We start from the raw sequence: 121692 nt of genomic DNA, 5'->3' as shown, positions 1-121692 counted from the left end.
ATTGGACTAAATGACATCTAAGGTCCCCTCTAGGTCATACAATGTTCCCTTCCTGCTCTTCTTGTGCATATACCACATAACAATCCCCCCAAAACTATCATCCTTGTACCTGCCTTCCTCTCACAAGGTGGGGTCCAGTCCCATCTTTGTACCCATCACAAATCAATTGTCCATCCACATGTTCCCCAAAGGGGATCTACCAGAAAGCCTGGGGTCCTTCCCCTCATTCTTTTGACCATGAACAACAATAGGATATCAATGTATCGATTGCCAAAGCTAATACCATGAGAATGTTGGCTTCTCCATTCAATTGTGAGCTCCTTGAGGGGAGCCACCTGTTTTGGCCTTTCTCTTAGTCCCCAGAGCTTAGCACAGTGCCCAATACATAGTAGGTGTTTCATCAATACTTATTGTTCAGTTGTGTCCAACTCTCCATGACCCCATTTGGGGTTTTCTTGGCAGAGATACTGGAGTGGTTTGCCATTTCCTTCTCTAGCTCATTTTACAGATGAGGAAACTAAGGCAAACAGGGTAAAGTGACTTGTCCAGGGTCACACAGCTAATAAGTGTCTGAGGTCGGACTTCCACTCAGTCTTCCTGATTCCAGGTCCAGTGCTCTATCCACTGAACCACCTAGCTGCCTCCAGAATCCTTGTTGATCAACTGACTAATAACCATTTCTCAGTCCTTGTGGTTCTTTCTTTCTCTGCACGGAGTCAACGTTGTTGGTAAGCTTTTCTTCCCAAGGACTTGCTCCTCTCTGGGTTTTGTGACATGGCTCCCTTTTGGTTCTTCTACCTGCCCAATCGTTCCTTTTCAGTCTCCTTTGCTGGCCTTTCATCCACAAACCATCAGAATCTCCCAAGGCTCCATCGTGGGCCCCCTTCTCTCTTTGCTCTATATGATCTCACTTGGTGGTTTCATCATCTCCCTCAGGTTCAATTATCATCTCCATGGAGAGGATTCCCAGGTCTATATATTCAGCCCTAGAGTCTTTCCTAACCTCTATGTCTCAAGTCACCAACTGCCTATTGAACATTTTCAACTGGCTGCTTTATAGGCATTTCAAATTCAACCTTTCCAAAGGAGGTCATCTTCCCCACAAACAGAGCCCTCTTCTGATCTTCCCTACCACGGCTGAAGGCACCACTATCCTCCTAGTCAACCAGGCTGGCAAGATCGACATCATCCTTGGATGCTCACTTGCCCTGTTTATCCATTAGTCATTCATAGCCTGTCTCCAGTTTACTTCCCATGCCTCACTGGGCATTACCCTCCCACACACCATCCAGCCAAACCGGCCTTTTCTCTGTTCCTAACACCTTCTTATCCCCAGGCCTATGCCCTGGCTGTCCCACGTGCCTGAGAACTCTATCATCATCTCCACTTCATGAATTGGGAAAGGAAGGGAATAAACATTTATATAGCACCTACTGCATGCCAAGCACTTTACAATTATTATCTCATGGATTCTCACAACAGCCATGTGAGGTTGGTGGTGTTGTGGTCCTCATTTTATAATTGAGGAAACTGAGACAGACAGAGGTGATGTGCCTTGCCCCAGGTCACCCAACTAAGAAGTATCTCAGGCTGGATTTGAACTTAAGTCTTGCTGATGACAGGCCCAATGCTCTGTGCACGTTGGCACCACTAGTGGCCTAAAGTACTTTCTCTGTAGCATTCTCTCCACCAAGTTCACTTCCATATGTGGAAGAGCCAAGGGGGAAATCTCTGTAGCTCCTACTTCACAGCATTCAGCCCAGCTTAGGACTTTCTGGCTTTTGGTAAGTCTGGATAGTGGCTCTGGGACTCCTGGTGGCTTGCTGTCCTGAACTTTCAAAGCTCGGAAGGTTGTGAGCTTCTTGGGTAGTCCTCCACCTAGAAGCAGGAGAACATCTACAGAGCAGAGACAGAGACCAGAGCAGGGTCATACACTCTCAGGCTACACGGTGGAGGCCCAAGGCAGAAGATCTCCCTCTGCACTGGGATCCGAGATGTGAAAGATAAAAGGAAAGATTCTATTTGGCCTCCTTGGTGCCTCTTGAATGTCCCCTAGGTCTGGCTCAGCAGCCAGATGGTGTCAGAACCCATTCTAGCATGTCTGGAGCAGGAGCTTTTCTGGAAGCATCCATGTGGGCCAGCAGCAGGAAGAGCCATTGCGTACACATGGGGAAACTGAGTCAGGCAGAGATTCAGGGACTTGCCCAAAGTCATACAAGCACTAGCTAGGACCCCAACCCAAGCCTCCTGACTCCAGAGGCAGCCTTACATTGTCTTTCCCAGGAGGGACATCTGTCAGTAGAGATAACGGGAGGGGAGGAGGGAGGGGGAGGCGTAACCAAAACACTAGAGGTCAACACAGGTCAAAAAGCAACAGGACCATCCATCACAGAGGAAGAAACTGAGGCCACCAAAGGGTTAGTGACATACTTAAGGTCACATAGATAGCAAAAGTTGGAGGTGAGCCTGAATCTTTCAACTCCATAGTCAGCGCCCTTTTCATTATACCGCACTGCCTACTCTCTCCTCTCAAATAACAGGATATTTCACAATAATAACTTTTCACAGTCCTTCACATCTCCTCCAACCCACATTGCCGCCCTACCAGGTGTCATGATTTCCATTTCATATATGAGTAAACTGAGGCTCAGAAAGGATTTGCTAAGGGTAACACAGCTTTTGAGTGTCAGAAGCAGAATACTGACCCTGAGGGCATCAGGGGTGGTGGACCAGGAGCCATATCAGTAGAAGATAAATTTCCTGAGGGCAGGGATTCTGTCCCTCCGGTCTTTAGACTTGGACTGACACAGGGTAGATACTTAATAAGGATTTGCTGATTTGAATTTTAAATCCATGGTTGAGTGAATGGGTGAATGACAATGAATGAAAGAATGTAGTTCATTCTTTCGAAGGGGACCAATGACATTGTGAGAAAATAATTAATAATGGATTTCTTGGGGGACACAGGGATCAGTTTCTCAGAGCTTTCTCTCTTTCCCCCACTTCCTCCCCCCCCCCCCAACTCCAGAAAGTCCAGTTCTTGAGAAACTTAAGCAAATCTTATTTGGGACAATCACAAGGGAACAAAAGAAATGGAGATAGATTCTTTTGTCCAGCTCAGTGGAGGATTGACCGGGATCAAACCACACCTAGATAATGGACTTCCCCTTGAGCAACTTCAGTGAAGGTCTTTTGGTTCTTTTCCCAGTAGTCATCTGTAGAGTTCATTTTCATTTAGACCAACCTCAAGTCACATCTACTAATGGAATTGAATGAGATGCTAACTCTGATGCCCTCAGAGTCAGCTTTGATCAATGTATGGAAAGAGAATAAAAACTTTTGGTAGACACCACCAACTCACTGTGGGCATGCTCTTGGAGGTCTCACTCTCGGAGGTCTCTCTCACTCTCTTCTAGGTCTTTTGAGTTTTTGAGTGCTTTTCTCCTGCTTGCACTAACTACCATGATGAAACTCTCTCCCTCTTTCTCCATCACATAGCCTGAGACCATGAAAAGTTAGGGAGACTTGTGGTCTCTCCTTTACTGGCATATATATATATATTTTTGGTGAGGCAATTGAGGTTAAGTGACTTGCCCAGGGTCACACAGCTAGTAATTGTTAAGTGTCTGAGGCCAAATTTGAACTCAGGTCCTCCTGAATCCAGGGCCGGTGCTCTATCCACTATGCCACCTAGCTGCCCCACTGGCATACAATATTAATAAATTAAAATATGCTTAGCCAAAATTGATTATTTATAGCAATAGTAATTATTTTTTTAAAAAACACGACATCATGGGGTGATGTCTTGATACCCATGTGAAATGGATTTAAGTGAGAAAGAGTTGTACTGCTAGAGCAGCTAGGTGGCAAAGAAGATAGAGTGCTGGGCCTGGAGTCAGGAAGACCTGAGTTCAAATCCAGTCTCAGATACTTACTAGCTGTGTGACCTTGGGCAAGTCACTTAACCTCATTTGCCTCAAGTTTCCTCATATGTAAAATGAGCTGGAGAAGGAAGTGGCAAACTGCTCCAGCATCTTGACCAAGAAAATCCCAAATGGAGTCATGGAGAGTCAGACAGGACTGAAACAAAATTGTTGCTCGAAGTCGTCAGCCCCACTCTCTCTTCCTGAGTCCCTGAAGTCCAGTGGCAGGACAAAAGGCCCGGGTGACAGCCTTTTGCAGTGGCTGACGGTGGTTATCTTTGATGTCCAACCAAGCTCCAAGCACCTGCTTCAGCTGCCTTGGTGGCCATTGGAACTATTGCCACCAGGCAAAGGCTTCATATTCTTTCGGTAGAAACCCCCTCACCGACAGGTGGAAGCCCACTGGTTACCTCGAGCTGGTTTGGCCCATCTGCCCAGACAGTTTTACCAGGGAGCAGCCGATGTCCTTGCTACGCCTTCTTGGAGCCACAGGTGAATGGGTGGCCACCAAAGATGGACGAGCAGCCCTCACACCAGAGCTGCTGAACGTTCTGAATACCCATACACTCCCAGAGCTTGCTGCATTGGCCAGGAAGGAGTGAGTGGGTGGATGGATGGATGGATGGATGGATGAACGAATAAACGAATGAACAAATGAATGAATGAGCTAGCCCTGGCGGGGTACGGTCTGCGAGTCCGGTTTGCAATCGACCTAATAAAACACAGGAATATTCTAAGGCTTAAGAGGGTTCTCAAGGTCAGTTCCTCCTTTAGACTTCTTCCAGCGCTAGGGCACCAGTACAGAGCGCGGCCCGCCCACTCCCACCTCACTCCCGCCTCTTCCTCTCCTCGCTTCTCCCCCTCTTCCCCCCTCCCTCCCCCGGAGGCCCGCAGGGCCAATGGACCTGCGCGATCCAATGCTCTTACGTCACCACACTCGGAGAGCTGGGATTGGCTGAGGAGACGACGAGGCCGGCCGATGGAGAGGGAAGGAGGAGCCAGCGGCGAGATGAGGGGAGGGAAGGAAAGGCGAAGGGAAAACCTTGGGCTCCGGCTTCCCTCCTCCGGGGGTGGGGCTTCCGGCGGCGGTGGGTCCGAGGGGCGGGGCCTGCGGACGATGCCGGGCCTGGGCGCCGGGACCTAGGGAGTCTGCGCATAGTCGCCGCCAGGCCCTGAGGAGCGGACGCTATGGCCGGTCCCGCATGGATTTCGAAGGTGAGCGCGGAGGGGCCCAGCCTCGGGGGCCGCGGGAGGGGGCCGTGGGTGCGCGTGAGGCCCCGGCAGCTGGCCCCGGCCCCGGGCGGCCGCGGCAGGGGCGCGGGGCTCCGGGAGGCCGGTCCTGGTCCCGGCCCCGACCCCGACCTCGGCTCCGGCTCCACCCAACGCCGGTCTTCCCGCGGCGCTGCTAGGACTGGGCCGGGCCCCTCCGCGAGCCTCCCCGGCCCAGCTTCGGGCCGCCGCCCTCCCCGCGGTGCGGGCCCCGCCGGGCCCAGCCCGGCCCTGGGGCGGCGTCAAGGTCACGGGCGCGCCCGGAATCCGAGGGGAGGCGGGGCGGCCCGAGGCGACCGCGTGGGCCCCGCGGGAGGGCCGCATCCCTCGGGAGGGGGGCTAGGCCGGGTCGGGCGGGACTTCAGGGGGCCCTGGGAAGGCTGTCACGGGGGCAGCGGGAGCGCGCGGAAAGGGGGAGTTGGGGGGCGCCGACCGTGGGCCGCATCGAGACCCACGGGGCCCCGTGCAGGTCGGGCAGAGGGAGCTCCAGGCTCCGGGCAGCCCGGGTGCCGCCCCAGAAGAGCAGGGAGGGACAGTCGGGCTCCATCTGGGAGAATCCTCCCAGACCCGGGGGCCAGGAGGCCCCCCACCCCTCCGGGATGACCAGAGTGCTCCTAGGAACCTGCAGGGCCAGCCGGGTCGAGCATCGTCGGCCTTGGCAGGGGAGCAGAAAGCCGAGGCCCAGAGAGGGGAGCCACTAGCCCAAGGTCACCCAGGGAGTGAAGCCGGGGGACAGGTGCAAACCCAGGTCCGCAGGGTCCCAAGCCATCGCCTTCCCCCGGGGCCCCTGTCATGTCAGCCTGGGGCCCAGGAGCTTACCCCAAGGTCACCCAGGTACCAGGGAGCCCAGCCCGCATTTGAACCCAGGTCCTCACTTCAGGAGTCAGCCCTCTGCCCACAGATGACAGAGAGGCCCGAGGAGCTTAGGTGACTGGCCAGAGGTCACACAGGCTGGTCCTCAGATTCTTCTGTGCCTGAGGCCGAGCCCTGTTGAAGGATCTGGAACTGTTTAACCTGCATAAGAGGAGCCTTAGAAAGAACCTGAAGTAGCTGACCTCCAAGGACCCTGTCAGCCAGAAAGCTCCTTGCTCTTCTCTGGCCTCAGGCAGTTGAGGGGCTGTCATAGGGAAGAGGAAATAAGCCCAGAAGTAGGAACAGGGGAGGACAGAGGCAGAGAAGCAGCATCCTGACAGGTGGATGGAGCCCAAACCCCCCAGGGCTGAGCTTACAGTAAGGTAAGTAGGGGATCCGAGACTAGAGCTGAAGGGCTCACTGCCCTTTTACTGATTTAGAACAGAAGGCTCCGTTGTGGGGACCACCTAAGACGGACAGCTGGGATGGTGAAGTGCCTGGAGACCAGGACATTAAGAACTGGAGAAAAGACCCAGGGGGGGTCACATGAAACCTGTCTACAAGCATTAGAAAGACAGACAGGGTATCCTCATGGTACCAGAGGAGCAGTGAGATACAAGAAACAGGCAGATAGAGATTTGGTGGAAGGATTAGCTTCCTAATGATGAGTGCTGATCCAGAGTTGAATGGGCTGCATTAGGAGGTTGTGCTGCTTCATCCCTGGAGCTCTTCAAGAAAAGGGTGAGTGGCCACTTGTTGGGGACACTGTAGAGGGATTTCCACTCAATAAAGAGGTGAGAACTAGGTCGTCCTGGAGAACTATGGAATCCTTTGCCTTCTCTTCCTGTCCCCTGCATCAGGAGTAGACCAACTCAACGTTTTTCTGAAAGAAATGTCACTGGAGTGGTGATATCACTTGTCAGATATTGTGGGGCAGGCATATTGGGAAGCCTTGATTGAATGGCTGGTACCATTCAGTAGCTTTTCTTTTTTTTCTTTTATTTTTTTTTAGTGAGGCAATTGGGGTTAAGTGACTTACTTGCCCAGGGTCACACAGCTAGTAAGTGTTAAGTGTCTGAGGCCGGATTTGAACTCAGGTACTCCTTACTCCAGGGCCGGTGCTCTATCCACTGTGCCACCTAGCTGCCCCTCAGTAGCTTTTCAAAGAGTCTTTACTGCCCCTTGATTTTAGAGCAAACTGATACCCAACCAAGGAGTGAGACCTTAGAGTTTCTCAGGCTGAGAGCTCTGCCCTCCCTGCTTGTCCTGTACCTAAAGTGACCAGATAGTACTATGCACCCTCTTATTTGTTTTCTCAGCTTTGTGTAGTGACATTTTAATTTTCCTGTCAGGGCTTAACAATAGTCCAGAATGAAGTATTGGCTCCATTCATATCCTTCCTGGGGCTCCCTGGCCTCCTGGATTTGTCTCTGTGTCAGTGTCCAGGTGGAGCCTGTAAACAATTCTGACCTTAAGAGTGGGAGGTCTTTGGGGCGGCTAGGTGGCGCAGTGGGTAAAGCACTGGCCCTGGATTCAGGAGTTCCTGAGTTCAAATCTGGCCTCAGACACTTGACACTTACTAGCTGTGTGTGACCCTGGGCAAGTCACTTAACCCCATTGACCCGTGGAAAAAAAAAGAGTGGGAGGTCTTTGCAGATCATGGTTTCCTGGGGCACTTTTGCTGCCAGATTTGCTTTCTCTTAAGGTCTTCCCTTGCCCATTGCATGACCTCTGCCAGCATCTTTTTTTTTTCTTACCTGAGGACAGCAAAGTACTTTAATAAAAGTTTTTTTTTTTTTACTCCTGACTCCACCCTTGAAGAGATAAGAAAATAGTGAAATGCTGGTCGAATGGGGCCTAGATACATTGTGTTTTGACCAAGGTCACAGCAAATCATTGGTGCAAGAGAAAATAGACCTCACAGCTCCTGACTGTGCCCCTAGCCTTTTCCACTACCTTGAGTACTTATCCCTAAATCACCTAATGCTGGACTTAGAGAGAACCTTAGAGTTCATCTAGTTCAACCCCCTTATTTTTCCAATCGAGAAAATGGAAGCGAGCCCAGAGAAATGAAGTGATCGGTCTAAGGTCACTCAGATAGTGAGTGGCAGGGTCCAGGACTTGCACTTGGGTGTGCTGGCCCCAAGTCCAGAGCTAGGGCATTCATTGTGTGATACTGCTGCTTGTCCTGAAACATTTGGTGCCACACAGACCTTTTCTCTTGGATTAGTCACATTTTCTGTGATGTCACTTGTGATAGACAAAAAGAGGCTCACAATTAATCATATTCCTTCCTAAAAGGAGTCAAATTAATTGGCCCCTGGTCATACATTTAGGGCAACTTTACTGTCACCCTGAAAGACCTCTCTGCTTGTTGTGGGGATTATTTTAATTGTTATTGTATTATTATGGTGATGCTAGCTGCAAAGGACAGCAATTTGTGGCATAATCAAATCAAAGTCAATCCATTAATTAGGAAACTTACCACCTACGAATGAGAAAGTAATAAGGCATTTACTGTTCTGGCATCAGGGAGAATGGAATTCCAGGCCTGTCTGTCACTAACTCCATTTCCTCCTGTGCTGTTGAAGAAGATGAGGTAATGTCGAGGCCAGCGCCCAAATCCTTTTAATTAATTATTTATACCTTTTTCTTGTCAGAATCTCTGATTTAATAGGTAAAGGGAACTCCCTGTAGCAAGGAAGACTCAGCTGGGTGGCCATTTATACTCCTGGAGAGCTGCCTGCAGCATGGAGAGGTTGAGTGCCTTGTGGGGGGAAGGTCACCTGGCCAGTAGCCCAGGGTTGCTGACACCAAGGCCAGCCCTTACCTACTCACCTCCAGAGCCCATCTCAGGCCTGGACTGTAAACCCTCAGGGATTTGTTCAGTCCGCAAGCATTCGCCCAGTGCTTGCTGGGAGCCTAGCATTATTCCAAGTGTGTTCAGATGGCAGGAGCTTAACTTGACCAAAAAGAGGGAGGAGATATGGTCCCTGCCTTCAGGGAGCTTCCCTCAGAGTCTTGTTGACTCAGCATCCTGGGCTGTTGGGTTTGGAAGGGACCTTAGAGATCAGAGCCAGCCCCTGCATTTTATGGCATAGACAGGGAGCCACCTGCCAAAGGTCACAGGCACCTAGTCCGTGATGGAAGTGTGGGGCTTTGGATTTTAGTCGTCTGCTCTTTGCTCTTGCTGCCCTCTCAAAGCAGTCTCAATATCCTGACAGATTACAGATCATGCTCTGCATTTGGGAAGGGAATCTTTTCTAAGTAGCGTTGTGCGTTCACTTAGCAGAGTGGACTTTGCTCACTCCACAGTAGCCAGGTGGCTGCCTCCAAGAACAGAGCCACTGTTCCTTTAGAGAGGAGAGGAGGGATGTTGCTTAAATTGTAAACATCTGAGGGCAGTTATTGCTCTTGTCACAAAGTATTGTATCCATGGGCAGCCTTTAAGATGTTAATTATATGGTCCGTGTACCGGGAAAGCACAGGATGATGATTAGGGACTGCTTCTCCACAGTGCTCTTTAAAAGCATAATGTTGAAAGAGAAATCCAGTCTATAGCCTGTGTCCTGGCTCCATGCGGTCCCAGGAGCATCACTTAGCCAGCCCTGGAAAGTTAGTATTGTAGCAGAAGAGGGCCCTTCTCTAGTGAATCAGAGAGTCTGAGGGTCAGAAGGAACACCTTCGAGTCTCTCCAGACCCATGCCTAGTGGAGCACAGTCTGCCCCTGCTTGAAGACTTCAGTGATGGGCAGTTCAGCACCTTGGAAGACAGACCACTAGACTTTAGGACCCTTCTAAGCCTGATGGAGTTTTCCCAAATGTCAGGCTGAAAGCTGCCTCTCTCGCTCTCCTCCCTCACCCCAGCCCCTTACTATCGCTAGTTTCTGGCCTCAGGTCCAACAGAACAATTCTTGTTTGGTGCTTCTAAGAAATGATATGTTAATGCTGTAGCAAATAAAGGTAGAGGAAGGAGAGTTTTCCTGGACAGGATGAAAAGCAACCCCCAAATCTATGTCAGATACTTTAAAACAATTCTTGGGAACTATAGGATTTAGAGCTGCAAAAGTGACCTTAGAGATCACCTAGTTCAACTCCCTCCTTTTACAGATGAGAATACTGAGGTGCAACAAGCTAAGGGGATTTATTTGCCCAGAGACCCACAGGTAAATGAGATTCCAAATTCAAACTCAGATCCTTTGCCTCTGAGTCCAGAGCTTCTTGCCCCAAGTTGGCTGTTTTTTCCATTGTTAAACGCCACACTTTGGCTCTTTTTTCTAATTATTCTTTGTAACGCATCCACCTTATCTCTAATCCAGTGTGGGTTTGGACCAACTGAAACGATTTAATAATGATGGCCTTTTTAAAGGTCATTTTCATGCCTTTCTCTAGATAAATGCAGAAAAATCAAATGACATTTAATAAAGTTTCTTAATTCCTGTTGCTATGACCTATTATTTCTAAATCCCTGTAAGAAGGTTTAATACTTGCTTTTATTAGCATTTGTGTATTATCCCCATCATTTCCCAGGGTCCAAAAGTAGACTGGTTGTCCTGTGGGTTCCCTTCCAGCTCCCTATGTATGGGTTTTCATGAAGATGATATGAGAGAAATTAGTGGTTTGACATCACTTGTAACTTCCTAGTAATCTTTTGATATGGTAACAAGTTGGCCTAATAAAATTTATTTAAAGTGTAATCAGATTTTGGAGGTGGGGGATGAAATTATAACCTATTAGTAAAATATTCACCAAAGTTCATAAGGTCATAGATTTGAAGACAAAGGGACCTCAGGCTATGTAGTCTAGGCCTCTCATTTTACAGGTGAGGGAGTAGAGGCCCAGAGCAATCGAGTGAGCTGGCCGAGGTAACACAAGTAATCAACCACAGGAGAGGTGGACCTTGAACCTGGTTCACCCCGGACTGAATCTACTCTGCTCTTACATGTGCAAAATCTCCGAGTTATAACGAACTGCCCTCCATTCCTTATCTTTGACTTTCTGTGTGTTAACTAGTGCTCCCGGTAACTTCTCTTCTTTTTGGGTGTTGATAATAGGTATCTCGGCTGCTGGGGGCCTTCCGCAACCCAAAACAGGTGACCCGAGGTTTTGCTGGTGGTGTGAGTACCTCTCATATTTTTCTGTTTTAGAAGTTTCTCAAGAAAGGTGCTTAGCACATTTATTATACAAAACTTGCATTTCTATTTATGAAAGCCTATAGACAAGCCCACAATTGAGTGGCAAGTGAAATTTGTTTGCTAACTTATACATGAAGCCATCAGGTCAGTTGCACATTTAAAAGAATTCTACTCCAGCTGGCTGGGGGGCCTGTCACACTAAAATCTCATACCAGCCCTGTTTAAAAATAGATGGAAATTCCCCTGGAGCCCAGTAACAGTTCACGATTTCATCTCATCTCTGAAAAGCAGTTTCTATGAAACTACTGCAAAGAGAACAAAAGTTGTTGAGAACCTTCAAATCTGGCTTCACTTTTTTTTGAGCTTTCCTAAAAACAGTAGATTGACTTCCCTTTTAGAAAAATTCTCTGGCTTTTATAGACCCTGTAGGCTTCTACTTATTCAGTCTTTATTGAATATCTTCTTAATGTTTCATTACTTAATTTTAATCTGCTGTTTTTAGACTTCCCAGCTTTAGAGAAACCTGTGCATTTTAAAAACTGATTCCACATTTTTAGTCTATCTAAGGTTGTGGGTCAGTGATTCCCTATTTTTTTTTAACTCCCTCCTTAAATGCTTTCATTTGGGTTTCTTAATTCCAGCACTCCCAAATAACATCTCATGGTATAAAATTTGCCTAAAACCCAGGTATATTCATCCAACTCATGTTTTCAGCTGTGGAAGGACTCTGACCTTTTCTGTAATCCAGTGACCACCCAATGGAATTTACAGTCAATCAAATGTTATTGGGAGAACAGGAAGGAAGAACCTAAAGGATTCTTAGCTTCCCGCTAGTGCAAAGGTTAAGGCTGAGTGTTGCCGCCAGACTTGCAAGTACAGCTAAGTTGGCATTTCAAACAGAAACCCTGGAAGATGACATTTTTGGGCTTAGCATCTTGAATCACCCAGTCTTCTGTCATTATTGAATGTTTGTGCCAGTGTTTTCAGAATATTTGGTCATTTCCTTATTGTGTATCTTGAGTATATATGTCTGAAATAAGAAGAGATAGGAATTTACACAGGCCTCTGCTGTGGCATAGAGCGGGATAGTGGGAGGGCAGGTATAAGCTGAGAAGCATCAGGAAGGGTCTGATTGGATTAGACTCTGCTGGGGCAGCTTGTGGAGCACAAGTGAGGGGCTGGGGGCAGCTAGGTGGGCACAGTGGATAAAGCACTGGCCCTGGATTCAGGAGTACCTGAGTTCAAATCCAGCCTCAGACACTTGACACTTACTAGCTGTGTGACCCTGGGCAAGTCACTTAACCCCCATTGCCCCGCCGCCCCCCCCCAAGTGACATTTAACTATTGTAGCACAATGCTGACTCAATAATTGGGAATCTACAGAAAATGTACAAAAGGCACTTTACAAGTGAGGGGCTGATGCCCACCTGAGAGTAGATCATTTATGCCCTAAATCATTGCACACCTATAAAGATGAAGAGCTGTTGGATTTCAGCAAAGTTCGTTTTGTGACCTGGACCCATTGTTTTCATTAGTTAAAAGCTGGCTTCTTGAGCAGAGCCATTGGCATTATTGGCACTGCTTTGTGACTCCACTTGCTGTCTCTCATTCTAGTGTAGTTAGTCTTTATGTAGAAAATGTCACAGGTGCCAGTCTTGGCAATGAAAAATAAAAAAGCCTTTTAGCTCTTATCATTCTATTCAAAGCAGAATTTGTCAGATGCTTCTTAGCTAAAAGTAGTCATTTTAAAAGTAACACCAAGAAATTCCCACATCCCCTTTTGATCCCCCTTCCCCCCCCCCCCCAATGATTGAGCCTCTTGTTCTCCCTTCACAGTGTTGTAAACAACACAGTTTATCAAGAAATGTGTCAGGGTGTCTTTAATTTAGTAAAAGAGCTAGGGTGGGGGCAGAGTTGATGTCAGATTCCTAAAATCAACACCAGTTTAATTTTTTTGAGTACTTGAAATTTGTTTTCAAAGGTCAGAGAGGTCACTTTTGAAACCCTTCAATGTCTCATCAGTTTTATTATATGGACTAGAGATGACTGATATATTTGCCACTTCATGCTTCCTTAAAGAGAAAGTGTGGCATTGGGAAGGCTTTTTTGGTAACTTAATTATTACTTTGCCATTAATGAGCATCAGGAGAACCCTTGTTTTAAAAAAAGTCCTAAGCTTAGGAGCAGAGTTGACTTTAGAGTCTTCTAAAGTCTAGTAGTCCTTGCTGTTTTAATGAACCATTGGCAGTTTAATGCAATGCTGTCTTTTCATTTTAGATCATTTGGGCTTTTTTAGAGAGCTAGTAGACTGGCTTCCCATGGTTCTGATTCTTTTATGCATTCTTCAGTCTTCACTTTATGTTGCACTTTCTTGCAGCATCTCTTTTGCATTTTCTGATGGGTTTTTACATTTAGGTACAGACAGTGACCTTAATCCCCGGAGATGGTATTGGACCAGAGATCTCAGCTTCTGTTATGAAGATTTTTGATGCTGCCAAAGTATGTGAGCATTTATAATAATTTAATCACAGTCCATATAAAAACCTTTCCAGCTAATGGATTGTCATATATTTCTAGAATTGAATATAGGTATTTTAAATCTCTTAACATGGGCAGTAAGTGCAAAGTTTACTTTAAAACCTCCTGCACTTGCATCATTTTTTAATGTGTAATACATCCATCAATAAGTACTTCTTAACCTCTTAAATTATATGCCACGTACTGTGCTGTGCAAACGTGTCGCACAGCCCCTGCCCTCTGGTGGCTTTCTTCTAGTGAGGTAGTGTGGGTTTAAAGATAACATAACATTTGTCGCCTGGCTGGCTGGTGACTCTTCTACCCCTCTCTAAGCATCCTGGGCATCAGTATAGCTGCTGGACCTATGAGCAGGGGATGTGGTTTTTTGGTAAGTTTAAGGGGAATTATGTGCTGGCATTTAAAAGGGTCTTGTTCTTTCTACCACCTGGTGGGATATTTTCTTGGTGGGGGCTAGTGCCGAGTCAAGATAACATCCCTCATCCATACTTTGCACAAACCCAGCTCCCAGTACAGGAATTGAGACTTACTATTTATTTGAGAATTTGTAAGGGCTTATATTCTACTTGTTTTGTGGATTAGTAATTGCTGATTATAAGTCACAGCTAAGTAAAGTGAGATGTAAATCCCAGTAAAGAGAGGCTGTGGTGTCTATGGCTACCCTTCCTCGGGGTTCTCCTCTGATGTCTCACCATGGTATGCACTTCTTGGGAGCACAAATTCCAGCAGGTTCTTCGAAGCTGCCAAGGCTCCAAGTAGGGCCCAGGGCCCGTCTGGCCCTGTCACCTGAGGACCAGCGGGACTGTAGAGAGAGACTATAGCTCATCCTTAAAGAAGCCCTTGTGCCCCAGGCCACCAGTATTGTTGGCAACAGTGCTCAGGAAGAGAAAGTTTGGATTTGGGAAATCTCTGCCCATTGAAGAAGTGGCAACAGCTAATGGCCGATGAACCCAATTTATTGAAACTGTTCGCATGCAATTATATTTGTGCTTTTAGCATTAAAACCCCCCATAAAGAGATCAAAACCACTGCCTTAGGATCAGGGATTCTGTTCTCTGGGGTAAAAAAGAAAATAGAGACTCCTGATTTTCCCCCTGTATTGCTTAGATTATAAGATGAGAGAGTTAGATCTGAAAAGGATGTCAGAGGTTATCAGATACAATACCACCACCACTACCACCCATTTTACAGATGAGGAAACTGAGTCAAAGAGAGTAGTAATTGACAGCTAGAATTCTCCACATCTCACAGAACTCGGTTCTGTATTTCCCCAAGCTTCTTGTCATAAACCAAATAGAGGAATCTCCTTAGATTTTTGTGCAGGGTGGGGAAGAGAAGAGTGGGTGTATGGCAGCTGTTAGCCGTGACCTAATACCCCAAATGACTGTGGGTAACAGGACAGTGTGATCCCCAGGGCCAAGAGCCCAGTTGTTACATGTTAGGAACTGGCTGTGGTGACCTTTTAAATATGTGACTCCGCACGACCTCCAGGAAGATAAAAGCTAACTCATCTAAGATGCCAAAGGAGGAAGACGTTGTCACAGCATGTCAGTCTCGGTCCAAAGTGTTCCTGCTCCACAATGACAGCTTCTGTGTTGTTTAGGCACCCATTCAGTGGGAGGAGAGGGTTGTCACTGCCATTAAGGGACCTGGTGGAAAGTGGATGATTCCTCCCGAAGCCAAAGAATCCATGGACAAAAACAAGATGGGACTGAAAGGTGAGGCTGTGATTGATAGGAGTCAGTCAGTCTCTCTCCACTGGCTCCTTCTGGTCTTCCTACAAACATACTCTGATCTCCTCTTCCTTAAACAAAACAAAACTTGGGCCCCACTCCCCCTTGAGTTACAGCCCCAGAGTGAGCTTCACTTCCTGCTTGTTTCTTCATCAGAGCAGAGAGGAAGCCTGAGGTGATGGAGCCAGAATAACTTTGGGCCGCAGTGCTGCCTCTGGTAAACCTGCTTCCTTAACCATCACCTGTGCCATCAGATAGAGTCCCCCTCCCCACTGTCCTCCTCCCTTTGCCTGGCAGCAGAACAGCTGTCTCACTCGTCAGCTAGGCCTGCTTTAGTGTCACTGGTGTTTCTGCAAACACTTGGGATGGGAGGCCCCGACTTAGCTTGAACTCTGCCACGGAACTTTCCAAATCCAGACCAGTCCCGTTATCTCATCTCTCCCCCCCCCCCAATGCTCCGTTCCCCCACTGCCGCCACCCCAGCACTGACTGGAGAGTCAGTGGGTCCAAAGTCAAACTCCGTTGGTGTTGCTTACTGCCAAATGGCTTTGGCCAAATCATTTTATTCTTTCCTAAAGCATTGTAACCAATGTTATTATAAGAGTTTTGTTTTCCCTATTTGTGCAGTTCTTTACTCATTAAAAATATTAAATTATAGGGTCAACTAGGTGGCGCAGTAGCTAGAGCACTGGCCCTGGAGTCAGGAGGACCTGAGTTCAAATCTGGCCTCAGACACTTAACACTTACTAGCTGTGTGACCCTGGGCAAGTCACTTAACCCCAATTGCCTCACTTAAAAAAAATAATTAAAATACATATATATATATATATATATATATATATATATATATAAATACAATATATATATAAATATATATATTTATATAAATTTATAACAAACTAACTTCAAATTCCAATATGCCTTTTGGTCAATTTAAAATTGACTGTATGCATTTATTTTTGTTATCTATCCAGTGTTTCTCATATGGCTTTTAAGATTCACATCGCTTTCCTCAAGGCTGCCTTATGGAGCAGGGTTCATGTTGGGAGCATTAACTCCATTTTCCAGCTTAAGAAATTTATTCAGGAAAGCTAGGTTCCTTGCCTGGGGGCCAGTAGATTTTTAGCATCACAAGGCAAAATACCGAACTATCACCAGGAAGATAGATACCTGTTTCAAATTAAGTGTAAATACATCATGCTTTCTAGAAGTCAGTGGAAGAGTATGGGTGAGCTCTCTGCTCACAGGCGGCTCTGAATGGGTGCCAGAACACAAGCAGGAGGGAGGACACAGGGGTCTCAGGCATTACTGGAGATGGGGGCAGGACCATCCCCCTTGGTTTGGTTTGGGCCTTAGCTAGTTTGTCATTTAAGAATTCTCCGTTTATTCCAGGCCCCTTAAAGACACCAATAGCGGCTGGACATCCTTCCATGAATCTGCTGCTTCGTAAAACTTTTGACCTTTATGCAAATGTGCGTCCGTGTGTCTCCATTGAAGGTTACAAAACCCCTTACACGGATGTCAATATTGTCACGATTCGAGAGAATACTGAAGGTGAATACAGCGGCATTGAGCATGTGGTACGTGTCCTTCTGATGTTCTCTCAGGAGATAGGCTCACCAGTCAGCATAGATTTTTTTTTTTCATGACCTTACATCATTTGTATGGGCTAGACATTAATATTAGTGAACAAGGATTGTAGGATCAGTCAATTTTGGCTTTTATGAAATGTGGCCAGGTTGTTTAGTGATTGGATAGAAGGTAAGCCTTGGGGCTCAGAGGTCCTGGGTTCCAGTCTTTTCTCTCAGCCTCCTGCTAGGTTATTAGTGACACAACAGAGAAGGTGCCAGTCCACCTCAGTGGAGGGAGGTTCTTCATCAGACAGTCCCTGTACTTTTGAGAACTCAGGGCCAGTCCCTGTGAATTCATCTCCCAGTGATGTTGATGGTCAGGTCTCTATGTTAGCACATGCCTCCCTGTAGTGGCTGGTGCTCAGAATTCTACAGCCCCAGCCTATCTTCTGGGTGAGAAAATGCAATTGTTAGAAGCACTTTGCCGCCGCCTTAGTGCTGAGTCCATGTGTCCCTTCAGATCGTCGATGGTGTCGTACAGAGTATCAAACTCATCACAGAAGAAGCGAGCAAGCGCATCGCCGAATTTGCCTTTGAGTATGCCAGAAACAATCACCGGAGCAACGTGACGGCTGTGCACAAAGCAAACATCATGTACGTGGTCTGGGTGTTTGGGGGGGGACCACGTTTTGACGGGGGTTTGAGGAAGCACTTTGGTTTGCTAAAAGCTCCAAAAAGTGGTGTTTGGGCATGTTCTTAAGGAAGTCAATTCTGAATAAGAATTTCTTCTGCTGGATGGAGTCTCAATATAGTTTCTGAAATAATACTGGTTTATGGCAGAATGGTGATAGTAATTCCGTCACCTTACTTTTGTGTAATGCTTGCCTGTTTGCTCTCACATACCTAGCTCATTCGAACCTCTCAATAGTCCTTTGAAGGAGGTCAGTAGAACAAGTCTTATTCACCCCATTTACAGGTGAGGAAGGTATTGTAGTGAAGGGGGAATTAAAGTACTGTGGCTAATGATGGCTGGAGAGTATGAGGCTACAGAAATAAGTCAGGGCAGAGGAGGAGGATCATGGGCTCTTGGACTTGCTTATTACCTCTGATCACGGAGTCCAGCCTCCTCATTTACAGGTAAGGAAAGGAATTGCCCAGGGCCTTTCAGGTCATCTTGAATCCCACTGGATTTGCTGCTGCCATTATTTGCAGTAACCCTTGGAGAATTGAAGAGCTAAAGGTTTCTTGAAGGTCACACAGCAACTCATCCAAAGGCACAAGTGTAATTTCTATTTTAGAAAATGGACTGAGCAGTGAGATCTCTACTATGCCGTCACCTAGTTGAGGACCCCCAGAGAACCAAGGGAGATGCCACCTTACTTATTCTGGCTTTTCCTACTAGCTGCTTTCTAGCCATATTAACTGAAGTATAAATCAACGCCAGTCTTCTATCCCCCTAAAAAGTGTCTTCCAGGTGTATAAATGATTTCTTTTCCTAACCAAGAAAAGTTCCAAGTATGTAAAATCTAAAACTTTATAATCAGTGACTTTTTTTATGGAATGTTCTAACATTTGATGCCTCTTAGACTTTGGGGGGTTAAGAGTGGCATAAATCATTCTCATCTGCATTTTAATACTTCTGAGCTCCCTGGGCATTTGCCTTCTCCTCTGGCTTGTCTCCCCTCCCCTTCTCCAGTGTCTGTGAGCCATGGGATATTTGGCTCAGCCTACATTTTGTCAAATACCTAAAACAGATTTAAATTCTAACTGAAACCAGCGAAGTCAGCTCTCAACATTTATGCCTTGATATGCTTGGCTTTTATACTTTAATCATTTACATTCTCTAAGGCTTTGCTTTCAACAATTTTTATTTGATTAACTACAGGCGAATGTCAGATGGGCTTTTTCTTCAAAAGTGCAGGGAAGTTGCAGAAAACTGTAAAGATATTAAATTTAATGAGATGTACCTTGATACAGTATGTTTGAATGTAAGTATATACTAAGAATTATGCTTGGGGGTTTTGTGGCAGAGAGTGCTGGCTTGCTACAATCCACAAATATGTTCTTCCTTCTAGATGGTTCAAGATCCATCCCAGTTTGATGTTCTTGTGATGCCAAACTTGTATGGGGACATCCTTAGGTATGTCTGACTATCCTAGCTCCACTGATAAAGAAATACTGTCAGAGTAATCCCTCCTGCTGTAACCTACCAGCTTCCACAGGCTGTGTGCAGAGTTAACACGTTAACGTTAAGAAAGCACAATTCAGATTCTGAAGAAGCTCATGGAAGAGTCCATCACTAAGTATTAAAGGAAGATTTGGGGGCTGGGCTCTCCCCACCCATTCGGTAGCTTAATTGGCTTTAGGCCTGAGGCACCCCTTTGAGTGTATCCTGTTTGGGAAGTTCACGTGAGAATTCTTTCTTTCAGTGATTTATGTGCTGGCCTGATAGGGGGTCTTGGTGTCACACCGAGTGGAAACATTGGCGCTAATGGGATTGCAATCTTTGAATCGGTAAGGATCTCTGAACCCTCATTGTGATTTCTAGGCTGATTGCCCAGTGACTCCTGGGATGTTCAAAATATCCTTTTTATTACTAGGAGGAGCACTGAGTCCGTTTGCTAAAAAGAACCCCACTTAGGAAAATTACATGTTTGGCTTTTGCATTTGATCTTGGCTTGATTAGCTATGTTATGGATGACCTTCTTGTGTTGTTTTACCAAAAGTTATTTGGGGAAAAATTCTTGATTGATACTCATCTTTAGAAAAGGTTTCTTAATTATTTGACTTTGGATAGGCCTTTTTCTCCCTGGCACAAGGACTCAATTGCACAAGGCCTTAATCTCAAGAATATAGTGTCAGATCATCTGATATTCATGTAGCACTTCGGGGTTAACCAAGCGCCTGAACTACCAATATCAGATTTAATCTTCATGGTGGCCCTGTAAGGTAGGTGCAGGGTTTTTTTTTCTTTTAAATGTTTTCTTTTTGGTTTTTTGAGGGGCAATGAGTGTTAAGTGACTTGCCCAGGGTCACACAGCTAGTAAGTGTCAAGTGTCTGGGCCGGTGCTTTACCCACTGCACCACTTAGCTGCCCCTTTTAAATGTGTTTTTTTGTTTTGTTTTGTTTTTTTAAGTGAGGCAGTTGGGGTTAAGTGACTTGCCCAGGGTCACACAGCTAGTAAGTGTTAAGTGTCTGAGGCCGGATTTAAACTCAGGTACTCCTGACTCCAGGACCGGTGCTCTATCCACTGTGCCACCTAGCTGCCCCTCTTTTAAATGTTTTAATTGTTATTTTTTGTTCTTTATGTCACCAGAATTTCTCCCAGTATTCTCCCTCCCAGAGAAGTAACCCATGTAACATTTTTTAAAGAAAAAAGGGGGGGGTGGTCTGCAAAACTTATCAGTAATTCAAAAAAGCCTGTAAGTAAATGCAAACTACCAAACCAGTGGAACACCCCCCCTACCCCTGCCAATCTGCAAAGAAGTGAGGTGGGGGTGTCCTTATTGCTCTTCTTTGGGGCTATAATTTTACAGCATCAGTTTTTGAGAGAGATGCTTTCCATTACATTGTTGATTGTGTCTGTTGTTTGCTTGGGACTGCTGATGTCAGTCGGCATCAGTTCACATAGCTCTTCTAATGATTCTTTGTGTTCTTCTCATTTCATCCAGCACAGTTATATTCCATGACATTCATGTGCCACACCTTATTTAGCCATTGCCCAGTGGGTGGGCATCACTTATTTCCGTTTCTTGGCCACCACAAAAAGTGCTGTTGCAAACATTTTGATGTATATGGCAACTCTGGTCTTGTTCAGTGACCTTCCTGAGGTATAAGTGTGGTACAACACTGGGCCAAAAGGTACCAACACTTTACTGGCATAATTCCAAACTTTTTTTTACCAAATGATTGTACTGATTCACAGCTTCACTAGCCCCACACCAGGGTGCTTGTCTTGGCACAGCCTGAGGTAGACATTATTCTTCTCATTTTATAGTTGAGGCATTGAAGGCTAAGAGTAAGAGGTTAAGTGATTCATCTGTGGTCATTTACCTATCAGGTGAATGAGTGTCAGAGTAGGATTTGAACTCAGAACTAGATTCCAAATCTGGTACTTTCCCCACTAAAACATGAGCACAGAATGTTGTCGAGTGTAGGTTTGAAAGGCACCTTAGAGTCCATTTGATCTAATTTGCTCATTTTACATGCTTGTCAAGACGACTATCACACACATCACCCCACCCCTCTCCCTGAGTTTCTGACTCCAGGCCCCATCCTCTCTTTCCAATGCCATGCTGATTCTTCCCAAAAGAAGAGGGATTGTTTGCCTCTAATATCCCTCCCTAGGGCAGCTAGGTGGTACAGTGGATAAAGCACCAGCCCTGGATTCAGGACGACCTGAGTTCAAATCTGTCCTGACACTTACTAGCTGTGTGACCCTGGGCAAGTCACTTAACCCTCATTGTTCTCTTCCCCCCCAAAAAACCAACAAAACCAAAAATATCCTTCCCTGTGTCTTACAGCTTCTGTGGATACTGGGTTGTTCACGATTTTCCAAGGATCAATAGTTTCCTTTGTTGGCAGGTTCACGGAACAGCCCCAGACATTGCTGGGAAGGACATGGCCAATCCCACTGCCCTGCTTCTGAGTGCCGTGATGATGCTCCGGCACATGGGGATGCATGACCACGCGGCCAAGATTGAGACCGCCTGCTTTGCAACAATTAAAGATGGAAAGGTACATTCCTGATCCGGCAGCATCCAACTCACTGCCTCTTGCCCTGGGCCCCTGCCAGAGGAAAACTGTGTCTGAGCAGTTAGTGTGTAATACGGGGATAGTGTGTAATCCAAGGATGCAGGGGTCTGGGGATAGATTTCAAGGACTCTTAGATTTGGGTGAGGAAAAGTGGGTGTGTTTCTTTTCATTGACCTCTATCCGAAATTCCTTCAGTTATTTAAAAATAGAATTCTGAAAAGGGGTCTCTAGGTTTCAGCAGATTTTTCCATGGGTGGAGGACACAGTGAAGTTTAGGAGTCCCTGATTTAATATAGTGTGTGTCCCGAATTCCAGAGGCTGTGGGCCTTCCCTTGGTCCTTTCTGCCTCCTCTTAGGGATAAATATTTCTTAAGTTGTCCTTGGGAAGCTGCTGCCTGGATTCCCGAGCAGAAACAACTCAGAAAAAGTGGTGTAATGGGTGGAGGTGGATAGGTGGGGGGTGTCTTGTGTCCGTCCCTTCCTCATTGTCACCTGTGATGGACTATGAGATGCCTCCTTGAGAGCTGCATTGTGGGTGACCGAGGACAAAGGATGGACAGGGAGCTGCAGCCTCTCTCTGGGTGTGAGCGACCTCACTCTTTGGCTTCCCACTCTTGGTGTACATTTCAGCAGCAGGTCATTCCAAATGTCTCCAACCCAAGTGTTAACACTCAGACTTTGTGAATACCTTGTGTTAAGTAGCAAAAGTATGTACAGAGCCAAACATCGTTCAGTGGAAGATGGAAACCGTGGCACTTACGTGCTTACATTTTGTTCAGTCTGAAGAGTTTTCTTGTCTATAGTCCCAGGATCATCGATCTAGAGCTAGAATAGACTGGAAAGGTCTAGCGGTTCAGCCATCTCACTTTGAGAAGCACTCCGACGTATGGAGAGTGCAGGAAGCTGGGAGGCTTCAGAGACTTCCCTGCACTGCTCTGGGCCGGCCACTTACCCAGAGGCTTTGTTACCTCCTCGATGGCCTCTGGGCTTTTGTCGGGCTCAGCCCCATCAGTGCTCTATGACTGTTTGGCTGTGGTGGTGAATGCTGCGTGCAGATTGTGTTGCTTACCTCTGCTTTCTTTGAGGGTGCTGGAGAGGGAAGGTGCGTCTCAGTGTGTACCTTTCTTCCCAGGTCTTTTTCGCCCCCTGGTCCTCCTTCACATCCACGGAGGGGCTGTCGTTCCTTTCCTTCCCTTTTCAGTTCAGTTTTAAGCATTTACTAAACCTCTTCTCTATGCCGGGCACTTTGCTTAAACACCATCCCCAAAAACAATGACCTGCCCACTGTCTTGCGAGTGTCCTTTGCATCATCTGTAGTTTGGGTTCTGTCGAGATCATGCCCTTGTTGGCTTTATCGTAAACTACCTGAAGGACTCGTGATGTGCCTGTGGAGCCCAGGCCTCTCCAGCATGTGGCCTGTGGGCCGAAATGCAGCCTGCTGGACCCAGGGCACAGCTTGCTGGAGATTTTTCATGAAAAACATTTCCTACTAATTAGTGAATATACCAGTGGGGCCAATGGCCTGCCTACGCTAATATCAGCATTGTCTTCCTTAGCCTCTAGGCATCAGTTTTGAATTTGTGATTGAAGCTAAATCTAATAGTATGATTAAATTCACACGGCCCACTATTGAAAAACAACTTACCTAGAGCCCCTGGCTGACGTTCTGAGTAAAGTTTTAAGAAACCCTCACACTGATACTTGACAATTCTATGCTTTCAAAAAACTGTGCATCCATTAGTTTTTGTTTTTGTTTTTTGTTTTTGTGGGGCAATTGGGGTTAAGTGACTTGCCCAGGGTCACACAGCTAGTAAGTGTCAAGTGCCTGAGGCCAGATTTGAACTCAGCTCCTCCTGAATCCAGGGCTGGTGCTTTATCCACTGCGCCACCTAGCTGCCCCCCATCCATTAGTTCTTACTTGGTCCTCACAAACCCCCTGTGAGGTTAGTGGGGTCCCCTCTCACAAGGGAAAGAGAGAGAGATGAGGTGGTGCCTTATCCAAACAGAATCCTTTTTGTTCTGATCAAGAGTTTTACTGGAATCACCTAATATTCGTTTTTCCTTCCTCTCAGAGCTTGACAAAAGATTTGGGAGGAAATGCCAAGTGCTCAGACTTCACGGATGAGATCTGCCGCCGAGTAAAAGACCTAGATTAAAAGAAGGCTTCTCCCATAGGCACTTTGCAGCAGTCGCTCCTAATGGACACAGTAGAAAAACCTATTGTAGACTATCTACCGTCCATATATGTTGGGGTTGCATATTTCTGGACAGAGCAAACATTTTAAATTGAGCCTTTTCTTAATACATTCTGTGCCCAGGGACGCAAGTGACCCTCTGGTGCCTGCTTCCAGTGGACGTTTTTCGAATGCATTGTTTTATTTATTAAATGTCTCTCTCTGGTGAAAATGTTTTATATATTGTAAGGATGGATTCCTGTCCTGTCATTTTCCATTGTTAACCATTTTACACTTCAGTTAGAACAGTTTTTTTCTTCAGCCGAAAGACTTGCTGTAAATATGGAGATATTGAATTAACAGGAGAAACAGCTAACTTTTTAAAGAAAACCCCTATTTTCCTTGGAGTATGTAAAGTATAATGGAACTAAAACAGGATATTAACATAGCACAAGATGACATTCTTATAAAAATAAACGGGTATAAGAGAAAATTCCTGGGAGAGTCACATCAAAGAGGGTACAGTTGATACATTTTAAAGTTGGATAGTGGGCTAAGAAATAGAGATTTGCTCTCCAAAAGATTTATTGTATGCATGAATAAAGATTACAAACCCGAGATAGATTTAATCAGAGATGTATTTTTTTGTCTATAAAAATTAGATAATCAATTGAGGAGGGATCGCATTCTAATCCCAACACGTTATGTGTGGAGTTATTTTTGTTAAGACAGTTGAATATTTCTTTGCTTATGGGAGTGCTTTCAGTGACAAAAAGGGATGACAATTGCCTGAATCAAGTGTTTCTTGTACATTTTGAGTGAGTAAAGCTTTCTGCAAAGTCATACCAAATGCCCTGAACTTTTGCTGTATTGAACGTGTTGTGTGTTCCGTGTCTGTGACTGTCCCAGCTGGAGGAGCTCATGCCCTGGTGTCACCCAAGAGGCAATGGTCAGCTTTCAGGCTGCATGTAGAAGCCCAAGATGAAGAAGCCTCACTCCTCTGCATATTTGAGCGCCTGCTCATCCTTCTACAGGGAACACCAGGTCGTTTCAGTCTCTGAACACATAACACAAAGAACCTTGCTGCCCTGGAGTGGCCACAGGCAGGGTTGTCACACACTGGCAAAGCCTTCCCTCCTGTCCCTGATACTATTAAAGGTGGTCATTGAGCTTCCCAAGGTCTGAGGGCTTAGATTGATTGGGGGGGGTGGGGAGAGTGATTTTCAATCGTCCGACCTTAAGTCCCCTTGTTAGATGAATCCTCCTTGCTTCATTTTGCTCTGGTCTTGTGGGTTAGTGTAGATTGGAGCCTGTAGTTGGCCGGTTTCTCTCACAGCTCCGTGACCTGTGGGAGTAAGATGGCCGCTATTTCCTATCATGCCCCCAGTCAAAGGAATTGTGTCAAAGTCTCTCCTCAGCCCCACTGTGAAGGGAAGGGGCTCCCTTAGACTTACGACCAGGGCTTCCACTTGCTCAAGATGTACTTCCTTTTATTTATCCTGCTGCTTCTGCGTTTTTGTTGGATTGTGCTAGCTATGACAGTACCCATTGGGTTCAAACAGTGAAGTAATAAAGTTTTTTAAACTTATTAAAGGGATGTATAATTTGTCTATACACGTTCCCTGCAAAAATGAATTGTTTTTCCAGAAGTTGGATCCTTTGAGCCCAGCTTGTTCCTAACATCCACATAAGTAATGTCTGAGAGCCAACATTTGGAATGCAACTCAACCAGGTAACTGAACCACACTTTTTATGTATTCTCTTTATTTATATGTTCTACACTGGTTACCTGTATTGCTTAAAGAGTGGGCAGCGAAGGCCATTACTGTTTTTCTCCATGTGCTTTGAAAGTTATGTACTTTTCCCAAGGTTTTTCACATATCCAAGCAAAATGCAATTTCAGTAGTTCTTGTGAAGGGCTTTTTTTGTTTTGTTTTGTTGTTTTTTTGGTAGGGCAATGGGGGTTAAGTGACTTGCCAAGTGTCACACTGCTAGTAAGTGTTAAGTGTCTGAGGTTGGATTTGAACTCGGGTCCTCCTCAATCCAGGGCCAGTGCTTTATCCACTGCACCATCTAGCTGCCCCCTAATTTCAGTAGTTCTGAAAATGAATAATGTTCTGTCTGGCTGATAATTGGTTTAGAAAAACAGTTGCCGAATGAAGGATGGGAAAGCTAGATTAGCTGTTATCCTCCAACTGTGAACTCACTCAATTAGTCCCCTTGAAAGCTTTGTTTAGTATTCAAATGATATGTTTATTTAATTATGACCATTAAGAAGGAGATGTCAGCGGCTTCATTAAAGTGCTAGGTCATAGGCAAGCACCATAACCATGGTGACACCAGTCCTTGGTGACTGGAACTTTCAGATCAAGTGCAAACGGAAAGCCGTTCTACTTGGCAGTTAAGCAAGTCTCCTCTCCCTGCCTTTCCATATGTTAGTCATAAGTCACTTCCACAAGACAACCTGCCTTCCCTCTATCTGCTATGTTGATTTGCAACTCATCAAATGTAACAGAGATTAGAGCCAAGAAGCCTGAAGATTGTCAGGAAGGTGGAGGGGTTATGGGGGTGTATTTGTTATGCGTAGCATATAATCATACAGAATTCAAACTAAGTATCTACAAGTGAAAGCTTGCCCCTTTGTGGTATTCAGCTGCAGAGGTACGTACAGTCTGACAGCTGTGGCTACCTTGGGACCCCACATCATTCCTGGAGTTCTAACAGATTTGTGGGGAATTCTTTTTGTGCCCCTGTTTTAAGAAAATCTGATTCTCAGAGGAGAACTCAAAGGATCTGTTCAGTAGAGACTCTAGAAAAAGAGCCCCTGATTAATTGTTTGGTTCTTGGTAAAATGATGCGATTTCTTCTTTGTACTTTTCAAGAACTGCTAAGCGCTTCAGTTTCATTGTAGGACCTGAAAGACAGAACGATCACTTGAGTCCTGAACCCAAATAACAGGTGACAAACCACAGCAGCACAGTGACCTGGTAGGCAGTAACCAGGGGACCCTGATCTCTGACAAGGACGGGATAGGATAGAGGTGTGTAAAGGAAGTTAGTGGCAGAGCAAGGGTGCTTCTCTAACAAACCAAACTGTTTTTAGAAGTTGAACATATTAATTAATCTACATGATGGAGAGAGGGAGAAAAACCCACTCTGCATCTGGCGTTGTGGTGTCATTTGGTGCATGTAGCTTCCTGTGGTTATGGTGGGAAGCCCTGGAATAGAGTGGAGCCACCTAGGTGTTCTGGGCCTCACGATTCATCTCCTCATCTATAACATCCTCAGATTTGGGGGGGGCTAGGAGGGGGCGAGGGGGTGGGCTAGAGGATAATCAGTCCCCAGGGTTTGGGAGAAATCTAATGAGTCAATACACGTAAAGCATTTTGCAGACCTTAAAATGCTTTGTATAAATGGGAACCATTATTATTTCTATAGAGCAGAGAAGGAAACAAATGGGTCCAGGAAGAATGTAACTTGTCCCTGGTCTCAAAGTAGCAGAGCTACATGTCACATTCAGGATGGCCTCTGACTCTCCCGAATGCTGTCAACTATGTGAAAACTGGGCTTGGAGGCAACCACCTAATCAAGAACTCAGTGTCTCATCAAGGCCCTTTCTCGTTCATTTCACTTCATTTCTCTCTGACTTTCAAGGCAGCTTAAAAGCATGTAATGTATTGGACTGAGCTGGCTTAGAGCCAGAAGGATCTAGATTTGAATCCTGCATCTGACACTTAACTGTGTGACATTGAGCAAGTCACTTCTACCTGAGCCTCAGTTTCCTCATCTGTGAAAAGGGAATAATAAGCACTGTACTGCCTGCCTACCAGGGTAGTTGTGAGGAAAACATTTCATAACCCTTAAAATGCCATGGAAATATGAGCTACAGTTATTTAAGGGAATCCGCAGGAGCTCAAATTTAATTCAGTCTGGTCAAAAACAGAAACAGTTCAGGTTAAATAGTAGAGAATTGCCTAGAACACTGTCTCCTTGTGCTTTTGTTGATCTTATAGGTGCCTTTGGGGGGGGGGGTTATATCAGAGAGTGCAGGAGTACAGACGAGTCTCCATCTTCAGTCTTTCAGTGAATGGGAAAGCTGTCTTTTAATCTTTTAAAAATATTATTATTATTATTATTATATTGCAGGGCAGTGAGGGTTAAGTGACTTGCCCAGGGTCACACAGCTAGTAAGTGTCACATGTCTGAGGCTGGGTTTGAACTCAGGTCCTCCTGAATCCAGGGCTGGTGCTTTAACCACTGCACCATCTAGCTGCCCGGAAAGCTGTCAGCAAGAGTATCTGCACACAAGGATGAACTAGATTTGTGCCATCAGAATCCTTGACCTCATCCTGAGGTTAATAAGATGAAATTATATAGGGATAAATGCAAAATCATATCCTTGGAGTAAAAAAATCAACTTCGTGGGTTGGGTCCAAGATGGAGGAAGATGGAAGGAAGCAATTTAGGAAAAGATCTTGAGGTGTTAGTGGTGGGCTGGCAAGCCCAACAGAAGTCACCACTGTGACAGAGCAGGCAGTTTAGGAAGGAGGGGGCAAGCGTGCCATTCTTCAAACTCACTCTTGCTTATGCCAGTCAACCTTGGCCTTCCCAAGAGCCCCACTTCCTGGCCTTCCCCAGCCCTAATGGCCACAGCAGAGCACAGGAAGAGGGAACCTACCAAACTCTCCCCCAGAAATGGAAAAATCCCTTTCCAGGAGGGCCCACTTCTGAATGCGGTAAGGCTGGGCAGCAGCTTTCTCGTTGACTCTCTGGATGCCTTCTTCAATGGCCTGGTAAATGGCCTCATCTTTTCTGCCCACTATCTCAGACACTTTGGTGGCTTTGCTGCCCACCTTCTGGCAGAACTCCAGGGCTTGTTCGGTGAGACAGTCCGTTGGGTCTGAGGTTTCTGGATCTAGAGTGCACTGAAATGCCAATGATTGGAAGGTGAGCAAGCACCAAAGAACGGATGCATGGAATCTCCCAGGCCCACAAATCTCAACAAATACCCTGTTACTCTGAATAATAATGAGGGAAGAGGGGACTCTGGGACATTGGCCAAAATCCCTCCCAATTTCTAGGTTAGTATGGATCAATTTAAAACAGGTGTCTTAGAATTACTATAAACAGAGAGGGGAAAGAGTAAAGGGCTTGGAGCCAGGAGGCCCAGCTCTTAACCCTGCCTCTACTCTTATGTGGAGACTACACTAACTCTTATTTGACTCTGCCCAAGTCTCAGCCTCAGTTTCTTCTTTTTTTTTTGGTGAGGCAAGTGGGGTTAAGTGACTTGCCCAGGGTCACACAGCTAGTTAAGTATCTGAGACCGGATTTGAACTCAGGTCCTCCTGAATCCAGGTCCAGTGCTCTATCTACTGTGCCACCTAGCTGCCCCCTCAGTTTCTTCTAAGACCCATTACCTCTCTGTGGCTCAGTTTCCTAACTGAAAATAGGAATAGTGATGTACTATTACTATTTTGCCAACCTGTTGGAAAATAACAATGTAAAGGTTCTTTGTAAGCTATAAAATGCTTTAGTAACAATCGGCATTTCTATTGCGCTGAGGTTGCTAGGTGCCTTGCAACTATTAGCCCACCGCATGGTTCCAACAACCCTATGATGTAGACATCATTCCCATTGTATAGAATGCTTTTAAGATTGTTTCAGAGGGGGTGCTGACCTGCATTAGCAGAGGGAATTTCCTCATCTGGAATTTCTCTCTGACCAAGAAATCTCAGGTCCAATCCCTCTCCCTATCCTATATATAAATAATGCAGAAGTGCCCTCTCTAGTACAGGTATCATATATAAATATGTAAACACCTCTGATGTGGCCCATCACTACAATGCTTGCAGACAGTGGGGACGGAAAAGGCTTGGAGTTAATGTGTCTGCCCAAAGTCCTTAATACTATTTCTTACTGAGTCGGCTAGTCAGCTAACTAGCATTTATTAAGCACCGATTATGTGCCAGGCACTGTGTTGAGTGGTAAAGATACAAAGAGAGGTAAAAGCCAGCTCTAGACAGGCTCATTTGGAGATGATGTCAGGAGGAAGGCACAAAGACGAAGGAGGACTCAGGCTTGGCAACGCTTGGACCGAGCCTTAAAGGAAGCCAGGAGACAAATCAGGAATCACAGAATCTGTCCCTAATTGACCCATCTAAGAAACAGTTTTTATTTGAGTGACTCATCTCATCCTGGAGCCCATGTTCTCTGAAGCTGCACAGCCGAGGCAGGGAGAGCTGACACTCATACTTGACATGTCACCTTGGCTAAGACACTTCATCTCTTGGAGGCTCCATTTCCTCCTCTGTAAAATTGGGATAATAATACCTGCAACTCTGCTTTTGGGAGGAAAGTTCTCGGCAAACGTTAAACTTCTGTTAATATCTGTTATTATTTTATGTGGTGCTACTGCTAGGTGGTGCAGTGGATGGAGTGCTACGCCTCTCATCTTAATGACTCATCTTCCTGAGTCCAAATCTGGCCTCAGACTGTGTGGCCCTAGACAACTCACTGAACCCTCTTTGCCTCAGTTTCCTCATCTGTAAAATGGGCTGGAGAAGGAAATGGCAAATCACTCCAATATCTTTGCTAAGAAGGCCCCAAATGGGGTCACAAAGACTTGGACATGACTGAAGACAATTGACAACTACAAAGCTTATTTCAATACTATCCTGGGGGCATAAAGGACAAAGACTAGTCTAACTACCTGAAACAAAGCTGTCCCATCACCTAACAATTGTTTTCACAATCTCCTACTATCTCCTTTTGCAGTTCTCGATTTCAAGGAGAGACTGCCTGTACTCAATCATGGGAGTGATCACTGGGGAGTGAGGGATGGCTGGCTAGGTGGGTGGGTGGGTGGATGGAGGGAGGGATGGATGGATGGACGGATGGATGGGTGGATGGATGGATGGATGGATGGGTGGGTGGACGGATGGATGGGTGGGTAGATGGATGGATGGATGGATGGATGGGTAGATTGGTGGATGGATGGATGGGTGGATGGATGGATGGATGGGTGGATGGATGTTTGGATGGATGGATGGACAGATGGATGGATGGGTAGATTGGTGGATGGATGGATGGGTAGATTGGTGGATGGATGGATGGGTGGATGGATGGGTGGATGGATGGATGGATGGATGGATGGGTGGATGGATGGGTGGATGGATGGGTGGATGGGTGGATGGATGGGTGGGTGGATGGATGGATGGATGGATGGGTGGATGGATGGGTGGATGGGTGGATGGATGGATGATGGATGGACAGGTGGATGGATGGACGGACGGACGGATGGATGGACAGATGGATGGATGGGTGGATTGGTGGATGGATGGATGGGTGGGTGGATGGATGGGTGGATGGATGGATGGATGGATGGATGGATGGATGGATGGATGGATGGATGGATGGATGGATGGATGGGTGGATGGATGAATTTACCATTTGGTTGGCCCTCAGACATAAAGGAAGCAGTGTGGGATGAAGGGAAGACTAGACTTGGGTTAGCTGGATTCACTTCCTGCCTTTGATGCTTAGGACCTGGGTGACCTAGGAGAAGTTCCTTATTTTTTACTTGAGCCTCAGTTTCCTCAAGGAAATGGGAAAGTAGGCTAAGGGGTCCTGAGGTGCCTGCCAGTTCTAGATCTATGGCCATATGGTAAATGCATTTGGCCAGGCCTTAATTAACTACATGCTATCCAATTTTAAAACCACTTATAAGCACCAATTATGTGTAAAGCATGCAAATATTATCTACTTTTGTTGATGATTTTAAGCAAATTGGGGGGGGGTGAGGCAATTGGGGTTAAGTGACTTGCCCAGGGTCACACAGCTAGTAAGTGTCAAGTATCTGAGGCTGGATTTGAACTCAGGTCCTCCTGACTCCAGGGCTGGTGCTGTATACACTGTGCCACCTAGCTGCCCGATTTTAAGCAAATTTGAATATCAGACCTTTCTGTCATCTGTGTCTGGCGTTCAAAGCCTTTCATAACTCTCAGTTACCCCCCTCCCCTTTCCAACTTTAATGTCATACCCCATTGTTCTCTCTACAATCCAGTGACAACGGTGTCCTGGCTCTTCCTCAAATAAGACTCCATCTCCCAACTCTGAGCACAAAGTGAGACTCTGGGCAAAGCCCTAACTTCTTTGGGCTTTATTTTCCTTCTCTAACCCCTTCATTTTGGGGGGCAGGGGACAACAGGATGTAGTGATTAATGCACTGGCCTTGGAGTCATGAAAACCTGTTTGTTCAATCCTGCCTTAGGCACTTGCTAGATGTGGCAAGTGGGGCTGGGAGAGCTGACTCTGAAATTGTTAGTTTGCAGTTTGAGTGCCTATACCTTGGAAACTGGCAAATGCTATAAATAAGGGCTTTGCTTATTACTTTGTCAATTATTTAGACAAGAAAATGTTAATGCAAATTAAACTTAAAAGTGTCATGTGTTTTGTTTTTTGTTTTGTTTTTTTTAGTGAGGCAATTGGGGTTAAGTGACTTGCCCAGGGTCACACAGCTAGTAAGTGTTAAGTGTCTGAGGCCGGATTTGAACTCAGGTACTCCTGACTCCAGGACCAGTGCTCTATCCACTGCGCCATCTAGCTACCCCGTGTCATGTGTTTTCAAAAAGCTGGTTGTTAAACACTAGGACACCCTACTGTGTGACCTCTGGTAAGTCATTTAACTTCCTTTTGCCTCCATTTTTTCATCCATAAAATGGGAATAATAATAGCACCTACTACCGCCCCCCCCCAAGAATTATTGTGAGGATCAAATAAAATGATATTTGTAATCACTCTACAACCCTTAAAACACTATATAAATATTAGCTGTTATTATTATTACATAATACCTTCAGGGTCAGCAACATGGACAAAAACTTCCTCTGGTCCCCAATCAGCATGGCGTTGCTAATGATGGGGAGCTCCATCTTCACGGCCTCCTCAATAGGGAGGGGGGGCACATTCTCCCCTCCGGCTGTTATGATTAACTCTGAAGACCAACAATAAGAGATTCCCCCCCACATCTTTACTGGATGGGAGTTCTCAGCTGGGCTAGGAACCCCAACCTGTGGCATGTCAGACGTTCCATCCCTAATCCTCTTTCTCTAATTCATCTTCTATCGCTTCCTCTTCCTTGGCTTCTTCTCAGGTATCCACAGATATGCTCGGATCTCTCCTAAAGCTTCCCCTCCATTTTATCTTGTCACCTTCCGATCTCCTTTCTCCCTTTCACCACAAACCTTTTGGGAAATGCTTTCGTGCCCAATGCCTCAACATATTGTAGAAATGTCTGCTGTTATTCCCGTCACTTCATCTATCGGCTTCACAAGCGCTGACAAATTCATATCACTTCCCAGTCCCCAGGGCCATTTCTCTAGGTCACTCTTTTCCTGTCCCTCATTCCCACTGCTGATGGTCAGGTGGTACTGAGTCAAGACCTGCCCCTTTCTTTCCCCTACCCCAGTCTATTCTATCCTCAGGCCCAGCCCACGTCCGACTAGGCTTGCATCCCAAAGCCTCATTTAGCCCCTCCAGCCCCCCCCCCCCAATCTCATGCGTTCTTCTTCCACCCACCTTCTTGTGTTGATGCTCACTGAGCACTGGATAAAGGAGGTCTTACCTTTGAGCCTCCCAGTGATGTAGAGAAAGCCTTCGTTGTCCAGTTTTCCCATGTCTCCTGTGTGTAGCCAGCCGTCCTCATCTATGGCCTCTCTTGTCTTCTCCTCCATGTTGAGGTAGCCCATGAAGACGGTCCGGCCCCACAGGCAGACCTCCCCATTGCCTTCAGCATCTACGTTCACCAGCTTTGCCTTGCAGCCTGGCAATACCTTCCCAGAGCTGTGAATGATCAGGATGGCAGAGGACCACCCTCTTACCCATGTGGCGATTCCCTTCCTGCCTGCCCTCCCTCAAGTCATGATGATGGGATTTTATCTGCCACCCTCTCCTCTCCATCCCTGAGGCCTTCCCTGCTCGGCTCCTCTGTCCGTTCTGCCTTCCCTTTCCCTCCCTTTCCTTGGTCGTGGATGGCCACCCACAAATCCTATATGAAATGTTAATAGCTAATAATAGCTTATGGGACTCCTAGCCATGAGAGCTTTCATTTTCACAGGTATCTTATGAATCTCCAGAAATGAAGGCCCAAAGAAATGAAACCCCGGTGATGAAATGTGAGGAGGAGATAACCGTGGGTCAGTCTATGGAGGGGTCCACAGCTCCAGCTATTGGTAACTACAATCAAGGAGGCAGGACAGTTGAACTGTGGGGCAGGAAGGCAGCAGCTAAGATATAACACTGGCCAAGAGTGATGGATTGACACTCAGATGACCCGGGTTCAAGTCTGAGCTCTGCCGCTTATTCCCGCTATGACCTGGGGCCAATTGCCTAGACTTCGGTGTCCTTGCCTGCATAATGGAGAAGAGTGGACTTTGCTGGCCTTTAAAGTCCCTTCAGATCTAGGTCTTCGCTCCTGTGAGTCCTACCTTAGCCTCCTAACTGGCCACACGGCCCTGAGCAAGTTCCTGAAGCTCCGAGGGCCTTGGTTTTCTCATCTGTGAAGTGGGGGTGGCTGTGAGGGCTCCAGACACGAGGGTGACTCCCAAGGGCCTCACCTGTAGAGTCTATAGTTGTAGGCGTTGGACATGAAGTGCGGCCCTGAGGATTCACTCAGCCCATAGCCCGCATAGAGGCGAATGTTGAGGCCCAGGAAGAAGTGCAGGGTCTCCGTGGTCATCGGAGCCGCGCCATAGAAATTCTTCTGGCAGTTGGCAAACCCCAGGGCCTTGCGGATCTTGGTCAGGACCAAGTAATCTGCCAGTCTCATGGTGAAGGGTTTCAGGTCACTGGTGCCCGGGAAAAAACACACATGGACGTATCAGCTGGAGCATGTTTGCATGACAACATACCTGGCAAACGTTCACACACATGCAGGTGTATCACATAGGTCTACGGTCACAGGACCACAACAAGAATGCAAGTATCCGCAGAGACATGTTCTGGGAGACCTTGGGCAAGTCACTTTTCTTGAGTCTGTTTCCTAATCTAGGAAATGGGTATAATAATGCCTGTAGCACCTTCCTACTTCACAGGACCGTTATGAGGAGAGCATGCCACAGACATGGAGATCATTATGCTAGACACATTAGGTACGCACGTCCAAAATTGTCTCCCTGCCACCGTCCTGCTCCCCTTCTGATTCATGCTTCACAGTGATGCCCAAATAGCTTTCCTAAATCGTTGCTGTGCTCCATCAGGCCTCTACAGAAAACCCCAGTGACTCCCCATTGCTTGGCAACTGGGGTATAAACCCATAATCCTGGCATTCGAAGCCCTTCATGACAATAACCACTAATGTGTACATAACACCCAAAGGCTAGCCAAGCACTCAAAATAGATTTTCATCTGGATCTAACTCTACCTTCTGGATTTATCTCATCCTCCTGGGCTGCACTACCCTCCTCCCCTTGACCTCTGAGAATTCCTAGAGCCCTTCAAGGCTCACCTCAAATGCTACCTCCTACAGGAAGCCTATCCTGATTTCCCCCAGTGGTCAGGGCTCTCCTTCCCCTCTCTCACTATGTTGTTTATATTTACTTCTCTGTGTACATCACCTCCCCTATCCCCACAATAGAATGGAAGCTTTTTGAAGGCAAGGGATGATTTTGCTCCTGCCTTCACACCCCTATCACCAAATATAGGGTTTAGTATGTGGTTGGAACCTAATAAATGCTTATTGAATTAAAATTTTTTTTTGTGGGGCAATGAGAGTTAAGTGACTTGCCCAGGGTCACACAGCTAGTAAGTGTCAAGTGTCTGAGGCCAGATTTGAACTCAAGTTCTCCTGAATCCAGGGCCAGTGCTTTCTCCACTGTGCTACCTAGTTGCCCCTATTGAATTAAACCGAATTCATGTTACTGATCTCTGAGCCAAACTGGACTGCTCTCCATCTCTTTCTTCTTCATCAGGTCCATCCCTTGCTTACAACATTCTCCACACCTGGGATGGACTTCCCCAGTGCCATCCCCTCCTTCAAGGCCCAACTTATGATCTTCACCTCTCCCCAACTCCAGGTAGAATCGCCTTCTCCTTCCTCAGATCTCTTAGGGTCTTTTGCCTGAACCTCTCCTTGCTAGTTCTCTTTTCCCTCTACATCGTTATTGGTGTACACATCTCCCCACCTCATTAGATTGTGAGCTCCTTGAGACCAGGGCCACTGTCCTATCAAACTCTGCCAGGCTTTTTGAAACCTCCAAATTCCCCAAATAGCCAAGCAAAGTAACTTAGGCTTAGTCAGGAAGACCTCAGATGGGAGAATAAAGAAAGAAAGCTCTTTGTTGGGGACACTTAGCTTCCCCTAATCAAGAGAGGCTTTCAGGCCCAGAGAGGGGAAGGGCTCTGCCTGAGACCTCCCACTCCAGCCTCCACCCCCAGCTCCTGTGAGGACAGGGGGTGGGAACCCTCACTGTACCTGCTTGGGCAGCTGAGGTTTCGTTCCATGGTCACAGCCATTGCCCACAGGAACATCTTCCGCTTGAAGAATCCAGCCTGAGCCGATGCTCCCTTGATCCCTTCCATTATCTTCTCCCACACCCTGGGCACGCCCATGTGGGCAGTGGGTTCCACCTCCCTCAGTGTAGTCACTAAGCTCGTCTGTCAATGGGAAAACAAGGACAGGGAAAGGACAGTCTGGGTGATGGAACTGGACAAGGCCACCCCAACGAGGACCTTGCCTGAGGTTGTCCCCTCAGCTCATTCCATGTGCAATATTCTCGGCTGATCCCGGCTCCCTCCCCCCCACACACTCAGATGGTGCCAGTCCTTGCCAACCTCACAAGTGCCTATAGTGATAAGGCAGCTACGTCTAGGGGCTGCACCAACCCCCACCCCAAGTCCCAGCAATTCATAGGGACAGAAACGGGAAATCTCCCGCGTCAAAGACACAGACAGCCAGAGAGATCTGGGGCAGTGGCAGGGAGGGCAAGGAAAACACAGGGAGGTTTGGGGGCTGAGAGACAGTGGAGATGAAGGGAGAGAGGGGGGAGGGAGGAAGAGGGAGAGGGAGAGCGAGAGAGAGTGAGAGAGCGAGAGAGAGAAGAGGAGGAGGGAGGGAGGGAGGGAGAGGGAGAGGAAAAAACATACCATAGGGACAGAAATTTTGAACCAGAAGGCACCTTAGAAGTCATCTGTCCAAGTCCTTCATTCTTACAAAAGAGGAAATTGAGGACCAGATTTGTCTGAGGTCATGTGGGTCAAAAGTGGCAAAGTTCGAATTTAAATACATGTCTTTCTGACTCCAAGTCAGAGATCTTTCCAGGGACACATTTTTCCCACCCTCAACCCCATCAGTGACACCCAAAATGAGAAGAAGACAAATAGGAAGAGAGATGGGGGGATAGAGGGAACCATAGGATCACGGACAAAGCCAGAAGGTACCTTAGTCCAACACCATCACTTTACAAATGGGGACACTGAGGCCCAGAGAGATGAAGACCTACAGGTAGTAAGTGGTCGATCTAAGATTAGAATTCATGTCCCCTGACTCCAAATTCTTTGCTCTTTCCATTGTAGGTGAGATGAAAGTTGGAGAAAGGTCACATAAAAGAGGAAGTCACATAAGAAGTGACAAAGATTGAATCTGAACCTCTATCATCTGACACCAGACCTAACAATACTTTCTAGTATATCCCAAACCACCCCCTCCCCCCAATGAAATGGGAGGTGGAGATGAGAGGTAGAGAGAGAACAGGAAAGAGATGAATGAGAGAAATGGGATGAGAAAGACAGGTAGGGATATAGTGGGAAAGATTTGGGGAACATAAGGGGAAGTGAAAGAGAGAGACAGAGACAGAGACAGAGACACAGAAAGAGAGAGAAGCAGAGAGACAGAGACACAGAGAGAAAAGGGGTCCGAAGAATTTAGAGACTCCACTACCGTAGATCTTCTAACCTTGAGAATCGGCACAGCCATGAGAGAGATTAACAGACCGAGGAGAAGACAGGGGCAGACTGACCTTTAGGGCGTCAGGCTCAGCAAAGCAGATGTTGGCCCCCCACTGGATCCCTGTCCAAAGGTCATACATCTGAGCAGCAATGTGGCTGAGGGGCAGGTAGCTCACCACGACCTCCTGCTGAATCTCAGCCGGCTGGATGTCCCCAGCTCGGCTGCCGAACTTGGCTGTCCAAGTGATCTGGGGGAGGGAGGAGAGAGAAGCGCACAGAAGATGCAGGGTGCTTCTGTATCAGAGCCTCAGTTTCTTCCTCTGCAAAATGGGAGTAATTATCCCTGACTCTTCTGCCTCACTGAATTTCTGGGTCTTTAAGGTGGTGGTCTGATTATAATCATCATCCATATGCTCCAGTATTCCTGGGTAGGGGGAGTTCAACATTAGAGGGATTCCCTCCCCTTGGGCAAATAGGATCCTCTTAACACCTGAGTCAATGGCTTTGGAAGGATTCATCAGCTGGTGGCCAACCCTCTGATGGACAGCACCCAGTTACCGCCCCAGGGCCAGCTCCCACTTGGCCGACAGACAATTGTGTCTTCCCCAAAGACCATATCTGTTTGATCCAGAAAGGCATAACTTTGATGTTTGATCTGTCAATATTTTTATTTATAGACACCACCACCTCCCAGCAGGCCTCACCTAACACTCAGTTTGTGCCCCTTTTGTGTGTTAATCATGTGTTTTTCAAAAATATTATTTGGGATCTTTGTGTATATTACTAGATAGCAAACTCCCCGAGAGCAGGGATTGTGTCTTAGCTAAACTTTGTATGTTGCCTAGAATACAGGTTAGTGCTATGTACACAGCAGGTGCTAAATAAATGTTTTGTTGACAGATTACAATAATGAATGATGATATTATTTAAGTGGCAAGGTACATGTCTTCCTCAAAGAGCAGGAGCACCCCCAAAGTAGAACTCCATCTCTTTTCTGCCTCCTAACTTCCCCAGCTTCCTTCTGCAAGAAACCATTCCCAATCCCCCTTAATTCTAGTTCCTTCCCTCTGAGATCATTTCCAATTTACCCTGCATACAGCTTGTTTGCACATAGATGTTTGCACGATGTCTCCCCCATTAGAGTGGGAGATCCTTGAGGGCAGGGAGTGCCCTGGCACTTGGTAGAAACTGAAAAATGCTTCTTGCCTTGCCTCTCTCTGTCTCCCTGTGGTAGAGGGATCCAGGAGCTACAAGACAGCTTGGCCACAGGCCTAAGAGAGTCTTCCCTTTGGGTCAGGAGGTCCAGAGACCCTCAGAGGAAGCCAAAGAAACGCCCCACTTCCAACCTATCTCTACTCAACAACCAAATCTCCAGCTGAATCCATCTCTCCTAGCTTCCCTCGCTCAGGGAGAAGGTCCCAGTGTCCTCTCTTATCCCTCTCTCATAACCCCTCTCTCCTGACTTCTGCCAACATCCAGTCCCCAGGACCCTACATTGTCCTGACTCAGCATCACGCCCTTGGGATTGCCTGTGGTGCCAGATGTGTAGACGAGCACACAGCACTGGTTGGGTTTTTGGGAGCTGAGAATGTCATCCAGGGTGGCGTCGGGAACCTCATTCCCGATCTCTAGGAACTCTTCCATCTATAGATAAGAAAAGAGAAGTGGGAGTCAGGAGTTAGCAACTGAAGAAAAGGTCCAGTGTGAGTGAGATGCTGACTTGGTTCCTTTTCAGTCCCCACAAGGAGCCAGAAATTGCTGCCTTAGGGCAGAGGCGCATGGGAGCTATGCATTCTTGCCCACAGTTTTCTGAGAGCAGGTTCTGAGCTTTGGCCCTTCAGCCTAAGAGATAGAGGCAAGAGCAAACCGTCTATTTTGTATTTATTTACTTCTGCAGGTGGTGTTTCCCTCAGTGAAAAGTAAGCTCCTCGAGGTCAGGAACTCCATTCATTTTTATCTTTGTATGCCCACCACCTAGTATAGTGCCTGGTACACAGTAGGTGTTTAATAAATGCTAATTATATTGTACTGATTTTTTTGTATTGAATAGAATTTTATTTTCCAAAATATATGTAAAAACAAATTTTAACATCAATTTTTTAAAACTTTGTGTTCCAACTTCTCTTCCGCCTCCATTCCCACCCCCCAAAAGGTAGGCATTGCCCCCAGCTGCCCAGAGCCAGCCCCAGAATCCCCCTTCCTTAGTCTCATACCGTATATACATTTGGAATTCTCTCCACTGGGGTCTCTCTATACATCACCACAGCCTTCAAGGATGGTAGGTTCTTCCAGATCTGCGTCATTTAAGGAGAAGTTATTATTAGGCAAGGAAAAAAGTCATTTTTATTTAACTGCTTGGAAAGAACCAAGGTCCTCATTTCTTAGTTTGTCATTTCAAATATCCCTGATGTCGGTGATAGCTCTGTTGTACCTTTAGTCAACAGCTCCCCGAGCTGCTTGGCCAAAATCTCCATCACCCAAATTCATCATCCTGAGGCGATGAGAGGAAGTGTGGCAAAGAGGATGGAGTACTGAATGTGAACTTAAGAAGATCCAGGTTCGAATCCTGACTCTGATATTCACCGGCTACGTGACCCTAGGCAACTATCAAGAAGGTTATAAACTCTCAGCCTCAGTTTCCTCATTTGCAAAATGGGTGTAATCCTGCCACTTAACTTCAGAGGGGTTGTTGTGAGAAGCCAATATACAAAGTATGTTACAAACTTTAAAGCAGTATAGATCGTGTCCATTATTTCTCTTCTCTAAGCACACAGCCCATCACCAGTGGGTATTCAGTGTTCCAGGTTAGGACCTGCTACACAGCCTTCAAGAACCCAAAGTCACCTCTATGTCTCAAGGAGACATCAGAGTAGATGTCAGCGAAGACTTTGGTAAATTAACTCTCTTAAAGAGCCACTTGTTCATTCACCTTCAGCAAGTTTGGGTTTCAATGGGGAAATGGTAAAGGGCATTGGGTTGGCGACTTCATTTCTTCCGACAATTCAGTGTTAGGAAAAGAGGACTTAGAAACACAGACCCAAGTTGGAATCCCAAGCAGCAGAGAAGAGAGTAGTTGGGTCCAGATGTCTCTGCTGGTGCCTGAGGTTGGCTCATTATCAGATCATTTTAGATATGTTGGCTGTCAAAGGAGGCCGAGAGAAAATTCAACCCCAGGTTCTGTTAGGTGGCTTTCTCTTGTGTTGTGTACATTTCCAGGAAGTCTTAGGTTCCAGGCAATGCTATGAGTGACCGGAGGTAGATCACAAACCAACCAGGTGATAACGACCGTGCCCTAGGGCTAGGAACACCTGCATCTTTAACAACACTTTCTGAGACCTTCCCCACTTTCTCAAAAGTTCCTGGGTCAAGGGTCATAGCACCCTGATCACTGAGCTTGTAGTATTTAGGATTATAGAATTTGTCATTAAAAGGGGTTATCAAATATCCCCAACACATGCCCCAAATTTAAAAAATCACTTAGGAAATAAATTGAGTGAACAAAGCCAAGTTACTTTAAATATTCATGTATTTAACCTCACTTGTTATGTGAGGTTTGGTTTCAACCTTGTTGAAACTTGTTAGGTAAAGTTTGCATTTACTGGGTATGATTGACAACATATGATTCCATATGAAAAGTCAGCCCTACCTGACTTTTTCAACAGCTACTTTATTCCCCAAGTGAAACTTAAGTACATCAAAGGCAATAATTATCTCATTTAATGAGGATTTTGAATCCTCATTGCTTAATAAATACTTGTTGATTGATTAACTGATATCGAGAAGAGTGAAAACAAACCTGAACAGTTTTATTGGATAAGAGCCTACAGTGAGCAATGGCCACTGCCTCTCTCTGCACCTCAGTTTCCCTTTTGGTCAAAAGGGTTTTGGATCAGATAACCCCCAAGGTCCCTTTCAGCACTAACATTCCAGGGTCTGTGTTTTCACATTCCATATCCTATAAATGCTTCCAGCTGTAACATTGCAATTGTCATGTCCCAACTTTGAACAAAGTGCTTTGCAACCCTAAAAATGAAGTAGAAGTGGTACGTCCCTATAGAAATGTGAGTTGCTACATTTCTGTTCTATGGTCCCTTCTACCTCTAACAAGTGATGACTTCATGGCTGAAAAAATCTACTGAGGGTTTCCTGAGGAGGCTGAGAGTCTGGATAAATCATGTTTGGTCTCATTCGGGACCCACGGGATAAGTCAGCTGGTGGTTGTCAGTGAAGAGTGAAAATTTGCTGTCTCACCACAAGATGGCAAGATTTCTCTGTCTATCCTTTCCCTTCCTGGTTCTTCCCAACACAAGAAGGCCTGCCCAGTTAAAGCTAGCCAAGTGCAGGCCAAACACTGGATTCCCCCCCCCTCCCCCCCACACACCTAGTGTCCCAAGATCACATTTAAGTATCCAAGAATCACAGGGACATAAGACCAACGTGCATCCCCTCCTGGAGTCCAGCACTTGATTGGCTAGGCTGGGCTATCTCCTTTTTAGGGGAAGGTGGTGGCAGCCTTCATCAATGTCACCCTCAAAAAATTAGAGACACACCTCTAACCTATTTACTCGTGGAGCTTGGTTTCCTCCTCTTTAAAATGAGAGGGTTGGACTGAATGGCCTTAAAATTCCCTTTCAGGGCTAGAATTGTATTCAGATCACTTCCCAGATTTCCTAAAGTTAGAGGGACCTGACCCCACCCCTTCCCAGGATCCCTAGAGTTCTTCTGTCACTGGGGCTCACAGAGATTAAAGGAAAACTGGGTGGGGGGCAGCTAGGTGGCACAGTGGATAAAGCACCGGCCCTGGATTCAGGAGGACCTGAGTTCAAAAATCTGGCCTCAGACACTTGACACTTACTAGCTGTGTGACCCTGGGCAAGTCACTTAACTCTCATTGCTGCCCCCCCCAAAAAAAAAAAAGATTGCGGCAGCTAGGTGGCACAGTGGATAGAGCACTAGCCCTGGAGTCAGGAGGACCTGAGTTCAAATCCGGCCTCAGACACTTAACATTTACTAGCTGTGCGACCCTAGGCAAGTCACTTAACCCCAATTGCCTCGCCAAAAAAAAGGGGGAGTACTAGGTAAAGGGTTGGAAAGTACCTTGGAGGCCAAGGTCCAACACCACTCCCTCTCCATTTTTTAGATAAGAAAAGTGAGGATTAGGTAGGGTTTAGTAGGATTACACAACTCCTAAACTTCAAGATTGGAACCTAGGTCTTCCAGACTCTGGGTTCGTGGCCAGAGCTACTTGTCAATGCATCTCTCGCTCAGATTCCCCAGGTGACAAGACCTAAATTTCAATGCCCCTTCTAAATCCCCACAGACAGTTTTCAAACCCAGAATCGCCTGTGCTAGAAGGAAGAATAGATAAGTAGATAGGTCCATGATAGGTCGAGAGATAGAGATAGATAAGATGAGAGGTAGACACAAACATACATAAATGTTCTTCCCTAATCCCTCTCCCACTCCCACCCCCACCTCAGTTAGTCTGGCTGTCTACCAGATGTCCTTTCTGCTACAAATGGTGTGCTCCCGGTGCAGGTCTACCTGGCTATCAGATAAGAGTAGGCAGCTATGGGCTGGAAAGACTCACACAAAGTCAGGAGATCTGAATGCACGGCCCTTCACCCCTCTAGTCTCTTGCTTTCCCACTGGTAAAATGGGGGTATTGTGGGGGTAAATAAATGGAAGGAGTTCTGGCTTTAGAGTACCCCGGCTCCATCACTTACTGCCTGTGTGGCTTTGGCTGAGTCTCTTCACCTCTGTGGCCTCAGTTTCCTCATCTGTAAAATGAGGAGGTTGACCTAGCTGTCCTCTTGGGTCAGTGTTATTGGTATCCCCTAGGACTTAACTCAGTGCCAGGTACACAGTAAGCACTTCATAAATGTTCTTTCATGGATTCATTTGTGACTCATTTACTTTGTAAACAGCACACTACGGAAAGGTCAAATTTTATGAAGACAGTGGTGATGACCATTCTCTTGGGACAGGAGTGCACATAGCCTTCTTACCTTCAGTATCTTCTCCAGTTGCTTCTGGGTATCCACCAGGATGACATTGGCCTTACAGTCATGGGCAATGTATTGGCAAGCCTCGGGGGAGCTGGTTGTGTAGATTCCTGTGAGGATGCCCCTGCAAGGTGACATAGAGAGGACATTTGCCAATGATGCATGTCAGCCCAGGACCCCCACACTTTCCGATGTCTTATGCACAAATCCCAAAGGATGTTAACTGAAGGGAACAGTTGAGGGCAGGGTCTGGGAGCCTCCCCTCTTCAGAGCTAGCCAAGCCTATGCCCAGGAGCCGGCAGACCGCTGGGCAATGAGAAAGGAAAAATGTGTGTGAGGGAAGTAGGGGACAGAATTCAGAAAATGGGGAAAATATGGCAGAAGAAGAAAAGAGGGTTAAGAGAAAAGCAGTGGGGAAGTCAAGGGAATCAAGAAGGGGTAGATAAGCAGAAGGAGAAGAGGAAGAGAAGGAGAAGGGGGAAAGATTGTGGTAGATGAGCAGGAGAAGGGAAACAATAAGACCAAGTAGATGTATGGGACAGGCGTAGAGTTGTGAGGTTGGAAGGAGAAGATGGTGGAGGGACTGTTTCACCTTTGTCTTTGTGGCCCTAGCATTGAGCACCGGTGCCTGGTACACCATGGTGCTTAATGAATGCTTACTGGATAGGTGGTAGGCAGAAGTCAAAGGGAGGTGGGGGAGGGATCTCAGTGTTCCTTTATGTGATGCCTTCTCCCATTAGAACGTAAGCTCTAATGTTGGCAGGGACCATATTGCTTGCTTATACTCATGTTCCTAGCACTTAACATGGTCTCTGATATGTAGTAAGTACTTAATAAATAATAATAATAATAATGTTATTCGTCTATATAAATATAATAAATCGTTTATCTACCTATCTATCTCCCCATCTCCCCATCCATCTATCCATTTATCCATCTCTTTGTTTCCACCTCTATACCTATCATGTTTCTGTCTGTCTGTCTATCTAGCTATCATTCCATCTATCTATCTGTCTGTCTATCTATCTATCTATCTATCTATCTCCAGGGAAAAGATAGATAAGCAGAATTAAAGATTCTCAAAAGATACCATAGTCACACCACTCTACCCTTACCCTGTGGCATGCTCATCCCCACACCTGGGCACCCAAACTTGGGCAAGACCCTGACCAGCACCCACTCACCCAGCAAAGACAGTGCCCACAGCAGAGATGAACCACTCTGGGGAGTTGAATCCAAGGATCGCCACACTATGGACACGCTCCAGGCCAAGCTGGACAAAACAGAAACCAAAATGTGAAGGTCAGATGTTCTGTACAGAGAGCACCAGGTCCCAGGTCCACAGCTCTAACTGTACCCCTTCCCCACACACACAGATACCCTGGTGGCAAAAGGAGCACTGGTGATCAGAGAGTGGAGGGGGAGCACCTGGTGGTACAATATTATATTTATGACACCTCAGATCACCAGGTAGATGCCCGTTCCAGAACACCATCTGCAGCAGACAGGACGCCTGGTAGACAGCCAGGCATTCAGACTAACTAGAGTGGGGTGAGGGAGAGATGAGGGAAGGACATTTAGAGGCTGCCTCTTCCCTACTGAATAAAGTCCCACCACAATCTACTTTATCTCATTCTTCTCACCTACACTGATAGAGTGCACCTGGTCACCATTTCTCCACAGTTTCCAGACATTTCTAGCCAAGCCATGTATATTTCCTCCTTTCTTTTATATGTTGGCTTCCCCAATAGAACATAAGCTCTTTGAGGGCAAGGATTGGCTTGCCTTTTTTTTTTTTTGCAGGGCAATTGGGGTTAAGTGAGTTGCCCAGGGTCACACAGCTAGTAAGTGTCAAGTGTCTGAGGCCAGATTTGAACTCAGGTCCTCCTGAATCCAGGGCCGGTGCTTTATCCACTGCACCACCTAGCTGCCCTGGCTTGCCTTTTTTATTTGTATCCCCAGCACTTAGCATGGTACATAGAACATAGTAAGTACATAGAGAAATCCATATATATATATATGTATATATGTATATATATGTGTGTGTGTGTATCTATCATCTATCTATAGATATCTTCCATCCATCCATCCATCTCCCTATCTACTTTTCATGTTCTTATCATCTATCTATCCATCTATCCATCCACTTGTCTGTCTGTCTACTTATCTGTATACCTACTTACCTGTCATCTACCTATTATCTATCATCCATCTACCCATCCACCCACCCACCCACCCATCCATGCATCCACCCATCCATGCATCCATGCATTCATCCCTCCATCCATCCATCCCTCCATCTTCTCTATCTGCTCCCTAGATGAACTTAAACTTCTCACCAAGCTTCTGTTCCCTCTTCCTGAAATGCTTTCTTTACCTTCTACCTACTCTGCCCTCCATCATGGGTTCATGTAGTGTAAAGAGATGAATTGCATCAAAAACACTGGCACTTTTTAATTGGGTGGCTCTGGGAAAGTTGCTTTCCCTCTCTGTGACTTCATTCCCTCATCTGTAAAATGAGGAGATATTAGATGAGAGGATCTCTAAAAGTCCCTCTTCTTGCTCTAACAATTTGTGAGTCAAGATCTTTGAAAGTAAAGGGAGGGGGCAGCTAGGTGGTGCAGTGGATAAAGCACCGGCCCTGGATTCAGGGGGAACTGAGTTCAAATCCAACCTCAGGCACTTGACACTTACAAGCTGTGTGACCCTGGGCAAGTCACTTAACCCCAATTGCCTCACCTCTCCCTCCAAAAAAAAAAAAAAGAAAGAAAAAGAAAAAAAGGAAAGTAAAGGGAGAAGGAGAAAACTGTTCTCATATACAGAAGTGATACTGTCATGGAGGTTAATGTAGAAGTATACTATAGACCACCCAAACAGAAGATTTAGATGAAGAGTTCAAAAAACCTATCAGCCCAGCACAGAGGCATGACATCTACACATCTGCTCCACTGATTAACTTAGGACAGCCTCACTGAGAATCTTATTCTTCAAAAAGTGGAGAAAACAACAAGAAAATTGTTGTTCTGGACTGATTCTGATACACAAGATGGAACTCATTGCTGAAATAGAAATAACATTGGTCCCTTCATCACTGGGTTCAAGATAAGGCAAAAAGGAGATATTGACCATGGTCTGAGATATGTCCTAGATTTCCAAAGGTTTTTATTTTTTGCAGCAACCCTTCAAACCCTTGAAGGTAGCTATCATGTCCTTGAACACTCCTAATTTTTCCAGCCAATGCCCATGCGATATGGTCTCCACTTCCTTCACCATCCTGGAGTAAGTGAGGAGACACATGTTTGTAGAGATAGTATGAAAACCCAACCAGAGCAGCTGCCGGGGCTCCCCACCCCTGCCCTCTTCTCACTCACCTTCAAAAACCCTTTGGCAGCTTTTCGGGAGAGAAGGTAGTACTGAGAATAGGTGATCCTCTCCCATTTTCCATCCCGTTTGCTGCTCAGGGCATTCAGATTGCCATACTTCTCCAGACTTTCGAGGAACACCTGGTGCACGGTCTTTGGGGTCTGTGAGCAGGTGTGGTCCATCCGGATCTTGACCAACCCATCAGCGGATGTGGTCCACAGGGACTCTGCAGGGGAAAGTACAGGTCAGTCTTTTTACCACACCATTATCATGTGTCTGGCCCAATGATCAGATAAGTGATGGGGGAAACAGGAAAAGATTTCATCTCTGCCCTCGGGAAATTTAGTGTCTAGGTGGATAGAAAAGACATCATCAGTAGCTATTTCTCCTTCTTAGTCTTCATGGGTTGCTATGGCCAAAAAAAAAAAAATTGTTATCTGGTGGCCAATCTTTTTTCCCCCCAATCTTCTGCTGATGAGCATCTCTGAGCTTAGTCAGTCAGTCAATTGACAAACATTTATTAAACACTTACTGTATACCAGGCACTATAAACACTGGGGATACAAAGAAAGGCAAAAATAGTCTCAGATATCAGAAACCCATCTCTGAATCTGTCCTCAAAGCTATTACAGCTTGTCAACCACGAAGAGGTTTTTTCTGGGTGTGGTGTGATATGTTGGAATTCTTCTAACAGGGAAATTTGAGGTGGGTGGATCTCTTGAACTTGGGAGTTCTGAGCTGCAGTGGGATAAGCCAATTGGTATTAATATGATGAGCCCCTGGGAATCTCAGGACCCCCTCACATTGCCTAAAACTAATATAGGTCAGAGGCAGAGGCAGAGGAGGTCTAAGCTCCTGTACTGATTAGTGGTGGGGTTGGGCCCCAGAGAGGCCATTTGAACTTCCAGCAAGATAAGGAAGAGGAGTAGAAGGAGGAAAAAGAGAAGAGGAGAAAGAGAAAGAAGAGGGGAAAAGGAAGAGGAGGAGGGGAAGGAAGAAGACAAGGAGGAAAAGGAAGAGGAGCACGAGGAGAGAGAACAAGAGGAGGAGGGAGAGGTTCTGAGTACAGGTCTTGAATGAAGGTTTTCCAAACACCCCACTTTGGCTGCAGTGATGAGGGTGGGGGTGAACCTTTTGGCCGCAGTGGTTCTTGGGGACCACCTGCCAACACAGAGGGATTGCTCTGTTGCATGGAGCCCGGCCCATGCTGACGGCATCCAAAGTCAGAGAGTGTCTCTTTGAGCTTCCCAGCATCCTCTGGGCTGAGCGGAGAAAGGGTAAGGATTTTACAGATAAGGAAGCTGAGGTTCAGATTCATAGAGAGACTTATGGAAGCCTCTCATCTCAACCTTAGAGTCATCGGACCGCTGCACTGGAAAGAACCGGGAGCCATTTAGAGTTTTGTCTAAGGTCACAGAGCCAGCATCTGAATAAAGAGCCTTTGACTTCAAATCATGGGAATCTAGACCTAGAGCAGGCAGGGACCTCAGAGGTCTGGCCCCCTCATACTGTAAAAACGAGGCCAGAAAGGGTTACCGGCTGTCTTGTCCACGGTCCCCTAACATCAGAGAGGAGATTTGAACCCAGGTCCTCTCCTCCTGGCCAGTGCTCTTTCCACTCATTAGACCCTAAGATTCAGTCTCTCCATCTCTCTCTCTCTCTCTCTCTCTCTCTCTCTCTCTCTCTCTCTCTCTCTCTCTCTCTCTCTCTCCCTCTCTCTCTCCCTCTCTCTCTCTCTTGTTGTCTCTCTCCTCCCTCACTGTCTCTGTCCTCCCTCTTTTTATCTCTCTCTCTGCCTTTTCTCTCTCTCACTGTCTCTGTCTCTCTCCTCCTCTTAATCTGTCTCTGTCTCTGTTTCTCTTTGTCTCTCTCCTTCCCTCCCTTCCTCCCTTCCCCCTCTCCCTTAGTCTTAGAAATTCTCTCCCTCTGTATTTATGGAAAAGAAATAAGGTAAGAGAACTGTGGGGGAGGCAGATATGTCCCATGTGTCAGGAAGGACAGGCTGGCCCCAAGAGCCAAGGGCCGATGCGGGGTGAGAGGAGTTCTGGGAAGCTCTTGAATTGAACTCAGAAAGGAGAATACAGCATACAGGCCAGAGGGACAAGAGGTCAAGTGAGGAGATCTCAATTTTCCTTCACCCAAAAAGAATGTGAGCCCCGGGGACCCTGGGAGAAGGTCACTTATTGACAGGGGTGTTAACCATTGTCTGAGATGAAGGCTCTCTAGCCCTCTGGCTGAGCTGAGCACCTCCCCTGGATTAGCTGAGTCCACCCTTGCCACCCTTCTGGGGGAAGCAGCCAAGAGATACCCCCACACACACACACATACTTTTGTCCCCCACTGGACTAACAGCTTTGTCTTTGGGAAGCAGAGCCCGGCTCTGAGTCCTGTCTGGGCCATTTACCAGCTACATTTGTGTCAATGCTCAGTCCTGGATTCTAAGCCCTAGGTTAGCCGGGTGACCAGGGGGAGGCCAGTGTCCCTCCTGAGCCTCAGTATCCTCCTCCATAAAATAAGGATAATGACACTGGCATGACCTGTCTCTAAGTCGTTATGAGAAAACCCTCATCATCTGCAGAAGCTGTTTGTAATAAGCAACTGTGGTTGTAGTGGAGAGAGCCCTAGGTTCCAGTCCCTGCTGTGACTCATTGTGTGACCTTGATCAAGTGACCCAACTTATCTGAGCTTTAGTTTCTTCATTGGTTAAAAGGGGGTGACAATACTTGTTCTGTTAAGCAATTTAATGAGTCGGTTTGGCCCTAAAAAGGCTTGAGAAAACATGCCCCTCCCTTCACAACACAAGTGGGGGGCTATGGATTTGGAATATTGCCTCTATTGTCAGCAGTGATCCATGGTTGGTTGGTTGTTTTTTGCTGAACAGTTTTTATTTTTTTCTCTTTAAAAACGTTTTGTTACAAGAGATGGATCTCTGGGTAGGGGTCTATTAAAAATAAAGATGATATAAAAACAAAATAGATCAATAAAATTTGAGAAAATAAAACTGAGAAATGGCTCTATCTCATAAGTTTTGTCGTGAAGAAAATACTTGTAAAACTTTATGGCGGGGGGGGGGGGGGCAGCTAGGTGGCGCAGTGGATAGAGCACCAGCCCTGGATTCAGCAGGACCTGAGTTCAAATCCAGCCTCAGACACTTGACACTTACTAGCTGTGTGACCCTGGGCAAGTCACTTAACCCCCATTGCCCCACAAAAACAACAACAAAAAACCCCCACAACTTTATGGCGGGGGCAGCTAGGTGGCACAGTGGATAGAGCACCAGCCCTGGAGTCAGGAGTACCTGAGTTCAAATCCAGCCTCAGACACTTGACACTTACTAGCTGTGTGACCCTGGGCAAGTCACTTAACCCCAATTGCCCTGCTAAAACAACAACAACAAACAAACTAACAAAAAACCAACCCCCTCCCAAAACAAACAAACAAACAACTTTATGGTGGGGCAGCTAGGTGGTGCAGTGGAAAGAGCACCGGCCCTGGAGTCAGGAGTATCTGATTTCAAATCCAGCCTCAGACACTTAACACTTACTAGCTGTGTGACCCTGGGCAAGTCACCTAACCGTCATTGCCTCACTAAAAAAAAAAAACTACAACAACAAAAAAACAACCTTTATGGCACAACATCAATCTAAAATGATAGTTGCTATCATCCATTTGTTCAACAAACATTTATTAAGGCCCTTTGATCGGCCATGGGGGATATGAGACCAAAAACAATCCTTGACCTCAAGGATTTTACATTCTGCTGGTAGAGGATAAACAATCAGCACACAGATAAGGGAATGCAACATACAAAGTAAAAGCAAAATGATACAGGGGGAACATTGAGGGGGACAAGTGCTCGTCTCTGGCTTCTCATAAGAGGTGGCTTTTGAGTTCATTTTTGAAGGAAGCTAGCGATTCTAAGAGGCAGAGATAGAGATGGAGGGTTTATCAAAAAGGGTGAAGTAGGCGGGGCTGGAAGAAGGAGGATATACCCAATGGCTACAGCCATGTAAATGGAAGAAAGAACCACAAAATTGCCCAGAAGGAATCTTACAAAAATAGAAAGACCAAGTGTAACAAAAGCTCAAGGATATCAAGGGAATCAATAAAAAAAAACCAAGAAAGAAGGTGGTGTAGTAGTACCAGAGGTCAAATTGTATCATAAAGTGGCAATTATCAAAACAATCTGGTACTGGCTAAGAAACAGAGAGGTGGATCAGTGGAATAGATTAGGTACAAATTATACTATGGTCATTTAGGGCCAAAAGAAGATATAGAGAGCAATACAAAATGTAAAATAGATCATTCTAATTAAATAAAATAATAAATAAAATTTGATTAAATAAAATAAATAAATAATAAATAAAATTAAAAAGTTTTTGCACAAACAAAACTAATATAACCATTAAATGGGGCTAATGATTCTTGCTGATACTTCCCTCACAGGGCTGGTGTGAGATTCCAGTGGAATAATGGAGATAAAAGGTCTGGCCAACCTTGGAGCACCCCCACTGAACCAACTCCTCCCTGTTTTAATTTCCACCCAATAATGCTGATTCTGCTTTCTGCAGCTAGGTGGAATGCCAACATGTTCAGCAGGTCAAAAGGCAGCGAAAGGGAAAGCTGAAAAGCAGTTGGGCAGAACCCAGGTATAGACCAATATCTCACAGCTTATACCAAGATAAGGTCAAAATGGGAACATGATTTAGACATAAAAAGGTGATACCACAAGCAAATTAGGGGAGCATGGAATAATTTGTTGGTCAGATCTATAGATAAGGGAAGACTTTGTGACCAAACAAGAGATAGTGAGCATTATAGATTGTAAATGAATAATTTTGATTAATGGTTTTGCACAAACAAACCAATGCAGCCAAGATTAGGAAAAAGGCAGAAAGTTGCTGGGAGAGGGGGAAGATGACAGCAAATTGATAAAGGCCTCAAATATAGAGAGAATTGAGTCAAATGCATAAGAACACAAATCATTCCCCAATTGATAAATGGTCAAAGGATATGAACAAGAAGTTTTTAGATGAAGAAATTAAAGGTATCTATAGTTTTATGAAAAAATGCTCTAAATAGCCATTGGTTAGGGAAATGCAAATTAAAACAACTCTGAGATACCATATAGATACCTCATAGCTATCATACTGGCTAAGGAAAATGACAAATGTGGGGAAAATTGGGACATTAATGCACTGTTGGTGGAATTGTGAACTGATCCAACTATTCTGAAGAACAACTTTGAACTATGCCCAAAAGGCTATAAAACTGTGCATATTCTCTGACTCGACAATACCACTACTAGGTCTATATCCCAAAGAGAATTTTTTAAAAGGAGAAGGAAAATATACAAAAATATTTATAGCAGCTCTTTTTGTGGTGGCAAAGAATTGGAAACTAAGGGGACACCCATCAACTGGGGAATGATTGAACGAGTCAAGGTATATGACTGTGATAGAATACTATTGTGCTAAAAGAAATGACAAGCAGGATGCTTTCAGAAGAACCTGGGAAGACTTATATGAAGTGAGGCGAAGTGAAGTGAGCAGAACCAGGAGAACACTGTACATAAGTAACAGAAATATCCAGAGATGATGTGACTGACTTAGCTATTCTCAGCAATACGATGATCTAAATTCCAAAGGATTTATCTTTTTTTTAGTCATAAAAGTATTTTATTATTTTTTAGTTACATGTAGAAATAGTTTTCAACATTTGTTTTTATAAGATTTCTAGTTCCAAATTTTTCTCCCTCCCTCCCTTCCCTCCCCCCTCCCCAAGACAGAAAGCAATCTGATATAGGTTATACATGTACAATCAAATTAAACGTATTTCTGCATTACTCATGCTGTGAAAGAAGAATCAAACAAAAGGGAAAAACCTCAAAAAAGAAAAACAAAAAGTAGAAACAGTATGGTTCAATCTGCATCTAGATTCCACAGTTCTTTTTTTCTGCATTTGGAGAGCATTTTTCATCATGAGTCCTTTGGAATTATATTGGACCATTGTATTTTGGAGAAGAGTTAAGTCTATCACAGTTGATTGTCATACAATGTTATTGATACTGAATGTTCTCCTGGTTCTGCTCATCTCACTCAGCATGAGTTCATGTAAGGCTTTCCAGGTTTCTCTGAACTCCTCCTGCTCATCGTTTCTTACAACACAATAGTATTCCATTACATTCACATACCACAACTTGTTCAGCCATTCCCCAACTGGTGCATGTTCCCTTAATTTCCAACTTTTTGCCGCCACAAAAAGAGCTGCTGCAAATATTTTTGTACATGTGGGTTCTTTTTCTTTTACTATGATCTCTTAGTTCAAAAGGATTTATGAGGAAAAATGCTATCTACCTCCAGTGAAAGATCTGATGGAGTCTGAATGCAGATCGAAGCAGACTTTATAAGAATCTTTATTTTCCTTAGGTTTTTTGTTGGGGGGGGGTCTATTTTCTTTCACAACATGACCAATATGGAACTAGGATTTACATGACTGCACACGTATAACCAATATAAAATTTCTTGCCTTCTCAATGGGAAGGGGAGTAGGAAGGGAGAAAATTTAGAACTCAAAATTTTGAAAAATGAATGTTAATTTTTTTTACATATAATTGGAAAAAATAAAATAAGAACCCAAACCAAAAAGGCAGTTAGATAATACAATAGATAAAGAAAGCACTGGACCTAGAGTCAGGAAGACATGAGTTCAAATCCTGCCTTAGATGCTTATTAGCTGGATGACTCTGGGTAAGTCACTTAGCTTCCCATGGCCTTGATTTCCTCATTTATGAAATGAGATTGTACTTCCTGGTCTCTAAGCTTTCTTCCAGCTTTAAATCTATGATTCCCATGATTCTACATGCCAGGCGCTGTGCTAAGCACTTGGAGTATGAAGACAAAAGTGAGACAGCGCTTGATCTCAAGGAACTTATTGTTTAACAGTAGAGGTAGCAATCACCTCGTCATCAGGTGGGGGCCATACAAAGGACCCATGTCCTGAAATCATCTGCCTTGCCAGCATGGAAAAAGCCCGGTGCTGGAATCAGAGGATTTGGGTTCAAACCTCACCTCTGATGCTTCATTACCTGTGTGACCTTGGATAAGTCCCTTAACTTCCCTAAACCTCAGATTCCTTGCCTGGAAAATGAGAGGCTTGGATTCGATGGCCACAAGGTCTGATCCAGCTCTGGCTCTATGGTCCCAGGAAGACAGGGCTACGGAAAGATGATAATGTATATAAATGTATAGAGTGCAGCCTGGCGTTGGGTAGATCTCAAATCTGGCCTCAGACCCTTCCTAGCTGGACGACTCTGGGCAAGTCACTTCACCCAGCTTGCCTCAGTTTCCTCATCTATAAAATGAGCTGAAGAAGGGAAATGGCAAAATACTCAGTATCTCTGCCAAGAAAACCCCCAAATAGGGTCACAAGGAGTTGAACTTGACTGAAAATGACTCAACAACAATGACGGCAACATATATAAATCAGACAGTAAACCTCAAAGCACCACATAGATGTTGCTTACACTTTTTTTTTTTTTTTGCGAGGCAATGAAGGTTAAGTGACTTGCCCAGGATCACATGGCTAGTAAGTGTCAAGTTTCTGAGGCTGGATTTGAACTCAGGTCCTCCTGAATCCAAGGCCAGTGCTCTATCCACTGCGCCACCTAGCTGCCCCTACTTACACTTCTAAGCTGTCCTGTCCTCACTACCTAACTCCCCTCCAGACAAGGAGACTTTTAAAGTTGGCAACCAAGTAGTAAAGACCAGAGTTCAAATCCTACCCCAGTCATATACTAGCTGTGTGATCCTAGGCAAGTCACTTAACCTTGGGCAGCCCTAGTTTCTTAATTATAATACCTGATATACAGGGCTGTTGTAAGGCCCAAATGAGATAATAATTATATAAGAATATATTTACATGATAATATTTATAGAATCAATAGTTATGTTATATTGATATTGTAATTATGTATATTAATATTTAAACATGTTAAAATTTACATTAATGTATTGAATTAATTAATATTTTAACGTTAACATTAGAGGGACCATAACCTAGCAGGCTCACAAGTTGAATGGACTAGACCCCTGACCCCACAATTGCTGGGTGGGACAGGGGTGGGGAGAGCAGGCGTCGACACCCTTGGGAAGGGGGTGATCTGGCTCTAGCTGCTCCAGGGATGCAGATGGGAGGAAGGACCTGGAGCTGGTCTCTGCCACCCAAGGTCTTCCCTAAGCTCCACCCAGTTCAGTGGGTACCATGATGCCTCTTTCCACAGTGCGCTATACTTTAAAAGCCCTTTCTGCATTACGGCCCCATGAGTTAGGGCGTACAAGTCTGAGTATGCCCGTTTTAAAGGTGGGCAACCTGAGGGTTGGAACTTGCCTATAATGAGAAATTATCAGAGCTGGCACTCAGCCCGAGGTCCCCCCAGCACCGGGACCATTGCTCTGCCCACTTGTCTCTCCTTGATGAGAAGGAAAATGGCAGAACATTGGGTTGGAAGACCAGACATTGAACTCCAGTTCCCAACTAGCTGAGTGATCCTAGTAATGGCAGCATGGTATGGAGCAAAGAGCCCAGGCTCTGAAGTCACAGGACTTGAGTTCAAATCCTGACTCAAATGCTCTCCACCTATGTGACCTGAGGTAAATCACTTAACTTTCTTGAGTCTCAGTTTCTTCATCTGTAAAATGAAGGGGTTGGACTAGAGGCCCCTTATGACTCTCAATCTGTGATTCTATGATCTGAGGATGCTTGCCTTCTCTGGGCCTCAGTTTCCCCAATCTGGACAGTGAGGGGTTTCAACAAGGTGACCTTTCAAGGTCCCTTCCAGCCCCTGCCATATTATGAGTCCACAATTCTCTGAAAGACTGTCTGGTGTTCAGATGAAAGAAGGCCTCCTTCCCACGACCGTGAAAGGGTCTTTGGCTCACCCCGCTGCTCTCCAGCTGACCGGGGAGCTGACCCAGAGAATTTCACTCAGGACTCCCATCAGCTCCCCCTTTCAGCTTTCTCTGCCTCGTTCCCACATGCTCTGGTCTCAGTCTCATGAAGCCCAAACAGTTCCTGTTTGGGTATGCGGACATAAGTCTAGGGACGGTCAGCCTGATCAAGCAGGACGTTCCTTGGCTGGGGATGTTGCTGTACTCGGTGACAAGGAGCATTCAGGGCCCAGGCCCCGAGCACAGCAGGGGCTGGCAGGACACCAAGTGAGAAGGCAGGGTCTGGCTGCCCCTTTCCCTGGAACCATCTGTATCCTTGGATGTCCTGTCCCCTGGATGGCCTGCAGCTGCCAGAGGACACCAGGCCATGGGCCTCTGCGGCCACCAGAGCGGGGTGAAGCTGTGCCTGAGCTATGAGCAGTGGGGAGCAACTAGGGGCAAGGACGAAGGGAAACCTTCAAAGAAAAAGATGAGAAAATGATCTCTGGAAGGGTCTCTGACATTCTCCATTCTGTGTTCTAAGGTCCTTCCCAGTTTCAATATGCTATACGTATAATAAGCAGGAATCCCAACACTGAGAAAAAGGTGAATTGGGGTGTAAACTGGGACGATACAGCCATGGGGACAACCCTACTGCTGATAGCACCAACTTTTATTTATATAGCACCAACTGTGTGCCAAGCACTGTGCTAGTCACTTTACTGATATTACCTCATTTGACCCTCACAACAACCCTGGAAGGTAGTACTGTTATTTTATTTTGGTTTTGTTTGGTTTGGTTTGGGGTTTTTTTGCGAGGCAATGAGGGTTAAGTGACTTGCCCAGGGTCACACAGCTGGTGTCAAGTGTCTGAGGCTGAACTTGGGTCCTCCTGAATCCAGGGCCACTGTGCCACCTAGCTGCCCCAGTAGTACTGTTATTATCCCTATTTTGGGGCTGTGGAAATAGAGGCAAACAGAGATTAAGTGACTTGTCCCAGGTCACACAACTAGTAAGTATCTGAGGTAGGTCTTCCTGACTCTAGACCCAGCACTCTCTCTGTTGAGTCACCTAGTTGCCTCTAGAGAAGGTGTAGCCCTTCCCCTAGCCCTCCTCTCACAATCTTCAAGGACCTATGAGTCCACTCACTGGGCCCCTCTCAGAGCCTACCTACCCCTACTTCCCACCATGCAAGCCATGGGGAGTGGTCTGCCTACTGATTCAAAGAAAAAGGGGGTTCTCCCAGGAGCGAATGTTTCTCCTCCAAAGGGGTGGCACCCAGGGAAAAGCCCTGGCCACCCCTTCTAAGTAACAGAGCCCCAAAGCTGGGTCCATCTCATCTCCAGAGTCACAGAAATGCATCTAGACCCTAAGCTGGGGGTTAAGCCAGGAGGCTGAAAGATGAGACACAGTCCTAGATCAGGACTTCGACTTTCTAGATTCATGGCTTTGAGGCTCAGCCAAATGCAGTTAATATTAACTTTCATCTGTATAACCCATTAAGACTTACAAGTTTGCAAAATGCCTGTGGGAGTTCGAAGAAGGAAGCAAACGACTCATAGGTATAAACCTATTTATAGCCTCTCTTTTTTGTGGTGGCAAAGACCAGAAATTAAGGGCATGAATCCATTGGGGGATGGGTCTATGGATGTGATGGAATACTGTGTGGAATTCCATATGGTCTATGGAACTGTGCTGGAAGGATGATGAAAGGGATGGTCACTGGGAAGACTTGTATGGACTAATCAATTTAGAGCCAGGTTCTGCCTTATGAATGCAGGTCTAGGAGCCTGGAAGGACCATCAGACAGAGTCCCAAGGCCCCCAGCTTTCAAGCCCAACTGCCTCTCATTCCAGCCAAGAACATGCCTGACGACACAACAAACCAACAGAGCCAATATTGACGCAACATCTTAGCTTCCCCCTGATTCCCCCAACAAGCCAACACCACAGTGGATAATGACAGTGGGAGGATCAGGCTCCATGAGCCAATCGACCACTCAGAGAGACAGAGGATTGATTGTAAGAGGTCATCTCATCCAATGCCTCGTTTTAGAGAGGAGGAAACCGAGACCCTCAGAGGTTAAGGGAGAAGACCCAAGGTCACATAAATACCAAATGGCAGAGCTGGGATTCATACTGAGGCCCTGCTGCCTCAATCTCAGTCAGACTTTTGGTCTTTGCTGGGCCTGAGACCACAGCTTGCTCATTGTGCTCCCTCCTCTTCCTCCTCCTCCTTCTCCCCCTCCTCCTCCCTAGCCCACTTCCCTCCTCTCTCAGCCTGGCCCTTGGTGGCACTTTATCAATCTGCTCATTATGCACTAGGGCAATGCCAAGTGCCAGGAGCAGTTTTCTAAGTCCCTGAATGGCCAGAGGAAATATGTCAGCAGATAAAAAAAATCCTCCTGTATTTTGGGTTTGTGGATTGGTTTGGTTTTTGAAATCTGTGGGAAAGAAGCCCAAGTTGTTGGGGAAGAAAATGGGATGCATTGTTCAGGCTGGAACAGTTGGAGCCTCTCACTGAGGCAAAGGTCATTCTTAGGCTTTGGAAAAAGCTTCCCCTGGGGGATGAGGCCCCAGGAGCCCTCCCCTGTGAGGCTTGGAGATTCAGAAGCAGAGGACTTGGGTTCAAATCTTGACTCTCTCACTTAGTACTTGTGTGATACGGGCAGAACACTCAACCTCTCTGAGCCTCAGCTCTTCATCTGTGGAAGGGGTGGGGGGACGGGCAGAGAGCTGGCCAGCTGAATGACCCCTGAGCTCCTTTCTAGCTCTAAATCTGGGATCCTTGAGGATGTCAAAAGAGCCCTGAGCAGACAAGGAAGAATCGACTGAATCCCTGGCAAGATGGAGCCACAAACTACGGTCTCTTTCTTCCTCCCATCAGCCCATCAATCAACATCAACCAACCCTGTACTGTTAGGAAGGAAAAAGAAGGCCCAGCAGCGCCTGCCTTCCTGATTCATATAGTGTCAGAGCTGGGAGCGGCCTCGGAAACCATCCGGCTACCCTCTTCATTTTACAAATGAGGAAACCGAGTCACACTGTTTCCCGTCTCCCATCTCCCAGTCTTTCCATGGTGTCTTTCTTATGCCTGGGGTATACTCTTTCTTTATCTCTGACTCTTAAAACCCCTGCCTTCCTTCAAGACTCTCTCTCTGCTCATGTGCCACCTCCTAGATGACGGGGAATCTCATCTCTTCAGATGGAAGGTCCTCCTTGCTCCCTCCCCTCCTAGTATTTATTCTGTATAGTTTATTCTGCATATATGTGTGGATTTATGTCTGTGTGTACATATTGTCTCCCCCGATAGAATGTAATCCCTTTGAAAGTAGGGGTTGTACCATTCTTTTTTTTTTTTTTTTTTTTGCAGGGCAATAGGGGTTAAGTGACTTGCCCAGGGTCACACAGCTAGTAAGTGTTCAGTGTCTGAGGCTGGATTTGAACTCAGGTCCTCCTGAATCCAGGGCTGGTGCTCTATCCACTGAGCCATCTAGCTGCCCCTCCTTGTACCATTCTTTATATTGCCAGCACCTAACACAATGCCTGGGCACACAAGACGTGCTTGATAAAAACTTGTCATTGATTATTGAATTCGCATATATTTATTTTGTAGTTATTTAGGAGAATGTAATTTCCCTGGGAACTATTTTAGTATTGTTTGCAATCCTAGCACCTAACACAGTGCCTCACACATTGTAGGTGCTTGACAAATATTTGTTGAATTGAATGAATGAGTGAATGAATAAAGTGACTTGTTCAAGATCAGAAACTAGGCAGTGTCAGACCCAGGCCTCCAGCTTGGATCTTCTGACTCCAAGACTACTGTGCCACCTGGATCTGGGCAAATCATGTCCCTTTTTTGTGTCTCAGTTTCCCCTTTTGTAAAACAAGGAAGTTAGATGAAAGGACCAACTCATTCTAGCTCTAAAATTCTGCAGTCCTAGGAAGGTAATGGGTAGGATGGTGTATTTGGGGTCAGAAAGTTCAGGCCTCGTCTCAGACACTTGCTAGCTGTGTGACCCTGAACGCAGCCTCTTGGGTCTCACTGTCTTCATCTGTGAAATGGGGGTTGGCCTTGAGGGCCTCCAAGATCCCTTGGAGGATCCCTATAATTCGGTGAAGAAGGAGCCCTGGACCCCAGACTATTATTGTGCTTGCTCGGAGAGGATAGGAAGCCATTGTTGTGGAGGGAGTTAAGGAACCGGGAGGTCTACGGGCCGCCAAGTGTCACCTTGACCAACCTGTTGCCAGCACTTTAAACTTCCCTGAACTATGATGGGCAGAACGTTAGAGCCTGAAAAGCCTTCTGTGGCCACCCAGCCTGGCTTGAGGCTCCCCTCTAGGAAGATGAAGCCAATGCCTCCCGAGACCACCTACTCCACTCGGGGAAAGCTCGGGTTTTTAGGCTGAAATCTACCCACTGATCACTCCTGGATCCACCCTCAGAGGCCAAGCTGAGTGAGACCAATTTCTCCCCAACATGATAGTCCTTCAAATACTTGACTCTCTACCCAACCCTCACTGAATATTCCCTTCAGCTGGTCGTCACATGGGATCATCATGAGACCTTTGTTCCCCTCATCAGCCTTTTGGACTCTCCCCAGCTTGTCAACGTCCTCCCCAAAATAAGACATCCCAGATGTGGTCTGATGGGGCCAGAAGGCTTGAGACTTCAGCCGTTCACGGCTTTAGGCTCTTGACCGAATCCTATCCAGACACCTCTGGATAGTCTATATACTTTTTTTTTTTCCTGCTGAGGCAATTGAGGTTAAGTGACTTGCCCAGGGTCACAAAGCTAGTAAGTGTCTGAGGCTGGATTTGAACTCGGGTCCTCCTGACACCAGGGCCAGTGCTTTATCCACTGTACCACCTAGCTTCCCCTCCCTCTGGATAGTCTAGACAGACCAAAAACCATGGGGTCACTCTTTTAAAGGGTCTTGCATCGGTACTACCCAGCAGAGGTAATATGTTAAGGAACTAGCATTTGAATAGGGACATTTTAATATGACTGATTAAAAAGTCAGCCAGGTGGTGCAGTGGTTAGAGCACCAGGCCTGGAGATAGGGAGACTCAAATCTGGCCTCAGACACTTGCTAGCTGGGTGACCCTGGGCAAGTCACTTAATCCCATTTGCCTCAGTTTCCTCATATGTAAAATGAGCTAGAGAAGGAAATGGTGAATCACTCCAGTATTTGTGCCAAGAAGGTCCCCAATGGGGTCATGACTGAAAAATGAGTGAACAACAAAATCTGACTGAACCATTAGCCCCCATTCCCACACAAATAGTAGGGACCCAAGGGAATGGGCTCCAGCTAAGTTTGGAGGAAGGGAGGGAAATGAGGGTAGTAGTATGCTGGCCTGGTTGGTGAGGCGCAATGCCAGGGCACCTAGGGAGGCCAAGGGAGAACCTGAGGGAATTCCTGGGAGGTCTCCTTCCCCGCTGGCATCGGCCCAAGGCCTAGGTAAGGGGAGTGCCCAGGCCCAAGAGTGGGGAGCAGTAGAAAGAAAGCTCAATCTGGAGTTCCTTCCGTCTCCAAAATAGATGATCCCATGAAGGCAAAGATTTCAGTCTCTCTATTTGCAGAGCCCCCCTCTCTCCTCTCTCTGACTCTTCCACTTTCATGACCCTCACAGCCTGGCTTGAGGACCCCAGTACTTTATAGGAGCTTACCTATTTGTCTGTCCTCGCCCTACTTCAAAAGTGACAGAAAATAATCTGTCTCCTCCACTGTGGACAAAGCCCTCCTTTGTGAGGGGTCATAATGGCTCCTCTGTGGCCTGGGCTTCCTGGGGACAGAACTCAGGGAGCCCAGCCATTTGGTCAGCTTGCTTCTCTAAGCGAGGGCCATAGCCCGGGAGCAGATCCTGTTCCCTGGGGAACGGCAACCCATCCAGGAGACCCCCCCCCCGACCCAGGGAACTCTGTCTCTCCTGCTACCTACTAATAGCCACCACTCTGACAGCTCTTTCTTCACCCAACTCCGAGAGGCTGCGAATGCAAGCATTAGTATTAGTACCATTTTACAGATGAGGAAACTGAGGATCCAAAAAGTGAGGTCACTTGCCCATGGTCACCCACCAAGTATGTGGCAGGGTCAGGCTGACTCTGTGAACCCAGAGGACACTGCAAAAGGGAAGGGTTGGGCTGAAGCTGGGGCCTGATGATGGAGAGACCAAAATGCCAATCCCATACTCCTCTGTGGGTCTCCGATCTTGTCAGTGGGAAAGCTCTAGAATCCATACAGCAACCTTTCTTTTCCTGGGTGATTCTCATCCTTCTTCCAGGTATCCTCCTTGGTAGAGCTACCTACTCAGAGCATAGGAAAGAGCTGTCTTTGGAATCAAAGGATCTGGGTTCAAATCTCATCTCTGGACTTAGTGTATTAGTGACCTTGGGCAAGTCACTTCCCCACCCAGGCTCCAGTTTCTATATCTGTGAAATGAGGGAGCTGGACTAGGTGGCTTCTGAGGGCTTTTCCAGCCCTAAATCTATGAGAAATGAGAGATATGAGAAGATTCCTCCCCCTTTTCCTTTGCAGAGGTGTGGAGCATTGCATATAACACCAGACTTTTTTCAACATTTTGGTCACTTTTGCTTAATTTTTCCCCTCATCGTCCTCTTTTTCTTTTTGAAAAAAATTCTTTGTAATAGATGATGGTTCTCTGGAAATAAGGTAGAGGAGACCTCTAGGGGGAAGTCTAGGTAATCTATAAAATGACTATAAATATAACAAAATCTATTGAGATGAATAAGAATGAGCACAAATTGTCTTTGCTAATGGGGGCAAGCCTACTTATGTTAACCTTGGGTCTCTCCATTGCACTTTGCACTGACCATAATTGCTATTGTTAGTTTATGGCCCATGAGTTGAAACTACAGAACATCACAAGCAGAAAGTTAGTGTCAGAAAGGTGACTCTGTGAGACAGCTAGGTGGTACAGTGGATAGAGCACCACCTTGGAGTCAGGAGAACCTGAGTTCAAATCTGACCTCAGGCACTTATTAGCTGTGTGACCCTGGGCAAGTCACTTCACCCTGACTGCCTCCCCTAAAAGTAGCTTTTTGTGCCGGTTCACAATACTCAAAATCCTGACAATATTTCCCAAACTCAATGCAGCCTGAACTCCTTCTCCCAGTCAGTTCTGTCTACTTGACTTTCATCCAGCCCACTGTCCATCCTCAGGACTTGTCTGAGATGTATGTGCTTGATGGACCATTTTGATGTTACCACTGCACGTCCCAATCTGGATATTTGACATTCTTCATCCATTTTGGTTTTTCCCCTTTAGCTCATTAGGCTGAGCTCACTGGAGTGCTTAAGTGGGCTCTGCAATGTTACGGGCCTTCATGTAATAGGCCCAATGACATCTGCAAACAAGAGCATCCAGAGGACCTCTCCATCCATAGGAAACCCCTCTTCCATTTGGACTTTGGGGAAGGCCTACTCAATGACAGTAACTTACACCTTTGGTAAATACACCTCTCTCTATTGTGTGTCCTGCTTCCTGTTGATATGCAGAAGACTGCTGGATAAAATGATTCCTGGAGCTGCAGGTGCCAAGGAATCTTGCATATTCATCACGTATACATGGGAGAGAAGCCTCTTAGGCTGTATTTTGTGTAGTCAAGTCCATTTAAAAAATAATCACCATGTAGAGCTGGAAGGGACATTGGAGGTGACTGAGTCCAGCCCCTTCATTTTACAAATGAGGAAACTGAGGCCCAGAGAAATGAAGTGAATTGCCCATGATCACACAGCTCGTGAGTGGTGGAGGCAGAATTCAAACTCAGGTCTTTTTGACTCTAAGATCAGTCCTCCGCTGAGGCCTCCCCATGTGGTCTGCCGTATAATATCATTTGGAACATTCACCTGTGACCTTATGATGTTTTCATCAAGGACTCCTTCCAAGCTCTTCCCTTGCACCCCAAATTATCTTGTGTTTCCTTTGTGTATGCTGCCTCCCTCTGGGTTCCTTGAACCTGGGGGTGGCTGACTATTTCTCTCAGGATTCCAGGGAAACTTTTAGGGGTGTCCCTCATCAAGTTCCCCAAGGGGCTTTGCCTTACTCATTGGACCTCTTTCTAGCTTTTAGCTGAGGGCATTTCCTAAATAGGAATGGCAAGGGCATTTATTAAAGAAATAATGGGGGGCAGCTAGGTGGTGCAGTGGATAAAGCACTGGCCTTGGATTCAGGAGGACCTGAGTTCAAATCCAGCCTCAGACACTTGACACTTACTAGCTGTGTGACCCTGGGCAAGTCAATTAACCCTCATTGTCCCACCCAGAAAAAAAATGTGAATATATATTATCTGCTTAATTTAGAACTGTTCTGCTCATGTGAACTCAAGTACTCACTTTCCCTGTGTCACTTGGTTCTTTTGTCCCTAAAGATGGAGGTGCTAGACTAGATAGGTTCTGAGATCCCTTCTGACCTTTCTCCATGTTTGAACACACTTCTAGCTTAAGAAGCAGAGCACACAGGAATCAGAAGAGCTGTCAGAAGTTATGCAGTCCAGTGGAGACACAAATGGTAAAAATAAGCCCTTTCTAAATCCTACTCATCCTTCAAGGTCCAGCTCAAGTCACACCTCTGGGGAGTCTTCTTTGATCACCTCAGCCAATAAAAATACCCCCTAGTCATTGAGGGTCTGAATTACTTATATTGTTCACATAGCTATCTCATCTCTGATAAGTGGAAGGAACTTTGGGGCAAACACGAGATCTGTCTTCAAGTATCTGAAGGTCTATCATGTGGAAGAAGGAATAGACCTTTCTGTTTGGCCCCAAAGGGTGGACCCAAGGAGCAATGGATAGAAGTTGCAAAGAGGTAAACTGAGGCTGAACAGGAGAAAGTTCCTCACAGTGAGAGCTACCCTGAAGTAGAATGGGCTGTTTCAGAAGGTAGTGGGCTCCCCATCACCAGAGGTCTTCGAGAAAGTGTTGTAAAGGTATTGTATAAGAGGGATTCCTTTTCAGGTTTTGGTCAGATGGGCCCTTGAAGTCTTTCAGCTCAGAGATTCTGTGGGTCCCAGAGAGAGGGGCTACACAACTAAACAGTAACAGAGCCAACATTTGATCTCAGGTTTTCTGACTAGAAGTCCAGCACTCTTCCCATCATGCCCACCTGCCAAAGACAGGAGTTTGGTGCAGTGGACAGAGCACCGGACTTAGAGTCTGAAGACCAGAGTTCAAATCCCGACTCTGTCACTTGTGATCTTTTCAGTTTCCCAATTTATAAAATGGGAGGGCTAGACCGATCAGCTTCTGAGAGCTGTTGTAGCTCTAATTCTGAGAGTCAGCAAGCCTACCGAGAACTTTGGCCCATATTTCCTCAACCCATTTCCCTTAGGGCCCAACCAGGTGAAAGCTCATTTAAATAAACTTAATTGCACTTATGTGTCACTAGGTAACAACACTTGGATGATTTATCCCTCTCAGCTAATATGTTTACATTGCACCAGGGGCCTTGTAGATACTCCAGCCTTTTTAACGCCCTGTGTATCCTTGCTAGGCCCTGGAAATCCCAAGGGTAACGGTCAGGCCAGGCACAAACCCCTTCAAACTCTCACCTCTGAAACCAGTTTGCTCTCCCGGCTGTCCCTCCCTTCATCTCCACCCTGGGAACTGGCAGAGGTTCAGAATTGTAGGCTTGAAAACGGAGCCCCGAAGATTCCAAGGGTGATAAGCTGGCATGGCAGACCCAGATTGGCTTTGCCGGGCTGCAGGATGCCCCGGGGATACCACACAGCAAAGTGGGGAGGTGGGCTCAGCCCTCCCGTCAAGTACCCCAACCACACCTACATACTACACTCTGAAACCCAACCAGGAGAAAATCCATTTGGGGAGGAGGGAGTGAACCCTAATGTGGCTCCTCTAAGTTCTTGGCCCTCTCTTGTTTGAGCTTGACCCGCCCTCCCCTCCTCTGCAGTCTCACTCACTCTCACCTTTCATCTGATATAGGTGGCCACAGGGACAGCCAGGTGGTTCAGTGGATAGAGTGCTGACCCTGGAGTCAAGAGGACCTGAGTTCTCTTAATGAGTCACTTAACCCCAATTGCCTTAAACATCAAGGGACATCTCTAGTTGTCCTCGTTTATATCTTGCCACGGGACCCAGATGGCTCTGGAGAAGAGAGTGAGGTTGGTGACCCTGCACAGCCCTGCCTCATTTCAATCCAATTCAGTGCAAATCATGACATCTGTCATAGTCCTCTTTGAGAATGAAGGACAAACAGCAGGTGGTTACAAGGGCCTGATCAAATCCAAACAACCAGAGGATTTCAATCAAGTCACTCACTTGTCCAATCCTTTCATTTTACAGATTTGGAAACTGAGGCCCAGAAAGATTAAGTGACTTGCCCAGGGAGGGAAGGAAGGAACAAGCAATTATCAAGTGCCTGCTATGTGCTGGGCTCTGTGCTAAGTGCTTTACAGATATTAACTCATTGGTCGTCATATCTCGGACATCGTTACAGAAGAGAGATTCAAACTCAGGCCCTCTGACTGTAAGCTTGGAGATCCTCTCAGCCCCACCTTCTGTGTGGACGGCTCCTTCTGTGACCCAGCTCTCCATCTTTCTGGGTCATGGGTCCCTTTGTCTGGTTAGGGAAGGCTAATGGACTCTTTGTCCACATCATGTTTTGAAATGCACAAAAAAACCCACATGGGATTATGAAGGAAACCAATTATATTTATTTATTTTTTTATTTAATTTTTTTTTAGTGAGGCAATTGGGGTTAAGTGACTTGCCCAGGGTCACACAGCTAGTAAGTGTTAAGTGTCTGAGGCTGGATTTGAACTCAGGTACTTCTGACTCCAGGGCTGGTGCTCTATCCACTGCGCTACCTAGCTGCCCCAAACCAATGATATTTAAATAAAATTAGCAGGTGTTTCTTGTTATTTTAAACCAACTTCATGGGCTCCAGGTTAGGAATCCTGCCTTATGGGCAATATCATAGGACTGACCTCTCGTCTGAGCTCCAAACTCAGATTTTTGGCTACCTAGGGGATACTTTCCCCCCAGTCCTCCCGAATATGGAACAAGCACAGGGTCAACGGGGCCTTGGCCCAAGCACTGGTACGAGTTGGTGGAGGGCTTCTCGCCTCAGGAAGGAAAGCTTCCATGATTATTCACCAGGGCAATAGCTGTCCCACCTAGGAAACAACTGCCCCATGCAATTCCTTAGGCGACAAGCTGGGGGTAAGAATGGGAGGGTCCTGTGTACATCTAAATATAAGATCCCATGATCTCTCCTTGGCCCACTGCTATTGCTGAATGGTCTTGTGCCCTTCTGTCTTACCAACCTCTGTGCTACAGTTTGCTCTTCCGGCTGTCCCTCCCTTCATCTCCACCCTGGGAACTGGCAGAGGTTCAGAACTGTAGGCTTGAAAAGGGAGCCCTGAAGATTCCAAGGGTGATAAGCTGGCATGGCAGACCCAGATTGGCTTTGCTGGGCTGCAGGATGCCTCGGGGATACCACACAGCAAAGTGGGGAGGTGGGCTCAGCCCTCCCATCAAGTACCCCAACCACACCTACATACTACACTCTGAAACCCAACCAGGAGAAAATCCATTTGGGGAGGAGGGAGTGAGGGAGTGTCAGTCTTACCAACCTCTGTGCTACCCACCCTGACCCCCGATAGGCCTCCTGAGGGCTCTTCCCAAGCTCCAGGCTCCACCTGTCCAAAGCCAAATGGGTTGGCTCTATCATCTCTCCCCCTCCCCTTCCCCACCTAGCTTTTCCTCCCAATTGCCCATTTCCTTTTTTGTTGTTTATTGGTTTTGTTTTTTGTTTTTTGGTGGGTTTTTTTGCAGGTCAATGAGGGTTAAGTGACTTGCCCAGGGTCACACAGCTAGTGAGTGTCAAGTGTCTGAGGCCAGATTTGAACTCGGGTCCTCCTGAATCCAGGGCTGGTGCTTTATCCACTGCCCCCACCAATTGCCCATTTCTGTGGATGGCACCACCTTGTTCCCAATGCTCCCATCTTTGACTCTTCCTTCTGTCCTTCCTCCCCAAAGCTCAAGCCAACAGCCTGCTCTCTGCCCACTTCCTCATCTATGACATGGAAGTGATGATAGCACCTGTCTCCTAGGGCTGTTGTGAGGATCGAATGACGTGAAATAACAATAGCTAACATTTACATGTATGTATATATGTATGTATGGACATGCATAGAAAAAGTATATTGTCGCTGTTCAGTTATGTCCAAGTCTTTGCAATCCCATTTGGGGTTTTCTTAGCAAAGATCCTGGGGTGGTTTGCCATGTCCTTCTCCAGCTCATTTTACAGATGAGGAAACAAAGGCAAACAGGGTTAAATGACCTGCCCAGGGTCACACAGCTAATAAGTATCTGAAGCTGGATTTGAACTCAGGCTGGGCATTCTACCCACTGTGCTACCTAGCTGCCCATAAAGTATATGTGTGTATAGAGATATTTATATCTACACACACACATACTATGTGTTTGTATATCTATATACATATACTACATCCTTGTTAAATATATACATGCTTATGTATACACACACACTTAAAGTTTAGGCAGACAGCCATTAGGTGATTTGCCCAGGGTCAAACGGCTCATAAATGGCTAGGGTCAATTTAATTGAGATCTTTTGATTTCAGCTCCAAACCTCTATCCACCCCTATGCACCACCTGGTTCATTCTCCCCTTCTCTGCCACCCCCCTCCATTCATTCATTCACTCATTCATATAAATGTGTGATTATTATATCTCATTATTATTATTATTATTATTATTATCATTAAAGTCAGCAGATGCTAACCCAGCCTTTGCCTGCATCAGATAGAGATGCATCATGGGAGAGTGGAGAAAGGGACGGCCTAAGAGTCCAGAAGTTCTAAGGTCAAGTTCTTCCCAATCACTGATGCTCTCAGTGTCCCTGGCAAGCCACCAAGACTCCAGGGCATGGACACATCCCCTACAGTTATAACGTCACTGGTCGGACTACAAGAACTACAACAACAATTGGTCAAGGCCGGGCACTAGATATTGAGCATAATAATGAACAAGATTTAGTCCCTTCCCTCAGGAAGCTTACTTTCTGAAGGGATAAGACTCTCATACAAAAGATTACCATAAAGAACAGAACATGATTGGGGTGAAGAAGATATCTAGACAAAAGGTCATAAGAAACGTGAGAAAGGAAAAGTCTCTTTCAGGTGGGAGAGGTGGTGGTGGGTCTTGAAAAGAGGGAAGGATTTCATCAGAGGCAGTTCTAGAAGAAGTTATACCCACAGGCACCAAGACCGGAGAAGGCCAGCTGAGGCAGGTCCATTTTGTCTGTAACTCAGAGCATGCAAAGGGGAGTAGTCTGCAGTGGGGAGAGGCAGGGAGGCTGCAAAGCCTGTGAGATAGCAGGCTGACCTGCTCTTCCAAGGACTTCCTCCTTGGCCATACTTTCTTGGTCCCCCCCCCCTCCCTTTCTGCACATGCTTCTGTCTCCTCATCTCAGGATCATCACTTCATAGATTCAGCATTGCGTGGGGCCTTAGAGGCCAATGGGTCCGACTCCTTCATTTACAGATGATAACGCTGAGGCCCAGGGCCACAAGGCTTGTGTCTAATAAGGTGGGAGTCGAACCCAGGGCTTCTCGATGCACAGAGTATCTCAATAGTCACTTACCTGCAGAGACTTCCTCTTTATCCTCTGCTCTCTCCAGGTACAGGTGATCCAAGGCATTGTTGAGGGACTCTTTGGAGATTTGCTGATGGTCAGGCAGGATGCTGGGCCCCCCCAAAAGAGAGAGAAAGAGAAGGTGAGAAACTACAGGGACAAAGGAATGTCTGGGGTGTATTATGGAAAGAGCCCTAGCCGGGGAGTCAGAAGTCCTGGGTTCTAGTCCTCCCTTGGCCATGGAATCTTGCGCCATGCCCTTGGCTGAGTCCCTTCTCATCTCTGCCCCTCAGTTTCCTTATCTATAACAATAAGGGGCTTGGGCTAGATAATGTGGTAGGTCCTTTCTGTCTCCGAGACTCTCTGTGGTCTGATATTCCATACTCTAAGGTCTGAGTTGACAAGTTCCCAAGGACACCTCCAAGAAAGCTGGGCCCAGACCAACAGGCTGTACCCTCATCTCTGCCTCCCGGTTTCCCTGGCTCTCTTCACGAAGCCTTTGCTGATCCCACCAATGCTGGTCCCTCCCCCAGAGATAATTTCAGATCTTTGTACACAGTTATTCACATATCGTCCTTCCTGTTAGACTGGGCACTCCTCGAGGGCCAGGCCCAAGTTCCTGCCTCTCTTAGTGCCCTCCATGCCGCACACAGGCCCTGGCACACAGTCCTCAGTGGCTTAAACTGACTGTGTCTCTCCAACGTGTGTAACTGCTAAAACCCAATTTCCAAATCACCACAGGGTACTTTCGACCCCATCTGAGCCCCGCAGCTCTACTGTTTGATCTCAGATGAGGGGAAGGGCCGGGGCTGGGGTGGGGAGTTTGTGGCAGGGCCCAGGTCAGGAGGAGTGACCAGGTCACCCCCAGTGACCATCCACTCCCCTCCTCCAAGGCCGTCCTGTTGGGCCACGTCCCAAACCCTGATTCCAAGACCCTCTCTCAGGGGTGACTGTAATAATAATCACTCCCATTCCTACTGCCTTCAAATTGACAAAGCATTGCCCCCCCCAAAAAAAAACCCTGTAGAGGAGGGAGCATTGGCTTAATTCTCTCTAGTTTGTATATGAGGAAACTGAGACAAAGGGAAGACAAAAGTCACAGGACCCGGAAGTGTCAGAGTTGAGACTGGAGACCTTGGCTCTCTTTGGAAATCCTGCAACAGAAACCTGCCAGGGCCTGGCACCCTAAATCATCACCAGGCACCTGAGCCATGAGCTAGCCCATCTTCTTTATTTTACAGATAAGGAAACTGAGGCCCACAAAGGGAAATGACTCGCCCAAGGTCACACAAGCAGGAAGCAGCCTAGCTAGGGAACAGACCCAAGCGTTCCCACTCTAAAGCCAGCTTGTGGTCCACGTCTGTGACCAGGAGAACAGCTGGCCCAGTCTCCAGGAGCGGATGGGGACTTTTCCAAGGGCAGGCACTACCGGGGTACCATGCTGACAGAACGTGAGCTCTTGCCCCTATCACCTCCAATGTTGCCTGGCACGCAGCAGGTACACATAAGTGATCCTCATTGGTCGACTGATGCTAGTTCCTCCTCAGTTCTACCAGTAGCCATGAAGAAAAAGGCCCGCGTGGGGCTCTGGTGCAGGGGAAGAAGGGGTGGAGTGTCCCGCTGCTGCCGTCTTTCCTTGGCTTCCACCCGGGCCTTAACCAGCCCATGTACCCTGACCCTGTCCAAGGTCATCTCGGCCCCCCTTTTCCATTGATGTTGATCTGGCATTGGTCTTGAATGACTTTGCCACTTCCACATCCCAGCTACTTAAAAGTACATATGAGTGGCTTCCAGCCTTCTTAGAATCATCGAGATGGTCCATAATGTCCCCTAAGGAGGCTTCAACATGTCCTCAGGTACCACAAAGGGATGCCACAGGGATGCTAGCCCAGCTCCACCCAGAAGATCTTCCATGGCCCTTGGCATGCTTTCTCCATCTTCCCAGCCCAGGCAGCCTTTGAATGTCCGGTGGAAGGGAAGACAGGACCACTGGCCATCCTTTACCCCTAAAGATGCCCACCAAAGAAAGGACAGGACGCATTGGTACCTGAGGTCACCAGAGACCAGGGAAGAAAGCAGGCATCAGAAACGGTCTTCGGGCGGGGAGGGCATCCAGCCCCACCCTTATTGGAGCCAGAATCTGTTCTAAAACAACCTTCGCCATCTGGGCATTGCCTGAAGACCTTCAGGAGCCAGGAACTCCCCAGTGTCCGAGGGACCCCAAGGAAGGATTGCCGGCTCTTGTCAGGTTTGGATAATTCTCATCTTTGTGAAGCCTTTTCTTACAAGGAGTCAACAGGCATTTGCCATGGGCCAACCTGGTTGGGAGGCCGAGGGGAAGAAGCCCCCTGCCCACACGATAGAAGCTCAAAGGCTCCAAGTCAAGCCTTCTCCACTCCAAGCTCAATACCCCCAGGGCCTTCAGTGCAGCCTCTTAAGGGACCCAGCCATCCTCCAGACAACACTCCATCGGCCTGGCCCTCTTCCAAAGGTTTGCTGGGAGAGAGAGGAGGGACCACAGGCGGAATTACCTTCTCTGAACATTCTGTCTTAATCCTTTCGGATGCAGTGGATTCAGACTGAGCTTGCGGGCCTGTATGGTCCCTCCTGAAGGAAGTCTGTTCAAAAACCTATGATTCATTTTAAAGTGATAAAGTCAAATGGTTAGTGGGAAGGGCTAGGAGACAGAAGGAAGGGGGATGTGGAAGAGGGGCGGGGCCCTGGGGTTTATCAAGTGTCGTTCCAGCCATGGCGGAGAAGCATGAGAACTCCAGCCACTCTCTGGGACCTATGGCCAGCTGCCACAGCATCCCTGTGGGCTCTTCCCTGCCCGCTAGGAACATGTCCCTCAGGGGTCAAGAGGGCTGAACAAAAGATCTGAAACCCTTCCAGGGTGAGGAAATCACAGGACTTCCATCAAAAAGACCCTCAATTGTTGGCCACTGGAGGACTCCCTGACTCTACTTGGGGTGGGAGCCAGCTGACCCATCCCCTCCCTAGACTTTACCCAAAGTGCTAGGGCAACTAGGTGGCACATTAGATAGAGCACTGGCCCTGGAGTCAAAAGGACCTGTTCAAATTTCACCTCAGACACTGACTAGCTGTTTGACCCTGGGCAAGTCACTTAAACCCAATTTCCTTAAACATCCGGGGCCACCTCCAGTCGTCCTGATATAAATATTTTACCACTGGACCCAGATGGCTCTGGAGGAGAGAGTGAGGTTGGTGACCCTGAACAGCCCTCCCTCACTTAAATCCAATTCAGTGCAAGTCACAACATCACCCATGACATCATGTCATGGTCCTCTTTGGGAATGAGGGACAAACAACAACCCAAAGTATTTATCAATTTCTAGGAACTGAGAAGGCCAGATCTAAGGCTCAAGCCATTCCCACAAGGAAGGGACCAAACCTAGAGGCAGGAGGCTTCAGTCCTAATCCATAGGACTCCTCTGGACCTCTGTTTCTTGATCTGTAAAACAAGGGGCTGGATCTCTAGGATTCCGGGCAGTGTAGACATTCTAGTTCCATGGGTTCCTCCAACTGGGACCTTCTGTGTTCTTTCACATTCCAAGTTTTAAGGTCCCCTCCAGCTCTGACAGCCTGTGATTCTACACTGAATGGATATAAGGAAGGTTGGTTCACCAATGCTGGTGAGTCCCTCTACTAACCATTATACAGGTCAATAAGAGAAAAGCTTATAGGTGAAATGCAATTTACTGTTATCTGAGCTTCTTGTAGTAAAATGAATATTTTTAAACTTTTCCTATTGAGAAGTGTTAAAACCATCATAAGTCAATCACTTTTTTTTTTTTTTAGTGAGGCAATTGGGGTTAAGTGACTTGCCCAAGGTCACACAGCTAGTAAGTGTTAAGTGTCTGAGGCCGGATTTGAACTCAGGTACTCCTGACTCCAGGGCCAGTGCTCCATCCACTGTGCCACCTAGCTGCCCCTCAATCACTTTTTAAATGATTAAATGAGAACCAAAAAAAATGGACCATTCGCTCTAGAGTTGAAAGAGGCATTCGAATTTATTGGTTATTAGTTTAAAGCTGGCAAGGACCTTAGAGTTCATCTGGCTCATTTTACAGATGGAGAAGCTAAGACCTAGAAGGACAGGGTAGGGGTTCTATATCTATAGCAATTCATACTCTCAATGTGCTTTTATAGTGCCCCCTCCCTTCCAGTGAACTCTCTAGCGGTCCCCTCTTTCTCTTTCCTGCTCTGGAATAAGGGACCTGTCACTTCAGGGCACATTTAAGGTAGGGATCTAGAGTCATTCTCCATTTGGACAATGAGCAGCCCAGGTTAGGCAGGGAAGACTTTGCTCAGGCCTTGGCTTAGGCTCTTTTTTTTTTTTTTTAGTGAGGCAATTGGGGTTAAGTGACTTGCCCAGGGTCACACAGCTAGTAAGTGTTAAGTGTCTGAGGCCAGATTTGAACTCAGGTACTCCTGACTCCAGGGCCGGTGCTCTATCCACTGCGCCATCTAGCTGCCCCTCTCTTAGGCTCTTGACCCACATGGGAAACATGTTCTGCTGGTCCCTTATTCCTCTCCCTTTCTGTTCTCATTTGGAGTCTACCCACATCCTGCTGACCCTCAGTAAGTATATCACAGGCAGCAGCTCATTTTCCTCTGTGCCTTGGGGGTGGGGGGGAATGGGCTATTCCACATAAATGAATTTTCCAGATAACTAAAGCTTAACCCTTTATGCACTGAGCTGAGAAAAACAAATGTAAACATTTGAGAGGGAAATCTTTCTAAAATGCATCATGCATTCCCTGAACTTCTTAAAACAGAATTCAACCCAGGTTAGCAGAATCAAGATATAAGGAGAGCTGGGAGGGACCTCGAAGGTCATGTAGCCCAAGGCCTCTGTCTGACAGCTAAGGAGGATGTGCCCCACGTTTACAGCTTGTGAGTGCCTGGGCTTCTGACAGAAGATCCAGATTATGCCACTGGCTTATCTCTGGTCCAGGACCATCCTAATGAATGAGCCTTGGCTGTGAATTCTGGATTGAGGGCTGGAAGAGACAGATGTGCCTCTGATGAAGGTGACAAGGGACAGTGGAGGAAATGGGCTTTGGGGTCAAAGGGCCTGGGTGCCAATTTTACCACTGATACGAACCACCTCCATGACCTGGGGTAATTCACCTAACCTCTCTGGGCTTCATTTTCCTCATCTGTAAATTCAGGGGGACAAGTAAATAGCCCTGAGGTTCCTTCTAGAACTATGACCCCAAGAACTGGACTTGAATCTCTGTTCTGCTATTTGCTGTGTGACCATGTAGAAATCCCAGCCTCTCTGGACCTCAAATTCTTCTGCCCTAAGGTAAGGAGATTGGATTAAAGGACCTCTATGGGCCCTTTAAATCTTTGTTCTAGTCTAGCTTCTTTTTACAGAGAAGGGGAGATGAAATCCCTTACCCAATGGCAAAACCAGAATCCAAACCCAGCAGCCCAGTCTGACTCTACTGTCCCAACCAGCCTTCAGTGATGCCTTCATCCATTGTACTTTATAGGTTAGTTTGCCTTGGCACCAAAAGACTACAGAATGCTGGGTTGTTTTTTTGTTTTGTTTTTTGAGGATTCATGCCCCATTTTTTTTCTGAAAATCATTTTTTTCCTGTTCTTCTGCTCAGTGAAAAATGCCTCTTCCAACACCCTATGCGATGGGCTATCAAATTGGATGACTCAGCTTATTAGAAATGTGTGCAAAATAAGAGTCAATCTACCCTCCATGAGGGATTTTTACCTCAGTGAATAAAGTCTATCAGTCTTAGAGCATAGACTCTATCGTGTCCAGCTGGGCTGTTCAGAGGCTTTGTCTGCTTCCTTCTTGATTCTCAGCACCTGCCAAAGAGCTCCAGGTGCCAACTAAGGGACTCCTTCCTCCGGAAGGTGCAGCCAAGCTCTCATAATTATTGTTATTGTGTTGTTCCTGCTATGGTGCAAAAGGACACTCTTCCTGAGTTAAAAGACTAGGGAAGTTGGCTGAAGTAGCAGAGACAATGAGCCACTTCTTATGATATTTCATCACTATTAATTACACCATTAATAACAATGAATATAGCCCTTGGCAGATGGTCTTGGGTGTCATTCTCTCCTGGGAAGAAAAAAAAAACTGAAGTCCTGAAAAGGACAGTTGCTGGTCTATTTACCAAGCCCCGAAGGTCCCCCATTCCTGGCAGGTACTGGATTCGACTCAGATGCTGGTTTGCCAAATTAATTATGACCTGGTTACTCATAGGTCACTGGGCACAGAAGAGATGCCTAACAGACGTTTTTGACAACAGTCATTAGGGGCTGGGCAGGGATCCAGAGGGAGGGGAAGAATGGAAAGGATTGGTTTTCCCTTTTACCTAATCTATCCTACCTCATCTAAGTTCGGAGGTTAAGATTTTCCCTGCCACCCTCCAGCCCTCAGTACACCCCTTGCCAAGTGAACCCTGAGAGGCAGAATATTCATAGAATAAGGCAGAGGAAAGAGCCCCAAATTCAGAATCCAGGCACCTGGTTGCAAATCCAAGCTCTCTTGCTAACCTGGATGACATCGGGCAAGTCACTTAGCTCAGGGCTTCTCAACCTTTTCTACTCAAGACCCCTTTTCACTGGAGACATTTTTACTTGACCGCAGGCATGTAGGTACATAAAATAGGTGTCCATAGCCTTTTATTGCTGCCGAAATTTTCACAACCCCCACATTCAGTTATGCCATCCCATATGGGGTCACCCACCACAGTTTAAGAAGTTAGGACTTAGCTGACTCTACATCTCAGTAGACTCATCTGTAAAGTGAGGATGCTCTGAAGGCTGGACTTTGAGTCAGGAAGACCTGCCTCAGACCCTTGGGAAAGTCAGAGAGTAGTTTTCAGCCTCAATTGTCTCCTCTGTAAAATGGGTGCAATAAGGGGCAGCTAGGTGCGCAGTGGATAGAGCACCGGCCCCTGGAGTCAGGAGGACCTGAGTTCAAATCCGGCCTCAGACACTTAACACTTACTAGCTGTGTGACCCTGGGCAAGTCACTTAACCCCAATTGCCTCACTAAAAAATAAAATAAAATAAAATAAAAATAAAATGGGTGCAATAACAGCACCTGCCTTACAGCTTTGTTGTGAGGACCAAATAAGATAAAGCCTTAAAGCCTTTATATGTGTTATTTACTACTACTAGTACTATTACTACTACTGCTGCTACTGCTGCTGCTGCTGCTGCTGCTGCTAGTAGTAGCAGTCATTGTCATCGTTGTCCTAAATCCTGCGACCCTAAGTTCTGAGGCAGACACTCCTATAAATACTGGAAAGGGCTAGGATTTCTTTGATGCTCATGAACCCTCCCCCAGAGCAGCTTGAACCCTTTCTACTTCAGCAAATGTGCCTCCTAAGTGGCTGTAGGTATAGGGAGAGGAGAGCTAGCTTTGAAGTCAAAGGACCCTGGGTTCAAATCCTACATTTGCCACATAATACCTGGGTGACCCTAGACATGTCATGTCACCTCTCCAGGCCTCAGTTTCCCCATCTGAAAAAAGAGTAGATTAGACTGGATGATTTCCGTGGCTCCTTCCAGGTGGGGTCCCATGATCCTATGATCTGGACTTCTGGTAATGAGCCTCCCTGAATTTAGGCTGTCTTCGGCAGGTAGACAGACACGGCCCACTGCTAGACCCATTGCTGAGCCCGTCACTAGCCCATTGCTAGGCCAGGTCTCTAAGCCTTTCCTGCTTGGTAAAGGACCTCCCCAGGCACAGTTTCTGAGTCCAGTGTCACCCTGCTGCCCAGAGGCACCAGGGGATCACTTTCACAAAAGCCCCTGTTGCCGGGATTAAAAAAAAAATGACTATTAACAGCTGGCCTTTAAGTGGCACCTTAAGTCTGCGGAACACTGCACCTATCTTATCTCCTTGAGAAGTGCCTGTCATTACCACCCCCTTTTTTGAGATGGGGGAACTGAAGCTCAGAGATGTTAAGTGGTTTGCCCAGGGTCACACAGCTAGGAGGTGTCTGAGGCTGGCTTGGAATGCCTCACTTGGTGCCCATGTGAGACCATTGCCTCTTGAAAGGTCCATCACTCCCAGGAAGGCTTCCCTGATTGTCCTCCAATATCAATGGCCAACAACTGATATCTGTGAGGGGGCTTGAGGTGAAGGAGCAGATGAAGATGATAAAATCCCTTGGATGATATTAGGGAAAGATGGTAAATGGACAAGAAAAAGAAATCTGAACCCGAGTATATGGACAGGTGCCAATTTAGGGGCCCAACCTGGCCCCACCAAGGGGTGGTTCCTTCATGTCTTTGGGAGCAAGAATGCCAAGCAGGGGTCTGGCCAGGGGAGGGGGAGGGGAACCCATTCTCCATGAGCAGGGAATGGGTGGGTCTGTGGTCCTTACACTGTCCTCAGAATGGAGCGAGCTGACCTGAGCAGTAGGACCTCGGGCATCTTGCCCCACCAATGGCTCCTTGCTTACCCCGGGGTGATAAGAACCAACTGCATCAGCCTGAGAGTGACTGGGCTACCCGGAGTGGTTCTGGAACAGAGATGGATGGGACATGAGTCAGATCCCTCCCAGGCTTCACCCCTACCCTGAGAGAGGAGAAGGGTGGGGTGCTTTCCTCTGTCTCTATCCCCACCTGTGATTCCATTGCAGGGATGACTCACTGTCTTTCCCTGGCGCCATTGGCACCTCATTCCCATCTGCAGCCTCTTTGCTCCCATGCATTCAGGCAGGGACAGCTTTGCCCTCAGCCAGAACCAGCGGGGACCCTTCCTGGTTACCTCCCTAGTTTACCTTTGACCAATTGGCTCCTGAGGCTACTTCTCCAACCCTAGAAAGTCACCCCACAAACTAGGATACTTTAGATAAATCCCTAGGCCCCATGGCTATCTTAGCTCCAGTGCCTGGGGTGGGGGTGGTTGGAAGTACCAACCTATACTTTCCCTCAATTTCTTCCTCAATGAATCATAGCATCCAGGCTAAGCCTTGGGAGCAAGTCTGAGATTTCCCATTCCTGAGATATAGCATCTCCACCCCAATCCTAACCTCAAGACTGGAGCCTCGGAAAATGCTTTTAATAAAATACATGAGACTGGCTTGAATAGCTATCCTCTGTGGGGGTACCATTCCCCAGGGAAAGCCCCCTGATCCCTGGCTGTGACTGTTTCAGGGTCTCAGCTCCACTGGGCTCACCTGAGCAAATCATTTTACACATTTGAGTTTCCCTTGTCTTTCCTTTATATAGATGACATATTTCAGCCATTTCTGCTGAGCCCAATTCCTTTCTCCTTCATCCCCTGGCTGGGGCAACCTCAATCATCTCCCCTCTTGGCCTTATCATCCTCAGGCGTGGCCCAGGTTAACTCACAGCAGAGGGTTCGCCCAGAATCAGGTGTTTGCTGCTGGGCCTAACCTTCAGCCAGTCTAACACGGCCCCCAGAAGCTCTTCGGTTTGGCTGCTCCAGGCTCCTCAGGTGTTAATAGACGAGGCCCTCTGCATCACCTGGGCTAGCCCGGACTCTATGAATATGTGGGAGTTGCCCCAGGTGCCAAGGGGAGGAGAGAATAGGAATGGCGGGGTGTGGAAAGACCCACCCCCATCTGGGCTGGGTCGACTTTCCGAGCAGCAGGCCTGTTGGCTGCCAGAGACGGGGGTGTGTCCCTCCTAGCTCAGCCCCTGACCTACATGACAGATGTTCCAGCTGGCCCACCTGGAGAGGGGCCGCGGGGCAGGCTGACGTTCTGCAAATGCCCAAAAGGAGTTGGAAGAGATAGAGGGGAGAAGAAAGGAAGTGGGGGGGGAGGAGGCAGAATCACCCAGAGGTGCAGCAGGCTCGCCAGCCAAGAGGAGGAGGAGGAAGAGGAGGAGGAGCAGATGTGGGTGGGCCCCATTTCTGGTGTAACAACTAACCTGGGGGCAGAGATGATGGACAGGCAGCTCCAACTCCAACTGAGGGGAGAAGGTTTGAGATTCTGGGAGAGATGAAAGCAGTTATGTAGAAGAGGGAAAGAGGTGAGCAATCCATGATCCTGACAGAAACTTGGCAATTTGGATGGGAGCAGGAGGGGAGGTGATGGCGGGGGGTGTCTTTTAGAAAAAAGCCTGTTCTGAACTGCCCAGAGAATGCAGTTGTCAGAGAGTCAGTCAGCTTCCTACCCCACCTCCAGCCGACCCTAGTCCCCCAGCAAAGGGCAAAGAAACACTTTAAATAGGGCTACTTCTTTGTATAAGGTCATGATGCCCTTCTGAGAGGATGAGTGGGGCCCCATCTCCCTCCTACCCGACTCAGGGATGCAGCTACATCATCTGAATCCTTCGGGTCAATCTCCAAGGTGTTTATACACCGAATAAAACTCAACTGGGGAAAACGAAACATCTCCATAGCATCTTTTCCCATCACTCACTACCCCCTCTCCTCCCCCGTCCTCCCTTCAGCCCCAGTCAAGCCTGATCTTCACCTCAGAGTCACAGAACCTCATAGGATTGATGAGGGGAGAGGGGGTGGAGGTTAAAGCAGACTGTGATTTCACTGGCCTGGGGAACGTCCAGTGAGGTGCTCCTCCAATGTGGATCAACTTCTCCTTAGAGAATCGCCTCAGACCCTGAGACACAACCATATCTTGCTGAGGATTACGCTAGCAGAGTGTGTCAGAGCGAACCTGATCTCATTCAACCCAAGCTGCTCCTCCAAACCTTTTCTCAGTCCTGAGCCTTCCCGGCCTCTCTGCCAACGCTCATCACCTCCCCCTCTCTGTACTCTCCCATCTCCCTTCTTCTCCCTCCTTACGGTTCCTACCCCTCTATTTCACAACCTCTTTCCTTAGATGTCCCCCAAGACTCTGTCCTGTGTCCCCTTCTCTTTCCACTCGACATTTTGTCTCAACGTTTTCCATGGGTTCATTTATCATCTCAAGGCAAATGATTCCGAGGGAATCAAAGGAAAGAGGATGGAATAGGCATTTATATAGCACTTATTGTGTACCAGGCACTGTGGTAAGTGCTTTTTGCAAATGTTATCTCTCTCTCTCTCTCTTTTTTTTTTGTGAGGCAATTGGGGTTAAGTGACTTGCCCAGGGTCACACAGCTAGTATGTGTCAAGTATCTGAGGCCAGATTTTGCAAATATTATCTCATTTGATAATACCCAGATCCATATATCCAGCCCTAGACTCTCTCCCGGGCCACAACCAAACATCTCCAATTGCCTCTTAGACATCCCAAATTGGTTATCTCATAGGCATCTCAAACTCAATATGTCCAAACTCATCATCATTCCCTCCAAACCTTCCCCTGTTCTGAACTTCCCTGGCACAACCATCTTCCCAATCACCTGGGTTCATCCTGGGTGCCATCTTTGACTCCTCATTCTCATTCACCTCACCTATTGCCCCACATGACCAAATCTCGCCACTTCCACCTTTGCAATTGCAGTTTTAGAGAAGTCCCTTCCTTTCTACTCCCACATGTAGGTACAGGCTGTCATCACCTCAGGTCTGGACTATTGCAGAAGACAGTGGATCCCCTTGCTACCACAGGCCATCTTCCACTCCCATACCAATGTGGTCTTTCTAAATCTGACCACATCTCCCCTACACTCAAGGAGTTACTGGGGCTCTGATTGCCTTTAGGACGGGAGATTATAAAGCCCTCTGTTGGGCATTTAAAGCTCTTCACAACCCAGTTTCTTCCTACCTGCTTTCCCTCTGATATTATACAGTTGTAAATATATGTGTGCTTGTTGTCTCTCCCATTAGGCTGTGAACTCCTTCAGATTAGGGACTCTCCCTTATCCTGTATCCTAAGCACTTGGCTCAGTGCCTTGCATGTCGTAAATGCTTGTCACTTCGGCTTCCTTCTACTTCGTTCCTCCACACACTCTACAATCCAGCTATTCTGGACATTTTTTTTTTGTGGGGCAATGAGGGTTAAGTGACTTGCCCAGGGTCACACAGCTAGTAAGTGTCAAGTGTCTGAGGCCGGATTTGAACTCAGGTCCTCCTGAATCCAGAGCCGGTGCTCTATCTATCCACTGCGTCACCTAGCTGCCCCCTCACCACATTGTTTTGTACAGAGATTTTGTGAGACCCAAATGAGATAATGTTCAAGAAAGTGTTTCACAAACCTTGAACCATTTTACTGATGTAACATTTCCCCTAGGGATAGTGTTATGGTAACTTAATGATTTCCTACCTCCAAGAAGCCACAAAGAGAAATGCGAGAGGAGGACTGTCAGTCAGCGATCTTGCCCCCACCCACCACCCATGCTTCTCTATGCTCTCTGCCAGAGACTCGTTAGAAGGGGGTGAAAGAGACACAGTGAGATAGGCCAGGAACTGTGGGTTGCAATAGAAGCTGATGGACATCTGGTTGGATGAATTCGAGATAACCCATAGCTCCTTTCCTCCCCGGCTTCCTGGGAGTGCAGCCCCTCATTCACTGTCTAAACATAAAATTGTTAAATACAAAACGCTGCCCGGTATTCTAGCTCCTTCCTACCTTTCCAGTCTTCTTAGATCTTCCTCCCCACCGGGTATTCTTCAATCCAATGACACTGGTCTCCTGCCTCTCCCATGAACAAGACACACTGTCCCCTGGCATCTTCAAACATTTTCCCTGTGACTCCTCTTCTCCATCTCCCTGCTTCTTTCAAGGCCCTTTCCCTGCTCCTAATTCTAGCACCTTCTCTCGGTTCATTATTTCCTGCTTGCCCGGCCTTTGGTTTGTTTGTACATGGTTGTTTGCTTATTGACTCTTCCTTTAGACTGTGAACTCCCCGAGGGCAGGGATTATTTCTTCCCTCTCGTTGCATCACCCGTGCTTAGCAGCATTCCTGACATACAGTGCGGACACCTAATAAGTTCTTATTGGCTGGCTGACTGTCCGATCATTCACTTCTTGTTTCCTCTCTGATCAGTGGGAGGAGAGGTAGAGGGGGGCAGGGAGAAATGATTAGGCACCCAAGCGGAAGTGTGTTCCTTCAGATATTTATTTGCATTCCGATGCTAGTTAAAATTATAATTAAAGTGTAGGACCATTTCCTATCATTTTGTATCCAAGCTTCATAAGTGAATAGTTTGGGATTGAGGGAAGAGGAAGACAACCAAGAAGAGAAAGATTAGACTTTGAGTCAGGAAGATCTATCTAATAACACCTCAAACGCCTGGGCAAGTGACTTCACCTCAATTGCCTTAAACATCCGGGGCCATCTCCAGTCATCCTGATGTATATCTTGCCACTGGACCCAGGTGGCTCTGGAGGAGAGAGTAAGGTTAGTCTCTTTGCCAGCCCTGCCTCGCTTCAATCCAATTCAGTGCACGTCATGACATCACCCCGGGGTGATGTCATGGTCCTCTTCAGAAATGAGGGGCAAACAACAAAACAACCACAAGACCCTGAGCATGTCACCTAACCTCTATGTATCTCAGCTGGGTATCTCTAGGGTCTCCTTCAGCTTCAAATCTAAATTCTTTACTGAATTTAGGCTGAGATGGCAGAGAGAAAATGTCTGCAATGTTGGTAATCTGGAACCCAGGAGAGAGAAACTTAAAGGGAAAGGAGTCTGTAGCTTTAAGTGGTAGAGGCTGATGTTTGTTAAAGTAAGCCATGTCAGCTCATGTCATTCTCTTCTCCTGCCCATCCAACTTTGGGGCAACTCTACCTGTTAAGCTGTTGTTTTTTTTCTTCCCAAAAGACCCAAGGTATCTTTTTATAATTTCTCTTCTCTTTTTGCTTTATGTTTCCTGGTGTACTTGTGTATCCTGGGATACAAAGGGCCTTCCCATACCCTTTGGGGGCTAATACCTTTGAGAACTTGCCCCGAGTGGGTGGAAGCCACTGGGTATTCAGCACACCCTCCTTGACGGACTTGATACCCCTTCTCCAATCATCAGGAACTGGAGGGGCAACGAGGATGGATGGGCCCTCCCCAGGATGGCTTTGGGAAGGGCAGGTGAGATCATGTCTCCTACACGCTAATCAGGAGTCCATCATTACAGGTCAGATAAAAGGTTCCCATAGCAGAAGAGGCAGCTCCAATTTCTTACAGCACAATAGTATTTTATCATAATCACATGCCACAACTTGTTCAGCCATTCCCAAACTGATGGGTCTCCCCTCAATTTCCAATTCTTTGCCACCACAAAAGAGCTCCTATAAATATTTTTGTACATAAAGGTCCTTTCCCTTTTTCTTTGATCTCTTTGGGATACACACCTAGTAGTGGTATTGCTGGATCAAAGGGTCTGCAAAGTTTTATAGCCTTTTGGGCATAGTTCTAAATTGTTCTCCAGAATGGTTGGATCAGTTCACAACCCCACTAACAATGCATTAGTGTCACTGCTTTTCTATATCCCTTCTAGCATTTGTCCTTTTTTTAAAAAGTAAAACCTCTTCACAAGTAGCACTGCCCAAAAGTAGAATGGGAGGTTTTTGTGCAAATGGGTGACCACTTGGAGGGAGTGTTGTAGGAAAGAGTCCTTCTCTAGGACAGGTTGGACTCACTGTCTATGGGAGAAGATGCAAATGGAGCTGGATATAGCACAGGGGAAGACACAGTCCTGTGTCAATTCCTAATATCACCATGGAAGGATCATGTGGGAGAGGAGAAAGGAGGAGAGAGAGAGAGAGAGAGAGAGAGAGAGAGAGAGAGAGAGAGAGAGAGAGAGAGGACATATGTGTGTGTGTATTCCAGTAGAATCTCAGTTCTTTGAAGGCAGGTTTCCTTTTTGGCAGATATATCAGGTAATTAATCATTAAATTCTGGTTGAACTGATTATCTTGGCAGCCCCAACCTCTCTCCTGACCTCTGGTCTCACATCTCCAACTGCCTTTCAGACATCTCTGACTGAAGGTCCAGTAGACATCTTAAACTCAACATGTCCAGAGCAGAATTCATTATCATTCCCCCATAACCACCCACCTCTTCCCTGTAACCACCACCTCCCTTCCAATGCCCCAGGCTCACAACTAGGGAGTCATTTGGACTTCTCTCTCTCACCCCTCACATCAATATGGTGCCAAGGCCTGTTGATTTCACCTTTGCAACATCTCTTGATACGCCCCCTTCTCTCCTCTGACACTGCCCCCACCCTGGTATAGGCCCTCATCACCTCACACCCAAATCATTGTATTGCCTGTCAAGGGGGTCCGCCTGCCTCAAGTCTCTTCCCACTTCGTTCCATCCTCTATTCAACCACTACAGTGATTTTCTTAAAGCACAGTTTCAATCATGTCATACTGCCCACTCTACCCCCCCTGGATAAACTTACCCCCAGGAGCAAAGACAAGGACTTTTAAGTACAAAAATATTTATAGCTGCTCTTTTTGTGGTGGCAAGGAATTGGAAATTGAGGGGATGCCCATCAGTGGGGGAATGGCTGAACAAGTTATGGTATATGAATGTGATGGAATACTATTGGGCTATAAGAAATGATGAGGAGACAGCTAGGTGGCGCAGTGGATAAAGCACCGGCCCTGGATTCAGGAGGACCTGAGTTCAAATCTGGCCTCAGACACTTGACATTTACTAGCTGTGTTACCCTGGGCAAGTCACTTAACCCTCATTGCCCCACAAAATAATAATTAATAATAATAATAATAAATTGTGAGGACTCACTTTAAAGAAAAAGACTGTTGAGAAAGCATCATAATAATGATGTATATATAGCTTTTAATCAGAACAATTTTGAAAGTTATGTGCCTTAAAATACATGTATATTCATTTGGTCAATATTTCATTGTGAAACTCAACTTGTGGTTCTAGATCAATTGGAAAATTAAATACATTCATTGATTGGTGTAAAAAAGCTGCAGGATCCCAAATAATTTGCTTTTTCAAAAATATAGTCTGATTTGTTCCTTATAATCATTATTTCAAAAATCACATTTTTTTTTTCTCTCGGTCTTTTTTTCCTAGGAGCTAATACAGACCCATTGTTGCCATCCGATAATTCCCTGGTATCTGTTGTAATAGTTAAACTGGCAGTTGTTGAAGCGAGGAAATGGTCCTTGACTGAAATGCTTTGGAAAAATCAATGGTGAACTGGAGAAATAAGTAGGAAAACCTCCAAACTTAACCCCCTTTAGTCTTCTGAGGCCAAATGGAGCAAATACATGACTACCCAAGAGCAGCTACAACAACTCTTCTCCACCCTTCCCAGCTCCTTCAGTTGATCCCCCTTCACACGGCACAGGATCCATTACACACAGAACCTTGGGACATGGGTCCTTGGACAAATCACCTCCATAGATCTCTGTTTCCTTCTCTAGAAAGTGAGGGTGGGGGCAGCTAGGTGGTGTGGTGGATAAAGCACCTGCCCTGGATTCAGGAGGACCTGAGTTCAAATTTGGCCTCAGACACTTGACTCTTACTAGCTGTGTGACCCTGGGCAAGTCACTTAACCCTCATTGCCCCGCCCCCCCCCAAAAAGGTGAAGGTATTAGACTAGCCAGAATCTATGGCCCCTTCCAGTTTTCTACCCATGATACTCCCATTCTTTTCCATCCGTTCCCCTTTCTATCTTGCACTGACTTCTAGATGTCTGACATGTTGATGTTTCTTCTCAAATGTGGTGGCAAATCACAGTCATGGGATTGGAGAGTTGGAGGGGCCTCTGTGACCCACTAGTCCAACCCATTTGTAATAGAAGCTGCCACTATCACCCACTCCTAAAAGTACTTATCCAGTCTCCGCTCGAAGACCACCCTCCCCCACCCAAGGAGAGAGAGCCAAACACCTTTGGAAGCAATCCCTTCCACTCTGGGGTGGCTCTGAATGTCACGAGGTTGCTATTGACATCAAAGCCAAATCTGCCAGTTTGCAGCCTCCTCCGCCCATTATTCCTGCCCCCCTCCTCAGGCCAAAGGGATCCATACTAACCCTCCCTCCGTACGGAAGCCCTTCAAATTCGTGTGCCCGGCTGTCTAGTTCCATCTCTGAGTCCTCTCTTCTCCCGGCTGTACTACCCCAGTTGCTTCAGAGATCAAATGTGGAAGCAAACTCAGCCCTGGGGCAGGGTGGGGGGAGCCCTGACCAGAGTAGGTGACAGTGGGATGTAACACAGGGTCAAGACCTAGACATGGAACATCAGAGCTTGGAAATGACTTCTGGGGTTATCTGGTCTAACTCGTTCCTAGAAATGAAGACCTTCTACAAGCTATGAGATCGGGGTCCCCCAGTCCTTCTTGGGGCGGTGGCTCCCCATCTTATGAGGCAGCCCTTCCTTTCCACTTGGGAAGTCTTCCCTTCTCATCGCCACCTCTTAGAATCCTTTGCTTACTTTCAGTATTCTGGCAGGGGCCGCCTCCTCCAGGAAGCCTTCTTCGATCACCCTGGTTTGCTAACGTTCTCTCCCTCCTTTAATCATCCTGTATTTGCTTATCTGTGTACGGGTTGTACCTTCCTCCCCACATTTTCTCTTAAAATGTTGGAGATAATACTTTAATGGCTAACTTTATAGGGTCGTTGTGAAGAAAATTCTGTACATTTTGCAAGAGTATGATGATTGACGTCACAGAATGACCTCTAGGGCTCAAGTGTCCCAAGAACAGAATGAATCGTGCCAGTACTGGAAGGAAGAGGGAGGGAGGGAGCAACGGGGGCAATGCTGATACAGAAAGACCACGGGTGTGCGGCCCAGCAGAGGGGGAAGGCAGACATGGCAGGCAGAGGCTACACCTCCCAAAGTCTGGGCAGGGGAATGGGATGGGTTCTCTGCTTCACCCCACACAGTCTGGTATACAAGAAAGCTCTGACTAAAGAGAACTGTTTTGACTTGTCACAGATGTAGAGTTGGAGCTTGTTTTACAAATGAGGAAACTGAGGCCCAAATGTGATGTTTGTCTCATTTGACAAGTGCTAAGTGTCAGGGATTGAATCTGAGGCCAGGTTTGAAGGTCCCAGAGGCAGCACACTTCCTACCATCTCAGCTGGTGGTGTAATAAATAGGGTGCTGAACCTGGAGTCAGAAAGTCCTGAATTCAAATCTAGCCTTAGGCACTTCCTGTCTGTGTGACCCTGGGCAAGTCACTTCATCTTTTGCAGCCTCAGTTTCCTCATCTATAAAATGAAGATAATAATAACACCTTCTTCTCTGGGTTATTGTGAAGATCAAAAGAGCTAACATGTGTAAAGTGATTTGTAAATCTTTTTTAAAAATTATTATTATTATTATTATTTTTTTTTGCAGGGCAATGAGGATTAAGCGACTTGCCCAGGGTCACACAGTTAGTGTCAAGTGTCTGAGGCCAGATTTGAACTCAGGTCCTCCTGAATCCAGGGCCAGTGCTTTACCTACTGTGCCACCTAGCTGCTCCTGATCAAAGCAATTTTGTACCCTTAATGCCCCAGAGCCTCCTAGCAATCTTGTTCACTAGTCAAGAGGGTGTGAAGGATAAAAATACCTTCAGCAAGCCAACTTGGCCCATACTGTACTTTTACGGGGCAGCAGCAGCATTTTCTGATAGGAAGGAAGGAGGGAATAATGAAAGGTTGAGACCTCAACTCAGACCAGTCTCTGCCGATGCTCAAGGGGAAAAAGATTCCATGCCTCACCAGTGTCTTCAGCCAGACTTGTCTAGTTATCCTATGAAGGCTTTCATTTTCTGTAGCTATTAAGACAAATTTGGTAACTTTACAGGAAAAAGAATTGTCAAAAGATTAAATTCTAATAAATGACCAGTGCATAAATGAATTTTCTTTGGCAATTGCTCTTGGAGTCAGAATATTATAAATCAGGGACCCTAAACCTGGAGTCCATAGAACACCCTCCCCCTCATAGGGACTGGTTAGATTTTGGGGTTTTATGAGCTTGGGGAAAATATCTTTATTTTCACTAACCTCTAACTGAATTTAGAGGCAGAGGTGATATAACAAATAGAGCACCTGTCTCATACAGTGTCTCAAAAGACCAAGTGTGGTGTTAAACTATTAAAGCTTAAAGTAGCCCTTCTCCTACCGAATACATTTTATTTTATTTTATTTTTTGCCAGGCAATGAGGGTTAAGTGACTTGCCCAGGGTCACACAGCTAGTAAATGTCAAGTGTCTGAAGCCGAATTTGAACTCAGATCCTCCTGAATCCAGGGCTGGTGCTTTATCCACTGGGCCACCTAGCTGTCCCTTAGGCTAATGCATTTTAAATGGTTTGCACCAGTTTTGGAAGGCAAGACCAGAGAGATATGGAAAAGGACCCAGTGAGGGAAATGAGGACCTCAGCTATTAACTACTATTTGTGAAGATACAGGACCAGGAAGGAGTCAGACAGACTAGGACCATCTCCTCAGAACCCTTAAGGAGTATTTGAAAATGCAGATCTTTGGGGTTTTGATTAAAAAGTTGCCATCTTGGATACTGCCCCCAAAATGAATAACCTAACTGTTCTCATTGGCAGATGCTTTTTTCTTCTATTAAAAGCTATTAAAGCTGAAAAAAGGGTGGCTAGGTGGCACAGCAGATAGAGCACCAGGTCTAGAGTCAAGAAAACCTGAGTTCAAATCTCCCCTCAAACATTTAGTAGCTGTGTGACCTTGGGCAAGTCACCTAACCTCAGTTTGCCCTAATCCACTGAAGAAAGAAATTACTAACCACCTACAAGTAGGTGGCACAATGGATAGAACACCGGACCTAGAATCAGAAAGACTCATCTTCAGGAGTTCAGATCTGGCCTCAGCACTTACTGGCTGTGTGACCCTGGACAAGTCACTTAATCCTTTTTCCCTCAGTTTCCTAATCTATAAAATGAGCTGGAGAAGGAAATGGCAAATCACCCCCAATATCTTTGCCAGGAAAACCCCCAAATGGGGTCATAAAGAGTTGGACACAACTAAACAACAACAAAAGTTTACAACTGCACTAAAGGGGGTAGCTAGGTGGCAGGATGGATAAAGCACCAGCCCTGGATTCAGGAGGACCTGAGTTCAAATCTGGCCTCAGACACTTGACACTTACTAGCCCTGTGACCTTGGGTAAGTCACTTAACCCTCATTGCCCTGCAAACACAAACAAACTGCACTAAGAACTATTTCTCAGATGAGCACAGATGTTGTGCTGATGAAAAAAATACAAACTCGTCTAAAGGCCTCAATGCCACCAAGAAAGAGACACAGAGTAAGTACCATAACAGCTGTCGTTAGCTGTGTGATCTAGGGCAAGTCCCTTCAGAAGATCATAGATTTCAAATCTAGTCCAAGACTTTCCCCGGCCCCCCCCCCCGCCCCGTGCCTCAGTTTCTTTCACTCCCAAAGAGAAGACTAGGGTCCCCTGCCACCCCCGAACCTCTGATTCTCAGGCTTCTGCACTGCAAGAGCCCAAAGCTGCCTTGCTGTTTTTATCTGGTTTTAATCGATAGGATAAATACCTCTAGATGGAGGAGGGTTAATATCAGGCCTTCCTAGAGACTGAGATCATGAAGGGGTTAACACTAAAAGATAAGGAAGAAAGAACACCCAGGAGTATAGGTGATACTGTCTCCAAACCCCTCCTCTCTGAGTAGTGCAATCAATGCCTACCTGAGAAATTCTAGGTGCAAAGTCTCACAGGGTTATGTAAGTTAGCAGGAAAAGAGTGTCCAAAAAGTTTCAGTTCAGGTAAATACAAGCTAATGCATAACTAGCTGGGTGACTTTGGGTAAACGCCTTCCAGGCTCTGAACCTAGGATTCTTCCTTTGGGAAATAAATGGGAGGAACACGTCCTGGGTGATTGCTATGGGATCTCTAACTCTGACAGTCTATGATTCACTCGGTGAATTCATTAGACTATAAGCTCCTTGAGGGCAGAATTAGGGTCTTCTTTGTATCTTCTTTGTGTGGATATCTCCCTCCGCACCTGGTGCAGGCCAATGCATATAGTAAGGACTTCGGGAATACTGGTTGTCCAATTTAATTGATTTGACTAGACTAGAAGTCAGACTCCAGCCTGCCCAAGGGGAAACCCTAGCTTGCCTGAACCTGACTGGCCAGACAAGTTTGTCCTCCTCTCAGAGAGACTTTACGAGCAGCCATGACCTTTTGCCTACACTTCTGGTCTTCCCACACCCAGCCCATGAGGGAGGCATATAGAGCTTTTCCCTTTCCTCGGGTCCTTCCCTGCCCAGAGCCCTCGTTTATCTAATCCCAAAGGGGTAGATAGTTCCACCAGAGTTTCCTGGAAACAAATAGAGGATGCCAGTGGGGATTGTCTCTGGCTGAAACCAAAACACATCGCCGGTAACAATGGAAGTAGAGCCCATTAGTAATAAGTAGGGAGGTGGCGTGAAGGGGGCCATGGAGGGCAATCTTAGTACAGTGAGTATCTGTGCGAGAAATCCATCCTAAATGTATCATTCAGGAGATCCTCGGGGACCACAGTGACATACTAGGTTTAAAAAAGCTTGATTTAAAGTCAGAGAACTCAGGTCCAAATTCTACCTCAGCCATTTACTACCTGTGTGACCTTGTGAATATAACTTAAAATGTCCAGACCTCACTTTCCAATCTGGTAAAGTGTTGGGAGTGGACTAGATAATCTCTAAGGTTCTTTGCAGCTATGACAGCAAGCACACAGTGTCTATCCAGGCATAATATAGGCAGCCACAGAATTCCCCTACTCAGGAGAGACTTGGTTCATCAGCATGACCAAGGATATAGAGAACAACCCTCAGGCTGTTTGGTGGAGAAATTAACCAATTACCTCATCCTTTCTGAGCCCCCCACCCAGGCATGTGTTCAGCTACCTTGCAAGAAGACAGAGGAGTAGATCTAGGGTCTGCCTTCTATTGGACTGTGGGGGAGATAAGACAAGAGACTCACATGTAAGAAATACTAGTAAACCACAGGAACCAGTCATGAGATTAAGAGTAAAACTGTGTGTCACCCCTAGGCTATAAATGGTCCAGGAGCTCAGAGATAGTTACTAAGCTAAAATCTTATTTAAAAACAACAAACAAGGCAGCCTGGTCCAAGAGGTAAGAAAACAAATGTAATTCCAGTGGGTTTCAAAGGCTATGACAAAAGAAGCAGGAGGCGTATTCAACACCATTGATAACAATCTGCCCTGTAACCTTCAAAACAATTGTGTTCCTCCTGGGCAGGGAGCCCAGGTTGGATGGATATTTGGTGAAGCTTTCAACAAGTCTGCTGGATGGGGCATAGGGCAGCTGCCTTTTTTTGTTAATGCCCCCTCCCGCCCCGCTCCAGTGCCCGCTACAGACTCCCCGTCCCTTCAACCACACTCCCTGAAATGCCTATTCCACAATAAACACGCTGTCTTTCATCTTAAACCTCTTTCTCACTTCTTCCATCTTTTGGCACTCACTGGGACCTGGCTCTCCCTGATGATGCTGCTTCCCTGACCACCTTTGCTTGTGTTGGTTGCAATTTCATTCTTCCCCTCCCAACCTAGCTCTTTGGTTGAGATGGGAGAGTTGGAATACTTCTTATTCTCCATTGCTGCTTCCATGCTGTCCCTGTACCACCATCACTCATCACTGCTTCTCCTTTAAAGTTCACACCATCTAAATTTGTCACTCTATCCAGATCAGGGTGACCATTTTCCTTCTTCCTCCAGTGAGCTCAGAGACAGGATCATGGTCTTTCTTACCATTCCAACTCTTGCCCTCCCTCATACCAGGAGGATTCACTTTCCATACCAATGCTCCCTCAGATAACGTTCTAGTTCTTTCATCTCCTTAATGTCCATGACCTATATCCCAAACTCCACCTCAGCTGAATGCTGAAATGGTCACCCTCTTGACCTTGCCAAGAGTTCCACTTCCATGTTCATGAGCTCCGAAATTGCTTTATTTTATCATGATATTTTATCATTCCATTTTCCCCTATGCTTCACGACCCCTAATCCTATTCTTCATGATCACCATCACCTCCATTTCCTCTGAATTCTTTCCTAGGTCATTTTCCTTGAACTAGCAATTGTTTCCTCCCTTCTCTATCCTGACCCCTTGGTGAATCAGGTCAACTCTATACTATCCTATAATCTACTAGCCCTTGCCCTGCCACTGATAAGACCTTGCCAAGACCTAACCCTGGATTGTTATTTCCTCCATTCGTTTACTGCTGAATGGGACTAGAGGAAATCACAAAACCACGCTGGCTGGGTCTACTCTAATTCTATGTTCTCTAATTTCTCAATCCAATCGTGTTGCAAGAAATCTTTTTTTTTTTTAGTGAGGCAATTGGGGTTAAGTGACTTGCCCAGGGTCACACAGCTAGTAAGTGTTAAGTGTCTGAGGCTGGATTTGAACTCAAGTCCTCCTGAATCCAGGGCCGGTGCTCTATCCACTGCGCCACCTAGCCTTTTTTTTTAATGGTTTAATTTCACTTTTATTTGCATATTAATGTCCCATTTACTCCCATGCCATAAGCTTGTGTTTCTTCAGTTTCTTTTGGGATATTTTTTTTTGCTTTTGTGCTCTCCTCTTCTGGTTTAGGAACAATCTCTTCCTTTTCAGTCAGTATCATCTCAATATGGCAAGGGGAGCTCATGTATGGGTTGATTCGACCATGAGCCCTGTAAGTACACCACTGCATTTTGGGAGCCCTGTAAGTACGCCACTGCATTTTTAAGCATATGAAGCAAGAACTCAGCACTTTTTTTGGGCCAGCAACTCTGTGTCCAACCCCATTGCTTAGCCTGGGCACACCTGCCAACTCCGCCATTGTATTGATGGAAGGGAACGCATTGTTTCTTCAATGTGACATCTTTCAAATACTTGGTAGCTGTAATGATTGGAATGATGCCACCTACTGGAGACTTGCTGTGGGAAAGCTCCACCATGAGGAAATGCCTCAGAGACATTGTGGCTTTTCCTTGGCGTCAGGAAATGACGTTTGCTCATGGGGGCTGTCTATCAAGGCTACCAGTCAATCAACTTGAGGAGCCTCCTATTTTCTGGGAGGAGACAGGAAGGAGGAGAGGGAGCCTGTGCGGAGAGCTCTGGGGCTTTTTGGGGTTCCTGACTTGGTGGTGGTGGCGGCAGAGGACTTCACAGGAAATTTGAGGAAACATAGGAATGCCAGGCTGTTGGAATTCTGTTCTCAATCTTTTTCTTTCTATTTTCCAATAAACCCTTAAAAACCTAAACTCGTTTTATCAGTGATTTTAGTCAGTTTCCCCCAAAACTGGGGGAACAGATTAGAATCTACATTTAGAATCTTAAATTACACATAGCTTTTCGGATGCGCGTGCCCTCAATATCTTGGGCTGTTTCATAGGTATTCTTGAAGTGGACCCTGAGATTTGAGCCCCTCGACTTGCATGATTTTGTGGGGTTCTCTGGATCGATAGGATGCCTCACCATTTTAAATGATTACCTAGGAGGGCTCAAGGGAAGAGCGCAAGAAATCTTAAAAGGAAATTACTCATATCTCTCAGAAGCAGGGGATAGAGTGGAAATTTAAAAAAAAAATAAAATGCTCAGAATCAGGAGATGGAGTATTTTGTTCAAGGAATAGCACTGGATTATAGAATACATGGTGGGAAGCAAGGTATAAGGAAAATAGAAAGGTAGGGAGGGGCTAGGTTATGAAGGGCTTTGAATGCCAAAGGAAGGATTTTGTATTTGATCCTGGAGGTAATAGGGAGCCACTGGTATTTATTGAAGGGGGGTGGAGGGAGGGAGACAGTCAGATTTTCATTTTATGAAGATCTGTCTGACAGCTAATTGGAACATAGACTGAAGCAGAGAAACTTGAGGCAAAGAGACCGACTAGCAGATCATTCTGATAGTCCAGGTATGAAGTGATGGGAGCCTGCACCAGCATGGTGGCAGTGTCAGAGAAGAGAAGGACTCATATAGCCAAAAGATGTTATAAAGGTAGAGGTGATGGTGTTTGACAACTGATTGATATGGGGTTAAGGTGAGTGAGGAGTCATAGATGACACCTAGGTTATAAACCCTGGATGACTGGATTGTTGTCCTCTCAATAGTAATAAGGAAGTAGGGAAGTGTTGAGAGTTTATGTGCAAAGATAATGAGTTCCATTTTGGACATGTTGGGTTTAAAATATCTAGGGGCAGCTAGGTGGTGCAGTGGATGGAGCACTGGCCCTGGATTCAGGAGGACCTGAGTTCAAATCTGGCCTCAGACACTTGACACTTACTAGCTGTGTAACCCTAGGCAAGTCACTTAACCCCAATTGCCTCTCCAATAATTAAAATAAAATAAAATAAAATATCTACTAGACATCCGGGTGGAGATGTCTGATAGGCAGTTGGAGATGCAATATTGAAGGTCAGGGGCAGCTAGGTGGCACAGTGGATAAAGCACCGGCCCTGGATTCAGGAGTACCTGAGTTCAAACCCAGCCTCAGACACTTGACACTTACTAGCTGGGCAAGTCACTTAACCCTCATTGCCCCGAACAAAAAAACCCCCCAAAACCAAAAAACAAACCAAAACAACAAAGATTGAAGGTCAAGAGAGAAGTTAGGGTTGAACAAGTAGATCTGAGTCATCTGCATAGAGGTGATAATGGAAACCATGGAAGCTGGTAAGATTATCAAGTGCAATAGTATAGAGGGAGAAGAGAAGAAGGACCTAAGACAGAACCCTGGGGGACCAGCATAGTTAACAGGTGTGACACGAAGATCCAGCAAAGAGAACCAGGAAAGTGCAGTGTCATGAAAACCTAGAGAGAAGAGGGTGATTGACAGTGTCAACTATTGCCAAGAGGTCAGAAAGGATGAGGACTGAGAAAAGGTCACTTGATTTGGCAACTAAGAGATCATCACTAACTTTGGAGAGAGTAATTTTGGTTTAATGATGCTTGAATGATGAGATCAGAAGCCAGACTGCAAAGAGTTAAGTAGAGAGGAGATGAGAGGAAAGGAAAAGGAAACACCATTGGAGACAGCACAGTGAGGTGATTTTTTTTTTAAACTGTGGTCTGTAGTGGAAAATTGCCTACCAAAGCCTACCTGCTTTCTTCTTCTATTTACATTAAGAATGCCATTGATATATGTGTAATTCAGCTTGAAAAGTAGTTTATGGATATAAGAAAGTAGGAATAGGTATCAGTATTTTAAAATGTCCCCTTGATTGCCATTTTTGAGTAGAACATCAATCATGATTTTCCCCCATTCTTCGAGTATCTTCTCCTCTAAGTTATCTTGGGGATTTTTTTCCAATTTATTGTTTATTTTTAACATTCTTAAAAAAAAATTTGAGTTCCAAATTCTCTTACCCTTCAGTCCCTTCCCCACCCATGGAGAAGATAAGCAACATGATAACAATTTTACGTATGAAATCATGCAAAATATATTTCCATATTAGTCATGTCACCAAAAAGTAAGAAAAATGAAGAAAGTGAAAATATACTTCAATTTGCACTTAGAATTCATTATTTATCTCTCTGGAAATGGATAACAGTTTTCCTCATGGGACCTTTGAAATTATCTTGCATCATTATATTGATCACAGTAGCTAAATCTTTCACCGTTGACCATCGTTATAATATTGCTGTTAACTGTGTACGGATTTCCTGGTTTTGCTCACTTTACTCTGCATCAGTTCATATAGGTCTTCCCAGGTTTTCTGAAACCATACTGCTCATAATTGCTTATAACACAATTATATTCCACCACAATCATATACCACAACTTGTTCATACCTGTCAACTTCTAGTTCTTTGGCACCACAAAAAGAGTTGCTTTAAATATTTTTGTACATATTGGTCCCTTCCCTTTTTAAAAATTTAGTAATTTATTTTTCCCCAATTACATGTAAAAACAATTTTAACACTTTTTTCTTTTGTTTTCTTTTTTTTTGCAGGGCAATGAGGGCCAGGTGACTTGCCCAGAGTCACACAGCTAGTAAGTGTCAAATGTCTGAGGTCAGATTTGAACTCAGGTCCTCCTGAATCCAAGGCCAGTGCTTTATCCACTGCACCACCTAGTTGCCCTCCCCAAAATATCATCCAACAGCATCATCACTGTTATATCTGGTACAATTTCTTTTTAGGAAGGGCAATGAGTGTTAAGTGATTTGCCCAGGGTCACACAGCTAGTAAGTGTTAAGCATCTGAGGTCGGATTTGAACTCAGGTTCTCCTGAATCCAGGGCCAATGCTTTATCCTCCAGACCACCTAGCTGCCCAACACTTGTTTTTAAAACTTTGAGTTCCCAATTCTCTTCCTCCCTCCCCCCACCCATTGAGAAGTCAAGGAATTCAATATAGGTTATACATGTGTAGTTATGTACAACATTTTCATATTAGTCTTGTTGTAAAAAAACATAGACAAAAAAACTCAAGAAAAATAAAGTAAAAAAAATTATGCTTCAGTCTGTATTCAGACACCATCAGTTCTTTCTCTGGGGATGGATAGCATTTTCATCATAAGTTCTTCAGTCCTCTTGGACTTGCTGAGAATAGCTAAGTCATTCATAGCTGATCATCTTACAATATTGCTGTTACTTTGTACATAGTATATTTCACCTTGCATTAGCTCATGTCAATCTTTCCAGGTTTTTCTGAGAGCATTCTGCTCATTTCTTATATCACAATAGTATTCCATCATAATCACATACCACGATTTGCTCAGCCATTCTCCAATTGATGGGCATCCCCTCAGTTTCTGATTCTTTGCCGCCAGAAAAGAGTTGCTATAAATATTTTTGTACATATAGGTCCTTTCCCTTTTTCTTTGATCTTGTCAGGACACAGATCTAGTAGTAGAATTGCTGGATCAAAGGGTCTGAACAGTTTTACAGCCCTTTGGGCATACATAGTTCCAAATTATTCTCCAGAATGGTTAGACAACTCCACCAACAGTGCATTAATGTTCCATTTTTCCATACCCCCTCCAGCATTTGTCATTTTCCTTTTTTGTCATATTAGCCAATCTGCTAGTCTAAGGTGAGGTGGTATCTCAGACTTGTTTTAATTTGTATTTCCCTAATCAATAGCAAGTTAGAGCATTTTTTATATTACTATAGTTCGCTTTGATTTCTTCTTCTGAAAACTGCCTGTTAATCTTCTTTGACCATTTATCAATTGGAAAATGGCTCTTATTTTTATAAACTTGATTCAGTTCTCTATATACTTGAGAAATGAAGTTTTATCAGAGAAACTTGCTGTAAAAAAAGAATGCTTGAAAGGCCTCTATCGCAATTAAATGTCTATTTTTTCCCCTGAAGGATTATACTTGGTTTTTCTAGATAGGTTATCCTTGGTTGTAATCCTAGCTCCTTTGCCTTACAGAACATCATTTTCCAAGCCCTTAGCTTTTTTAAGCTGCTAAATCTTATGTGATCCTGACAATATTTTAATTATTTCTTTCTGGTTGCTTGCTTTCTTTTTTTTCAGGGCAAGGAGGGTTAAGTGACTTGCCCAGGGTTACACAGCTAGTAAGTGTCAAGTGTCTGAGGCCATATTTGAACTCAGGTCCTCCTGAATCCAGGGCCAGTGCTTTATCCACTGTGTCACCCAGTTTCCTATCCACTTGCAATTTTTAAAACAATATTTTAATTGTGATGGAATACTATTGTGCTGTATGAAATGATGAGTTGTTTCAAAAAAAAAAAACACCTGAGAAGACCTATATGAATTGATGCAAATTGAAGTGAGAAGAACCAGGAGGTCATTATGCACAGTAACAGCAATATTATGATTATGATCAACTGTGAAAGACTTGCCTACTCTGATTAAAACAGTGTTGAAGACAATTCCAAAGGATTCATGATGAAAAAATGTTGTCCAATTCTAGAGATAGACAACCAATGAACTCTGAGTACAAAGTTAAATACAATTTTTCTCACTTTGTTTCTTTGGTTTTGATTGGTTTTGTTTACGATATGGTTAATATGGAAATATTATTTCACATGTAAAGTTGATATCATATTGCTTGCCTTCTCTGTGAATGGGGGAGTGGTGGAAGGGAGAGAATCTGGAATTCAAAATTTTATTTTATTTTATTTTAATTTTTTTTTGGAGGGGTAATGAGGGTTAAGTGACTTGCCCATGGTCACACAGCTAGTAAGTGTCAAGTGTCTGAGGCTGGATTTGAACTCAGGTCCTCCTGAATCCAGGGCTGGTGCTTTATCCACTGCACCACCTAGCTGTCCCCGGAACTCAAAATTTTAAAAGAAAAGGATGTTTAAAATAAATAAATAATAAATATTTTTAAATAGAAAAAAGTTAATGTACAAGAATAAGAATTATTCTCCAATTGATAAATGGTTAAAAGATATGAATAGACAGTTTTCAGAGGAAAAAAATCCAAGCTATCAATAGTCATATGAAAGATGTCCTAAATCACTTATAATTAGCAAAATGAAAATTTAAATAATGATGAGGTTCCACCTTCCACCCATCAGATTATTAAAGCCGAATAAAAAAACAACAAATGTTGATGGGGCTATGGGAAAACAGGGACATGAATGCACTGTTGGTGGAATTTTGAATTGGTCCAGGCATTCTGGAAAGCAATTTAGAAATATACCTAAAAACCTATTCACCTATGCATACCCTTTAAACCAAAGATACCACTACTACATCTATACCCCAAAGAGATCAAATAAAGAAGAAAAGGACCTATATATATGTATTAAAATATAGTAGTTCTTGTGGTGGCAAAGATTGGAAACTGAGGAGGTGATTGTCGATTGTGGAATGGCAGAACATGATCTAGTTTATGTACTCAATGGGATGCTATTGTGTGGTATGAAGGTATCATTTCAGAGAAACCTAGAGAGAATTATGTGGACTTGTATTGCAGAGTGAAGTGAGAAGCATCTGGAAATCAGTTTATGTAATAATAGCAATACTATAAGGACAAACAACTTCGAATGATTTAGGAACTCTGATCAACACCACAACCACCCATAATTTTAGAAGATTCAAGATGAAACATGTCACCCACCTCTTGATAGAGAGGTGATGGAATCACGGTATGGATTGAGACATTTTTTTGGACATTTCCTTTGCTTGACTATACATGTTTGTAACAGGGGTTTTGTTTTTCTTGATTTCTCATTTAGTGGTGAGGGTGTGAGTGGAAGAGACAGAGTGATGCTCTAAAAATAAAATAAAATTGATTTTTATTAAAAAAAAAGAAAGGTGTAGCCTCCAAGAATAGAGGTGAAAATCCCTTTGTCCTTTTTTCCTTCAGATTTCATCTAGAGATTATATTCAGTTCTGGGTACCACAGTTTAACAAGGACATTGATAAGCAGGAAAAATGTTCAGAAGAAGACAGCCATGATGGTGATGGGTCTTAAGTTCATGGCATATGATAATTGACTGAAGGAACAAGGCATGTTTATCCTGGAGAAGACTCACGGAGGAGATAATGGTAGCCTTCCCGTATTTGAAGGGCTGCCACGTGGAAAAGAGGTTACATTTGATTTGTTTGGCCCAGAAGGAAGAATCAGGAGTAATTAGTAAAAATTACAAAGAGATCAAATTAGGCTCGATGTTGAGAAAAACTTTCTAATAATTAGAACAGTCCAAAAAAGGCATAAGCTGTGTTGAGAAGCCATGGGTTCCCTCTCCATGGAGGCCATCAAGCAAAGATTGGATAGAGTGTTATAATGGGGTTTCTTTCAGGTATAGGTTGGACTAGATGACCACTAAAGTCCTTTCCAGCTCTCAGATTCTGTGAAAGTCCTGATCTCAAAAGGGAGAGAGGGACAGATTATCCCAGTCACCTTGACCCAGCTCAGTGTAGCATTTGCCTTAGACCTAGTTACTATTAACTAGTTGCTCATTATTCCAAAACAGGATCTCACCACACGCTCTCAGTAGACTTGTTTTCACCTCCACTGCTGCTCACTATTTAATGAGAAAATATTGCTCATAATCTTCCACCATTACCCTCTGAAGTATTTTGCCAATGATTTCTATTCAAAACTAGTGTTGCCCTTGGCTGCCACCTTTCTCCATTTGGCAAGGAGATCAGGTATTTATTGGAATGAAAAGGTAATCAGAACTATTTGGCACCGATTACAAAATGGAAAGGTTAATCAGTGGAACAGATTGGATACAGAACATGCAGAAGCAAATGAAGATAGTGCAGTGTTCAACAAATTTCAAGACCCCCCAACCTCTGTGGTAAGTATTCACCATTCAATAAAAACTCCTTGGAAAGCTGGAAAGCAGTCAGGCAGAAATTAGGTTTAGACAAACATCTCAGGTCATATGCCAAAATAATCTCCAAATGGATACATGACCTAGATGTAAAAGATGACATCATAAATAAATGAGAGAAGCAAGGAAGGGAATCTCTTCTGCAGCTCTGGATAAGGGAAGAGTTCATTTCCAAGCAAATTATGGAGAGTATCGCAGAAGACAAGATGGACAATTTGTATTACAGATGTAAGTCACAGTGTCTTTTTTTTTTTTTTAGCAGGGCAATAGGGGTTAAGTGACTTGCCCAGGGTCACACAGCTAGTAAGTGTCAAGTGTCTGAGGCTAGGTTTGAACTCAGGTCCTCCTGAATCCAGGGCCAGTGCTTTATCCACTGCACCACCTAGCTGCCCCCACACTGTCCTTTTTAAAAGTTCTTTTCTCATGGAGCCGTTTAATGATGAAAAAGGGCAAAAATAGATAAAGAATGCTATCCACCTTTTGAAAAATCAATGATGGACCCAAATGGTAGAATGAAATGACATTTTCAGGCATGACCAACGTGGGAATTTGTTTAGCTTACCTATACACATTTGTAACTAGAATTTGTTTTTCTTTCTTTTTTTTAGCTTGCATGGTGGAGGTGGGAAAGAGAGAGAGAAAATAAGTCTTTGTTAATTTAAAAAAAAATTTAAATTAAAACACTTTAAAAAGAAAAGGGCAAAAAAGTGTTTTTGAGTAAACACAGAGATGTATTAATTATCAAAGGATTTAAGATATTGCCTCTATTATAGTTGAACATGTTGATGCCTGATAGGAATAGAAAAAGGAACTTTGTTTTAATATACATGGTTAATATATGTGTAAAAAAAGAAATGTAGCTTTCAGACAGGATTTGGACAGTTTGGAGGAGAAAAAGATATGTTGTGTAAAATATTAAGAATCAAATCTCCTTGTGAATCACATAAAATGATGCCTCACTTGTGTGGGAGCAGTTTAGTGTTATAAAGGGGCAGAGAAAGATCCTTTTTTAGAATTAGAGAAGTATGAGTATAAAGAAACACAATTTCAAGGATATCAAAGAGATAGAAGACCACGTTGAAGACTTAAGAGCTGCAAAGCATTCTGGTGTATCAGCTATTTGTAATACATGTTTTATGAGTAAAGAGAGTAAAACTCAAACATATATGAAGGTACGATTTTTTTTAAAGACTATTGATCTGATAGAGGAAATTTAACTTTTTAAAGTGAAAAGCAAATCACTGAGTCTGAAGGTTCACATTTATGTCATTGAAAGGAAAGTGAAAAGTGAATCACTAAGAGTCTGAATGTTTGAATTTATGCCATTGAAAGGAAAGGAACTGGTGATAGGAAATGGATATAGGAACCAATATAGGAAATACAGAAAAAACTGACATAAGAATCTGAAGATTTGGGGAGTGGGGGGCTCTAAAAATCTGTTTATTCGGAACATGGAATTTAGAAGCATTAAGCTTATAGAAGGATTCAGATGAATGATTCTGAGTAGTCCAGGAGAGAGATGACTTTACTGGCCAACAACTACATTGACAGCTGTTACCTTTCTGTGTTTAAGAGTTTGTTGTTCTCTGCTGAATTCAGAAGGAAAAGCACAGTGGGTTTTGCGGTACCTTTGGTATTCTGGTAAGCTGACTTAAGGAGTCAACCCTATCTGTGTTGCCATGACCTCCACTTTGAACAATTTGGTAGGGCTCATCTGTGGAGCTGCAGAGAGAACTGCATTTATATGATGACCTGACATTTCCTAACTACCTTTTAAAGGATAATGGTTAAGTGAAAGAATTTATAAAGCCTACATTTGAATGGGAAAGCGGAGGGGCAGCTAGGTGGCACAGTGGATAGAGCACCAGCCCTGGAGTCAGGAAGACCTGAGTTCAAATCCAGCCTCAGACACTTAACCCCTATTGCCTCACCAAAAAAAAAGTGCCTCCTGAATGGAAAAGAGGAGAGAATTTCCCCAGCCTCCCTAGGACCAATAACACTGAAGCTGCTCATATGAGAGTAAGTTGGAGTGAACAAATTAAAAGCAGACAGAACGAGCGTGTCTTAGGGATGGGGTCTGACACACCCTATGAGAGGACTCATAGATATATTTTGTGTGGTACTTATGGGGTCCTTGTATAGAGATGCCTTGTACTGTATTCAAGCCCTAGGCACTGCCATGTTACACACAAAATTGAAAAGGTTTTGCACAAACCAAATACACAGAGATGCGTAGCTATCTTTGTATTGATCAGTAATACCAAGGATACTGCTGGGTATGCTCCTATCTCTGGATTTAGCCTTTCTCTACTGCAGCCAGCAGACTACTCCCTGACTCCTTAACCTGCATTATTATGGTTTGGTGGCTCTTATTCCTTACATAAAACCAGAAACAGAAGGGGAGGTTTGTTTTTGTTTTTGTTTTTGTTTTTTGTGGGGCAATGAGGGTTAAGTGACTTGCCCAGGGTCACACAGCTAGTGTCAAATGTTTGAGGCCGGATTTGAACTCAGGTCCTACTGAATCTAGGGCCAGTGCTTTATCCACTGTGCCACCTAGCTGCCCCAAGAAGGGGAGTTTTTTAAAGGCTTTTACTAGAGTGTATTGGCAAGTCCTAAAAACACAGCAGCAACAAATTTAGAGAGAATCATTGAACAAAAATCTTTTCTAAAAATCCCCTTAGTCTGGTCATAAAATGACTAGTCATTCACTCCCTGCCAAGGCTTCTGCTCTGTAAATGAATATAAAAAGAATTTATTAGGGGCAGCTAGGTGGCACAATGAATAAAGCACCAGCCCTGGATTCAGGAGGACCTGAGTTCAAATCTGGCCTCAGATACTTGGCACTTACTAGCTGTGTGACCCTGGGCAAGTCAACCCTCATTGCCCTGCAAAAAGAAAGAATTTATTAAGTGATGACTATGTGCCTGGCATTGTGCTAAGTGCCATGTAGGTGTTAAAATTATCCTCAGGCTCCCTGAGCAGAGCTGCCCCTCCCCCTCTGTTTCAGCTGCGGGGGGGGGGGGGGGGGGGGGGGGGGGGGCCTCTGAGCCGGGCTAAGCTGCTCAGGAAAAAACCGGAGAGCTGGGGTTTGCTTTGCCCAGCCCCCTGGCGTGGGCAGCACAGGCTTGGCCAGCCCTGGGAGGGCCAGCCCGAGTTTCACCTGAGAGAGGAGGTTAATAAAAAGAGTTGCTGCGGGGTTTGGAAGGGGAATGGAGAAAGAGCTAGCGAGAAGGTAGAGAGACACCAGAAGAAGGGGGTCGCTATGGTGGAGAGGAGAGAAGAAAAAAAGGGGACTGACAGAGCAAGCAGAGAAGACATAAAGGGGGGTCGACAAAGTGAAGGGGGCTTGGAGTTAGAAGAAAGGAGTGGAGCAGTGAAGCACGGGGCTTTTCAGTAAGGGGGGACGCTAGAAGAAAGACAGTTGGTAAAGGAGGCAAGAGTTTCAGGTCCTATAACTTTGCATTTCTTTACCCTTATCTTTTACATTTATTTTTATAAATAAACCCTGCTTTGATGATTTTAAATAAAAGAGGCTGTTTGCTTATCAATTTGGGCGGCCCATATTATATTAAAAGCAGTCAGAAAGCCAGTCAAAAGTCCACAGATGAGGCCCACTAGTTAGTTAAAATATTTTTATAGCCCAGAGTACAAAGAGAAAGCAAAGTCAGTCTTGGCCCTCAAGGTTCTTATATTCTAATAAGGGGAAACAACATACATAAGGGAACTGTGGCTCAAGAGGTATACTTTGGTGCAGAAAGTTACTGGGATGATGAATGGGGCCATAGGCCATTAGATAGACACATTCCAACCAGGAACAGTCAAAGAATTTATCTGATCATTGTTCCAGAACTGGGAGTAGCAGAGGGAGGGAGAGGTAGATTGGAAAGATCTTGTTAAAATAACAACACCACAAAACCCTCTGCCTCAGCATGACCCTGACCTCTGCTCCCTGGCTTTTTCTAATATATATTTTTTTCAGCAGCTAAAACTGTGAAGAGAGGATTACTTTTAGAAGTTCTATGGGCAGGGCTCCTTGTCTCCCACCCCACCTCTGACAGAGCAAAGTAAGGAAGGGTCTCCACTAGAACCTGGCCTTGGCTCCACGTGAAGCCACCATCTTACCTGGGGAACAGCCCTGAGGAACAACCCCTCCACCTGCCTCTGTCCCCACATTATCCCTTGTCTTAGTCCTATCAGAACCAGAGCTGGTCTTTTCTCTTCCCACTAACTCCTGAGTATCCAGTGGTCATGATTATCAGATCACAAGACTTCCCCACATAAAACAGAGGGGAATATGAAAATAAGTGCACAGGGAATGTTACCCAGAATCACAGCCTCTCCAGGAACATTATTCCATTTCAAAGAGGTGTCACTTAGCACTTTCTGTCTCTCTTTGTCCCTCTGTCTCTGTTTCTCCCCCTCTCTCTTCTATCTCTCAATCTTTCTCCCTTCTCTCTCTTCTCTATCCCTTCTCCCTCCCCTCTCTCTTCTCCCTTCCCTCTCTCTCCCTTCTCTCTTCTCTCTCTCCTTCTCTCTCTTCTCTCTCCCTTCTCCCTCCCCTCTCTCTCCCTTCTCCCTCCCCTCTCTCTCCCTTCTCCCTCCCCTCTCTCTCTTCTCTCTCTCCCTTCTCTCTCTCCCTTCTCTCTTTTCTCACTCTTCTCTCTCCCTTCTCCCTCCCCTCTCTCTTCTCCCTCCCCCTCTCCCTTCTCTCCTCTTTCTCCCTTCTCTCTCTTTTCACTCCTCTCTCTCCCTTCTCTCTTCCCTCTCTCCCTTCTCTCTCTTCTCTGTCTCTGTCTCTCTCTCTCTCACACACACACACACACACACACACACACACACACTCCACATAACCCTTGACAAACCACCTAACCACTCAGTGGCCCGGACAACTCTAAGACTATGGTATAGAACAGTGGCTGACCTGTTCAGTTGCCAGAACTTCTAAGATGGGAATTCCATATATAATTTGCTCGTGCCCATGTAAGATGTGTCTACCCACACAAGGTAGCTAAACACATAAAGACGTAGTTCAAGGGAAGGAGCTGATAGAGATCTCTGGAATTTTGCCCAGCCTTCTTCAAGGGATACTATGAGTCCTGCCTCGAGGGAGCAGAAGAGCCATGAACTTGTTTGTTCTTACAGTCTCTGAGAAGTGCATTGGGGCAGAGTCACATCTATCTGCCTCCCTGAATACTGCTAATGTAAGTGCATGATTTTTTTGGTTCGAACCATAAGTTGCTGAAAAATGAAAGGATACAGAATGAAGTGAGCAGGGCTAAGAACAATTTATACAATGACAACATTCCAGAGAAAAACAGCTTTGAAAGACCAATACAGTGATATGCCAAAAGACTGAAGATGAAATAGACTACTCACCTCCTGCTAGAGAGGTGAGGAATTTCAAATGCAGAAAGCAAAATAAAAATTGTTCAGATCTGGCTGGTGTAAGAATTTGTTTTGCTGAAAAGCGCATGTTTGTAAGGAGGGTTATTTTGGTTTTATTTTTTAAAATTGCTTGATGAGGGACAATGGGAGACATAACTACAAATGTTTGTAAAAACGGAATTCTTGAAGCAAAAGTTTCTAGTGTTGTTGATTACTTAAAAGGGGAAGGATAACCTTTAGCTTACATTCACCAATTTGACTCCTCACCAGATGTTGTTATACGAAAGACCATCACAGATAGTGAACAGCAAATAAACCTACTTATCCAAGCAAATAGAAAACAGAAATCAGAAAAGCTGTCTAGATTAAAACATACTAGAAAATACATAGTGAATGAAGTCTCTCATGGGGAGCAAGATATATCTTATCAAACCAAGAAAGATCTCATGCAAAGTGGAAATCCACCCGAGTCTCTAGGGAGACAGGCTGGAAATCAGGGACATAATGAAGACCTGATTTTCTCTACATTTCTGATGTTCCCAAAGTCTTTCTCTCTCTTCTTCACACATCTGGAGTTGGTCCCAAAGAGCATGAATGCCTTCTCTCAAAGAAAGCATGAAAAAGTCTCTCATCTCCAAAGCCCTCACACCACCTCCTTCCCTGAAGCATTGCACCAGCATCTTCTCCGCCATTTAGGAGAGCCTCATGCAAAGTGTCCTGAATTTAGCTGGAAACTGAGGTTACCCGTATACCAATTAAGTCACAGGTTTGGCCCTTTATTGTTCTTAATTCTTCCTTCTGGGCTCAAGTAACTGTTATTTGCAGGGTTGGGGGGGGGGCAGGAATGAAATAATTGAAGGATCTTAAACAGGCCAGCCACACCAAGCAAAACTATCGGAAAATAGCTCAGCTTCTTTCTTTGCGAGTCCTGTCTCCTCTAGAAAGCCTTCCATGACCCTTTGTACCACCTCCCAGGGGCACCGTCTGCCCAGATCGTTCATTTGACCTTCATTGGCCAGTCCAAAGGCTTCTCTCTCTTATGAGAAGGAGAGCTTCCAGAGGACAGGGACTGTGTCAGCCCTGTCTTTGTACTCCCTAGGCCTCTCCACCCCATTCAGTATTAGCATCAAAACATGGAATGGGAGAACAAAAAGAAGACATAAAAATCCCCTAACCAGGGACAATGGGTAGATGTTTCTGAGAGTTACAGAAGGAAACATTTCCCAACATTTAGACCTGCCCTAAAGTGGAATGGGCTACCTGAGAAAGAATTTCGTATTCCTGGAGGTCTTTAAGGGGAGGCTGGATGCCACTTCCCAGAGATGTTAGGAAGAGGTAGCTGACCTCCACGCTTCCTTCCAGTGCGGAGATTCCAGAATCTAGTCAGAAGACCATGGGACGATCCATTTAGCACTAGAATTGACCCTACTGAGCAGTGTTTGGTCACTTACAGATGAGGCAGCTGAGGCTGGCTTACAGAGCAAGAGCTGGAGAAGACCTTAGAGGGGGTCTCATCTGACTTATGTGTTTTTGTTGACAAGATTGAGACTCTGGGAGGTTCTATGATCCCAGGGCTAGAGCGGGGGAGGGCCTGAGAAGCCGTCTGAGCCAACACCCTCCTTTTACAGAAGAGGAATCTGCAACCCGGGAGGGTGAGGTCACTTTGGGCAAGTGTCAGAGACACTTGCATCTGGATCTTTATCCTCTGCCTCCAAATACAGCAACTTCTGCTGCTTCCAACCCCTGAGGCTCTGTTTCCGGGGGAAGTGATCATGCCTAAGGTACCTTTGTTGTTCAACCATTTTTCAGTCATGTCTGATTCTTTGTGATCCCTTTTCTGGGGTTTTCTTGGCAGAGATCCTGGAGTGGTTTTCCATTTCCTTCTCCAGCCCATTTTATGGATGAGGAAACTGAGGCAAACATGGTTAAGTGACTTGCCCAGGGTCACACAGCCTACTAAGCGTCTGAGGCCAGATTTGAACTCATGAAAAGAACTCTTCCTGACTCCAGGTCTGGCACTCTATCCACTGTGCCACCTAGCTGCCCCAAAGGTACTCACCAACTCTCAAACCCTGTAACCCTAGGCCTTGCTTAAGGCCACCCAGGAGGAACCAGGACTAGAACCCAATTCTCCTGACTGGGTTCATAAATATTGATGATTGGTTTGAATTAAGGTGATGTGACACGGTTGGTCAAGGTCAGAAAGACCAGGGTCCATGTGCTAACTCTGATACACACAGGCTGTGTGACCTTGACCAAGGGCCCTAGGCCACTCTCTAAGAGTCTAAAATGTCAGTCTTCACTGAGAGAAGGATCACCCCATCCTCTAGTATCTATGAAATTTTAAAAAATGTGATGTATTAAAATGTGCCCCAGCTAGATGAACCACCCAAGGCCTTTTAATTAGGGTCAGATCTTCTGAGTTCTGCTCCTTTCCCTTCCCCCTTCCAGTCCAGCCATCTATGTAACACAAAGGGCATTGATTCAGGATGTTAATCCCCAAGAAGGAATGTGGGGCAAGCAGATGGAAGAACTCTCTCTCCCCTGTGTCCTTGGAGAAAGGAACATGGTTGGGAGGGGGGAAAGGGGGAGATAAGGTCCTATTTGACCCCTCTGAGGAACACACAAGGAGACACATCGAAGCATACATAGATTCCTATCAACTCATGGAATGTTAACCCTTTGCATGCCTTCCTCCCCCCAAACCACCAGACCTCCTCTCCCCCATGTCACAGGCACTCCTGATCTCGTGGTGGGAAGAATTGTCAACATGTTCAGAAAGGTCTAATTGGGGGGCAGCTAGGTGGCACAGTGGACAGAGCAACAGCCCTGGATTCAGGAGGACCTGAGTTCAAATCCAGCCTCAGACACTTAACACTTACTAGCTGCGTGACCCTGGGCAAGTCACTTAACCGCAATTGCCCTGGGGGGAAAAAGGTCTTTTTGGAGGAAGGGAAGGGATGAGGAGGACAGACTTGGGGCTCAGAAGGGCCAGGGTTCAAATCCTGCCTGTGACCCTCACTAGCAATAGGCAAGCCACCTTCCTTCTCTCATTCTCACTTTTCCTGTCAGGAAAATAAGATTACAGATTCAGAGCTGGAAGAGCCCGTGGGGGCTGTACCTCTCATTTCATAGTTGAGGAACTGAGGCCCAGAGAGAAATGACAATGGAAGAGCCCAGGTTCACATCAAGGGTTTTTAATTCCAAAGCCAGCTCTCTCTCCCACTACGCCACCTCACTTCCCTCCCAAGCACCCGTGGTACCTGCCTTCAGGAGGGGGCTGTTGTGAGGCATGAATGAGATCACGTTATAAGGTACTTTGCAAACCCTTCAAAAAGCTATAGGAATCGGAATAAGAACTGGATGTGGGGTTTCATTGGCTTAGGGGACTTCTGGATGAGGGATCACAGATCAGTACCTGCTCCCCAGCTTCTAGTCTTGGGGTTCTCCAGAGCATTTCGATGTATAGTGACTTGCCCAAGGTCACACATGTTGTGTGTCAGAGGCAGACTTGAATCGAGTCTTCCTGGCTCTCTCTAGTAATTGTATTTCATGACAATACTATTATGTTGGAATGGAGCTCTATCATTTCCAATAATAATAACAACAAGCACGTATTATGCGCTTTTTCTTTGCTAGGCACTGTACCAGCTACTGAAGATACAAATACAAGGCTAAGAAGACAGTCTCTCCTTTCAAGGAACTTACATTCTAATGGGAGAAGACAGAACATAAAAGGGGGGCCGAAAAATGGGGGGCTGAGTCCACAGAATCGGTGGGGGGGGGCTGGGCTGGTGGTAGTTGTTGTTCAGTCGCTTTTCAGTTGTGTCTGACTCTCCGTGAAACCATTTCACATTTTCTCGGAAAAGATACTGATGTGGTTTGCCATTTCCTTCTGCAACTCATTTTTCAGATATGGAAACTGAGGCAAACAAGGTAAAGTGACTTGCCCAGGGTCACACAGCTAGTAAGTGTCTGAGGCCAGATTTAAACTCACAAAGGTGAGTCTTTCTGACTTCAGGCCTGGCACTCTATCCACTGCACCACCTAACTGCTGATCTGGGCTTTTCCCCAAAATGAATGTTCCAGCAGAGCTCACCAATGGGAGGTCCAAAGTGCTTTCCCAACCGTTCTCTCATTTGAACCTTCCAAGTGGGTAGTAATGAGGGCCTGCACTAGGATAGTAGCAATGCTAATAGAGGGTCGATACAAGAAATATAATCGAAGAGGAATTAGCAGGACCTTGTAATTTTGGATATGAGAGACAAGGGAGAAGAGAATCAGCAGATCATAGACTCGGAGTTGGAGGGGACTTTAGAGGTCATCCAGTCCAACCCCCTCACCTTACAGATAATATTAAAGAGGCAGGGTGGCTCAGTGGATAGGGCACTGGAGTCAGAAAGAACTGGATTTAAATTGCACTTCAGACTAGCTGTGTGAACTTGAGTACCACTTAACTTCTCTGTGCCTCAGTTTCCTCATCTGTAAAATGGGCAGATGGGTCTGGATGGCCTTCTTAGGTTCCTTTCAGTTCTAAAGTCACAATTCTCCGACACCGAGACCCCTTGAGAAAGAAGTGATTCTGCCCAAGGGCATATAGTAAATCAGTGAGAGAGCCCGGACCAGACCCCAGACCCCAGGTCTTCTGTCTAGCTGTTACCATGCTCTCTATCACCCCAAAGCAAATCATAGAAACATAAAACTGGAAGGAAACTTGGAGGCAACCTAGCCTACATTCCCATTTTACAGATGAGGAAAGTGAGGTTCAGCCTGGACAGAGGCAGGATTCAAACGGATGTGTGTGCTTCACAACCAGGACTCCTTCTACTGAATCCTATTAGCTACAGAAGTCCATCCCTTTTCCTTCCCTGCTCCCAGAACTCAAAAATACTTAGAAGAGGCCAGTCGTATCCACTGTCTGCTTTGTCTAGTGAAAGGAAAATACATGGAGAAGGTGAGTACCAAGCCCCGGCACTGCGCTCCAGTCACCCAGATAATGGCCAGAGATGACCTCCACCCTGTGAGAGGGGCCCTCCTGAGTGAGGTCTCCATTCAGTTTGCAGACCTTAAAGAAAGCAGGATGAGGCCCCAAACAGCCCCAAACCTTGAGGAAGTAGCTGGGACACCCGAGTAGGGAATAATCACTTCTCTATTTTGGGCTTGGGTGGGTGGGTGAAGGTGGTGTGGACAGGGCTAGGGCAGCCAAAGTTTGCCCATGCTATGGGAAATGTGCAGGAAATGTTCAAGTTGGGAGATCTGGCTTAGCTATGAAGACGAGTTCCACTCAAGCCCTCGGACCTAACCCTAAATGACATATAAAGAGCTAGAGAGTCAGATCTGGGAAGGCAGTGAAGGCTCGAGCCAGACCCCTTCAACAGCTGTGGAAGAACCAAGAGCCAGTCAAGGACCACTTGGAAAACTTAGATCTTCATAGGATGAGAGATACAGAGCTGGAAGTGACCCACGAGGCCCACATTCTACAGATGAGAAGACTGGGGTCTAAGGGGACCAAGTGAAGGATGGCTAGATGGGCCTGGGCTCTAGGAGCCTTGGGAGCTCTATCCATCGCCTGACCTCCCCCATGCCTGGATACTTCTGTGTATCACCCCCACCCCCATCCCCCAACTCATCCCCTCCCCACATTCTTCTCTGGTGTCAGAGGAGAAAGGGCCCATCTCCTTCCTCTTTACTTGTACCCTTAATCTCATCCCCCTTCTATGTCCTTTACGGTCTTGCTCCATTGTTCATTCTCTCTCTCTCTCTCTCTCTCTCTCTCTCTCTCTCTCTCTCTCTCTCTCTCTCTCTGTTTCTCTCTCCTTCCTTCCCTCCCTCCTTCCCTCCCTCACTCCCTCTATCTCTGTCTTTCTCTGTCTCTCTGTTTCTCTGTGTGTATGTGTCTCTCTATCTCCCTCTCAGTCTCTCTCTGTCTTGCTCCTCTCTCTTTGCCTCTCTTTCTCTCTGTCTGTCTTTGTCTCTGTCTGTTTCTCTGTCTCTGTCTGTCTCTCTGTCTCTGTCTCTGTCTGTCTGTCTGTCTCTCTTTGTCTCTCTCTCTGTCTCTCTCTGTCTCTCTGTCTCTGTCTCTGTCTCTCTCTCCCTCTCTGGACTGACTCATCCTCTGCTGCCTAGGAAACTGTGTAACTACTCCAGCCTCCTCCATCCTAAAACCCTCTGGACCCTGAAGCTGTTTTCCTATCACTCTCCTTCTTTCAGTACCAAGCCTTTAGAAAGAATAGCCCATGATTGCTTAGACCACTTCCTCACCACCCACACACTCCTCATTCCACTGAAGCCGCTCTCTCCACAGTCACCAGTGATGCCTAATCGCCACATCTTGTGGGCTCTCCTTAGGCCTCGTCATCCCTGACTCTGCTGCATCACTAACACTGTTTCACACTAGGTATGGATAATCTCCCTTGGTTTCTGTAGCACTTCTCTGAAATGTTTCATGCCATTCACCTTCGCCCACGCTGCATTCCTGTCCAATGGCCTACTCCACATTCTCCAGTCTTACCCTTTTCTTTCTCGCTGCCAAACTTTTTCTTCCTTTCTTTTTTCTTTTTCTTCTTCCTTTCTTTTTTCTTTTTCTTTCCTTTCTTTTTTCTTTTTTCTTCCTTTCTTTTTCTTTTTCTTCCTTTCTTTTTTCTTTTTCTTCCTTTCTTTTTTCTTTTTCTTCCTTTCTTTTTCTTTTTTGCCAAACCTTTTCATAAGAGTTTCCCAGACCAACTACCACACCTTCCCACCTGCACTCTATGCCCATACCATCTCTAACTATTAAAATCCTCCTCCATTAAGACTCATTGGACCACATTCTCCCCATGACCACAGACCATCCTGTGCTCCATATCGTGACCAAATCTGTGTCCGGGGGAAATGAATCTAGCAGCCTGTACAGGATAGATTGGAGGTAGGATAGCCTGACTGGGGAGAGGAGGGGAGTATGGGATGGAAGAAGACAGATTTCTGCTTGACACAAGAAGGGCTCCCTCTCAGAGCTGACAAGAAAGGATCCCCCATGATTCATGATTTTAATATACAGTACTGGGGGCACAGCTAGGTGGCCCAGTAGATAAAGTACCAACCCTGGATTCAGGAGGACCTGAATTCAAATTCAGCCTTAGACACTTGACATTTGGGCAAGACACTTAACCCTCATTAACCCATGCAAAAAAAAAATATGGAGTACTGGGGTGTTTGGCCCACCAGTGAGCCTGGCACTGAGTTCAAGATAAGAAAGGGAAGCCTAGATGTTGTATCTAGAGAGCAAGCAGAGTTTTCTGTTCCCCCAGGGTATGGCTGATCTGCATTTGCCTAGGACCCCAGCTTCCAGTATGGGGGCCCAGGTCATTGGTCCTTTGAGGTGGCCAAGATGATTCCCACCTTGATAGGAAACTGGGCAATCAATATCCCTACCCCAAACCTCTTCCAGGATCACAATAGAACCTAAAGTCACAGGACCTAAAGGGACCTCAGAGACCACTTCACTTTACAGATGAAGAAACTGAGGCTTAGAAAGCCTCGCCTAAAGCAAGCCTTCTGACCCAGCTCCAAAGTCACCCAAGGGCAGAGGCTGCAAGAGTCAGGAGAAGGGCCAGGGTGTGGGGAGGGAGCCCTTGTTCCCAAGGAGGGATTGTTGGAGAGACTTCATATTTTAGGAAGAGGATTCTCTCACCCCCAAGCCTGGACTGAGATTTTAAATTTCGGCTTCTAACTCAGGTGGCAGGCCTCTGCAAAAAGGCAGGCCATTGAAAGAAAGTATAGCAAGAGGCCCAGCAGAGAGCTCAGAAGGGCTTGCTGGTCACAGAAGCCATTGATTGGAGAGTTGTCCCATGCAGACCCACTACCCCAGCAAGAAGGAGGTGGCTTCCCCTCTGAAGCAGTCAGGGAGATGGAGACACTTCCTCTCTCCAAGAAAAAGAGGAGGAAGGTGTGGATCGGAGAGGGGGAGATTGCTGGGAGCTGAAGTCATTGTGGGGCCGAGGGGGCAAGAAGCCCAGGGGAACCAGGAACAGATTTCTTCCGCACTCCTGCCATGGCAAAGGGGGCTGTGACAGGAAACCAGAGCTGCCAGTTCAGTGGGGGTGGAGGTGGAGGAGCAGTGGGAATTCAATTCCGTTTATAAGGCATCTGTTGAGAACCAACCCGGGGCGAGGGGTTGTGCTGGGCAATGGGGGCAGAGAGATCAAGGATAGCCTAGCCTTCGCTCCCAAGCTTGTGGCTTGGGAAACCAATCGGAGAGCTTGGAGTTGAGTTGGTGCCCAGTAGAAGTCAGTAGCTGTGCTGAAAACATGTTTTGGGAATAAATTCACATGAGATAGGAGGGCCAGGGAGGCAGCCTGGCCAGGTGGCAATACGGAGCTTAGGAACCAGGTACCGTCTTTGGGACTTTCCCCAAGAACATAAAAAACCCACAACTAGACCTGGGACTTTAACAGTGTCCAAGGAATCCCAGTGAGACACTCTGCCAACACAACAGAGGTGTAACTTCTCACAGTTTAGAGGGTTTCCTGGGGCACTGAGGGTTATGCCAGGGAGGAGCTGAACATAAATCTCCCAGGCTTCCAAGTCCTCTCTGCAGGCATCATGTTACTCTGATTCCCTAGTGATAACAATGATTCATTTCTAGAATATTCCAAGCACTAGAGAGATAGCCTCAATGCTAGGAGAATACACTGGCCAGGTGGCCCCGAGCACATCACTTCACCTCTTAGTGCTCTCAGCACTTCCCAGAGTCTGTAGAGTATGTTGACTTGCACTGGAAGAGGAATTTTCCTCACCTGGAAGTTCTCTATGCCAGTGACATCACAAGTCTAGTCCCTATCCCTTGAGCACTCTATACACATTTTCTCATTGATTCTTTTTTTTGTTTTTTAGTGAGGCAATGGGGGTTAAGTGACTTGCCCAGGGTCACACAGCTAGTAAGTGTTAAGTGTCTGAGGCCGGATTTGAACTCAGGTCCTCCTGACTCCAGGGCCGGTGCTCTATCCACTGCACCACCTAGCTGCCCCTCATTGATTCTTATAATCCATGAGGGAGGGAGGGAGGTGCCATTGTTATTTCCCCTTTCAGATGAGGAAATGGAGAATGTCATGACTTGCCCAAGATCGCACAGCTAGAAGGTGGGATTCAAACAAAGATCTTCTTGACTCCAAGTCCAGCACAAAAATCATGGAGAGGGACTAACTCAAGTCGGGGAGGGCTTGAGCAACCTTGAGAGAGACAGTGGAGTCAGAAGAGAGACTTTATGTAGGTTTAGGTACCATCAAGGGGTTTAAATTTTAAACCCCTTGAGGGCAGGAACTGTCTTTTGCCTTTTTTCTAACCCCAGTGATTACCATGCCTGGCACATAGTAGTTACTTAATAACTGTTTATTGATTTATCAATTGCCCGATTGCATGTCCCTACTCCCTCCTAAATAGGGTATGACAGTATGGAGTGAGCAGTGATGAAACATTGTCATTCCCGATTGTTTCCAGTACAATGTGTCTGAATTGTGGGCACCAGGTCACTGATTCCAGAGTGTACTGTGCCAGGGTACCAGGTGACTGAGGGAAGAGGGCATTGTGAAAACAGTCTCCAGAGCTAAAGTTCAAAGCCATCAAAGAGGAGAAGCCCCCAAAAACCTTTCCTTGTCTTTGAATTTCTCCTATCTTTTTCCAGAAATCTCCCAGATGTTTAACACTACAGATGTGCACATCTGGAGATGCTTCCCCTCCATTCCCATCCAGCCCAACCCAATTAAGGATGGGAGTGCTCAGGAATTAGCTGCAGCCTGGTCACTACACCCAGTTTCTACCAGTGGATTTTGTTTTCCATTCAGGACATCTCTGATCAATGGAAGCCCCCCAGTCCAGCCCACTTGATGATATTGCAGAATGTAAGGGGGCAATTACTCTAAGTAAATCACCTTGCTGGGCTTTAATTTCCTTGTGTGTAATTCAATTAAAAAGTATTTATTAAGTACCTACTATATAACAGGCATTGTGTTATTGTGCTAGGCATTGGGGATACATGTACAAAGAATGAAACAGTCTATTTGCAATGAACTTACATTGTAATGATGGAAACAACTAGTACATAAATGATACACACCATCAATATTGTTAATAAATACATATCACCTGTGTGACCCTGGGCAAAAAAAAAAAGAAAAATACATATCACATATATAAATAAAATATAAATATATATATGCATATATGCGTGTGTGTATATGCCAAGTGAAGAGAGTAGACCAGATGGTCTCTAAAGTTTCTTACGGCTCTCAGTCTCTGATCCTTCATGTTATAGATCAGGAATCTGAAGCCAAGAAAGAGAAAGTGACTTGACCAAGGTCATACCTAGTAAGTTGCCAAGCTAGTATTCAATCTAGCCCTCTTTTTACAACTGTTGTGAGTAAAATGACCACATTTTCCCCCAGAGGAACATCTGTTATACACCCAAGAAACTTCCAAAATTCCAACACTCCGGACCTCAGTCTACAGGTCTCAGACCAAAAGCCATCAAAAGGTTGAACCTGGTCGCCTGTGAGAACTAATGTCCAGGAGAAGAAGAAGTGATCCACTGCCCTGGATGCCCTGACCTCTTAACCATTCCTTGTCCATCCATCCAAGGGACTAATCATGGAATTGCTCCAGTGGAGGAATGGGCTCTGACTTTGTACCTGGTTTCGAAGCCTTCTGGAGTCTTCCCTAAACTTCCATCCAGGGCTTTCTTCCTGAGGCTTTCTTCACTGTCAGGCATGCTGAGGGGGTCCTGCAGAGCTGACTGGACTACACTGGATGACAGATCCTGAGAAGCATAAAAAGGACTGACTGAACTCTTGCAGGCAGCCACAGTAACTAAAGAACATAAGGCAGTAGGAGGAGACAAAAGTCTCACCAAAGCCAACTCCTCTCCTCCCTCCCCGTTTTGAAGCATGCTCATAAAGTCTGGGAATTGCAGGTTGTCCAATGTGGGAGCTGTCCTTTCCTGCTCAGTTTGGTTAAATTAATCATGAGCAGAATTTCAATGAGAACAGTGAGCTTTTTGATGCAAATTGCCCCCAGGAAACTCAGCCAATCAGCGCCTAGGATTCGGGAACCTTTGGGGCCTGGGGTTTTCTATTCAATTGTAGTTTTCAAAAGGGCTGGGACTGAGCAAAAAGTGGTCCAGGGGCAACTGAGCACGAATGAGACTGAGATATGACCTTAGATTTAAGTGATCAGTGACATGTAATACACAAGAGAGATGCTCCCCATTTACACTGGAAATAAGGCTTCAGTCAAGTCTGTGGCTGCTCCTGGCTCCCTGGAAAATGTCATTCTTTCCCTTACTCCTTTCCTCTCCACCCTTCTTTGCCTCCTTCCCGCCTTCTCTTCCCCCACTGGAGGTAGCAGAATGGAATCAGAACCATCTAGGATTTAGAAGGGAAAGGGAGGGAACAGGCATTTTTAAAGTGCTTACTATGTGCCACAGTCTTGGGTTCAAATCCTAATTCTGTCACTTACCAGCTCTGTGGTTCCAATTTCCTTGTCTATAAAATGAGAATATTAGACTAGTCATGGATTCTTCACCTTTTTTGTGTCTTGGACCCCTTCAGGCAGCCTGGTGATGCCTATGGAATGCTTCTCTCAGAAAGATTTTAAATGAATAAAATAAAATACATAGGATTACAAAAGAAATCAATGGTATTGAAAACTTATCCAAAAAGTGTTTGTTTTTTAAAAAGCTCAGGCCCCAGTTAAGGAACCCCTGGACTGGATAATCCCTAAAGTTCCTTCCAGTCTCTAAATCTGTGATCCCATGATGTGATGACCTCACTGGGACTGAATTTCTTTATCTGTAAGGTGTAGTTTGTGGGGCTGGATGACCTCCAACCAAGGTCATTGCCAGCTCTGAAGTCTATGATCCCATGATGGTCCTGGGACTTAGCCCAAGCCCTTCCTAGGAATCCCCAGTGAAGCCTCCCTGATAGCAGCTCATTCATCCATCCTCCCCTTGAACATTTTCTTCTGTAAAAAGAGATGTTTGGTGCTACATTGGAAAATAAACAGAAGTTGAGCAAGACACTTGAGGACTATAATGACATGAAGGGAAAAGATTCCTGAGCACCAAAGTCAAACACTGAGGAATGGAAAAACCACTAATGACCCTGGAGAACATAATGAAATGTACTTCCTTCCTCTGGGTAGAGAGACAGGGTGCCATGCATATTTTAATCAGATATAGTCACAGCATAGGTCATTTTTGTTTGACTGTTTTTCTTTGTTTTCAAGGGAAAGTTCAATTTGGGGGAGGTAGGGAATATCCAGGAATGATGTAAAAACAAAAGGCACCAACGAAATGAATTTTCTTCTAAATGAGGGAAACTGAACTAGATGATCTCTAAGGTCCCAGGTCTGATATTCTGTGCTCTGTGTTCTATAAAATGCTAAACTGACTGTGAACCTTGGGATATTATTTGCCAGACACCATATTTAGCACCAAGCATGCAAAGACAAGAAGGAAAGTCTTTATAGTTGATTTTCTATTGGGGAGACCACATAGACACAAAGAATCAATCAATCAATAAGCATTTATTGAGTGCCTACTATGTTCTAGGTATGATGCTTGGCACTGGGGATAGAAAGATAAAAAAGGAACCATCTGCTGGCCTCAAGAAGCTTATAGTCTATTAGGAGAGATGATATGTACACAAATATATACAAAATGGAGAGAAGTAAGGCTCTATGAGATTGATATATTTTTAGAAAGTAAATACAAGGTATTTTTGGTTAGGAGTTTGTGATAGCTGGAGAACATCAGGAAAGGCTTCATGTAATAGTGACTACTTGAGCTGACCTTTGAAGTGTAACGGTTGGAATGATGCCACCTGCTGGAGACTTACTGTAGAAAAGTTCCACCATGAGGAGAGGGCCTCTGAGGGCAGGACCATGCAGCTTTCTTTGGCATAAGGAAGTGACGTTGGCTTGTGGAGGAAGGGGGAGGCTAGTGCACTGGCTCCCTCTCTTTCATGTGGACTCTGGTAGAGAGTGGAGCTAGGAATGCTCTCTCCCTTTAATAGACAGATGAATCTAGGCCTTTCTCTTTCTCTTCACCAAATTCTTATTCTCCTTAATAAATGCCTAAAAGTCTAACTCTTGCTAAAGCTTATAATTTATTGGTGACTACTCATCAGATATTTTAGACAGTATAGCTAGAATTTTAGCCCCTTACAGAAGGAAAGCTGGGATGGTGAAAGATAGAGATTAGGAGGGCACCCTTGGCATGGGGGTAGACAATAAGAAGGTCTAATGTCATGAGGGAAGAGTAGTATGGGTGATCCTTCAAGCTCAGGGCATTAGTCATTACTCAGTTTGGGGATTCTTCCCTGGGGAAGGGCTACTGAATTTGGAGGCTGAGAGAGTCAGTTCACCTTCCCTGAACCTCCATTCTGTTTCCACATCTTGCTCAGAGGACCTTAATCAAATCCACATTTCCATTGCTGCCAGAAAGACATGATAATCTACTGCTCTACAGCCCTGCTCACAACCTTTTGACCACATAGACCAAAGCTTCCTTCCATGGCCACTTCTCCCTGATATATGTTGTATAAATTCCCTTTGCTAAAATGGAGGTTCATTGAGGGCAAGAATCATATTATTTTTGTAATTATCTCCTTAGTGCCTAGTACGTAATAGGTATTTCGTAAATGTTATTGATTGATTGTGAGAGATGCTAAACTGGCTGTGAATCTTGGAATATCATAATCTATGAAGAATCACAATTGTGGTCGCCCAAAGAACAATGGCATAGTGGGAATAAAGAGACTGTGGTGTATTACAAATGAGTACAAGAAGAAATGTGAAGCATCATCAAAGAAACACACAATTAGAAAAAGAGTTGGAGAAGTCATGGAGTAAGAGCAAGAGAGGACTGCCAGATAGCCTTCATGTTGTATCAGTCCCCTGGCAATGTCAAAGGGAAGACCATCATCATGTTGGATAAACCCAAATGGGATGCAGAAGGGAAGACAAGGAGGAAAGCTGCAACAGTTGAGAAGGTTCAAATGGGCTGTTTGCTACATCGCAATCTGCTGAGGTTTCTCCACGTCTGTAAACATGACCCCCTTCCCCATTAGTTGCCAAGACTTGCCAATGTTACCTCCTCAGTATCTCTTGCTTGTAACCACTTTTCTCCTTTCCAATAGCCACCACCCTGGTTCAGACTTGCATCCACTTTTACCTGGACTAGTGCAGTAGCCTTTCTATTTATGCACCAAGTCCCTCCCCTAACCCTAATTCTATTCTACCCTCCATCAAGTTGCCAAATGGACAGTCATTTTACCATGTTATTCCCCTGCTCAAGAAGCTCAGCAGCTCCCAATCACCTCAAGGAGCAAATGCGAACACCTCAGTCAGCCTTCATAGGCTGACTCCAGATGCCTCTTCCAGGCTAAGATCACATCACTGACCTCTATGCACTTTATGTGTCAGTCAAACTCATGCACTTGCTATTTCCAATCCATGACATTCTGTCTCCTGTCTCTTTGCAAAGGCTATCCCTCCAATGCCTAAAATGTACTCCCTCTTTCCCTCAACCTTGAAGAATTCCCAGCATCCTGCAAGGCTTAGCTCAAGGGTCACTTCCCACAAGGCTATTCTGATTCCCTCTTTTGCTAATGAACGCCCCCAAACAATTATTTTGTATCTAATTGGTAGCTACATATCTGTGTTCATGTTGTTTCCTCCTGATGGGATAAAAGTTCCTCATGGGCAGAGGCTTCTTTTTGTCTCAATACCCCCAGTGCCTGGCATACAGTAGACATTTAATAATTGCTTGTTGAATAAATCAAATTAATCAAAACCCGGTTTTGAGGAGAGAAGGCCACTTTGGGTGCAGTGCCATCAATAGCTTCTATCTCCTGGCTTTTTCTGGGAGGTTCCCTGGCAGTTGGAATAGAGGAAACAATACGCCTGATACTAACGTGAGTATGGACCTGCTGCTTCACTTCTCTGTCAGTGTTCTAATCTGTAAAATGGGGTTAGTCACTAAAATGTGGCTGAACTAAGACATTGCAATGACGAGGCTAGATCCCAGCCTGTGGATGATGAAACCTACTTCCTTCCTCTTGACAGATACACAGGCAGCTTCAGCTGAAGAATGTTGCAGATGCTATCGGCCATGGAAACATTGTCACTTGGCTTCTGTGGAATAGTTTGTTTTTGTGTTGTTGTTACAAAGGAGGACAATAGAGGAGACATATTCAGAAGTGGTTATGATAATGGGTTTTAAATCAGTCTCAGACACCCACTCCCTGTGTGACTCTGGGCAGGTCACTTTGCTTGCCTGGATCATAGCTTTGTTTGTTTGTTTGTTTGTTTCTTTTTTGGTGAGGCAATTGGGGTTAAGTGACTTGCCCAGGGTCACACAGCTAGTAAGTGTCAAGTGTTTGAG

The 121692-nt window shown here is 45.7% G+C and overlaps 2 protein-coding genes across 4 annotated transcripts; one reads left to right on the top strand and one right to left on the bottom strand.

Annotated features, from left to right (window-relative positions):
• The first annotated feature begins 4983 nt into the window (after nt 1-4983).
• On the top strand, nt 4984-25535 carry IDH3A (isocitrate dehydrogenase (NAD(+)) 3 catalytic subunit alpha). Its single transcript, XM_043989446.1, has 11 exons — nt 4984-5138; nt 11098-11160; nt 13594-13677; nt 15317-15431; nt 16839-17026; nt 17538-17671; nt 18903-19005; nt 19093-19157; nt 19447-19531; nt 21603-21755; nt 23846-25535. Exons 1-11 carry the CDS (start codon nt 5112-5114, stop codon nt 23927-23929), a joined length of 1101 nt encoding a protein of 366 aa, XP_043845381.1. The 5' UTR covers nt 4984-5111; the 3' UTR covers nt 23930-25535.
• A 145-nt stretch (nt 25536-25680) lies between these two features.
• ACSBG1 (acyl-CoA synthetase bubblegum family member 1) lies at nt 25681-117216 on the bottom strand. Of its 3 annotated transcripts, none has more exons than XM_043989444.1 (15): nt 78291-78331; nt 72357-72455; nt 69835-69935; nt 47264-47481; nt 45077-45165; nt 43896-44016; nt 40101-40181; nt 39382-39531; nt 37959-38135; nt 36416-36597; nt 34560-34790; nt 33569-33786; nt 32799-32938; nt 28625-28871; nt 25681-26861 (listed from the first exon to the last, which is right to left on the bottom strand). In XM_043989444.1, the coding sequence occupies exons 1-15, from the start codon at nt 78314-78316 to the stop codon at nt 26776-26778; spliced, it is 2166 nt and encodes a 721-aa protein (XP_043845379.1). In that variant the 5' UTR covers nt 78317-78331; the 3' UTR covers nt 25681-26775. The 3 variants fall into 3 exon arrangements, with proteins under 3 accessions (XP_043845379.1, XP_043845378.1, XP_043845377.1); XM_043989443.1 differs by having other exon boundaries at nt 78213-78314; XM_043989442.1 differs by lacking the exons at nt 72357-72455; nt 78291-78331 and adding an exon at nt 116939-117216.
• Nucleotides 117217-121692: the final 4476 nt, after the last annotated feature.

This window comes from Dromiciops gliroides, chromosome 2 (genome assembly GCF_019393635.1).
Source record: "Dromiciops gliroides isolate mDroGli1 chromosome 2, mDroGli1.pri, whole genome shotgun sequence".
Classification (NCBI taxonomy): Eukaryota; Metazoa; Chordata; class Mammalia; order Microbiotheria; family Microbiotheriidae; genus Dromiciops; species Dromiciops gliroides.
Note: the sequence above shows the minus strand (reverse complement) of the source record. Positions and strands in the feature narration are given on the sequence as shown.

What these genes read in the sequence shown, in the direction of transcription:
- ACSBG1 (XM_043989442.1), bottom strand. Translation starts at nt 117,201, where the DNA reads ATGAGCATGCTTCAAAACGGGGAGGGAGGAGAGGAGTTGGCTTTGGTG. An exon ending in TGATGCTGAGTCAGGACAAT is followed by an intron (nt 38,136 to 39,381) that starts GTAGGGTCCTGG and finishes TCCCTCCCCCAG; the next exon opens with ATCACTTGGACAGCCAAGTT. An exon ending in AACCTCAGCTGCCCAAGCAG is followed by an intron (nt 34,791 to 36,415) that starts GTACAGTGAGGG and finishes CCCGGGCACCAG; the next exon opens with TGACCTGAAACCCTTCACCA.
- IDH3A (XM_043989446.1), top strand. Translation starts at nt 5,112, where the DNA reads ATGGCCGGTCCCGCATGGATTTCGAAG. An exon ending in AAACAAGATGGGACTGAAAG is followed by an intron (nt 15,432 to 16,838) that starts GTGAGGCTGTGA and finishes CGTTTATTCCAG; the next exon opens with GCCCCTTAAAGACACCAATA. An exon ending in ACAGCGGCATTGAGCATGTG is followed by an intron (nt 17,027 to 17,537) that starts GTACGTGTCCTT and finishes GTGTCCCTTCAG; the next exon opens with ATCGTCGATGGTGTCGTACA.